Below are 132,952 nucleotides of genomic sequence, written 5' to 3'. Positions count from 1 at the left end.
ATTGAGGAAATTATAATTAAGGATGCGAGTTCTATGATTGAGAACGAAAATGATTTCTTCGTTTGATTAAGGATACAAATTCTGTCATACACATAGGACTTAATGCTAGTCAAAGCTATTAATCAAATAACTATCAGTATATACAGCATTAAACAAAAGGAGTTTGACCTAATGAGTTCCCAGTTATCGCCAAGATTCAAAATTCAAACCCGGGAAACCTACTTGAGCTATTAAAGCACTATCCCCTATATCATTCCGTTTTAATATGTAACTGGTTTTAAAATCTGATAAAAAATGGTAGAAAGCTTTCAGAATGCACTGAGATAACACAGGAATGAGTAAGCAGTTTTGTCAAATAATTGAGAGTTCGCGTTTCGTCAAAAATCGCTTGATTTCGTGGCTAAATGATTGTCTAAAGCAGAGTTTCTTTAACTGTGGGTCCCGCAGCAGGGCCGCCAAAAATTTTAGCAATTTTAATGTTTATCTAGCTTATTATAATTTTAAAATTCCTTACTATGTTTATGCAAAGTATCTGAAAATAGTCTAAGATAAGACAATACAGACAAAGAAAAAACTAAAACATTTCGACGCATTTTTATTGTATTGTTTTAAAGTTTGTTACTTATTTAAAATTTTCACCTTGTTATGTGTTTTGAAATTAAAAAAATATAGATTAAGACCGAAAACTCCAGTAGTGTATAGTACAAATGAAGAAATTGATAGTTCCACTTAATGCGTTTGTCGTATTGTATTTACGCATTGATGTGATCCCACAAAATTTTCGTAAGTATTATGGGGTAAGTTTAAACAACCCTGGTCTGAAGCAACGAAATATTGCTCAATCTTCAAAAATGAAGTTTTTATTTCAATGAGAGTGGTTTACTTAATTCTAGGGAACTGAGTAGATAGTTTAAAAGAATAGATTTTAGAGTAGATATTAAAAAAAATGAAAATTTATAGCTTTATAGGAATTAGAGTTGCATAATATTTTTAATGAGTGAATTTATATTTATCGGTTCGGTTCGTCATGTGGCAGATATTTTTTTCAGGAAGTACTTAATTTCGCAAGTAAAAGAAAGGAAATGCTGATGAAAGATAAGAACTTCGCTTCTTTTGAAGGAAAAAAAAGATATTTATTCCCGGAAACTTAGTTTTTAAGCTTAATAATTCTTAAATCTTTTTCCATCTTAACAGCGGATACACTCCTCTTCTTATACCCGTTTGGGCAACTTAGTTTGTAATAAGATCCTAGTAAATAGGAAATCTTTATTAATCTCATGTTACTTAATTAATAACATGATTTTCACGAATTTCTTTGCCTCTATTCTAAAGCATTGATCAAATTAAAGTATGCATTCATTACGTAATTCTGCAAAAAAATTTTTTAAATCAATTGAGCAATGCCAGTAAACTTTTCTTAAGAATTGTAACGAAGATACACCGGTGACTGATTATATGCTAGAAATAAATAACAGCAAATGTATAGAATCATCTATGTTGTTTTTTCTCTGTATTACAGGGACTGGCCTTATCAAAAATCCGTTATTTATTTTAAAATTTCAACTGTATTTAAAAAAATTTCGCAACTTCTGAAATGCCCTGTTTATAAGAATTTGATGTCAGGATAGTTTAGGATAGTTAAACTCATTAACCAAGAGAGCCGTGTTAACAGTTAGACGATTGAAGTATTTTTTGAGAGCCTTATTTTTTAAACTGAAACTAAATAGGTAGGTGGTATATTGTTATACACTCAATTAACTTACAATTTAGCTGGTTTTATTAAAAACGTTGTCAATTGATCAACGTATGTTCACTGACCCTCTACTAACTCTCCCATCTATTGTTTGTCTAAAGTAAGAACTCCCCTAGCCATTCGCCTGGATCCGCAACGGTGGCTATGGTAACGAGGTATAACTATTTCAATACGGTAGTGGAGTCATTGTTTAGGACAGGTTTTGACTCAGGTCGGAATGAGAAAGGGAATCTTTTTTATTTCGGTTTACTTTGTTAGCTCTTGAGTGAATCGAAGCTACCCTCCCTGAAATGCACTATTCTTGTTTTCATAGCAGCAGACGGCCTTAGATTTTGTGTGGTGGGGGAGTCTCAGCGATAGCTGTTCGATACGAATTACGTACGCACCCGGCTCGCACTGACCACAGTTCTGACGTAAAAACATCCTCAGTGGTAGACGTATCATGGGTTAAGAGTCCTCTTGCCGCCAGGCTAATCGTGGGTGATTTTCGTGGTTTTCCTTTCCATATAACGGAAATGCGAGTTAGTTCCATCAAAAAGTCCTCCACGAAGGCAATTTTCTCCCAACACTTGATCCAGGAATTCCTTTGTCTTCTGGGTCCCGCAGTGGACTGATCGTTAAGACACGGTTCCCAGCAGATCACCGAAGTCAAGCATCACTGGCTGCGGTCAGTGTGCGGGTGGGTGACCACTTGGATCAATCTGCGTAGGGACCGAGGGTGTGCGGTATTGGTCCTTGTTAAACTGTGCTACCGTAAAGTGCTCGACTTCACGCGCAGGTCGTCGGGCTACCGATGCGGGGGTGCCATCCCCTCCGCAGAGGATCAAAATTGCGATAGCATGTCTTCGGATCATCCTCCGGGATGTTTCCCAGACCGTCACCAATAGCCCATTGTGCAGCTTTAGTGCGACGTAAATTAACAACAACAACAACAACCTTTGTCTTCTGGATTGGGTTTAAAATTACAAGGCTTCGGTAGTCGTAAACTCAAAATTGGTTCGGTTGTTCAACGAGGGTTATAAAATAAAATGTTTTTGCTTCAGTGCTAAGACGGTAAAATTTTGACCCTCATAACTTACTTATTTATTGGTACACATATATGCAAGCTTGTGTGCTAAAATTACAGTACAGCTAAAAGTACAGCCTATAAGTTTTTGCCAAGTAGAAAGGCAGCTAGTGCAATTCAGAGGACAGCACGAAGATACAGCTAGGATACTATGGGATTCGAACCCGCTACCTCGCCGCTATAGAGCATTTGGCTTGCGATACACCTTGGAGGCCCAGCTTCATAATTCATTCAATCAAATCCAGAAATTTGATTTCTAAATCGCCAATGTCAGTATTAAAGGAGAAAAATTAAATTCTGTATAAGAGAAAAGTTTTTTTTTTTAACAAAGGATTATCTAACGTCGCTTTGTTGTTTATGGTTTCCTGAAAACTCCTGCCAAAATAAACTTCTCTCATATTCAAAACTGTTGTTTTGAAATAGCAAATGTCAATATAGGTATTATTTTCTTAGCGATGTTGCAATGGGCCTGTGAAAATAGATCAAAGTTTTTCGTTCAAAATCTTGAGAAAAAGAAATAATTTGATTTCAATTGAAACAACTTCTAACACCGAAAAAATTGTACTTGCTTTTTACTGTTTGTTGTTTTGGATTAAACTGGTTTAGAGGAGATGTAGTGAGAATGAAATGAAATGAAATTTTGGATCCTGTGATCGTTCATAGTTCTGGATAGTAATTAAATTTCTTTTCAAGGAGAAATAAACTTTCTATTGATTAGCTAAAATAGAGTTGATAAAATAGAGTTCCATAGCTTTGCAAATTTCTTCTGGTTATGACTACACTATACACGAAGCTCTTCTTGATGAATAATACAATGGTAAGTAAGAATCTCATGATTGATTTTTTCTTTTTCTTTCAAAATAGCAACAATCCCGTTTTTTATTACCGTCATATACTTTTCGCTTCGTCTGTTGCGATTGCGGCAATTTTGTAAAGTGGCAAATGATGTTTTTCAAGGCATTCACTTACAGTATTTGCTATATCCTCTTACCGCATTTGACCTTTGGGTGGCAATAATCCTAAAAGTATTTTTATTGTGACCTGTAGAGGAAGTAAATCATACAAAAAGTGAAACTAGCACAATATAATTTATGTCAACTGCTATTGATAAAGCTGAAACCAATTTAAGATTTAAGATCTTTGATTTGGTTTTAGATTGAAGACAGTTACGTAGATGTGTGACAATGTATATATATATATATATATATATATATATATATATATATATATATATATATATATATATATATATATATATATATATATATATATTCTTTTTTTTGGGGGGGGGGCTCTAAATACCAAATATAATTTTTTTTAGAAAATTTCTGCCTATATATGTATAATAAACGTGAAAGTCTCAGTCCATTGAACTTGAAATTCACGGTGGATTTTGTCTTCCGTTTTTCTTTGCTTCTTTTTTTTGTACTATTCTATCGCAATCAATTAATTTTCCATTGTATTGAACTTTTAAACACGTGTCGGTCTGTGCTTGGGAGCTTTCTATTCTGGAAATAACTCATAAAACGCATTTAAGAAAATGGACATAATTCAAATTGTGTATTTAAAAAAATTGGATATAGATTTGGTATAGTTTCAGATTTTGCTTATGATTACTGTTCTTTTTTTGAAAGAATAGGCATTTATATGAATAACTTAGTACAATTTCTAAAATCAGTCTTTTCTTTTAAAGACTAAAAAACTCCGTCACCAGCTCGTTCTGCTCACTAACCCCGTAATTGCTTCTCTGAAAAAAATAAATCACGAATAACACTTAAATTAGCAAAAACTTTTTATCGAATTGAAATTTCTAAACAAAATTCCCTTTAAGTGCACAAATAAAATTAGCTATTTCAGCGTCCGCATTTCCGGAGCTATTTCACTCCGTAGCTGCATTTCAGCGGGTTACAGATCGACCAACATGGTATTTTTTAACCTACAAGCTTAACAGTTAATAATTCTCGAACTGATTGTCGAGTGTTAATTTTTTTAAAATTCCGTTGTACTCCCTATACAATTTAATACAGTCGTCCATAATTTGAAATTTTTTGATCTTGTAGTTTTCGCGAGCAAGACAAAGTGTAACACAAAACCAAAAAAAAAAAAAAAAGCAAGAAAAAATTAGCGAAAAAGCACTTGAAATTGTAATAACTTTCAAATGAATTTGACATCTCGTCAAATTTTAACTGTTATTGAATTCCTCTGCTTTTTTCAGAGCGGCTCGCAGTTAATAATTCTCGAACTTGTAAATGAATATGATTTTTTTTATTAAATGGTACTGAGTATATCTGTTTACAATTCTTCGTAATTTGAGTCCCGCAGTGGACTGATCGTTAAGACACGGTTCCCAGCAGATCACCGAAGTCAAGCATCACTGGTTGCAGTCAGTGTGCGGGTGGATGACCACTTGAATCAGTCTGCGTAGGGAGCGAGGGTGTGAGGTATTGGTCCTCGTTAAGCTGTTCTACCGTAAAGTGCTCAACTTCAAGTGCAGGTCGTCGGGCTACCGAAGCAGGGGTGCCGTCCCCTCTACAGAGGATCAAAATTGCGATGGCATGTCTTCGGATCATCCTCAGGGATGTTTCCCAGACCGTCGCCAATAGCCCATTGTGCGGCTCTAGTCTAGTGCGACGTAAATGAACTACAACAACTACAACCTTCGTAATTTGAAATTTTTAAGTCTTATAGTTTATGCCCAGCAAAACAAAAAGTAACGTTAAGTTGAACACCCAAAACAGCGGCACCCTTTGCTACATTTTTTATATTGAGAGACTTTAAGATTTAACAATTGTTTTTAAAAGGTTATCACAAGTCCTATAAATTTATAATACTTTTGGAAAGAGCCATGGTGGCTCAGGGCTCGCCTCCCAATGAAGAGACCCAGGTTCGATCCCCAGAGTTGCCTGGTCACTTCCGGCACACGCTGACCTCAATGTTGACATAAAATATCCTCAATGGTAGAAGTATCATGGGTTAGAAACCCCTTGTCGGTGAGCTAATCGTGGGAGCCTTTCATTCTTTTCCTCTCCATGCAAAGCAAATGGGGGTTAGTTCCATCAAAAAGTCCTACTCGAAGGCTAGTTTGTCTCAATGCTTGATTCAGGAGCTCCATTGTCTCCTGGATTGGGTTCAAAATTACACGGCTACGGAGTTGAAGATTGACAGTTGTAAACTCAGATTTGGGTCGGCTGTTCAACACCGGTTTTAAAATAAAATACGGATGGTAAATTTACTTTGCAGGAACATCGATGTATAAAAATGCCTTTATCGTTTAGAGTTCTGAATAAGATGAGATTGCCTGAGAAGTTTCCTCTGTAATATACCCAGTTATCGACTACGAAGTCCAGGATTTTATTCCGTAATGATTATGCTTAGTGTTTTAAAAAAGTAAGGTAAAGTAAGTACTAAATTCTCCAGTCTAGTTGTTAAATTTAGAATGAATATCCAAAGATGCATTTTTTGCTGCGTCCATTTTCTTAAACATGCTTTTTGAGTCTACAAGTTTCTACTTTCTAGTTTCTAATTCGAAACAATTCCGCTGATCGGATGTCAATCTTCAACCTCTGGATTTCAGGATCAAACCCACTTGAAAAATTCCTAGATGGCCATTTTTAGGATCAAACCCACTTGACAAAATTTCTAGATGGCCATTTTTAGGATAAAACCCATTTGACAAAATTCCTAGATGATCATTTTCAGGATCAAACCCACTTGATAAAATTCCTGGATGGTCATTTTTAGGATCAAACCCACTTGACAAACATTCTGAATGGTCATTTTTAGGATAAAACTCATTTAACAAAATTCCTGGATGATCATTTTAAGGATCAAACACACTTGACGAAATTCATGAAACTAATACACTGAAACTGGATGTAAATATGGGAAAAGAGAGGTTTAGAGCAGAATTACATAAAATAATTTTTTTTCGGTAGATAGTTATTTTTTTCCAAAATTATCATGTAAATATCGTTTTTAATTCATTATATGCACATTTTTTTAATACGAGACTCTTTGGAACTTTTGTTACATTTAGTCTGATATAAATAAAGTCAGACATAATTTCCAAACAGTAAAACTGTTTCTCAGTTCTCAAAGTTATTTTAAAAGCCATTTACTCTCATTTCAGTGAGAATTATAGAAAATTCATTCGAATTTGAAAACTTCCTACTCTATTTTTAACATTATACGATTATGATAGTTTGTTCAGGCGTGAAGTTATTTTTGGTGCTTGGAGTCAGAAATAAATTCGTAAATAAATCCAAATACGCGTATAAAACCTACGCATTTGTTTTTATAAATTGATTTTGAACGAAAAATAGCAATTTTATGACTGAAAACTTGTGAGATAATATTATAAATGAATTTAATGTGAATAAATATTTGAAAATCATCAAAATTAGGCTTCGCTTCGTTAAAGCTAACTTATTTTCAATATCATAAAGCTCTTTTTTATTTTTTAATTACTTTTTTAAAGAACTTTTTTAATGAAAATTGCTGAAATGATAATCAAAGTATTCAAATCAACTTATTCATCGTTTTACATATTCAGAATCAACACTGATTTATTAGTTTTTTTGACGCACAGTTTCAAACTTATGATTAACTTATGGTTATTAACTGTATTTCTCCCTAATAAAAAATTCTGATTACACTAAGTGTCCTTAATGTGTTCTTAATTACATGAAAGTCAGGGCTCAGTAAACCGCAAACTACTATTTCTTATAATAAAATATGCACTTTCACGTGTTATGGTGTGTTTGCGTGACTTCGTTATCGATTTCTACTGACTTTCAACTCAATAACTCTCTGATAATTAATATGAAGAAAGGAAAAACGGGTCAACATGCTGTTTTCAATAACTAGAACGGAACGAAGATCGTTAAACCACTGAGAATAGAACCGCTTGATTCTCGTGTTCATCTTTTTCCCAAAATTGTTTGTTGTGAATTTGGACGGCACGTTAAGGTCCATAACTTCTACTCTTTCAAAAAGCTTAGACGTGATGGAGATTTTGCAACAACAATAAGTCTTAAAAGTAGCTCTCAAAAAAGGAAAGATAAGAATTCTACAACCCTACTAAAAAATTTAAGTACTTTTTTGGTTCGCTCTTTTGGAAAGTTTAAACATCATCCATATTTTGTTAGAGTAAACGATTTTAAAGTAATGGTGATTCCGAGTTTAAGATCAGTTGTTATTTCTTTAAGCGTTTGCTACTTCTGAATGTATTAACGTCATGGTGATTTTGCAAGAGAAACCGATTTTAAAGTATTACATGGTGATTTTCAGAAAGATAAAATCTCTATCATGATTTTTAAAAAATGTTTTTATAGAAATAAATTCTAGAAATGCAAGGAAAGGTATTTTTAGAACATATTCATTGAAATGTCAATTGTTGCTTCTATAACGTTTTCGTTTTCGGAAGCGTCATGGAGATTTTGCAAGAGCAAACGATTTTAAAGTAATGATAACTCTGATCTTAAGATCAGGTCCTTATTTCATAATCGCTTGCTCCTACGGAAAGTTTAAATATCATGGATATTCAGACGATTCTTAATAAATAATGGCGATTCTTAGAAAGATTAGAACTCTATCATAATTTTTAATATCGTTGTTACAGAAATGAATTCTAGAAATAAAGGAGTTCAGATATATTTAGAACGCATTACTTCCAAAACGTCATTGCTCATTCGAAAAACAAAATTTAAACGTGATGGAAAATTTGCAAGCGATTTCAAAGCAATGGTAATTCTCTGTAAGATTTAACAGTCATAATTTAAATTAGCATGAAAATTTATCTACCATTTTATATATAAAAATAAATACTCTGTCTTTAGAATAGAAAATTTAAGCATGCATCAATGTAAAATATAGTTGTTTAAGAAAATAAGTTTAACAATATTTTTTTTCGTTCTTAATTATTCACTATAAATGCAGCAGCATAAATAAATAGGTTTCGTATCTAATTGACGCGTCAGTTAAAATCCTTTATCTTACATTAAACTAAAAGCTTTGCGGCGTATTTAAAATGAAAAATTCCGACATTCAACCTTCAGTCGTAACCCATTAGTGCGTGATTTTATACATATTATAGTGTCCATTATCAATATATTTGCTTTTCATTCAGCGAATACTATTTTTTATTTTGTTAAATACCACTTTCGTTCTAAAAATACCAAAGTGAATGAATTCAAATCTTAATGAAAGTTTTTATATAATATTAGAAACTAATACCACGATGCATCCAAATTTATGTGAGATAATTGTTGTACCTTCAATTTTTTTTCTTTTTTTTAATCTTTTTGAAAAATTGATCACTCCCTAAGAGTAAATGTTGCACAATATTGGCTAAAGATATGCAAGATATCATTTAATGTTCTCTTATATCTAAAAACACTTTAAGTTCTTTTAATGGAATCGTGTAGAACTGAAAATTGCATCATCACTAAAAGCCTTGAATTCTAGAAGTCAGGATAAAGAATGAATTTATTTGCCATCACAAAGTATTGGTATTGATAATTGATCTTAAACTCGCTATTCAACAACTGGTAATTCAACAATTGTAATATTTAAATTTATTTCAGAGGAACAGCGACATTTATGTTATAACGTATTAATAACATAAATACTAATATTTGATCTGGTGTAATGCACATGGAATTCTTTTTTATAGGTAGTAATTATTACTAATTACTAGTAGATATTAGAAATTATCAACTTAATTCTATTTCTAGAACTTACTATTTGTTTGAAGGAGGAAAGAGGTACTTTACTAAAACATACCCAACAACATCCACTGGTAGCGAATTAAAGCAGAAATGTTTTAAATTAATATATTTTTATAAAAATTTTATCAAAACTTTTGAAAATCTCAATTTGTCTACCAAACTTTTAATACAGGGTTATTCATAATTCCCTCCGGAGTTTCGAAGCGTTATAGTAAAAATACGAAGACGAATATGGCAAAAAAGAACATATGAAATTATTGCGAAAGTATTCAAGTTTTAATTTAAGCAGTTGCCGGTAGATGGCAGTAACATCTACCACTGAAGCCAGTTGTAGTAAAGAAAAATGGCGTTTACAGGCGGAGGGAATTATGAATAACCCTGTATATCTGTTTAAATTATTTATCTGAAGTCGTAGACAAAATTCTTTTAATTCTAAATTATTAAAAGTATTGATAGATTACCTTTACTACCACGAGGAGAACTATTTTTTTAAAATGTCAAAATTTCGTAGTAGTTCTATGTTGCGTTTGCGTAACGTCATATGAGAATGGGTTAAGATTATAGCAATAGTGTTATTATTTTATCTAATGCTACAAATCTTACAGTAAGATTTGTTTAATTAAATGAGATAATTAATCTATTTCCTTTTCGTGTTTTGGTCTTTTTTTAATTCAATAAAATATTGATACATTATCTTTACTACTACAAGGAAAATTATTTTCTGAAAATGCCGAAATTTCATAGTAGTTTTAATGTCGCGTTTGTGCAACGTTAGATAAGAATAGGTTAAGATTATAACAGTATTACTATTATTTTATCTTAATACTACGAATTTTACTGGCAACACGATTTGTTCAATGGAATAGGATAAATATCTGTTTTATAAATAATAATCAATCTGTTTAATATCTGTTTTATGGATAAATAATCAATTAAATTCTATAATTAATTTTCTCTTAGTGACTTCGCTGAATTTTTTTTTTTTTTTTTTTTTTGACAAGGTAAAAAGTTTAAAAAGTAATTCTTATTCTAAAACCCATATAAATCTATAAGTGGACACTATTATTTTATCAATATAAACCTATAAATGTACAATATTCTTTTCATTCTAAATTATCTAAAGTAGTGATAAATTATCTTTACTACCACGAGGAAAAATATTTTCTGAAACGACAGAAATTCCGCAGTCGCCTGATGTTGTCCTTGTGCAACGTGCATAAGCTAAGAATGAGCAATATTATATTATATTATTGCGTAGCATTATTATTATTTTATCTTATAGTACGAATTTTACTGACAATAAAATTTGTTCGAGCTGTGATGGCTCAGGGGACAGAGCGTTCATCAAAGAGGTGGCTGAAGGATTCGAAACCCAGCGATGGCTGGTCGATACGAGCTCCGCATCCAGCTTGTACCGACCACAGTACTGGAGTAAAATATCCTCAGTGGTAGACGGATCATAGGTTAGAGTTCCCTTGCCACCAGACTAACCCTGGGAGGTTTTCGTGGTTTTCCTCGCCATGCACGAGTTCAGTGGTCGAAAGTAGCATACTGCAAGTAGTGAAACTACTGTAGTCGCTACTTTTTTCCGTAGTTTGTAGTGTAGTGTGCTACTTTTTTTTTAAAGTAGCGTAGCGAGTAGTGCGACATAAAAAACAGTAGTTTGTAGTGATTCCTGGCAACTATTTTTATAGTACGGCTTTGAGGAGAACCCTCCAGACTAAATGTCTGGGACTGTCTGCTGCTATGGTAAAAGCGAGAGCACATTTCTAATGGGGGTGAAATGGAGGAAAGAAAGTATAGATTGGTTTACTTACGACGACCTATGCCAAGATCAAAACAAAACTATTCACCTCACACCCCTATTCGAAGTGACTTTTTCTCGTAACCATGGTACCCGCCACGACGCGAGACTGATGTCTGGAGAAGTTTTCCTAAAAGCCGTACTATACGTATAGTTTAGTAAAAAAACAAGGTTCTAACACAACTAATTTTTCGAATTTGATGGGTACAAATATTTGTTTGTCCGTAAATGAATGCAAATTAAAATACTCCTGTGACTGTGAATTGACAGGAATTAGAATCACGTAAAACTAATAATTAAGCTAGCAATTACAAATAATAAATAATTTATCACTTTGGTCGCCCTTTCCCCACGCGGATGAATATTGAAACATTGATGTTATTTCAAAGGAAGGAGGCATATTTTCAATGTGCTTAATTTCTTCTTATAGGAAATAAAAGAGAATTAAACATTTAACGAAATTGCAAGTATTTGATAATTTCCAAGCATTTCAAAAATTAAATACTGGCTTTCGAGAAGGTCATAAGAAGTGGAAGATCAAATAAACAAATTTGAAAAAAAAAAAAACTTTTTTTTAGAATAACAATCTGGCTTCTGCAACCATAAATAAATATTTCTAAATAATTCTTCATGCTTAGTATAAGTAAATTTTTTATTCGAAACCATTTTATACATAATACGTAAATTAATTTCTCCTGCAGTGTAAATTAATTTCTCTAGTAAAGTTCGCTTCCTTAACCCCTTCCTTCTCGCTCCCGTGAAAATGACGGGGTGAGGTTTCGCCCTCTATTTCTCACTCCCGTAAAATTTCCGGGGTGGAGTGTTTAGTAGTAACGCGCCCATAAGAATAAAACTAATTCATTTCTTTTGCCTGGAAAACATTTTATTTCTCATTTTACACACCAGATGGCAGTACCATGATATTTTTAAGGCAATTGTAGATAGTTAGTTTATTTTAAACTAGATGTCAGCACCAATCAAGTACGTGTATTTGGCAAAATAGGCACTTTTATGATCATTTTCTTGAAAATTAAACGATCTTTAAGGGGTTAAAGTAGTGAAGATATTACAGATCGAAAGTAGTTTGTAGTCACTAGATTTATGAAAAAATAGTTGTAGTTAACTAAATTTGAAACAAAGTGGTTGCAGTAAGCTACAAAAATAATGTAGTTTTTCCGACCACTGTGCGGATTAGTACCATCAAAAAGTCCTCCACGAAGGCAAATTTCTGCCAATACTTGATCCGGGAGTTCCTTTGTCTTTTGGATTGGGTTCAAAACTACAAGGCAACGGAGTTGAACATTAGTAGTCGTAAAAAGTTTGAACACTCAAACTCCTAAATTCTATTTTCTGAGTAACTACTGTTGTTAATTTTAAGATTTCACTAAATTCTTTCAGGCCTTCTGGCGTTGCCATGAATCGCCACCAAGACTACCCTTTTGAATCCTCTTTTTTTAATGAGAGGTCACGTGCGTGCACTTAGAGTCTACAGTATTCTCCGGATGCGTATTGACAAAACATACCGTAGATTGTAAAGGGGTTGGCGAAAATATCTATCGGCGTTGAAGGAGCGTCTCGCAAATCGCCAAACAGCTGTGTGCTTATGTTTTTGTTTTGTTTTCGGTATCACGTATCTATCATTCACCAAGTTATATATGGGTGTGACATTTCAGAGTTTCAAATAAGCTGATCTTCATTAGATTCTTCTGCATTAAATGAAATATAAAGCGTATTTTTTTGTTACAGCTCCGACATAATCGTTTGTATTTGTTAACATAATTGTGTTTATTAGCGTTTTTTAGAAGGTCGTAATAAAACTAAGATAAAAAAAATTATATATTATTGCCTCCATAGCCTCCTTCTGTATTTTCATAACTTTCATTAAATGTATACGCGTATTTCGAGTAGTGAACTTCTTTACCTACTCATCCACTAATTAAAATTAATAATTTCACAATAACCTCTAATCCTTAATAATGAAATGATTATTACAATAAAGTTTGTTTACTTAAAAGATTAAAAAAAAATTTATTGTTCAGCAGTGACTTTGTTACTAATTCTATATTCATTAATTAAACTTAATGGTTCTGCTCCATAACCATTTACAATTTTTTTAAAATTTTATTTAAATTTCAGTTATTATGGAATTCCTTAAATATTTTTCGACGTAGAGATTATTTAGCAATAATGCGAAAAGCTGAAATTTATAAATGTATAATATTTATAAATGTTTAAGAGAATTATTAGCAGCTATTTTGTACTAATTATTTTAGTTGAAATGTTCATTATACACAGTTTTATAAAAATCATCGTAAAATTCATTGAACGATGGAGACATTGACATTTTAAAATGCAAGTAGAATTCAATAATCATTTCATTTTATAACTGTAAAACGGTAGATAAGTAACTTCGTTATAAAGTTTTACATGATACGAGAATATTATGCTATTGCTTTATAATGAAAGAACAACATTTTAAGTTCTAAACTTTTTGTGGAAAAGAAAAAAAAAACGAAATTTTTTTCCTGTCATCGGTGTTAGCGATTAGAGAGTGTTTTATCGTATAAATGTTAAGTCAGTACTGTTCCATTTTAAATAAAAATGCATTTTGCTCCGGAAAAAAAATTACTTGAATTTGTCAATAGAAATTCCCTAATTATTGTAGCAAGAACTTTTAAATTTCTAATCAAACTCTCCTCTACTATAATTTTGTGCAAATAATTATTATTAATAATATAAATGATTATTAAAAGGAATTAATTGAGAATGTTCAATTTTAATAAATTAACTGTTTACGCAATCAGATTAATAACTTTTTTCATAATTTACAAATGGAGAAAAAGTCTTTTACAGTTTAAAAGTGAAAAGAAAAATAAAGTTGAGATTAAATTTATAAAGTAAGCATAACTCGAAGGAGGTTGAAGTAAGGGCATTGAAATCAAAATTTCAAAAGAAAAAAAAATCACCTTTTAGTGTACAGTGAGCAATAAAAGAAAAATCTAAAACTAACTTTTGATCTAATGATCAGATGTTTAAGTTCTAGGACTCAAACTTTAGATTTAGAATTTCCTTAATTCCCTACCACTATTGTAGATATTTACTTTTCACCTAACTTGTAAAATTTTAAAGTTTAGAATTTCTTACAGAATCACTCAGGCGAAGTGATTGTGTTTTATTTAAATATTTAGAAAAATTTTTTCTAAAAGTATTTCTTTTAAAGTTTTCATCAAACTTTTGTTTTTTATTTATCTATAGTTATTGAAAGTTAAGTTGATGATTTTTAAGTTGAAATGAATGCCGCCCTGCTTTGCATATTTCAAATATTATTTCTAAAGAAATGTATAACTTAACATTAAACACCCAGGACCTTACAATTGTAAATCAAACAATCACTACATTTATTTATTAAAAAACACTCTTATGACCTGATAATAAATTGATCTAAATCTTAAATGTGAGTTTTATAACATATAATTTATTTAAACTCAGCACATACATCTAACCTCTGTTGTCGCCAATGTCTCAATTTTAAAATATAGTTTTTCTTTTATAAATTTTCTGATATTTTCATATGAGGGATAGTATTAAGTTCGAGAATTAAAAATTTGTGCCCAAAAAAGTTGCTAAAAATTATAATTATTATTAATATATGACAACAGGAAGTTTTTAATTGAAGGTTGAAATTTTTTTAATTATGCTATTTTTTAATTACCAAACTCATATAACAGTATTTAGGAATCTATAAATTTATGTTACGTATGATAGTTGCATTATAACCTGTACGCAATATGTGTAAATAAAATATATATTTAAAATTGTGCATTTTCTATTAATTGCATTCATTATTCTTATATTGAAAAGGTATCAAGTTTTCTATGACCTCCATAATGAATGAAGTATTTACCGACTTTTCTATATATTAAGGAATTGAATCAATTTTTCACAAAGTTTAAAATCTCATCTCATTGCAAAAAAAAGTTATTTCATAAAATTATGCAAAAAAGTAATTTAATATATATTTTTTTTATAATGAATGCTTCTAGTAATGAAACAAACGCTTTCAAACTTTATTTTAAAAATATTGATTATTTCGTTTGCAAGAAACTATTACTTTAAAGCGCGATAACATTTTTGAATACTCTATTTTTTTTCTAGTAAATAATATGTCTTTGTTAATTTCTAAAAAAATAATCTTTATAAAAAAGCTTACATTATTCTTTTATAGAGAATAATGATTTCATAGAAAATATCACTAAAATAAAACAGGTTATGTTTTCTTACAATAAAAGTTAAATAGAATTAATTCTTCAAAATAGCTTTTCAATAAAACATAGTATTAAAATGTTACGTTATTTTTTGTGATTGGTTCATTAATAAATTATTTTTATTTCTTCGCAAACACAATTCTTGTAAAAAAAATTAAAAAATTTAATCTGTTTTATCAAAAAACTAGATCGTTTTATAAAATATAAATTATAGCGCTTAATAAAATATGAATAGAGTGTATTTGTAAAGTGATCCTAACAATAAAAAGGTGTTATTTTCTTTTTTATTTTCTCTACTGAAAGGAATTAATGAGTTATTTTTATTCATAATGGCTAGTCGAGGAGAAGAAGAAAATATCGAATTACACTGCTTAGGTTAATGTAATTTCGTTCTCCCACCACATTTACGCGTAATCCATCGCCAACTGCACCTGCAATCGCCACGTTTACAATCTACGGTATGTTTTGTCAATACGCTCTCCGGATGACCCCTGACGGGAGTGGGACGGGGTTAAGCTTTGATTAGTAGTCGTAAACCCAAAAAAGCTGGTCGGCTGTTTAACCACGGTTATAAAATAAAATAAAATTTGTTCAAATAAATGGGATAAGACCGGGATATCCTGGTTGGTCTAAGAGTTCGTGTCTAAGAGTTCGTGTTTGCCCATGTCTAAGAGTTCGTTTGCCCATGTCTAAGAGTTCGTGGGTTCGATCCCAGCCGGCCGAAGACTCCCCATGTAGTAAAATGGTGACTGATGCACGTTAAATCTGTCGAGTCGCAAAGTCCTCCATGTTCCCATAACAAATCAATACCTCTGGAGGTACTGATCCAGGAGTTTCCTTGTCTTCTGGATTGGTTCAAAATTACAAGGCTACGGAGTTGAACATTAGTAGTCGTAAACTTAAAATTGGGTCGGCTGTTCAACGACAGCTATATATATATATATATATATATATATATATATATATATATATATATATATATATATATATATATATATATATATATATATATATATATATATATATATATATATGGGATAATTAAACAATCCAAACAATTCCCTTTTCGGGTTTTGGTCGTTTTCAAATTTATTAAAATATTAAAACATAACCTTCACTACCACGATGAAAGCTATTTTCTAAAAATGCCCATGGAGACACAATGTCAGAACGGGAAAAGTCCCGAATATTAATTACTAACTCACTCTTTTATATAGAACAATCTAATTTAGCAATCATTCTTGGTCCTGCAACGCTGCGTGTAGGCTGCTCCCTACGTTCATGATATCGTTGTTAAACTTATTTCCTTTTTTTTTATTAAATCTGTTAAGTTTCATTATTAAACTATTGTCTTTTTTTCCTCCCTTGCTCCATATATCACTACATTAATGAATCAAATTCTATAATCCTTTTCGAGCTTCGGGCAGCCTTTTTTGACAAGGTAAACAAGTTGGAAAAAATAATTCTTATTCTAAAACTTTTAAAAATGGTTTCTCATTTTTGTCTGGGTCACTGGGTTATAAAAAAGTATCCCAGTTCTAAATGGAATGGTATTCACCAATACCGTGGTGGCATGGCGATTTCATTCTTTCTTTAGGTTAATATACTATCTTGACCCCTAAATACAGATATTTCTGGTTTCACTTTTGTTCCATATTCGGGTGACGCGGTCAAGCGCGTTTCGAAGACGCCTTATACAAGGAAACACACCCGTTTGACGTAACACTGTTCTCATTTCTTATGCAATCAAATGTTTTTAAGAGAAATTGACTTTCCTTTTCCCGGAACTAGACTATATAATTCCTTTGTTCCGAATTTGCTTTAAAAACACCCACGCGATCGAACTTTAATAAAAAGAAAGAAAGAAAAAAAAAAACTCATTTTCATTTACATTAGAAAGAGTTAGTTTTCCAATCATTTGAAAGAGAAGCCATTTTTGGAATATGTTTCTGACTATTAGTTAATGAGTGTATCTCAGAATTTATGAAAAGAAGCAATTCAGCAAAACCTCCGACATTATTGAGGTTTCTGTGAAATATTTATGTTCAGCCCATCTGAAACATTTTAGGTTTCGGAGGAATATATATACATATTTTTTCCAGTGATGATAAATTTTTAATTGCATACGCATAGATTTGATTACAAAGATTCAGTTTCTAATTTCATATTGGGATAGAATTAAAACTTAAAATTTTTTATTAATAATAAAAAGTTATTTCGAATTTATTATTTTAATTAAATACGTTGATTGAAAAATTAATATAATAATAAAGTTACATGTGATTTAATATGAAAATAATGAACCCCACCCTAAACTGGCCCTTGATAGGCAGACGTGACTTGTAAGGATTGAGGGTCCAGTTTGGTGTCATTAGTAAGGTTTTGCAAAATATCAAACGCATACATTTTCAATTATTCAACATGAAAACCTCCTTTTTAAAGCATTTGTACCTCATTTTCAATTTACGCTTACTTCGCCATCTCTGAACGATATGCAAAAAATATAGGTTAAATTAGGGGTACTTTTTTCTGAAGAGTCCTAATCTGCAATAAAAAATTAGGGTTCATACGAGGATTTTGAAGCTTCACGCATCTATAGGGATGAGGTTGTGTGTTGAATTTAAAAGCATTTTACAAAAGAGTTTTCAGACCTTTTCGAGATATTTTACAGATTGAATATTTTTAGGACACCTTGTAGACAAACAACTAATTTATTTAAGTTGTCAAAATTTAATTTTAATAAATGAAGAAATAAGTGAATGAATCATTAGAAAAACGATAATATCCCTTAATTATTATTGAGTAAGTACTATTCGTTTTCTAAACAACAATTGAACTTTAATTTATTCAGCAATAATTTTCAAAACATGAAGTGGTCTCCTCAAAACGATTTCAGAATGCAAATATGTGCAAAATTACAGTTCAGTATTCAAATAGGTATGTTGAGATTATAAATTTTAGAAGCTTGAAAAATATGTTTGTTATGTATGTTTCACTCCAAAATAATTTTTTTAAACATTAAACTTTTTTTATTTAAATAAAAAAATCCATCGAAAAAAAAATCCAGAATCTAACAATATTTATGTCATCAAATTTTCAATCCAAAACTTTCAAGAGCATTGATTAATTGTATTAAATTTTTCAGAAATAAACCTAAAAAAATTCTAAAAAGTCAAGTCAAAAGTTCATTGAAGTCAATCGAGGCTTCCTAATATTAATTATCGTTTTTTTTCTTCTTTCCAGAATCCATTGCGGATGAAAAGTTAACTGACTGTTGAATAAAATCGTTTCATAACATTCAAATTTACAATTAAAACTCGTTTGGCAGGAAAAGTTTTGTTCCTTTTTTCTCAAATAAATTATACAAGTTTTTCGAGGTGCAATGTAAAATATGTTTACATTTTCGAAGGTTGCTTTGAAGGTTACTTGCCTGGTAATGATAAACGATTTTAAATTGCTTCTCCCAAAATAAATAGCTATAGTAAAATTTTCTAAGTGATTGTAAAATGTATTATACCATATTATTACTTTTTAAATAAAAAAAACAATAATAAGATTATTTTTCTTCCAATGCCGACCCAGATATTAACTTTCGTCATTCGGGTATCAGAAGGGCAGATTTGTTGACCATTCTCTCAGGGGCACCATAGTATGGTGCGGCTTTGAAGAAAGCTCCTCCAGACTAAAAGTCTGGGGCTGTCTGCTACTATGGTAACAAGCGAGAGTACATTTCTAATGGGGATGAAATGGAGGAAAGAAGGTGTCGATTGGTTTATTTACGACAACCTATGCTAAGATTATGACAAAACTATTCACCCCACACCCCTATTCGAAGTGTCCTTTCCTTGTAACCATAGTACCCGCCACGACGCGAGTCTGGAGGAGTTCTCCTGAAAGCCACACTATAGTTGGACCAACGTTGCTTCCACAGTAAGATGGACAGATAGAACATAGAAGGGAAGGAAAAAACATCAATGCCTCATACGGGATTCAAACTCGAGACCTTTCTGACTTGAGATCAGCTCTTTGAATATCATACAGACCAGCGGTATAGCGAGATTCTAAAACCGAATATTTTTCAATGTTCTGTTTCGATTTTGGAATGTAATTTTTGTGAGAAGATATGTGTACAGGCTTAGGGAAGTTTTATTATTAAGATTTTTTTATTGGATTTGCACGCAATTTCACCATTCAAGAGATTTTTTTTTTAACTTCATTAATTCTAAAAGATAGCGGATCATCAATAGATTTTAGAATATTAATATCAAAACATAAAGTATTTGGTTGCCATATTTTGTTTTTAAGGGCCATTTTTTATGACTTCAGCTTAAGTAAAGTCGATTAATAAATTTAGAGGTATGTAGCACGAGTTATATTGTAAACAGTACAAGTAAAATGACAGTATAGGATGTTGTGTTTTTTAAGTTTAGACGTAAAAATAGCGCAATAGGAAGTAGAAACCCGGGAGTTTTATTACGAAAAATAACCATTAGAGCCACCTGTACTAAGATTTATAAAGTGCCCCATCCCAAAAGTGAAAAACACTTAACAAAGTGGTAGCACATACGTATTTATTTTAACTAACAATAAGTTCCTAAATGGATAATTTTATCAGTTACTTACTAACTTTTAAAAAAAATACTGTCTGTTACTAGCCATTCCTTAACTTTAGTGCTTTCGGACTTAAAATACTTATATTATTAATGTATTATTGTCACTAATCTCTATAGCAGTGATTCTCAACCTTTCTTTTGTGGCGGCACAATTTTAACGATTTCGAAATTTGCCGGCACACAATAAAAAAAAATTAGTTTAAAAGTTGTTTACTTACCTATAATACACTGTGTTAAATAGTTAGTGATAATAATTTTGAATGTGAAATAAAATAATATGTACAACAAAAGCACGTTTATTAAGAGATAATTATTTCTTTCGACTAATTTTGTATTAGTTGGTAACAGTTATTTATTTTTTTGCTAGTTATTAATTGTTAACTTGTTTTCTATAGTTATTAACTGTTAGTTTTTCTACATTGCTATTTTTGTGTGATTTCTTGTTAACTAGTTTTTTTGCTAATTAATTGTTAGTATGTTTTTTTGTTAGTTATCCTTTGCTAATTCACTTTTATAACTATTAATTGCATAGCTTACTTTAATGATTAGCTTTTATTTCCGTTTGAAAATCATATTTAGTTTTCTTTCTTTTGTTAATTAATAATTTTAATGGTCATTAAATTTTCTACTTATTTCAACATTTTTTGAAATTGCCATAGACAATTTAAATTTAAATGCTTCCTTCTTATTTTAACTTATTTTGAGATTGTCAGAGACAAGACAATCGATGACAAAGATTTTCACGCTGTTAAAGCCCGGAAAAATTGTAAAAGTATATATATATATATATATACACTGGTTATCATAAATTAAGGAAAATTCACAAAAATCGCGATAACTCAAGAAATTACACATGGAATTTTATGAAACTTACCCACAATATACAACACATAGTAAGGTATTAAACAACATAAAAAGAAATTATCAGACATTAATAGTAGTATAGAAATTAGCACATGTATAAAATAAACAAATTGGAAGTATCGGTTTGCAATAGAAAAAGTACCTTTAATATGGAATATGATTGCCTCTAGAAGCAATACAGCACAAACAGCGATGTGTGATGCTTTCAATTATGCGGTCTATCAGTTCAATAGGAAGTGAGAGCCATTGCTCTTGTAAAGCAGTTGCAAGCGTGGCAAGGGTCTGAGGGGGCGGATTGATGGCAGATACACGCCTCCCTAGAGCATCCCAAACGTGCTCGATAGGATTCAAGTCCGGGGATCGAGCTGGCCACTCCATGCGAGTAATTGTTTCCTGTTGAAGATAATCATCAACAATGCGAGCTCTGTGTGGTCTTGCATTATCGTCCTGTAACAGGAAGCAATCACCAATTGCCCCGGCATATGGGCGCACATAAGCATCAAGGATGTTGTCTCGATAAACCTGAGCATTCACGGTTCCCCTTGGAAAGACATGGAGGTATGTGCGCCCTCCTAAGGATATGCCTCCCCAAACACAGACACTGCCTCTTCCGTATGCATCTCTTTCACGGATGTTTGATGGATGATAACGGGTCCCAGGTTCTCTCCATATCAAATAACGTCTACTGTCACTTTCTAGACTAAACCTGGACTCATCCGTAAAGAGAACAGGCCTCCATTGATCTGACGTCCAGTGGACATGTTGTCGGGCCCACTGCAAACGGTCTCTCCTATGGCGTGATGTGAGCGGCACGCAAATGGCTGGTCGTCTCGCATACAGACCACCTTCGTGGAGCCTTCTGCGCACAGTTGACGTTGACACCAACCTTCCGGTGGCTGCAGCAAGAGAGGATCTAAGATGTGTCGGAGTAGCGGTTCTATTCCTGCGTGCACTTAATGTCAAATATCGGTCATCGGCACTGGTCGTAACAGTTGGCCGTCCTTGACTGAACCTCCTAGATGCCGAATCTGTGGTTTGAAATTGCCTCCAAAGTCTATGAACCACAGATGGACTCACATTTAGCCATCTGGCCACTTCTGATTGACTCTGCCCTGCCTCTAGTCTCCCGATGGCTCTCCATCGTAGTTCTTCAGGCAAATGATGCCTAGAGGTCATTATTACGAATTGGCTATCTCAGATTTTCAATGTCGCAATCACAGTAAAATTTGTGTGCTTTCTCTCAAACTTGGACTTTTATGCTCCAGGCAGATGACGTAAGCCGAGTGCAGCGCCACTAATTTGCATATTGCAATTTTACTCAGCTACTCTTAGTGGACAACATATGCAAATTTTGCACGGTTTGGCTTACTTTTGAAAGAGTTATCGCTATTTTTGTGATTTTTCCTTAATTTATGATAACCAGTGTATATATATAAAGATATTATACATAATATACACTTTTCTTTAATTTAAACTTTACTCGTAATAAAAAAAGCATTTTAATTTTTATTGTATCATTTCTAATATTTGGCGACACATTTTAAAAATTTGGCGGCACACAAAAGTGCCGCGGCACAGTGGTTGAGAATCACTGCTCTATAGGTTACTGGAACACTGATACGCTATAACCTGTACGGTAGAAGAGAAACCGGTTGAATTCGGTAACTCACCTTCGGTTAACTTAGCGTTCTCATTAAAAAAATGGTTTAAAGGTAATCCTCTTAAATTTCGGAATGTTTACACTGAAAAAATAAATTATGATTCATTTTTATTTATTAAAGGAGATAAATTGTGGCTACTTTTATTTTATTTTATAACAGTCGTTGAGCAGCCGACCTAATTTTTTTGTGTGTTTCGACTACTAATGTTCAACTTCGTAGCCTTGTAATTTTAAACCCAATCCAGAAGACAAGGGAACTCCTGGATCATGTATTGGGAGAAATTTGTCTTCATGGAGGCCTTTTTGATAGAACTAACTCGCATCCACGTTACATGGAGAGGAAAACCACAAAAACCTACCACTGATAGCTTGACGGCAAAGGGACTCTAACCCAAAATCCGTCTACCAGTGAGGATATTTTATGTCAGCACAGTGGACGGTCCGAGAAGGTGCGGAATTCTAATCAACCAGCCATCGCTGGGATTCGAATCCGGTTCACATCATTGAAAGGCGAACACCTGAGCCATCACGGACTTCTCTCTTGTCATTGCCAAGAATCAAGAGAGTTTGGAAAAGCGATAATGCTAAATTTCTGGGTACCCTATACTTTCTCCTGAGCCCGTTCTCCGCCAAAACTTGCACGAAGCACAAAATGAGCAATCGACATACCTGATAGAGATCAGTGAATATGATAGACAATATTAACTCGTATCTGCGTCAATTCCTAAAATTGAAAGCGTTTTAAAGGAAAAGTATGCTAGTCTTCTTCAATGAAGTGAAGTAAAACAAAACAAGACAAAACAGGCGTTTCAAAATATAATTATAAAACATATTTAATAATTATTTTATTGAAAATACAATCAGCATGTGTCATATGGCACACAACGATACATATTTTATCACAATTGACGATTTTTGCACACGAGCAATAATGAATTCATAGCCAATGTAATAACATTTTTGTGTAAAATGTTTATATGATAAGTAAAAATGCACAATAATACGAAGAAATGAAGATAAATTGCAAGCCCATGAGAAATAAAGAGATTCAAACACAAAATTTTTTTTTTGTGACACATTAGTTCTTATCAAAAATCACAACACTAAGTTTAATTACATAACAGTAATAATAAAGTTTGTGCAAATTGCAGAAAAAAAAAATAGGTAAAATAATGTTGCGCATTAGGCTTAATTAAGCCTAAAGTAAATATGTTCATCATAAATAATTTTAAACGCAGAATATGTAAAATAGTAATGATTTGTTACCAGATACTACTAACAATTTTATGAATCACTAATACTTAACTGTTCAGGTACATAATACTATAATAATTCTATGTCAATAATACCCTTAAGATTATCACATCTTTCTTGATGTTTCAAAATCCACAACTTCAGAATTAGAATACGCCACCTATCGCTGAGTGTAGTAAGCTTTCTAAAAGTGCTCACCTCGCGTCTCCAACACAATGCGATAATTGCACGCCCTGCTCATTAGCTTGAGCAAGTGCTAACAGGCGCACTACAAGCTGTTTACCAGTTCGCGGTGCCTATTGTAGTGTAGTTCTACTCCTGGATAGCAAGATAATATTTTATAAGACTACCTTTTTATAGGCAAGACATGAGGATTTAATTTCGATTACTTATTACCTAGGTATATCAAACCTTTTTTTGGAAGTTCATCATGAAAGTAAAAAGAAATAATAACGTATTAATGAATTTTAAATTTATGAAAAGATTTCTCAAATTGAAAGCGATGAAATTTTGCGATATTAATATTTAAAAACTTTCTAAATCGATCAACTTTATGTAATTTATATTGGCGCACCAATTTTACAATAATTAAAAAATGGATGCAATAAAAAGTGAGCGTTAAAAAAAATCCCAATTTAAAAAAAAAAAAAAGAAGAAGAAGACCAATTTAGATGTCGGGTTGAAAAATGACAATTGTCTTATTAATTTAAAATTTGCGAAAGTTATAACGAAAACACGTCTAACGCTGTTCAGTTAAAATAGAATTTTAACTAAAATAACCATATTAAGTAGTATAAGGCTCTTAACATACATAATTATAACTTTTCAAATTCCTTTAATACAAAATTTTAATAAATACAATTTCAAGGAATACATAAATTTCGGCACTGCAATATACAACCAAGACATGTTTGCATGGCTAAGAAACAATAAATATACCGTAGAAATAATTGCAATAGGTGTTAATCTAAAACCTTTTCAGTATATAAAGATAATGAATGAAAGTGTTTAAATTAATAACATTTCTAAAAATTGCAGGATTTTGAATTATACACATTTAAAATAAATAATCAGAATTAAATAAAAAAAAATACTGATCTCGATATTTTTTCTTCTTCTTTAAACTATAAATAAGCTCTCATACGTACCCCTTGATTAAAATTATGCGTAAATTTGATTTTGAGATACTAGGGGGCTTAGTTCCCTGTTCGCCAATCCCCATGATTAGTACGCAATCATTGCTGTTTTTCGGCAAACAACAGTTTTTTCCATGAAAGTTGAAATTATTTACCTAAAATAAATGCACTAAAAAAAAGTCTGTTTGCTTAGGCTTGTGCCCTTACTTTCAAGTTCAAACATTCCTATATGATTTGATTAAGACCTATAGTAAATATAAACAATTTTTCGTAGTAATCAATTTTTTAAATTAACATTTAAAATTAAAGGTATATTGTTCTAACAAATTTGGTAAGTCCACAACCGTAATTAAATATTTTTGCTCACCAAACAAGCTGATTAATTAAATACTAAATCAATTAATTAAATACTAATTATAACAAATGATTGATAAATTTGTGCATGAAGTTGATTGTTAAGATCTAAATCATTTAACGAATCTCTTTAATGGTAATTTATAATAGCATATTAATATAATTCACAGCAAAAAATAATAATAAATGTAAAACGTTTATAAATCTCAATTATTTACTGAATCTCTTTAAAATAGAAACATCTAAGTAATTCTCAAATAAGTTTATCTGAAAATGTTGCGTATTAAAGACAAAATCATAAAACTACGTTATAATAAGGAAGCAACCCTTTAAGTTTTAAATCCTTAATTTAGACTACAATTAAAATCGCAATAATAGCACATAGTAGATAAGAAAAATTAATATTACAGGTAAATACACTTAAATTTGGGATACAAAAGTATTTAACGGGGGAAAAAATGGAAAATAATGTGGGAAACTGGATTTTACCAGTGATTTTCCGTAATTTATCAGTATTTTCCGTATTTAACCAGTAATGTGATTCTCTGATCACTAAAAATGCTCCGACAACAATGAAAAACTGCGGCACTATCACTAGATTTTTATCTATGGTTAGATACAGCCTTTGAAAAATTTGTGTTTTCCCAAAATTGCCTCAACAACTATTCCTGTTAAGTTCCAACAACTATAAAATATAATTTTTTTTTCAATATTTATATTATTTTTATAAATAACATTGCTTTTTTAACATTCAAAATTGTTCCTTACAGACCACATTATACAGATAAAATTTGATAAATGCAACGTTTTTGCTTCCAACACACACAAAAAAGTTATTGGCAATTTGCTAAGCAGAAGTGCAATTCCATTTCAACAATTTTCATGACTTTAAACAATAGCATAAAGTAAACATAAAAATACAGCGCATTAAATAAAATACTTTTTCATGTTGAAAAATTAATAATATAGATTTATGTATCACTTTTTTTTTCTAAGATCACTTATTAAATAATTGAATTAAATATAAATTCTCTCTTTGTAAGATATAAAATAGATACTGCAAAAACAGTCGGGTGTAATAAAGTAAAATTTTTATAGACTATATATAATTTTATATAGATAATTTTTTTAAAATAATCACAGAGAATGATTTTTCGTGTAAGTCAGTGTTGGTGTTTGTATGCATCCAATGGCGTGATTTAGCAGTACTTGCACCGGTTCTTCAAATTTTAAGTACTGCGCATCGGTTTTTAATTTGAAACTGAATTTCCAACATGAGAAGCTATGTGAATTGCTGAATTTTTCTAATGATTTCAGTTACCAGGGATCTGTTTAGAAGAAATTTGGGTTCGTTATCACAAAATATTTTAACTTAAAAACGGATCCTTCACAAAAAGATTTTTCTTTTAATCGGACCTTTCACAAATTTGTTTATCTTCATTATTGTTTTGTTAATCGAATAAACCCGTCCCAGGGAAAACAAGAAAGATGGATGTAAACAAATTAAGTTTTGTCTTCGGCAGACGCTTCTTCCATTATTCGTCCGAAATGAATATTCTGCGCTCAGCAGTATAGGCTAAATACCAGATATTTGTATGTTGCATCTCTAATTTAGAAGCAGCAATTGCTGCTTATTTTTGAAAATTTAATTTTTTATTAATATAATTTTACAGTGCTGAGCATAATCTTGTATCTATTTACAATTTAAAAACTCCTTGAAAAAGTTTTTTACAATAACCGGACCCTATTTGCACAAATTCATAAAAGCAGGACCCTGGTTGAAAGAATGTGACTTAACGTTTATTTTAAATTCACAAATTACGAGTAATTTTTTCACAATTTTACAAAAACAGGACCTTTCACAAAATGTCTGGACAGACCCCTGGTTACTATTTTAAACGTCACTAAAGAAGTGCTGAGTTTAAAGAACTCCAATTGTATCTAAAATCGTTAGCAAATTCATATAACATAGCAAATGAATTGCAATTATTAAGCTCAAGCCAATAATATCACAAGATAAACTTTTCACCTCTAAACTCTAATTTTTCGAATACAGTTACATATATAATACATATGTGCCTCGACACTTTTAGTTTTTAAATAAAGTATGAGGTATAAATATATAGTGAGTTTGTGCATGATTTCCAAACGCAAGCTTTTTTAAAAGTACTTTAAGTACAGGTTTACAAACATAAAAGAGACTCTTAACACAACTAAAATAAAATTACATAGCAAATATAAAGTTCTCTAAATAATGCTATTTAACAATGATCTACAAATGTATACTTACTAGAAAATAAAACTAAATCACAACATAATGCATATTCTACAGAAATCTAGAAATATGTGAATATATCTGGAAGTTCTACAAATATAAAGTAGGACAGGGGTTCTTAACTTATGAATCGCGACCCAAATTTAGGTCGCCGAGAAGGGTCGGAAACTACTGATTTTTTTTTAATGATCTATTATTCATACACTTCTGATTTTCCAGAATAGATACTTTACTGCCACTGTGTGTTACGTAGTTTATCATCATAATAGAGAGATTAAGCATTTCCACAAGATCAGCTAGTACAGAACAGCAATTGTTCTGTACAGAGTTTGCGCAAAAACATGCGGGATGCTGCGTGAAAATGCTGAATTTCTCTAATAACTCAGTAGTTTCGATAGTGGTCTTAAAATACAAAAAAGGCTTAATTTTACAGTTTATATTTCTCTCAAAAAAATAAAATTATAATTATTAAGACTCGAGGTACATAAAAGTATGAAAAAAAACGTAAAAGTATGGTAAAAAAAATATTCAATTCGGATAAAAGTATTCAAATAGCGAAAACGTTAGTAAAGATCATTCGGAAATTTGAATGAAAAAAAAGTTCAGTTAAAAAACTGAATGATTCAATTTTTTACCACAGTTTTCTGAACCTTTCCGTTGTTAAGTTCGAAGTAACTTAATACAAATAACTTAACAAAATAAGTAGAAATTGGCTTCGCTGATATTGTAATTTTTCCACCAATTATAAATCCAATAAATTTGTGGTACGAGATCGCAAATATTTATGTCTTTTTAAAAATCAATTTATATTTGAAACAGGTAATTAATTATGGGTCACGCTTAAAAATTGTTAAAAACCCCTGACGCAGTGTTTAACTTTTTATGGAAAAGTTTTTGTACCCATTATAGAATCACAACTGCTGGGCGTTGGTAAGGTTCTCTTCTCTTCCTCGTCATCCATTACATAGAGACGAGATTCTGGCTTGCTTTTGCTTGGAAAATACTTTCTATACACTCTCAAAACGCAATAGGCCAACAGCAGTGGGAATGGTGTCATGATAGATGCAGCAACTGGTACAACAGCAGCCAGATCTCCTTCAGGTTGACCGAGGGAAAAGCCAAGCAAAACGATGGCTATCCCGGTGTTCTGAACACCAGTCTCAACAGCGATGGCAATTATATCTTCCAAGGAAAGATCGAACGACTTGGAGAGCAAGGCACCGATGAGGAATCCAATCCACACATTAGCGGAGGCTGCTACTACGATTCTCCAGGTGAAAAGTTTGAACATGTAGAGGTTGGCGTAGGTGCCAAAAATGATGATGAAAATGATCATGAAAATCGACACGGGAGCCAAGATGCGGCGGCAGAATTTAGCAACACGGGGCAGCCATCTTTGAAAAGCTAATCCGATTCCAAGTGTAACCATCATGGAAATTAAGGTGAGAATTATGTTCTTGAAAGGCACTTCGGTGGTTGTTTCAGCAAAAAGACTGCGACCCAGAGTAAATAGCCATAGGGGCATCATACCTGAAACAGAAGACAATTGAATTAAAATTATCTTGCATTCACAATGAACTATAATCAGTAAAATGCCTGTACAATAACACATATCTAAATTTCGCAAAGGGCAAATTTTAACTTCATACTACTTACGTACCGTTAAAATGGTACTTGCATATTTGGAAATGATTCAAATTTAAAAATCAATTTTTTTTTTGTATGCAATAAGTAATATTTTTTTTATTTTTAAAATCAATTACTATAAAAAAAAAAATTTGAAAGATACCAAAATGATTTTGGAGCGATTTTAGCAAAATTAGTAGGTGGGAAAATACATTAACTTATTGCCATATCAGGGGTCTGTCTAGGTTTTTCTGAGAGGTGCTTATTTTGTGAAAATTTAGACATAATTTGCGAAAATTAAAAATTATATTAAAAAATCAACACAAAAATGTGGATTTATCGTTTCTTACGGGATACAAAAATAACATTTTAAGAAAAAGTATTTTGTGAAACTACCGTTTCTCCTAAAGTTGAATTTGTGAAGGTATCGCTAAACGGTAGTAAATTTGGCCTGAACAGACCCCTGCATATGCAGTATATGTACTTTTAAAAATAACTAATTCTTTATTGTCACATTTCTACTTTCTGCCATAAAAGCCTTTTTACCGTTGCTTTCAGCCTCTAAAACAAAGCGCCATACTGATCTTACAATATTGGCTTTGGAGATAGATGGTATATAAAATAATATTTAAAAAATTCTGTATAAATGTAATAGCGTTATCAAGAAAAAAAAAGTTCTTCCAGTAAAAATTTATTCTAACCAGTGTGACAGCAAAAGGTTGCTATTCTTTTTGTTTCTTAAACAAAAAAATTTTTTTATGGATGAAATTATAGTATTCACTGGCATATTTAATTGTTTTTATAAGCATTATAGAGCAGGATTTCTTAAACTTTTTGGTGTGGGAACACCATGATAATGTAGTGTTTGGAATCCCATAAGCATTGCGCAAAAGTGAACTATCAGTTTCTTTGCTTGTACTGTAATATACTATGCAGCTTTAGGTAATCAACTTTAACTTCTAAAACATAAGAGCAACGTGAAAATTTTAAATAACTTAAAAATATAATACAATAATTGAAATGCATAGAAACGTTTTTGTTTTTTCTTATGTCTTATTTTTTATCTATTTTCAGATACATTGTATAAAAACGTTCGATAATCGTAAAATTATTATAATAAGATAAAGAAATATTAAAATTGCTAAAAGGTTTGGCGACGCCTGCGGCAGTTCTCGCGACCCTTGTTGGGGTCAGAGCTCACATTTTTGGAAACTCTGCTCTAGAGTAAGTAAATGTCTTTTTAAAAGTGAATTAAGAGTATTTCATGAGAGTTTTGTCCCACTCACAATGCACCAACTAATCAAAATAAAACACTTTTTTTTTTATAAGAGTAAAAAGGAATATTTTTTTCAATCAAATATTCGCCTTCTTGATGCCTAGATTTACCTTCTAAAAAAGTTTTTTTTCTTCTTTTTTCTTCTTTTTTTAAACTTACATATTGTATTTTCATAATATTTAAAAATTCGAAACCATCCTTCATAATAATTAGGTTTTGTTTAACATAAAGAAATGTCAGTTTTTTAAAAAAAAAAAAAGACATTTCGGTCTCATTTTAAAATATTGGAGCAAGTTATTCCACTACTGCGCTATTTGAGAATAAAAATATGCAAAAATTTATAATTACTCATTTATTAAAAATAATTATAAATTTAAGAAATTAAAGGAAATTTAAAAGCTAGGAAATATCCAATGTCTATAATGGCATCACAAAGGTATATTGTTATAACAAATTCTTTGAGTTCACAACTGCAATTTAATATTTTCGCTTACTAAATAAGGCTGATATATTAAATACAATTTGTGCATGCATCACATTATGCAAGAAGCTGATCGTTAAGCTCTAAATCATTTAATGGTAATTTATATTGGCATATTATAATAATTTATGTAAACAAATAATAATTTATATCAAAAAATAATAATTGAAAAATGGTTAATAAGTTTAAACACCGATTCAAATAATTTATCGTATAATATAGCGTAATAAGGTAAAATCATAAAATTACGTTATAATAAAAGAACAACTTTTTTAGTTTTAAACACGTAATTTAGAAAACAATCAAAATAAAAAAACGTAATAATAGCATAGGTGAAGAAAAATCAATATTACAGGTAATTACATTTAAATTTGGGATACAAAAGTGCTTAAAAGTAAAATTGCACCTCTTTTTACGGGCTTTCTCTGTATATTTGAAGGTTTAAAAGCTGTATTGTTGACAAAACAGTTTTTCATCCTAATCATTAACGGACTAAAACTATCGGTTCAAATCTAGCATTTGCCACGCAGTTTTTCTTACCGTACCATAACTGTATGTACTCTTTTATTTTATAGTTTTGAACATTATATAAAACTGCGATTTTATTTTATTGTCAAATTGATACTCTACCTGGTCACATTATTTTGGATATAATTTTTTGATAATTTAAGAGCTAGACATTTTATACAGGTGGGCCAATATAGTTTTAAACTCTTCCAGTTTTAAATCCGTAATTTAGAAAACAATGAAAATCAAACACTAAATAATTACAAGAAAAATAAATATTACAAGTAAATACCTTCTTAAGTTTTGGGATAAAAAGTATTTTACAGTAAAACAACATCTTTATGATTTAAATTAATTTCATGCTGATGGCAACCAAAAAAGTTTTTAAATTAATGTGGGAAACTGGTTCCTACTATGTCATTTTTCCGGCCAATAAAAATATAACATCAACAACGGAAAACACCCCGTCATTAGATTTTTACAGGGTATCTGTTACATTTTAGATTTTCAGATTCCTGACTTTCCATGACTAATTCCAAGAATTTTTCATGACTTAACGAAGTTATTATCCCCGTGGCAGAAACACGGCGACACAGCGACATTGTCGCAGAAAGCGACTGAGTTCTTGCAGAAAGATTTTTTTTATTTGGGAAATAAAATTTTTTGGTTTGCCACAAACAAAAGTTCTCAAAATTAATTCTGCAGAAACAGAAGCTGTTTTTCCAACAAAAAAAAAAAAAAACATTTTCTTCAGAAACAAAAAATTTCTGCAGAAGCAATAATGGTTCTGCAAAATTTTTTTCTTACAGAATTGTTTTAAATATTTTTTTTTCTAGCGTACCGCGGAAGGAGAAAGCGCTCGTAATTCTCCGTTCGTTCCCTCCAACACAAACAGTTACTGGATAAAAAGGGGAGAATTGTTTTCCCCTTTATTAAGCTATTTTTGGAAATTTGCCAACTTCGGCCTCTATCGCTGGCGCAGTAATTTGCTTTGTGTTTTTTTATGAGAACAGAGCATTTTATATTTTTTGCACTTATGTGGAAAATTTCATGCGTAAAAAGATTCTTTTTTAAAAAAAATCATGTCTAGCGAAAAGGTTATTTGTTGCAATTGTGAAGCCACAATAGTTAAAACAAATTTGAAAACTGATTATTCAAGGCGGCATTCCGAAAAAGAAATAAGTTGGAAGTCGACAACATCTAAAAATGCCTATATGCTTTGAATTAAATCGTCGATAAAAAAAGAAAACGCAATCTAACGATAAATGAAATAAAGCCTGAAAGATATCTCACTATCTACGATTTTTTAGCATGCGAATGAAACCCAGATTGGTGAAAAATACTTACTGGTCATTTTCAAACAGGTTTCCATACGCATGCGAAAAAAATCGCATCCAATGAATATGGCTCTAATACCGATGTTTCAGTACTGATAAAGACTATTTCGTTTCGAGATGTTGAATGACTTGAGCATATTGAGTCGGAAACTGCTTCTGCATACTTCGTGTGGAATCAGCGCTATATATTTACACAATACAGTGCGAAATCACAAGCGCTGTGTATTTTTTTCGTTCTGAACTTAATCTGATCACGAAAAAAGTTTTATTTACCTCCTTTTTTTTAAAAAAAAAATCTTTCAATAAGTCAGTACAATATTAATCGAATCTAATTAATTAGATAAAATTAATTAGATGTAGAAAAAATTGAAACAAACATTGCTTTAATTTTTTTGCTTTTAGAATTCGGTTATAGTCAATACTATTTTATTATTTTGATTACTCAACTTCAATATTAATTTTTTCACCTGATTTGTTTCTGTACCTGATATAACTATTATAGTGAAACATTAAATCATACTGTTTTGAACTGATACTTCAAATTCAGTTATCTTGTTTTATAAATTTAATCTTTTTGTCCATTCTTAGCTATTTCTATAAGTTCTATCTTATTACAGGTTCTGGGTAATCTTTATTTATGCTCTAGTAAGCATTTTTGTCTGCAGATCTATACATTTATAACTTTTCGTTATTATCGAAGATTATACAAATTTATACTTAAACAATTTAAACTTATTAAGAAATGTAAACTTATATTATGAAATTAAGAAAAAAAATCTACACAGTTTTATTCTATGCATGTAGACTTATTTTATAAACATGAATTTCATCTATTATTATAAATTCATTACACATACATTTATAACGATAAAAATATCTTGTAGAAAGATATTGGTTCTAATTAGGTTTGTCGCAGAAAGTCAGAAAAAATTCTGCCACGGGGGTTATTATTTTCTCCGACAAAAACACAACAATTAATTTAAAAAAGCATTATAATAACATTAATTGAAATGATAGGTATAACCAAAACTGTTTTACTCTGCATCTTCATATTTATAGAATTTTAAATTTAAGAAACAGAGTAAAGAAAGAGTTGAAGCAATAAAATAGCTGAAAAAAATACAAAAGCAAAAATTTTTTTTTCTGCAGAATTACATTCTAAAGATACTTTTCTTGTTCATCGGAAAGGAAAGAAATACTCCTGATTTTTCTGTTCTCATTTCGGAACAAAAAAATTCGCCAATGACTGGCTTGCTTCAGCTAGAATTTTAAATTGATAAAATAAAAAATAATCATAAAAATTCTGAAATCACAGAAGTTTTAAAGATGATTTCGCTCTAGAAATGATGTTTTTTCTTTCATTTTTTGGAAGAACACCATAATTTTTAAAGAACACGATAAAAACATTTAATATTTTTATTAAATATGACTGTGAGTGGGGATTTTGCAATAAATTCAGATATTCAGAACACCATGAAATTGGGGGGAAATTGAATTTTTAAAATTAGATTTTTTGGCGACCTAAATCCATGACTTTTCAATGATTTTTTAAAAATAAAAATAGTTAAAATCATGACATTCCATGACAAATTTTGTTCCATACCGAAATCCATGACTTTCCATGAATTTTCATGACTTTCCAGGTGCGCGGATACGCTGTTTTTATATATATAGTTAGACTCATAACAGTTGCTCTCCCACGTTTAGTGAAATTGGAATTCTTACAATAAATTCTATAAAAAATACTCATTTTAGTAAATAACCTCTTCAATTCTTTGAAGAATTAAGCTTTTATTCTAAGAAATACAATTCTACTAACAAAACGAAAAAAATGGTCCATCTTTCTTTTATTAACCGTCAATTGGATGAGGATTCGGTTTAAGAAAAATGCCCTTGAACCACGTTTTGGCTTACCAACTTTTCAAAAAAACAGAGAGCTGTCTCATTTAAATTCAGCTGACTACTCCAGATGATGAAGTTGGAGCGCGATGAAATTCGTCGTACCAGTCCACTGAACTAGAAAATTTTTTCTTATCGCTCTTCTTTTCCTGAGTATTAAACACTTAGCCATTCATTTAACTGCAATCTGCACTTTCTCAGCATCAAGCTTTCGTGATCTTATTTTTGAGCACTGAAGATTCCCTCCAATTTTTTTAAAAGTCAATATGATTTGAGAATACGAAATTAATAAGTACGAATCATTCAAGAACATGCTCGGGACGGAATATGGAATATTTTTTTTATTTTATACTTCCTTAAAATACAGCAATTTTCAATAAAGATATTTTGAACGAAAAAAAAAATCTTAAATGAGTTTTGTTTAGTCTGTATTAGAAATAAGGTTTATTCAAATTCACTAAAATATCACTTAGAGCAGTGGTTCCCAATTTTTTCCTGCTACGGAACCCTAAAAGAACGACCTTTTTTTGACGGAACTCCCGGGTTAGTAAATAAAGTTCATTAGCAATTTTAAATATTTTATCCGACGAAACACTGCTAATCATCACAAAAATATTTAATATGTAAGAAAGGAACAACTATTGCCCAAGCATCTCGTTGCTCCATCTCTCTGCACTCATTTAAATTGCTGGTCCGAAACCAATTCCGGAACATGCTCTCAGAGAATTTCCGTACAAGCAATATACACAAAACCTGGTTCAACCGTATTTTAACTATCCCAAATCAGCCCAGGTTTACGGCAGTCGCTCTCTTTAGACTTGTAACGGGCCATGACTGTCTGGCCAAACACCTTTTTAGCATAAACATTTTTGACTCTCCTAAATGCAAGCTCTGTCGCCTTGGGGAGGACATGGACTTGCCCAATATTTCCGTCTGTCCTGCGCTCATCTCCACTACTGTGTGTGGACGCTACTGGGAAGCTAGGGCCCGTATGGGCTAAGCATGTCACTATGCATTCAATTCTATTTATTTCTTTTTGCCTTGTTTTTCTTGTTATTTTATCCTTTTTGTTCTTTTAAATTGGCCTGCCATTGGAAATAAAAAAAAAATATTTAATATGAGAAATTTAATGAATTTTTTTCATTGTTTTATCAATAATAGTTTTAAAATTAAGTGACAGTTTAATCCACAGGTCTACAACGGCATCTAGTCCAGTTCTAAATTTGATTTCAGCCATGCAATGAAAATTCTAAATCAGCTAAGCTAATTCATTAGCTGAAAATGAATTGGGTGATTTATGGTTTTCGTTGGGGAAAAAAAAAAAAAAAAAAAAAAAAAAACGAAAAATGATGGTTATTAGGAAAACGCATTTCTTTTTTAAAATTGGTATTTTCTGCGAATTGAAAAGTTAGCTGGAAAATACCAATGCCATTAGCTTTGTTTTTAAATAATACATCTTACTCAGTGACATTTTGGCTTTAATTATTTCATAAAAATAACTGAAATATTAAATAAATAATGATTCGATATAAACATAGTTACAGGTTTCAAAAATCATTACTAAATTTTTTTAAAAAAAATGTCCTAACTATCGAAATTTCTGTGACTCATCCACGGAACTATAGGGTTTTGCGGAGCACCATTTGGGAACCGCTGACTTGAGGTTGGATAAATACTGTTTAAGTATATAGAAAACGTCTACCTTCCATGCTTGCATAAAATTATTGTTTTTTAGAAAAAGAAGTTTTTTCACTACATTTATTTTTTTACATTTTACAGGGGTTTTTCTTCCGATACGGGATATTAAGTGTTTAGTGAATCTTTAGCTTACACTTCACCTCTACTTCAGTAGAGGGGAAAGAATACCTAAACTCCCCAAACATAGCTTCATTTCTTTTCTTCTTTCTTTTTGTGAACTAAAAGTTATTTTTTTTTTCCAAAATAAAAAAGAAGGGAGACGAAATATGGTTTTCTTGGAAATGTGGTTTTCTATTGCCGATAATGCAAAAAATTACAAGCCAATTATAAAATTAAAATTATGCATTTGTTTCTGCAAACACCAAATTTAAAAAAAAAAAAAAAAAAAAGATGTATTTTAGGGCACCAAAATAAAATTAATGAATAAAATTCACCCTGACGTTAATATCAGGAAATATAGTTGAAAAACATTACGTTCACTTTTTCCTTAGGAAAGACATTAAAATTAGGCAAATTGTGTTTTAGAACAATGCTAATAAACTAATTTCGTAAAATTATCTGAGCGATTTAAAAAAAATACTTATCAATGCTGCTTTTATTTCAAGAATTCACACTTATAATTAAAAATAAATAAATAAATCAAATAAGAACTAGTAAACAAATAAGCATTCATTTTCACAAAAAAGTCCTCTTCGCCATCTAATTTTTTCCTTTTAATTGAAATTATTATTATTATTTTTAAGGGAAAACAATCTGAATGCGAACCATATTTTTATTTTTCGAATGATCACCCCTTTTACAGAATAGGTTTTGCGTTCATCCCATCTACCGTATACGAAACTATTTGAAATGTACTATCTTTCATTTCAAAAAATGCTTTTATTTATGGGGGAATCTTATCAAATTGTAGACAGTAAGTCTTTCCTACCCAAGGACACTGCTATCATATATCTTGTTCCATTAACTAGAATATATTTTTTTAAAGCTTATAAGCCTTTGGGGTAGATCAATATCTTCAAGTTAGCCACATTATCAACAGTCTGGAATTCTGCAGTTCCACTAGAAGCTTAATTTTTATCTACATCGCTGGCAACAAAAAATATAGGGTTAAAAAATATTTTAAAGTTACATTACATTTGTACCTTGCCTCAGGATTATACCATAATTGTAACGTAAGAGAAATAATTTACCATCAAAAATTATAAAGCATTAAAAACCATTATCCGAAAATAAGTATTCTCTGAAAATATACTTTATTTCTAGCTAGTAATCATTCCAAAATTTTTTCTAAGAAATGATATACAGTAGGGAACCGATTATCCGAAACGATCGGGACCATCGCTATTCCGGATAACTGATTTTTCCGGTTTTCTGAATCACTACAAAAAGCCGTTTTTTTTATTGTTAAACCCAACTAAAAAAAAATATTAGGAAATAATCTTAAAAAGAAGAAAAAACGATGAAATAATACAGTAATGATTATTTCTAAAATGATGGCATGGTAAACATCTTCCAAAAAAGAAAAAAAAATTGTAAAATCTTATGAGGAAAAATTTTTTTTTTTAAAAAAATGGTGGGAAAATTCATCGAATTTCGTTCCGGTTTTTTGGTATTCCGGTTTTCTGATTTCCGGGTAACGGGTTCTGTACTGTATCATAAAATGTTATTAATCCATGACTTATTATGGTTTCATGAGATGAAATGATCTTAAAGAGTGATAAATATTCAACCAGCGCCTGTTTAGGATATTTTGAGTAGATCTATATATTTGTTGTCAAGTATAGATCTTTCTGATTCATAGCACGTGATGTAACTTCGTCCAGAACTCCGTTCGTAATAAAATTCCATTTAATTTTATAAAATTGTTCTTCGTACCAATGCTCGTTAACAACTATAAATTTAATGCGTTAAGACACCATAGAGGTAGCACCGTTTGGTGAACATTGACCCTGGAAACTATGTTGTATCGGTCAAGATTATTATTATTTTTTTTTCACAGGGTGCGCAGCCAAATCTTTCAAGAAAAAATAAGCACTTTTAAAGCACTCAAAAATATTTGTAAGCAACTTAAAATATAATTAGGTAGTGCTGGGAAGTTTCTGACAATTGTCAAAACCCACGAAATTTTGAATCATGTAAAACGAAAGGCATTTTCATACGTTACGGACCGACGGCATGCCGAAAAATAGATTGACGTTGAATTAATTGTGAAAATGTTGAATAGAACAATGTGAACGGTGTCTTTTTGCATAATTCGTGGCGAAAATCAACATGGTAAAGGAAAAATCTTATTTTCGAAAAAGGAAGTTTAAGTACTTTTTAAAAACTCCTAATGAAAAAGAGCACCTCTAAATGCCTTTAAAAAATAAAAATTGGAGAAAAGCAACTTTAAGCACTTTTTAAAAACGCTACGCACCGTGTTTTAAAAGAAAAATATTTTTTCAAGTTCATTTTAGAGTGATTTAGTTCTTTCACTTTTCTATCATGATATTCACTGAGTTACCTTTTATTTTTTTGCTATTAAAAAAAAATATCTAACAGGAAAAACTTTATGAAACAAAAATTAAAAAATACGCACATTTTTACGAATACACGCACCATCTGAAGCTATATTTGTTTACTTTCTAATGATAGAAAACAGTTCTGGAATGTTTGAATTCACTTGTCTTTTCCACAACTAAAATCAATGATCAAAGGTTTATGAGGAAAAGCATTGCGCAAAAATAAGAATTGAAATTTCGAACTCCGTTAATATAAAATTATAAGATTTCTCAATATGTATTCATTTTAATTACTTTAAGTTTTATATTGAAAATTAAGAAATTAGAGTTTTAATTGCATAACTTTTTATTAAAAATAGAGATGTAAATTAACTTATCAACCAAGGTAGGGTTTACTTTAGCAGGGCGTTACTAATAGCGAGGTAACTAGTGCATGCAATCCAATTTTGGAGCCCATTTACAAAATGATCTAACTATTTTTATGCATTTCAAACTATTTTTATATTTTTTAAGCAAAAAAAAAAATGTTTCATAATATCTAGTAAACTAGTGGATAAATTTATATATTTTCCTTTGCCGGTTGTAAACGAAAACCCATATAATTCACGTGTGAGCTACAGTTAGTTAATAACTCTCATAAAAATTATTTTTCAATAAAATTTTGCAAACTTTTAATACTCTCATAAAAAGTTTTTTTCAATAAAATTTTGCAAACTTTTAATTTGTAATCCTGAGAAAAGCAATTGATGATTTGTATTAGTGCCCTTATCTAAAATGGATTTGGTACCTCTTTAAGGCCGCGAAAACGAAGATTGTTAGCTGCTATAAATACGCATAAAAAATAAATAAAAAGCTAATTACCTCGAAAATATTTCATGTTACGAATATGAAATATTTAATCATATGAATTAGTTCTCGGTGTATGCATATGCTGAAAAGGAACTAAATTCTTTATTCGTGAATTAAATTCTTGAACTATTTTGTTCTGAATTGAGAAGCTCGTTGAGAAATACTTACGGAACTTTTAACAAATGCAGATTCTTTTCATAATTTATACAATATATTGTTCTTCAATTTTAAAAAAAAAAAAAAAATTGTGTCACTTTTTTTTTCATTGCCATTTTACATAAATAATTTCATAATTACGACCGAAATATTAAATAAATTCTGAGTTATTGATTGGATATAAATGTAATTAAATTAATTAAAATAATTGAAAAACAAATCGTGACTCTTGGATCCAGGGTGAAGTGAGATTCCAGGGAATTTTAAGATTCTGCGGATTATCTTTCGAGAACCACCCTATGTGATTGCCCCTTTTACCCTATATGTGGGGATTAAAAGGAACATATTACTATGTAGATCGTGTCACTAATTCTTTGCATTCAAATCTGAACGCCGTGTGGAGTTGACAGGCGATTTCTAATTGCGTTTTAGCCTTGGCGCAGTTATATAATAGGCTAGACTCCAGACCGAATTTAAAATGATTATACAACTTCACGTTATCCAATAAGGGTTTTAAAATGACTCAATCTGAAATAGTACATAGTTTAATTTTTATTTTTCATGTAGTCATCACATTGTTAGAGTAATAAATAATACGTAGGATTTCATAATTTTGAATTTATAATACATTTATTAATTTACAAGTTTAATAATTTGATAATAAATAATATCGAATTTGAATTTTGATAATTATTTATCGAAGAGAATTATTAGATATGAATTGCGATCGTATTGGGGCAATTCAAACCAATTTATTTTTTGTCCGAAGGTAAAATTTTTATATTCAAACAAATCCTTAATAATTCTTTCCAGATCATAAATGCGAGCATTTCACATTGGGTACAATTTAAAATAGAATTTTAAGCAAGGTTGCCAACATTCTACATTTTTTTTGGGGGGGGGAGAATTTCTTATAAGTTGTTTATGGTTTAATGTATGGTTTTTTTGTTTTGTAAATTTGATTTGAAGTTATTTTCGAAGCCACAATATGTAAATAATTCAAAAGTTCCTATAAAACGTAACTTTGTCCCAGATCTTTCAAGGCGGGGCTTTTAAAATGTTAGCAAAAATACTAAAATTCTGAAAACTTTAGTTTTTAATTGTCTGCCATTTTGCAAAAAGCTTGTCGCGGAGAGAATTCCAAATAATTATGAATGTTTTTTTCTCCCTAAAATCCGTGAATTTTTCGAAATGCTTTGATATGCTCGAAAATAGTTAAAAATGTGACATTATTTTAATTATTATTATTTTTTAAATTTCTTATTTATATTTTAAGAGCAATTAGTACTTTTCTGAAGTTTAAAAATTAAAATTATATTGTTTGATCGATAAAAAAATTAATCAAGAAATTAGTTCAAATCCTATTATGCAAAGCGGCCTTTCTATCCCTTGTATGACAAATTAATAAGGATATCACGTCTTCCTTAACTGCAATTTTATAACCGTCGTTGCACAGCCGAACCAATTCTTGGGTTTACTACTGCTATGTAAACTTGCAATTTTGAACCCAATCCAGAAGACAAGGGAACTCCTGGATCAAGTATTGGGAGAAATTTACCTCCGTGGATGACTTTTTTGATGGAACTGAAGTAACCCGCATTTGCGATTGCGTAGAGAAAGACCAAGAGAACATTCCACGGTTAGCCCGACGACAAAGGGACTCTAACCCATGATCCGTCTACCACTGAGGATATTTCACGTCAGCACTGTGGTCGGTGCAAGCCGGATGCGGAATGCGTATTGACCAGCCATTGTCGGGATTCGAACCCGGTTCACCCCAATGGAAGGCAACGAAGGAACTAAACCTTGAGCCATTGTGGCTCTCCTTAACTGCAATTAGAATAAAAATGGAAGAGAAAGTTCAGTTAGCCTCTTCTTTAGCAAGAAGATTTTCAGACTTTTTAAAATTTTTTTATATCATACACCAGAACAGATGGTGGGTCCACCATCAGTCTATGATGGGCAGCCCAATACAGTTCAAAAACACAAATAAAAGGATTAAAATTCTTTGCAGCATTTACAGCTACTATGTCAGTAAGTCTAAATTGAATTTTGACAAAAGCAATTTAGGTGATCAGTAGTATAGACAGCGCTACAGCGTACAGCGGGGGGTCCCTATTCCTGACGTCATCACGGAAAGTCAACCGGAGCTTATTTCCGCCCCAACCGGAAGTTGAATATTTCTGCCCGCCTACAAACCGGAAGTTGCTTATTTCTGCTCTCCTATAAACCGGAAGTTGCTTATTTCTGCCCGCCTGAAATCGAAACTTCGTCTGCAACGTCATGGGGAGCTTATTTCTTTTTTTCTTAAGCCTAATATATTTTTAGTTTCGGTTTCTGTTTTTAATTTAGTTTCGTTTTTTTAAATATTATTTAATTTATTAGTTTATTGAGGGTGGCAACACTTATTATTTTTAATATTAGTTTTTTAGGATGGCAACACTTAGAAACTTTGTTATTTGGGGAGATATTGTATATTATGAAGTTATGACGTCATCTTTTATTACATAACACATAAATGATATCATGCTTTTGATCTAGTGGCGCCATCTATGTGGGAATAAAATAACTTTAAATCTATTTTAATATTTAAATCTGTTTTGATATTATTTATTAAATATAATTAAGGCTGAGGATCGAACTCACGCCATCAAAAAGCCTTCGTGGGTCAGTAGTTGGATATCATAACCACTGATCCACGAATGCTTGGTTAGATACGTGTTAATAAGTTAAACTTTTGTATTCTGAACACGTGTATAAATGAAAAAAGGATTTGATAACGATATCATCCTACTGTTTCATCGATATATTTTTCATTTAACCTTTTAACAGTTATTAAATAATTATTTCTGCCCCTCTTAATGTTATGATAGCTTTCTCTGGGTGGCAACGGTACTGACCATACACATGTTAAGATTTGACGTGTTTTTGTGTGATAACACAACTACTGGATACAGAACGAGTCATTCTGATAACATATAGCAAGATAGATCTTGGGTTATGACGCATGTGTTGAATTCAGTTCCTTTCACTTGCGCTGGTAAATAGTTAAGCATGTGACAGTTTAACATTTTTCTGATTGGTTGTTAGAGTTATACTTTCATGATTTGGCAACTAGAAGGATAGAGTGACTTAATTTCCCCTACCCCCTCCCTCTTATATTAGTATTTCACTTGTTCTTCTGTTGTGTCTCGATTAAGTTTTTGAAAAGTTTTTCAAGTAACCATTTCGTTATGGACGGTTATTTAAAGAGAAAACATGCTGAAACTGAAGTAAGTACTATTGATTTCTTAGTAATTTACTATGCTTTTAAATTTATTGTTAATAGAATTGTTTTATTTTAACTTCTAGCACTAATTCGTTTTTAGGCAGAGTATGTGACAAAACTTAGTTAACTTTAAAAATTTTATAACTACGTTATTTTTATTATATTGATGATAAATAGTATATTGATAATGTTAAACAGTATTATTTATAAAACTACTGAGATGCGTTAATCTGTATCTTTAATTAACCAAGAGAAAGTAAACTGTTTTGTACATTTTAATTAATTATTTTTATTTTGTTAATAATAAAAATTACTCATCTTCTTAGTTACAAATTAGGAATAGTTATTATTTTTTTTCATTACGTAATCTAAATGAAGTTAATATTTGTTAAATTAACTTTCTATTTGTTAAAATGTATTAAGTATGTCTACTGTGAAAATTAAAAGTATTAGAATTAAAAGTATATTAATTTTAAATTAATAAATATTAGTTTATACGATTAGATATTTTTATCCCTATCGTTTGGATTTACGGCTATCAATGTTGTCCTTTTTGAACCCAGAAGACAATGGAACTCCTAGATCTTGAGACAATACATGTCTTCGAAGTGGACTTTGTGAGTACCCATGTTATATGAGGAGGAAGACTACGAAAACCTCCTACCCTTAGTCCGACGACAAATAGTGGGATTGGTTTCGTTAACCAGTATCCTGTGAATGTACAGAGATCAGAGGAAAACTTAAGGTTTTAATAAAATAAATTTTAATAATTTTAAAAAATACTATATGAATTCTAATGGTATCATTTATACTTAAAATGTTAGAAAGAGACTATATTAATAACTCTTAATTTTAGTTATTTTTAACATAAATACAGTTGATATAAATGACTATAATTATTATTTACCTATTTAATATTACCTATTATTAACCTATTCAATAAAAAAAATACACCCTTTAATAATTTATGCAAAAAAGTTTCATAAAAACTAGAAACTTATTACAAAAATATAAAAATTACTTTTGAAAAACTAGAAATTTTTCACAAAAGTAAAATTATTTTCTGAAATATTAGAAAATCTCCCTCAGTAATAAAAAATATTTTCTAAAAACTAGAGCATTTTGTTAAAAAGAATGAATAACGACATATTTATATTATCAATTATATATTAAATTTCCTTAAAATTTCAAATCAATTATTTTAAATCTAAGAAACATGTAATGGGAATTTTTGCCGCTTTAAATTCATTTATAATAAGAACATATTCGTTTTATTATAATTTAATGTTATAATAATGCAAATAACTTACTTTATTTTTAAATTAGCAGTTAATTTAAAACTAACTATAGCCGTTCTATTTAAAAGTATATATTTAAATGATACTGATTACAGAACTTGAACATGTTATCTATTTCTCATAAAATTTTACAAAGATAATGTTTGTCCGGGACGTTTGGGGCTTATCCACGTTTTATCAATTAGTCATAATAACATAGTGCTTCATACTTGTTATAGAACGTGGGAATAAAATTATTTCTTAGAAAATTGTTTAGAAACCCGTGATATATGCTCGCAGAAGTGCTTAGGTGAAACTTTGAATAAAATGTTATTTATTTTATTAAAATATATTTTGTCTTTAAAGATCTTTTTCACAAGTGAAAAAGTTTATATTATCAAGAAAAAATTACACCCTTTATTAATTAATACAAAAAGTTTCAGAAATATATATAGAATTTTCTGAAATATTAGAAAGTTTCCTCAATAACATAAATATTTTTCTTAAAAAATAGAAAATTTTGCTAAAAAGTTTGAAATATTTTATTAAAAGACAAAATGCTTTAGCAAAAAGCCAAAATATTTTCTTAAAAGAGAAATTTTTTTGTAAAAACATAAAATATTTTTCCTAAAATGTAGAAAGTTTTTAACAAAAAGTAAAAATATTTTCTTAAAAGAGAAAGTTTTTTGTAAAAACATAAATATTTTTCTTAAAATATAGAAAATTTTGTTAAAAAGTTTGAAATATTTTTATATAACTAGCAAATTTTTTAGCAAAAAGTAAAATATTATCTTTAAAGTGAACGTTTCATATTTGTTTTTGGAAAAGGGTTTATTTTAGACAGAACTCAGGAGGTAAAGACTTTTACTTTGCAAATAAATTCTTAATCGTAGTAATCGACAGGAGTTATGAACATTATCGTAATCATTTTAACTGTGTGTTGTTAATTATTTTTCTTGGTGACTCAAAATTTTCTTTTTTTTATTGTAGTTAGGAAACAGAAAGGGATTCTCAGCTTTAGTCATTGATTTTGAAGGTTTTCAACTTTCATCAGGGGCATACATTGTCAAAGAACTTGCTTTTCATGCTGTTAAAGGTAATTCCATTACCGGAGTGTGTACATTCCAACCACCGTTTCCGTTTGAAGAACTTCCAACACAACAGAAAATGCAATATTCTTGGACAGTCCGAAATATTCATCAAATAGATTGGAACCAAGGAGAATTACCCTACGTTAAATTTCATACTATGTTGACTTTTTTGTGTGATATGTATTCACATATCTATGTGAAAGGACTCGGAAAACGGAAATTTTTAGAAATTCTAACCGGCAGAGTGTTTTACAGTTTGGAAGATTTTGGCTGTCCTAAAGTAGATGAACTGATACCAACTTTTTCATCGTGCACTATACATTCACCAGATTTTAAGCATTGTGCTCTCGTTAAAGCGAAAGCATTTGGACGATTTCTACAAGACCTATAAATAGGACAAGCACTCGGAATTCAGCATAAAGCTGTTCCTGGAAGTAATATAGTAGATCTTATAAATGACTTTTTTTGCGAAATAGAAAATCAGCTCCAGTGGGGGGAAATGTATTTTTAAAAACATTAAACGATGTTCAATTACCAGCAAATTTATATGTTAATAGAAAAATTGTATAGTAAAAATAAAATTTTCAAGAAAGCTGTGATGTATGCTCGCAGAAGTGGCGAGGTGAAACTTTGAATAAAAATGTTATTTATTTTATTGAAATATATTTTGTCTTTATTGAGCATTTTCACAGGTGAAAAAGTTTATATTATCAAGAAAAAATGTCACCCATTAATAAATAATACAAAAAGTTTCAGAAAAATATCTAGAACTTTTTGAAAAACTAGGAAATTATTACAAAAACATAAATATTTTCTTAAAAGATAGAAAAATTTTGTTAAAAAGTTTGAAATATTTTTATAAAACTAGCAAATTTTTAACAAAAAGTAAAAATATTTTCTTAAAAGAGAAATTGTTTTTATAAAAACATAATTACTTTCTTAAAAGATAGAAAATTTTTAACAGAAAGTTAAAATATTTTATTAAAAGAGAAAATTTTTAGTAAAAACATAAATATTTTTCTTAAGAGATAGAAAATTTTGTTAAAAAAGTTTGAAATATTTTTATAAAACTAGCAAATTTTTAACAAAAAGTTAAAATATTTTCTTAAAAGAGAAAATTTTTTGTAAAAACATAAATATTTTCTGAAAAACTAGAAAATTTTGTTAAAAAGAAATAAAAATGATACATTATTTCCTAGTTCGTTAAGATTTTAAGATGATTACTTTAAGTTAGATCAATAAATATTTTCTATAAAATCATTTTAACATTAATTTTGAATCAGGAAGGCAGGAGAATCCGTTGGTTCTATGAAGCATTCAGAGTGTGGGACAAGGACCCATATTTAAATACTACTTTCTACAAAGTTCATCCTCCATCCAGACTCCCATCTCTATGAATTCGTCGAAAAAACTTTCCAAAAAGCTTGAGATATATGGGACTCGATCACAACTTTCTTAAACACTTCCAATGCATTTTCACAACTCTTTTTCATCTTTTTATTGTTATTTGTGAAATGATCTATCTTCCTTTTTTTCAGTTGTGAAAATGAATTGGAAGTGTTTAAGAAAGTTGTGATCGAGTCCCATATATCTCAAGCTTTTTGGAAAGTTTTTTCGACGAATTCATAGAGATGGGAGTCTGGATGGAGGATGAACTTTGTAGAAAGTAGTATTTAAATATGTGTCCTTGTCCCACACTCTGAATGCTTCATAGAACCAACGGATTCTCCTGCCTTCCTGATTCAAAATTAATGTTAAAATGATTTTATAGAAAATATTTATTGATCTAACTTAAAGTAATCATCTTAAAATCTTAACGAACTAGGAAATAATGTATCATTTTTATTTCTTTTTAACAAAATTTTCTAGTTTTTCAGAAAATATTTATGTTTTTACAAAAAATTTTCTCTTTTAAGAAAATATTTTAACTTTTTGTTAAAAATTTGCTAGTTTTATAAAAATATTTCAAACTTTTTTAACAAAATTTTCTATCTCTTAAGAAAAATATTTATGTTTTTACTAAAAATTTTCTCTTTTAATAAAATATTTTAACTTTCTGTTAAAAATTTTCTATCTTTTAAGAAAGTAATTATGTTTTTATAAAAACAATTTCTCTTTTAAGAAAATATTTTTACTTTTTGTTAAAAATTTGCTAGTTTTATAAAAATATTTCAAACTTTTTAACAAAATTTTTCTATCTTTTAAGAAAATATTTATGTTTTTGTAATAATTTCCTAGTTTTTCAAAAAGTTCTAGATATTTTTCTGAAACTTTTTGTATTATTTATTAATGGGTGACATTTTTTCTTGATAATATAAACTTTTTCACCTGTGAAAATGCTCAATAAAGACAAAAAATATTTCAATAAAATAAATAACATTTTTATTCAAAGTTTCACCTCGCCACTTCTGCGAGCATACATCACAGCTTTCTTGAAAATTTTATTTTTACTATACAATTTTTCTATTAACATATAAATTTGCTGGTAATTGAACATCGTTTAATGTTTTTAAAAATACATTTCCCCCCACTGGAGCTGATTTTCTATTTCGCAAAAAAAGTCATTTATAAGATCTACTATATTACTTCCAGGAACAGCTTTATGCCGAATTCCGAGTGCTTGTCCTATTTATAGGTCTTGTAGAAATCGTCCAAATGCTTTCGCTTTAACGAGAGCACAATGCTTAAAATCTGGTGAATGTATAGTGCACGATGAAAAAGTTGGTATCAGTTCATCTACTTTAGGACAGCCAAAATCTTCCAAACTGTAAAACACTCTGCCGGTTAGAATTTCTAAAAATTTCCGTTTTCCGAGTCCTTTCACATAGATATGTGAATACATATCACACAAAAAAGTCAACATAGTATGAAATTTAACGTAGGGTAATTCTCCTTGGTTCCAATCTATTTGATGAATATTTCGGACTGTCCAAGAATATTGCATTTTCTGTTGTGTTGGAAGTTCTTCAAACGGAAACGGTGGTTGGAATGTACACACTCCGGTAATGGAATTACCTTTAACAGCATGAAAAGCAAGTTCTTTGACAATGTATGCCCCTGATGAAAGTTGAAAACCTTCAAAATCAATGACTAAAGCTGAGAATCCCTTTCTGTTTCCTAACTACAATAAAAAAAAGAAAATTTTGAGTCACCAAGAAAAATAATTAACAACACACAGTTAAAATGATTACGATAATGTTCATAACTCCTGTCGATTACTACGATTAAGAATTTATTTGCAAAGTAAAAGTTTTTACCTCCTGAGTTCTGTCTAAAATAAACCCTTTTCCAAAAACAAATATGAAACGTTCACTTTAAAGATAATATTTTACTTTTTGCTAAAAAATTTGCTAGTTATATAAAAATATTTCAAACTTTTTAACAAAATTTTCTATATTTTAAGAAAAATATTTATGTTTTTACAAAAAACTTTCTCTTTTAAGAAAATATTTTTACTTTTTGTTAAAAACTTTCTACATTTTAGGAAAAATATTTTATGTTTTTACAAAAAAATTTCTCTTTTAAGAAAATATTTTGGCTTTTTGCTAAAGCATTTTGTCTTTTAATAAAATATTTCAAACTTTTTAGCAAAATTTTCTATTTTTTAAGAAAAATATTTATGTTATTGAGGAAACTTTCTAATATTTCAGAAAATTCTATATATATTTCTGAAACTTTTTGTATTAATTAATAAAGGGTGTAATTTTTTCTTGATAATATAAACTTTTTCACTTGTGAAAAAGATCTTTAAAGACAAAATATATTTTAATAAAATAAATAACATTTTATTCAAAGTTTCACCTAAGCACTTCTGCGAGCATATATCACGGGTTTCTAAACAATTTTCTAAGAAATAATTTTATTCCCACGTTCTATAACAAGTATGAAGCACTATGTTATTATGACTAATTGATAAAACGTGGATAAGCCCCAAACGTCCCGGACAAACATTATCTTTGTAAAATTTTATGAGAAATAGATAACATGTTCAAGTTCTGTAATCAGTATCATTTAAATATATACTTTTAAATAGAACGGCTATAGTTAGTTTTAAATTAACTGCTAATTTGAAAATAAAGTAAGTTATTTGCATTATTATAACATTAAATTATAATAAAACGAATATGTTCTTATTATAAATGAATTTAAAGCGGCAAAAATTCCCATTACATGTTTCTTAGATTTAAAATAATTGATTTGAAATTTTAAGGAAATTTAATATATAATTGATAATATAAATATGTCGTTATTCATTCTTTTTAACAAAATGCTCTAGTTTTTAGAAAATATTTTTTATTACTGAGGGAGATTTTCTAATATTTCAGAAAATAATTTTACTTTTGTGAAAAATTTCTAGTTTTTCAAAAGTAATTTTTATATTTTTGTAATAAGTTTCTAGTTTTTATGAAACTTTTTTGCATAAATTATTAAAGGGTGTATTTTTTTTATTGAATAGGTTAATAATAGGTAATATTAAATAGGTAAATAATAATTATAGTCATTTATATCAACTGTATTTATGTTAAAAATAACTAAAATTAAGAGTTATTAATATAGTCTCTTTCTAACATTTTAAGTATAAATGATACCATTAGAATTCATATAGTATTTTTTAAAATTATTAAAATTTATTTTATTAAAACCTTAAGTTTTCCTCTGATCTCTGTACATTCACAGGATACTGGTTAACGAAACCAATCCCACTATTTGTCGTCGGACTAAGGGTAGGAGGTTTTCGTAGTCTTCCTCCTCATATAACATGGGTACTCACAAAGTCCACTTCGAAGACATGTATTGTCTCAAGATCTAGGAGTTCCATTGTCTTCTGGGTTCAAAAAGGACAACATTGATAGCCGTAAATCCAAACGATAGGGATAAAAATATCTAATCGTATAAACTAATATTTATTAATTTAAAATTAATATACTTTTAATTCTAATACTTTTAATTTTCACAGTAGACATACTTAATACATTTTAACAAATAGAAAGTTAATTTAACAAATATTAACTTCATTTAGATTACGTAATGAAAAAAAATAATAACTATTCCTAATTTGTAACTAAGAAGATGAGTAATTTTTATTATTAACAAAATAAAAATAATTAATTAAAATGTACAAAACAGTTTACTTTCTCTTGGTTAATTAAAGATACAGATTAACGCATCTCAGTAGTTTTATAAATAATACTGTTTAACATTATCAATATACTATTTATCATCAATATAATAAAAATAACGTAGTTATAAAATTTTTAAAGTTAACTAAGTTTTGTCACATACTCTGCCTAAAAACGAATTAGTGCTAGAAGTTAAAATAAAACAATTCTATTAACAATAAATTTAAAAGCATAGTAAATTACTAAGAAATCAATAGTACTTACTTCAGTTTCAGCATGTTTTCTCTTTAAATAACCGTCCATAACGAAATGGTTACTTGAAAAACTTTTCAAAAACTTAATCGAGACACAACAGAAGAACAAGTGAAATACTAATATAAGAGGGGGGGGGGTAGGGGAAATTAAGTCACTCTATCCTTCTAGTTGCCAAATCATGAAAGTATAACTCTAACAACCAATCAGAAAAATGTTAAACTGTCACATGCTTAACTATTTACCAGCGCAAGTGAAAGGAACTGAATTCAACACATGCGTCATAACCCAAGATCTATCTTGCTATATGTTATCAGAATGACTCGTTCTGTATCCAGTAGTTGTGTTATCACACAAAAACACGTCAAATCTTAACATGTGTATGGTCAGTACCGTTGCCACCCAGAGAAAGCTATCATAACATTAAGAGGGGCAGAAATAATTATTTAATAACTGTTAAAAGGTTAAATGAAAAATATATCGATGAAACAGTAGGATGATATCGTTATCAAATCCTTTTTTCATTTATACACGTGTTCAGAATACAAAAGTTTAACTTATTAACACGTATCTAACCAAGCATTCGTGGATCAGTGGTTATGATATCCAACTACTGACCCACGAAGGCTTTTTGATGGCGTGAGTTCGATCCTCAGCCTTAATTATATTTAATAAATAATATCAAAACAGATTTAAATATTAAAATAGATTTAAAGTTATTTTATTCCCACATAGATGGCGCCACTAGATCAAAAGCATGATATCATTTATGTGTTATGTAATAAAAGATGACGTCATAACTTCATAATATACAATATCTCCCCAAATAACAAAGTTTCTAAGTGTTGCCATCCTAAAAAACTAATATTAAAAATAATAAGTGTTGCCACCCTCAATAAACTAATAAATTAAATAATATTTAAAAAAACGAAACTAAATTAAAAACAGAAACCGAAACTAAAAATATATTAGGCTTAAGAAAAAAAGAAATAAGCTCCCCATGACGTTGCAGACGAAGTTTCGATTTCAGGCGGGCAGAAATAAGCAACTTCCGGTTTATAGGAGAGCAGAAATAAGCAACTTCCGGTTTGTAGGCGGGCAGAAATATTCAACTTCCGGTTGGGGCGGAAATAAGCTCCGGTTGACTTTCCGTGATGACGTCAGGAATAGGGACCCCCCGCTGTACGCTGTAGCGCTGTCTATACTACTGTGATCATTGCTCATGTCAGACTCAGTCAGGCAGAGTGGGCAAATCAAAGAGCCTGCCAATCCAATTTTATGAAGGTGCGTCCTAAGGTAATCATGCCCGGTCAATATCCTGAAGTTAGCTACCCCCACCCATCTGGGCAGATTATATGGTACGGGATTATCCAACAAGGAATCCCAGGTCTTCCCATTGGATAGGTTGGTAATAGTTTCATGATAACTGGTTGAAGAACGTTAGGTCCAGCTTTAGCAAGCGAATCAGCAAACTCGTTCCCTATGATACCGCAATGACTTGGTATATCCATTGTAAGGCAGCATTTCGTCAAATTTTTATCAGAAAATCTATCAGAAGTTCGCATTAAGGAGCAGAACTATTTTTAGTCAGCATAACTGAAGAGATAGCCATGATAGTGGCCTGTGAATCAATAAAAATCACAATGGTTTGTTCCTCTCTTCAGCATCTCAGTTAATGCCATTTCACCATCAAAATTGATATAATGCTTACCAATGACTCTGCCGAGGCTAAAATACCTGGAGTAGACATCAGCATTTGGTTGAGCCTCAGTAGCAGAACCGTCAGTGTGCACACGAATTCAGTGTTGTTCTGGGAATCTTTTGCCAATGCTGATTTTCAACTCTGACTCTATGTAGTTCTTTGTACTAATACGCAAAACCAAATCCAGATTACATTCAGCCAGGCTCAGATGTCAATGAAAATTTGTTGTTATTAATAAGGGTTATCTCTTTGTAGGAATGTCAAAAATGGTAGACAACTCTGTTGTCACTTGTACAAAGTTAGGTTGTGATTTTAACCTATGGACTGTAGGATTTACTGAAATGACGGTATCTTACTTCATTCATGTGAATGCCAATTCCCTTGTTAAGGACAAGAGTTTCTCACAATTTCTCCATAATGTATGGAAATAAATTTTGCCTTTGTTTGTATCTCTCGATCACTGCGGTTTTTCTAGTACACTGAACAGTCACATTTTTTGATTTTTTTCACCTTTATTTTCAATTTTTTGTTGCAAACTTCACGTTATCTGTTTCAAATAACTTTTGTTTCCTCATTCACGCCTGGTGAGTCTTGAGAATAGGTGACTATTTTTGAGCACTCGAAATATGTAGACTATTATTATTATCTTCATAATTTTGAAGCAAATGAACGTTTTTACTTGTTAAGTATATCAGATTAAGTACCATATGATATGCCAGTGCATATAATAGGCATTCTCTTTTATCGTCCCTATGCACTAGTGAAGTAAATTTTACAAGACAAAGAATGTCAAAAAGGTATTCCTGCGTTTCCCAAATCAGCATCATATGGTTGATACTGAATATATTATATTATAATTTTCATATGAATATTAAAGGTGCATAAAAATATTTGAGAAATAGGGTAAATTTTGAAATGTGAAAGGTTACATACCCAGTGCTGCAAGATTACTGATGAAGGTCATAGTCAAGCTTAAATTAAGGTTGCCATTTAACAGAACTGTCCACATGTTACTTGCTCCACCTCCAGGACTGCACCCAAATGTAAACAAACCTAAGCGTAGGATGACATCATCAAATAGCAACCTAGCTAAGCCATAAGCAACCTAAAAGAATGAAATTTTTTTTAAAACTATGATGAGAATTAGTAGCACATTAGGTTAATATTTTTTCAAAGTATTGATTGATTTCAAAATAATATTAATTTCAAAATATTGATTTTTTTTCAACTCCTTGATTAAAGCAGTATTTGAAAAAAAATGTCTCAGTGAATCCCATTTTTGAATTAATTTATTGGTGATGTGCAAGGGAAAAAAAACAGGTTATGTCTTGAACTCAGTTCAAAGGTATCAGTAAAAATAAATGAATCATCATCAGCATCAATGGCTCGACAGCCCAGGGTGGGCCTTGGCCTTCTCAAGAAGATTTTTTCCAGGCTAACCTTTTTTTTTGCTAGTGCTTTCCAATTTTTAGTTTTGAAGACCAAAAGGTCTTTCTCTAGGCCATCTATCCATCTCAAATTTGTCCTGCCTCTTTTTCGTGTGCCAACTGGACTGGCATTGAAAACTCTTTTTGCGGTATGAAAATAAAAGAATATTGGACTTTTTTAATGCTTTGCAGTCTATCAATAATTATAATAGCAAGGAGTGAAATTTCCACTCACCATAGATGCTTAATTATTTAAAGCTGGTGAGCAATTTTCATGTTTTAAAATATTCAGTTTTTAATTAAACTATATTCACTTAGATAATCCTGTTTCGATGAAGTGATCAAGCAACAGCATTTTTTTTCTATTTAGAAATATCTATAAAAAAATGCTAAGTAGTTAACTTTTCACATACAAAACCATTTATGTTGGAAACATTGAAATCTTAAGACAATTTTATTTTGATTTAATATTATTATTACAATAAATATGCTTTGATATCAAAGTTTCTTCATACTTATATGGTTTTTCAAAAAGTATTTCATACTGTATCTGTTGACTTTTTCAAATTTAATCTTATGTTTCATAAATGCAAAATAGTTTACAAAATTCAAGTAAAAATTTTAGTCTGGCTAGTATTTATAAATTTGAGAGAAAAGGTGTTGAGAAGTATTTTTGGAGGAATTCAAAAAAATGGTATGCGGCTTAGAAGAACAAATTTAGAGATTTATCACTCGAATTATGAATCTGACACTAACTTCATTAAACAACAAAGAATAAAATGGGTAGGCCATGTTATCAGAATGGGTGAAGACCACACCACAAAGAGTTTTCAATGCCAGACCAGTTGGCACACGAAAAAGAGGCGGGTAGAATTTGAGATGGATAGATGGCGTAGAAAAAGACCATTTGGTCTTAAAAACGAAAAACTAGAAAACGCTAGCAGGAAAAAGGTTAGCCTGGTAAAAACTAATTGAGAAGGCCATGGCCCACTCTGGGCTATTGAGCCATTGATAATGATGAGTATTTATGAAACTGAAATTTCATATCCTGATAATATAGCGATTCCAAGATGAAGGGTTTACAATATCAATGATGAAAGGTTTACAAACGAAATATGTTTTCCTTCTAGCAGTTTTCAATGTTTATAGTAGTTCTTTTTAGATTTAATTTCACCGAAAACAGGGTTGCCACAGAAAAAAAAGGAATAAAATAGTTGCTTTTAGTAGCCTAAAGCATGAAAATAGTTGCTTTTAGTAGCCTAAAGCATGAAAATAGTTGCCTAAATAAGAACAAAATTTTTTCAATAATATTAGTAAAATTTATTAAATGACTTAGTTGTCATATAACATGATTCATTTAGTCAAGTTGGTTCCAAATATGATAATTCTTCTATAAGCGTAAGTGTTCTAGCAATAAATTTGTACATAAAAAAATTAGTAAATTTAAGGAAAATTAAATATTTTAATTATTAGAATTGCATCAAAAAATACTTTATAAAAAAACATACTTTTTTTAAATAATTTTCCCTTTTATCAATAATTGATTTAGCAAAGTGAAAAGTGATTATTCAAATTCGAAAATCACACATCCTACAATCGTATTAAAAATTGGGTTTTTTAAAATTCTGCAGAATTTCGTAGCAATAACCATTGAAAAGGAGATTGAGATACAAAATAGACTTACAATGGAATCTGTGCAAATTGAGCGCATTAAAAAGTGATAGTAACTCAAATTTGCAATTCAAAATTTTCAAACTTTTTTAAGAAAAAAAAAAAATCATTGTGTTCAGGGTCATCAACCCAATTTATGCTAAAAAAACATCATAAGGAGCACAGAAAAGTCGCCCAATAGTCTATTTTTCCTGAAAATAGTTGCTTTATTAGCCTTTTCAGGCAAAAAATGTTGCCATAGTTACCTGAGATTCAAAATAGTTGCGTTTTAGTCACCTGTGGCAACACTGTGAAAACCTTATCAATTTAATCAGCTTATTTAATTTATTTTCAGCTTATATTTATACGCCAAAAACAAATTCACAACAATACTGGATTCAGCTCCAGGACTTTGAATTTAACTTTCGAAAATAAAACCTAAATTAAAATTATTAATGATAAAACAATGAAAAATGTCATTCTTATGAAACATTTTTGAAATAAAACAGTCTATTAATTATAGGTTAATATGTTCACAATTGTCTTTATACATTTTAAAATCTGGGTTCCGTTGAACGAATCTTGATAATTTAGGGTTCCGTAATTGAAAAAAATTGGGAACTGCTGAACTAGTAAATTGATAAATAACGCTTACTTTTGTTTACACTCATTTTAATATAATGGAGTTTTTTTTTGTGATTGAAGCTTGGTAATTGTTTGAAGTTAGTTTGATGTATAATATGTATGGTATTAAATAGACAATAGAATATCGGTAACACCATTCAGATTCAGGAAAAGTGTGCAATTTTTCAGATAACCTCCATGTCTAGGTACGGATGGGGCTGGTTTTGAAAGGTTTTCCACCTACTATCACTACTTTTAGGGGGAGATTTCTGTATCGTGATCTGTGGTAGAATAATCGCCAAGTCTTTGCCACTTCTGAGAAGTGGCCTGCGAGAAAATTAAAAAAAAAAAAATCACAGAAAGGGACCAACTCGTGAGATACAGGGTTGGGGTTTTGGACGTCCTTAACTGGTTTTGGACAGGACACCTGGGTTTTACTGTCTTAAACTGGATAAAACTGTCCTAAACTGGGTAAAACTGTCCTAAACTGGATAAAACTGTCCAAAACCTTGAACTTCGGTAAAAGGTAAAAATTCTATAGGTGTAATCATTGTACACATAATAATTACATGTATCAATAAATATTTAATATTTTTTATACAATTTACTTTAACTTATCAAAAGAAAATATTATAATATATTAGGAAAAGGTTTATAATTTTTGAACCTCCATAATTCATTGAACAACAAAAGTGAATACCTAATCCTTTAAATATAAATATGCTTTTAATACTGATAAATAATATTTTTGCATAAGGATAAATAATGCAATATTAAAAAATAATAATTTTTTTATAAAAAATACTAAATTTGTTTAAAAATTAACCTTTTACTTTTTACAATATTCTTTTTAAAAAATTTTATAATTTCTGCATCACAGGATGATAAAAAAGACATCTATTTTTTAAAAAAATTGTTTTTAAATATAAATATATTAGTTTAAATTGAAAATACAAAATAACTGAAAAATGTATTAACAGTTTTGAAGGGCATAACATCAGTTTCAGTTACTGACACTGGTGATGTATCACCCCTATGCTAAAGGAATTGAACATGAATGAAATAAGAATATTCTTGAATAATACTACGGATAAATAAACCTGTTTATGACTAACCAAGCACTTGGACCCTAATAGCTTAATCTGTATGGCAAGGTACAACTTCAGTTATGTATTATTGAATGAGAGGATCAATTGAACTTGATTACTGATTAATCTTCCTTTGTTTAATGCTTAAATTGAAAAGTCAAACAATATTAACAAAACATTATACTTTTAAAAACAAATATTCTGTAGTATATTTAATTATCAATATGTTATTAGTTCTATGTTTATTTTACCTCTTAAATATTGTTCAGATAAAATTGTGACATAATTTGAGTAAAAGGGTTTTGGACAGGACGGTTTAAACCGTGGATTAATCCATTCTGTCCTAAACCTTGCCAACCCTGGTGAGATATAACTCGAAACTACCCCCATGTAAACATCTACATGTTTTTTGTTTTTAAATTGCAAGTTTAAAAATCTATTTGCCAACTTGGCGATATTAGTTGGCGCAACATATCACGATACGGAAATTTCCCCGCAACATTTTCTGTCAGTTACTGCATTTGTCTGATTTGTGGCATGGCAAAGGCATAGGAAAAACTTTAAATTGCTCTTTTATTTGCTTACTCTGTTGAACTACCATTTAAAGACATCTCCAGAGAGGACCACTAGATACCATGAAATAACGACAATAATTTAACATTCAAACATAACATTTAATACAAAGCAAAGGAAATATGTTTAAATTTAGAAGTGACATGGTTGGTGAGAGCTGCCTTCACGCAGCATCTCCAAAATGCATGTGAATAAGAAATTAAATTGTTCTATGGTATAAAGTTAAGAGTTAATTATAAATTCAGGAGTTCCCCATCGAGACTGGCTGGCGCCTCTCAATGACAAAAAGGATGATGCAACTATCTTAAAGTATTTCATGATGGTGGATGATGCAATGTTCGTAGTTATTACTAGGGATGTAACGAATATTCGACCACTATTCGGCATTAGGCCCTTTTGCCAAATATTCGGCCTAGCCGAATACTGAAGTTATTCTGCCGAATAATGAAGTACATGCTATTATTAATTATGCTGCTATTATTAATTATTTAGAATTGTGAAAGCCTTATTGTTGGCATCAAGATATTTAAAATATTAAAAAAAATACATCATGTTGTTAATTTTTTTTTAAAATATAGAAAGTTTAAAAAAGCAAATTTGTTAATATTTATTTCATATTTAATTTAAAATTTGAAAATTATTTAATTACAAAATTAAAATTTCAAAAGTGAAACTTTTTAAAAAGTTCTTAATTTTCTGAGTTTTAATAATTTTTCTGACAAAAAAGAAAGTTAAGAATACATTTAACAATAGTAAGTAATGAGTTCTTATCTTAAATAAAATAGCATATAAATTACAAGCATAACTATAACTAAAATATGCTATTATTAATTATTTAGATTTATAAAAGCCATATTGCCTTGTTATTGGCATCAAGATATTTAAATTATTACAAAAAGTAAATCAAGTTGTTAAAAATTTTTTAAATATACAAAGATTAAAAAAGCAATTTTGTTAATATTTATTTCATTTTTAATTTAAAATTACTTTAATTACAATCAAAGGAGAAATTTTTAAAAAGTAAGTATTCGGCCTAAAATTTGGTCTTATATTCGGTATTCGGCTCCATCACTATTCGTTACATCACTTCCACTGTAATACTGTAACAACAGCTCCACATTACTACCCCATAAGCAGACACTGCCACCAAACCCAATTAACGAAAGAACACATTTTCAATCTTGCGAGTCCTGTCGCATATTTTTAAACTACTCATCACCCTATACAGTCCTTAGAATTCAAAAAACACATCCTCCGAACTTTTGGAAACATTAGGTATTGAAATAGACAAGACAATAACAATAGTTTATCTAAATACAATTTTTGAATCAATTGAACTAATGGGTGGATTTAAACCTTTTAAAGCAAATGCAATTTTAAGAACAGTTAAATATATTTAATGGTAGCTTCAATACAAAAAAAGTTTCAAGAAGTTTAGGAAAAATGCTCGTTAAATTGGAGATAACAGGTCTTTTAAACAACAAAATTAATAAAACTTTACAAGTTAAACTAGTGATCTCGAAAAATCAGAGCTCATAATAATCGGGTTTGACTGTATACAAAATGTATAATTCCTAAATACAAAAATATGGGACAAATATTTTTGACGTATAAAAATTATGAACTATGACAATTTAAGTTATGTATTTAATACTTACTAAAGGCATGACAGCATACTGCGAAATAAATCCAATAGTAGGTGCGATAGGTTTTCGCAAAACTGACTGCACCACACTAAGATCTAAAGCACAACCCATATTTATATAGTTTAAAGACACTAGGGTGGCTACAGATATAGTGAAAGCTTTTGATATAGCTCGAACTTTTCGCATCACAATGATCTCTAGAGGTGGAGAGATTTCTTTAGTTGTCCCGTTCACTTCTTTAACAACTCGTACCGAAGTTTTGCCCAGAAATACTGCTTGGATAAAGAAAGATCCATTATAACTGCTATAATCAAAGACAGTATTATTTATCATAGCAATATCTGGGTTAGTAGATACAGCTTTATAAATCCCTTCTGATGGATTGTTAAGAGATTTTTCAAAAACAGTGAAGTACACTTGTTTTTCTTCACTCTCAATAAGTTTTTTTAAAGGATTCGGATAAAACGTAACATTGATAGCTGCTGTTAATTCCATTAGCAGCATTAAAAAACTAAACAACAACGCTAGCAACACTACAGGACACATCTTTTACAAAGATCAATCAAAGTAGGGTATGAGAAATGAGAACTTGAATACGACTCTCTAACACGATAACCTTCTTTCATCTATTGATGTTTTTTATTTGTTTCGGTTTTCCAGTTTGGGTAATTTAAGAAATAAAGTTCAAAAATCAGCACTGAACTTTATAAACTCTTAAATTTCATTAGTTATTGAAAAACATACATAACTTTAAGCATTTACGAATTAAAATGGTTTAAACGTTTTAATACATACTCAGTGTCAATTTTGTGAAAACTCAGCTCTGATACGATAACAGTTAAAATAAAATTTTTGATTAAAATATTTATCTGTAAAAAGAGAGAAAGTTTTTAATAGTATGAACCTAAAAGTATGAAATTGTATAATTTCTTGAAATAAAATAGAAATTTTATTAGCTCATAAATGTTCTAAAAGTTATCATTGACCAATGTAATGAAAAATTTTGTTTTGGTGTGTCATCTAGTGGTGAATTTAAAAAGTATATCTTTGATTGTTGCGGATTGCTCTATTCGATGAATAGTATAATCTCGTCAGTTCCTTGGAGTTGTGCATTTGTTTGTAATCATGGCTGCTGGATGTTGTGGGGGGAAGAAAGAGAAAACAAATTATCACTTCCATCCCTGTTGTAATGGCACGGTAGTTCATCCTTACACTTGCCAACCAAGTATATATCGAAATGGAATGGTTGTTTGTGTTGAAATGTGCTTCTTTTGCTTCGATGTTTTGTACTGCCATTTAAACCAATATGAGTCGCCCAAAACTCCTAATTTTCCCAATGAAAGCTAGTAAGAGCTTAACCTACTTTTATTTTTTCAATTTATTTCTTTTAATTATTTTTGAGAAATGTGTAAATTGATGCATCAGCTAACTTTTTTGTACATTTTTAAGTGTTTTTTGTTAAATTTCCTTTATGCATTCGTAATATTATTCATATATTCAGTTTCTAAACAAAGGAATTGAGTAATAACTGCTCAGTCAAGGGAAACCAGAAACAGCTGTTTTGGCAAGGCCATTGTTGTTATTCGGTAGCCAATCGAAGGGTTTTCCGTATTTTGGTATAAAAACGCCTTTGGGTTATTTTCTGACTTTTAATAAATTGATAGTCTGTGTAAAATATTTGAAATAACCTTTGTTTCAATCGAAATTTCAAAATAATTTTTTTATTAAATAGTTTCAATTTATAATATATTTAATGAAATCATTTATTAAATTATTATTCCGTATAAAAAGATTGTTATCTTTGAATTATGTTCGGATTATCATTTAACTTGTTATATAATTTTGAAAGATGTAATTTTTTTTTTGCAATCAGTTAATCAAATGTTTAATGTTATTCCTGATTCAAATCAGTCTTTGTAATTTTATTTCTGGTAAAAAAAATATTAAAAAAAAAATCATTAGGAAATTTTAAAATGTAATTTAGTGTTTTGTTGTTTTTGTTTTCATTCGCCATCTTAGTTATATAATTATTTTAAGCTTGTACTAATGGATGTAAAGTATAGCTTTTATAACTTTTGGCTTTACTGTTTGGACATAATTCATTTATTATATTTTTCTTTGTGAAAATTAACTAAAGTAAATTAAGTATTTAAAAAATTAAATTTTTATTTTTAAAATTAGAATGTAAAATTTTTAATAATTTGGTGCTTGTTTGAGTTTTGTTATTTTCCTCTTCCTTTACTAATTCTATTTATATTATTTTAATCTCCTGCTTCACTTTTCCATTTATCAATAGAATAGTTTACTAAGAAACAATGGCAAATTGTTTCATTGTTAACACTGGAAAGAGTTACTTAGTTCTATGAGGAAAATGTTGATTTAGAGGAAAAAATGAAATATCTGGGTCAAATGTTTAGATGATTAAACAAATACAGAACTAAATTGAATCTGTTTATTTCACAATTTTATTTGGGTATTTTTTTATTTATTTTAATTTGTAGTATATTGTATTGTAATACAAATTCTTTTAAATTATATGTAAATATTGCTAAAATATTTATAAATTTATTTCTGCACACAACACTATCCAAAAAATTTATTTTAGTGAAGTTTTAATGTAGGGTGTGTAGTTGTCCTGATTTTGCGGATAAAAATAATTTGTTTTGATATTTTGCTTACTTTCCTGATTTTTTTTGCCTGCTCAGAGCAGAACATTATATTTTCTATGAATACAATTGTGAGTTTTTAAAATAAAGATTTGAAGAATTGAAAAGTTTGGATTTTTGATAGATCTTTTTATTTTTATAAGTAATATTGCTGGAAGAAATTTTACAATTCAGTAGTTCAAATTTAGGGACCATCCACTAATTAAATAGATGATTTAGACGTATATCTGTACCCACAGGATTCACTGTTTGAACCTTTTTGGGAATTTAATTATTCCTTGAAAAAGAAACTCAAATGACCACCATTATATAATCAATATTTTTATAATTAATTCAAAGGTCATTTGATTATGTATTATTTTAAGCAAATGCAGTAGTAACTAATTTGTAGAGTTGAAATCTTTAGTAGTCTGACAATTATCGATTCTTCTTTTACATCTGATTTTTAAAAATGATTAATTCTATTTAATCCATTACGATAATCATATTACAGAATTTTTAAATTGTGAATTGATATGTCATCTACTGAAGAAAAATGCTCACTGTTTTCATTTTGAGATTATTAAAACCGTACTATAAAATTATTTGATTTAGAAAATTTCTGTTCCAAAATATTTAGACCAAAAAAGAGCCAAAAAAATTTATTGCTTTGTTATGAATCTTTGAAAATGAGCTGTTGAAAAGTACATTTCTTATAGATTTTCTTTAACCCTTTATCTGTCAGCATCACATCTAATATGTTGGGTGTTTTTGTGCCCGCATGGTTGGTGGCGCATTCCATGTGACAGAGAGAAAAATTGCATGATTGAAATCCCTGTGGCGGAATCACGGCAATAATGTCACAGAACGTTAGAGTTCTCACAGAAAGAATTTTTCTTTAGAAAGTAAAAAGTTTTGGTTTTCTTTCTGCAAAAATTTTCGAATTTTTTTTTTCTTTAAAATTATATTTAAAAGATGCCTTTTTCGTGCATCGAAGGAGAAAGAAATGTCCGTAATTTTTCGATTCTTGCTTGAGAAAAATGAAAAATAAAGAATATTGAAGCAAAAAAATTTCTTTTCTGCAGAATTTTCTTCTCCTTCCAGAGGGGAAGAAATGATTAATTTTAGCTTGAATGATTAATTTTAACGTGATTTTTTAATTTTGGTTTTCTTTTCTTTCACGGATTTTACGATTTTTAATCCTTTCAGTGTTTTCATCGCAGAAAAAAAATGGGTGAGAATTTCTCACCCTTTCTCAAAAACAGGATGAGATTTCAAAAAGTTAAGTGAGATTTCTAAAAATTAAAAAGCAAAAACACAAAGAGACATGAAAAAAATCATTTCTTTAATTATAATAAATTTTTAATATCTTCTAATCTTTAAAGTATTGAATATTTTTGCTGCATCATCATATGGAAAATGTTCTATATCTACTTTTTCATCAGCTATTCTCATTAGGTAACTCAAATGCGTATTTATTTCGTTTTGATCGTTTCTATCCACATTTGTTTCATTTTCATTTGTCCGTTTCGGAGTAGAAGATATTGCCTTTACAAGGTATTTGTCCATCTTGCATTAATGCGCAAAAAATTTGAACGTCTTACATGAAGAAACCTTACCTACCAGGGGTCTGTTTAGAAGAAATTTGGGTCCGTTAACGGACCCTTCACAAAATATCTTTTCATAAAAACGGACCCTTCACAAAATATTTTAATTTAAAAACGGACCCTTCACAAAATATTTTAACTTAAAAACGGACCCTTCACAAAATGATTTTTCTTTTAATCGGACCCTTCACAAATTTGTTTATCTTCATTATTATTTTGTTAAGGTAGCCGTCTAGGTAAATAAGGCCAATTTCGATGAAAATTCCGATTGTGAGATTATTTTATTTTAATTTAGAGTGAACTTTTCTGAATCCAGAACAGTTTCACTTTTGTTTCTATGTTGCTTAGATCCGGAGTTATTGTGATTTGAATAAAAGCAGTCGATCATAGTAACAAACCGGAAGTGGGATTTGGAAACCGAAACTAACTATTTTTCACGTTCTACGTTGTTTCTTTTAGCTTTTTTTTATAGAAATATTGTCAATTTTCAACTTTTAAATTTGTACTACTTACACAGCCCCATACATCAGTTTTTTTTATTATATTTCTGCAAAATACATATGGCAATACAGCCTTTAGTTTGTTGTTTGGATTCTTTAGTTCGATGTTGTTTGTTTACTGTCTTCTTTATTCTATTACGCTTTATAACTACTTTTCTTTAGTAAAAATACAATACTTTATTAGTACCTATATTATTTAATCTTTTTTATTTATTAAATATGGGAAAAGCTAGGAATTATTCGGGAAAAAAAAACGAAAGTTTCATGGAAATCATTTCTGTAAAGACGAAGTAAAAACAAACGTGTCAGTTGAAAATTCGGATTTGCTCAATATTTCTACTGCAAGTTCTTCCAAATTGGAAGAAAACATGAAATATTTTGAAGAAAAAAAGTCGAAAAATACATCGCAGTTGACAGGTAATAGAATTTTGGACATCGAGATTTTGATAAATGTGATAACAATGCTTTGTTGCCCTCAGTGTTTCGCTCCAAAATTGGACTTCAAAGAAGACTCAATGATGGGATTATGCTCAAATTTTACAATTAATTGCAAAAGCTGTGATTTCTCTGTGGGATTCTCTTCAACTAAAAAGATAAACAAGAACAATATTATCAATACACTAATGGTATTTGGCCTTCGACTGATTGAAAAATCTTTTTTTCTTTTATTTTACGTTACGATTCTTGTCATCAGTTGAAATGTAAAATAATTTCTTTTATAATATTTTGCAATATTGTTTATTATAATGTATGAAATATAATTGACGAGCAACTCTAATCCAAAACATATTTTGTGATTTCTGCCCTCATATGTATAGTATATATGTAGAGGACGTGTATTTTTTTTAAAATTTATGTTTTCACTATATAATTTCATAACATACGTAAATACTGAAATATATGTTTAGTTTGTAGTTCAGAACATTCCAAAGGGTCTCAGCTAATTGTATTAAAAATATGAAAGAGATATATCAATTACTTTTTTCTCTAGACCATTAGTCGTTTTTTCAAAAAATATTTTGAATTTGTCGATTTTTAACAAAATTCATAAACAACCACAACAAAACTAAACAGAAAAAATAAGAAGGAAAAAGGAAAGAAATTATGCTAAAAAGGTAAAAAGAAGGTTTTAGCTATAATCCTAGAGACTTTTTAGAACTTTTCTGCTTTTTTTACATTTATTTCAGTTGCTTGAAAACTTTAACTGTTGTTTCTGAGAAAGTAGTTTTTAGCTCATTTTACCCTACGACTTTTGTGATAATTCAAAATGTAAAAGAGATATCTCTAAAATATTAGGTACAATTGTTCGCTATAATGTATAGAGTGTAATGGACTACAAACTTTGTTCCAGCTATTTTATTTTTCATTTTATGTCCACTTTAAGTGCTGGTAGATAGTAATTTTTTTAAACATTTTTATGTAATTTCAATGTATAAAACTATTTTATGTGTAATTATTTAAATAATTCTTAGTTTTTAGTTCATAACACTCTTAAAGGTATCAAGTACTTGTAATAAAAAAATAAAAGGGATATGTTAATAACTTTTTTGTGTAGAGCATTAGCCGTTTTCGTATTAAAATCCAAAATTTTTGCTAAAATATTACCATTTTTCAAAAGTTTAAATAAATAATGATTGATTGTTATTGATTTCACTGTTTTTTATCTACAATACACCAAACACAACGTTTAAAATTAGAGTTTTTAATTTTTTTTAAAAATTCTGTGCCGAACGTAGACGGATACCTTAATCGAATAAACACTTTCCAGGGCAGAAAACAAGAAAGATGGATGTAAACGAATTAAGTTTTGTCTTCGGCAGTCGATTCTTCCATTATTCGTCCGAAATTAATATTCTGCGTTCAGCAGTATAGGCTAAATATCAAATATGTTGCATCTCTAATTTAGAAGCAGCAATTGTTGTTTGTTTTTTAAAATTTAATTTTTTTAATTATAATTTTACAGTGTTGAGCATAATCTTGTATATCTTTACAATTTAAGAACTCCTTGAAAAAGTTTTTTTTTGCAATAACGGACCCTATTTGCACAAATTCATAAAAGCGGACCCTGTTTGAAAGAATGTGAGTAATTTTTTCACAATTTCACGAAAAACGGACCTTTCACAAAATGTCTGGACAGACCCCTGCCTACAGTAAACACGTGGTTGCAGAGAAATGCGTTCTGAAAGAGGTTCGGAGGGATGGTGTTCTGTAGTTCTTAAAGATTTTAACAATACTGGTAAACAGGGAAGCTAGATAATGGGGCAGATGTTGAAAATAATGAAAGATCCAGGAAGAAAAGTGAAACGGATTTTATTCTAAATGGCGCAATGAGAAATTTTTTTCAAAATGCGAGAAATTCGCGAATTTTGAAATTGGTTTATAGAATGAGCGAATTTCTCGCGGTAATCATTTTTTAATGCGAGAAAAGAAAAAAATATGCGAGATTCTCGCGTTCTCGCGCTGTAGTGAAAACACTGCCTTTTTTTATTTGATGATTTACAAAATGCAAAAATTGAAATAATTAGTGTGTTTTCCTTTTACAAAATGTGACAATATTGCCCGAGATGATTAGAATAAAAAAAAAATATTACATATTCAAAGTTTCTTGCAGATAGATATTAGTGCTAGAGAGGTATGTCGCAGAAAGCCCAAACAAATTCTGCCACAGGGATTGAAATTTAATTTGTTGCTCCTAACTCGTCTCTTTAAACCCCATGATTATTTTTGTATTTTTGAGCATTGCTAAGAGATGGCACAACTGGTCCCACTTTCTTTATAATTTTCACAGTAAGATTTCCTGCTTTGAATTGAAATCGAAATAATTTTGTACTTTCTCTAATTTCGTTTTTATTAGTGTTATAGTTAGTTGCATGTCGAAATAGTTATGATGTATTCAGAGCTTGAGTATGAGGACAGTGATTGTAAAGCTGTTTTAACGGTAACATTGGAAAATTATTTTTCAAAATATTTTTTATCCAATTCTAATAATTATTTTATGCAGATATTTATTTTAAACACCTTAAAGCAATAGAGTTAAATATGCTATCTCAGTGTATTTTTTTAAAATAAAACTTGGGTGCATTACAGGGAAATCTGGAGATCCGTGGATGGGACATCACATATTTCACCACTAATAGGTCAAGCAAAGAACTGAAAGAAAGATTTCAAATTTAGGCTACAACATATATTAATTATCAGTGGTAAAGAAATGCCTTTTTTTGGGTTGGAAATTTGAAGCAAAAATCCAACAGAGAAGGAGTAGACTCTTCCTTAAAAATATAACAAAAGTCATATTTGTAGGAAAATAACATTAAAGCTGCAATGTAATGTATATTAATCAGTAAAGCATAAATGGTCATATATTTATTTTAGATAACATTCATTATTAGGGAGTTGATTGTTCTCAATAAGTAAAGAAAAATAGTAACTTTATTTGTAATGTAGATTGATAATGAAGAGATAATGTTTGATTAAAAATTTTTTAGAAATTGCAAATTATTTGTTATTTAAAAATTCCATAGATGCTTAGAATATGCTTAGAAATTTCACTTTGTCCATTTTGAATTATGTTACTTATATCTGTAAATTTCAGTTACAATTATCTCAGGACAACGTAAATTAATTAATAGCTACAAAATTGGGTAAAAAAAAGTAAATAAAACTAATATTTGATATAAAATAATAACTGTAATGACTGGAATTAAAATATTAATTTAAAAGCTGCAACAAAAGATATTGTTGTTAATTTCATGACAACCAAATAACTAGATAAGTTACAAGTTATCTGCAAGCTCATAATTTATAAGAAAATTGTAAAAAATATTTCACTTCAAAGCTTTTTTGGAATTCAGTTAAAAGTAATTGAGAGAGAATAATTAAAATTTTCTTTTATTTAAAATTAAAAGTGGATTTACTTGTCCATTTTTATTTCCTTCAAATTCCATTTTTTTTAAAAAATTGATTTCTTGGATAAGCATTTTTGCAGTATTAATTGTTACAACATTTATAAGATTTTGCAGTTTTTTTTATTGAAACAATATTCATTTAAAATTTTGAACTATAAAAAGAAAAAAAAAACAGAAAAACAAGTTAATCAATCAGCTATCAAAATGAATTTGATTAATAATTCATTTGTTTTTAATTTGATTTCAATAAAATTAAATTTTTAAAAAAATATTTCTGAATATAATGAAAGTTTTCAAATATTTTAGCATTAGTAATTTTTTGTAAGATATTATTTTCAAAAAACAATACTAAAATTAAGAAAATCAAACATCTAGAGCTGAATGACAAATGGCTTGTGAAGTGGAAAATAATAGCTCAAAAAAATTTATGTTGTACTATTTAGAAGCTATTTGAAAGTATATAATATGTTTGACTTACACTTAGAAGGCTAGCATGCATGTGTAGGTTGTAAGTTTTTAACTTTTTCCATTTGCAGGTAATGAAAATAAAAAGAAATAAATCGAAGTATTTAATATAAATAAAACAAATACAGAATGAAAAATACAGAGTAATTTATTACAACTCAATGGTAGAAACATGAAATCGAAAAACCCGAAATTAAAAATTTTCCTATTTAAAAAAAAAAAAAAGTTAGCTGAAAGTTAGCTTTTGCTGTTGTTAGAAAATAAATTTTGCCACTATAAATTTTTTTATTTTTATACAGTGCATGTTAGATTAATTTGATGTTTGTAGTTAGATTTTTCAAATTTTTTTTCTTCTATCTTTTCATTTTTTCGAAGTTAATTTTACTTTTTTTCCCTTTATAATTATATACAAATTTGTAAGCAATTACCTTTAACGACAAAATTTTTCTGAACCTATAGCCATCCCTGTGGAAATTTTTTTTCCGAGCTATCTGCGACAAAACTCTCTAGCACTAACATCTTTCTGCAAGATACTTTTAATAATAACAAACATGTACATTAATAATTTAAAATAACAAAAGCGCTGTGTTTACAAAAAAATATATATAAAATTATTTTTAATTAAGCATGTAATAATTTTTATTCTAATACTATGGGTGTTATTCTCGCATTTTGTTGAGGGGGGGGGGACACACTAATTATTTCCTTCTTTGCATTTTGTAAATAATTATCACAATGAGAAAAGAATTAAAAATCATGAAATCCATAGTAGTAATTGCCGAAAAGAAGATCGATGACGAAATCAAGCGAATCGGACTCCTCAAAAAGGTGTTACTCAGATGTGTGCTTCCTTCCGAGATTAGGTTGTCGAATAAAAAATATCAGATTTAAAAACTATGGTGAAATCAATAGCAATAACATAGCCAAAAAATTAATAGAATCATTGCCTTAAAATGTAAATACTCAAATGCACTATTTGAATTTTCCATATTGTTTGAAATATATCAGGATATTTAAAAACCACATGAAAATCAATATCAATAACAACCGAAAATACAATCGAAACATTACTTGAATTTACTTGTCATGAATTAAGCTTGCCAAAAAGTGATTATCTTAATGCACGGTTCAAATTTTACGTGTAAATTTCTGTTGGAAAGAAAACTAAATTTTTTTACTTTTAAAAAGAAAAATCTTTCTGCGACAATGTTGCCGTTTCGCTGTGATTCTGCCATGGGGATAGCCATAAACAACACTTGCCGAATGCAATGGTTCCAAACGCATTACGGTGTTTTCACTACAGCGCGAGAATCTCGCCTATTTTTTTCTTTTCTCGCAATCAAAAATTATTAACGCGAGAAGTTCGTGCACTCTATTAATCAATTTCAAAATGCACGAATTTTGGAAAAAATTTCGTCTTTTGCCATTTTGAATAAAATCCGTTTCACTTTTTCTTCCTTGATCTTTCATTATTTTGAACATCGGTCCTTGTTATCTAGCTTCCCTATTTATCAGTATTGTTCAGAACCGGTGAAAACAGTAGAGCACCCCCCCGAACCACGGAACCCCTTTCAGAACACATTTCTCTGCTACCACGTGTTCACCGTTGGTAAGGTTTCTTCATGTAAGACGTATAAATGTTTTGTGCATGAATGTAAGATGGACAAATACCTTGTTAAGGTGGCATCTTCTACTCTGTAACGGACAAATAAAAATGAAACAAATGTCCGTAGAAACGGTCAAAACGAAATAAGTACGGATATTTTTCAGCCAAATAAATATAATAGCCGATGAAAAAGTAGATATAGAACATTTTCCATATGATGATGCAGCAAAAATATTGAATTAGAAGATGTGAAAAATGTATTATAATTAAAGAAATAATTTTTTTCCAAGTCTATTCGTGTTTTTTTAATTTTTAGAAATCTCACTAAACTTTTTGAAATCTCATCCTGTTTTTTAGAAAGGGTAAGAAATTCTCTCCCATTATTTTTCTGTAATAAATACACTGCATTATAAGGATATAGATAAGGATACAATAAGTAAGTAAAAGAGTTAAATAACAAATAAAAACCCAATAAGCCTAATCAAATTAATGTGGCTGCACTTTTTTTTCCAAGGCTGCAAGAAATAATATTTTTTAAATTACTACTTTTTTTTCTTATATGTATTTTAATATAAATATTTAATCCTCTATTGGTTTTAACAATTTCATTTTTACCTTATTCAAATGCTCATACTTTTTTTTATACAACTATGGCTCAAGCTAATATCTTCTCTCCTATCAGAAAGCTATAGTTCATTTTATATTTTTCTTCTCATTCAAGTCTTGAAAATGGGCACCTATTATGGAACACTTGAAACATGTCGACTGTTATTTCTAATTTGTATATTTTTGGTGTGAATGCAATTTTTTAATCAGGTAATATTTTGCTTCAGTTTCTTGGGATTATTTATTCATATGGTATTTATTTTTTCCTATCAAATTTAGATAACTGTTTTTTTTTTTCTGAATAAAAAAAGTTTTCTGAGGTTTTTTCTATGTACAGGAAAAGGAAGTCGATCAAAGTTAATTTTTTTGTGTTCACAACCATTTGGAAGGGGGAAAAAATAGTTTCGAAGCGCGCAACCACCAGTGGGTTAAAAAATGGTTCAGAGGCAAATGAAAAGAGTTTTTTGAGGGCAATAAATTGTGCGTCCCTGCAGTAGTGTCTACTACAATGTTCAATTTTTCTCCTATGAGTAGGATGTTGTTATATGTATTGGCTTTAAAGGGTTTTTTTACTTTGCAATTTTATCTAAAATTTTATTTTTTATTTATAACCATTATGCTGAACGGAGGTAGATTTGGGCACAGAGACTAATGCACAACTAAGTGAAGTTATGACTATAAATCCTTTTTCAGGATATATTCAAATTAAGGCATAGAACGAGGTAAACAGGTAAGCATTCATTTGCTTTTCTCATTGAAAAGTTTAATGACAAATAATGCCAGAACAAAATTTTTACTTGCGATAGGTGCAAAAATTATTTGAAGGACTTTTTGTAATGAATTAGATTTTGACTACAGAAATTTTTATAACAATTTGATCATGAGCAACAGTGGGTACATTCTAAACACCTCAGACAGGGTTGGGTTTTTGACGTCAAAAAGTGGTTTTTGACATGACAAGGGTATAATACTGGTTTAAACCGTCAAAAACCCGTCAAAAATGTCAAAAACTGAAGTTTGCCAAGAAAATATATAAACTTCAAAACTACCAACAGTTGCCATTAAAATTTAATTATACTATAGGTAATCAGCAGGTTTTAAAATATTTTTTAATTAAAATTAAGGTAAAATAACAGATTTAAAATCTCAGAAATTTATATTCAAATGCATGTGCAGAAAAATTTTGCACAAAAATTGTTTAAATATTTATATTTAAAAATTTTTTTTTTTCTTTTTGATACTTAAGAAAATTAAAAGTTTATTACTATGCATTTTTGACATATAAGGAACATATAACTAATATTTATAAGGAACTTACAAGTTATGTTGTATAAATACAAACTTGATACAAGATACAAGTGTATAAAAATTTTTTTTTAATGTTATACCGAGTATCTTTATTATCCAATATGTTAATTTGAATTTAAAAGTAGTTATATTTATGAATAATGATAAATATAATTCATATTTTTTATTATATTTATTTATAATTATTACACTTATCATTTTAAAACAATTTTTATCTCTAAATTTTTTTTTCTCCACTTGTATTAAGAATACAAATAATGCATATCTTGAAAGCAAGAAGTAATTATTCAACAGCTGAATATTTAGATATTCAACAAAACTATATCGTATTCAGCAAAATGAAATTCACAAGTATTTGGATAAACTAAATTTTCAGCATAGTAAATGAATAGGCTGAATATACTGTAAATCGACACTAACTACTCTGTGTATTTAACAGTATTATTCTTTAAAAATGTCTAATTTTTAGTATAATCTATACTATACACTAAATTTGGTTAAAAATAAATTTCTTAATAATATCACTGCAGATTTTCAATAACACATGAAAATGAATACATAATATTACAAAAGATGTGAGTTTTCAAAAGTACAAGATTTTGGTTACTATTCAAAATATAAGTGTTTCTTCAAAATTTTAAATTTATTTTTTCTAGAACATATTTAGAAACACTATCCTTTAAAAAATATATAAATTTTATGTATTAATTAAATTTCACATATGAATATAGGTTTTTGACATTTTCGACATTTTTGACAGTGAGGTTTTTGACGTGACGGTTTAAACCATGGTTTAAACTGTCACATGTCAAAAACCTGCCAACCCTGACCTCAGATAAAGAAAATTTTGATAAATCATAATCTATTTAAGGGGACACTTCAGGTTCAAAATGATTTTTTTTAAATATCAACCAATTTTAATGAAAATTTCATAGATTGTGAATAAAGCATTTAGAAAGATATTCCCAAAATTTGAAGCAAAAATATTAATTTGTTGAAAAGTTATAATTTTTTTAATAATTTATCCGCAAGTTAAATTACTAAATGTTCCAATATTTCAAAATGTTTCCTGCGCATGAGTTTTTATCGTAGCTGTATGAAACTCATTTATATTACAGTTTGAATAAGTATAAATAAAATTGGATATGTTTGAACAACTTAGCACTTAATTTTAAACAAATAAAAAATCAAAATATCATAGTCTTTATATAATTTTTAAAAATTGAAATTTAAATAACAATTTAAAGTAATTTAAAAAATATTCAGTGAGTATTCAGCTTTTATTTATATCACATTGGTTACGGAACATTAGACCAATCATATATATGAGAAAAAAATAAAGATTTATTCAAAACTCATGCGCAAGGAACTTTTCGAAGTTTGAATATTATCGTAAAAAACAACATTGAGAAAAAACAGTTTAACTATAAAAACAGACAGTTTACATAACCTTGTTTACAAATCTTGAAATGCTTATAACTTTGCAAAAAATGAATGAAATTGAAAAATTTTTCTTTTAAATTGTAGCTAGATATAAGTATTATTTTTTGAAACAAAAATTGAAAAAAGTATAATTTGGTCGATTTTTGGGTTTTCCATCGTGAAGTGTCCCCTTAAAGTTATCAAAAAAACAAAACAAAACAGGAAAGACAAAAATAATTGGCTTTTTGTAGATGTTTAGCAGATTTATAAATTTTTTTCTTTATTCATGAAATTTAGCAAACTACAATGATTGTGTAATTTAATTTCGTCCCCGACGCCCCTGAACTTAATACAGCAAGGTTTTAACAAAGCATTTAATGCTACTGCCAGGTCAACGTGGCGAGTTCTTCCTCAATATAGTTATTTGCAGACTAGCACTATTTTAAAGTCTGAATAGTTGGACACGGCGACAGACCTGAAAAATTAGTGACATTTATTTTCTTTGTAAAGATTATTTTTTGGATAGGTTAAGAAACTTTAAAATTTATGTTATGCTTATTTAGTTCTCATTGACATGGAAAACTGAAAAAGAGTACAATGCCACCATCAACTCAGTGATTGTTTTTTTTATATTTTTTTTTGCGTTGATGGCCAGTCTTTGACTGCAGTATTAAAAAATTCAAGATTTTAGTGTATATAAATATTTTTTGTTAGCATCTTAAATACCGTCCAACTCTCGCAAGAAATCATCCTGATTGAAAGCATAAAGTGGTTTGCTTCTGCAAAAATAAGAGTTAAATAATTTCTAATGGGGAGAAATTTAAAAAAAAAAGACATAATTCTCCTGACCTATACCAAAGCAGAACTCCAAATTCTTATCCCTATTTGAAGGGACATCCTCATTACCACAACAATCACCGGTGCAAGAGTCAAGTCACTAGAAAAATTATCGTGATAGGTAGATAGTACATACATCATCAAAAGTGTTAGATACAAACATTTATAATTAGTTATGTCTTTGTAGCAAATAAATTTTGTTATAAAGTTGATGAAGTTCATTATAAAGTTGTACATTTTAGAGGGAAAACTTGAGAGGTGTAGCGGTTCTTATTATGTTTAGTCGGTCCCTTTTTCATTTATTGTTTAGTGTTTACAGTTAATATGTTGCATGTATGTGTGCCTTTCACACATACATGCAACATATCAATCACATCATACATGCAACAATCACATTTCCTATTATTTTCTGAACGTAAATTGGTTATCCATAAACAAGAGTTGAAAAGGTGTGCATGAAAGTCCTTGAAAATTATAACCTTAGCCTCTAACTGATTCTAAAAATAAAACCATCTGAAATTTTTGTGTGTGAGACACTGCAATTTTTAACTCGAAGCTTTTCAAGTATTAATTGGCAAATGTGATTGTCAGATTTAATTAGCAATTGTGACAGTGAAGAGAAAAAATTTCAGCCTAGATGCTATGTTTAAAGTTATAATCTGAAATTTTAACTCTTTATTTTCTGCTTTTTTTTATCATTGAACAAATTTTGCCCTCTGCCAAAAGTGTTTATTTATCTCAGTATGCTCATATTGCACAGAAATTTATCAAAAGTTAAACAAAGGAAAGTATCTTTGCATTTATTTATATTTATTTTTGCATATTTTAACTAGTGAAAAATTCTAATTATGTAATAACATCTGGCTCTTGGTTGTGTATAAAAGCAGTGATATTCTTCCTTTTATTCTCTCTTATAGAAGTTAAATAGTTTTTATAAATTGAATGCATTAAAATGTTTGGTTCATATTTATCTTTGGTTATTTAGTCCGCTGTTTGTGACATGGAAAATCGGAAAGGACCGGAAACTTCGTGGTTGTATTGGTACCTTCAACTCTATGAACCTTGCTTCTGGATTAAGAGAGTATGCTGTTACTAGGCAAGTGCAATAGATTTTTCTAATTCCTCTTAATCAGATAAATGTTTGCTTTACAAATGAACAACAAAAAAAAGTTTAATTACTCATCACATAATTATTTATTGTATGAATAAAATATTTTTTAGCTGTAATCTGTGAACTGTAAGGCATTTTATTTTATTCATATTCCCTCCTCACATATGTACGTCTCATAAACTTCCTCAAAGAACTTGTTATGATCTAATTTTCCTATTTTTTTTTGTTGTCCTTTTTAAATACCCTCTATATCAGGGGTTTCCAACTGGCGGCCCGCGAAGCCTTTTTTTGTGGCCCGCGAACTAAGTCATTTTTTTGTGGACAATTTTAGTAAAAAATCAATATGGGTTTAAAATACTTTTCTCGTTAATAAAAACATAATTTCTTCGTTTCTGTGAAATTTAGCATACCAACGGTTTTGCACCCAAGAAAATATTTATTCAAATACAAAAATAATCCTGAATGTAGCTCTAATTTATTTAATTTTTTTTTTGTATTTTGTGAATATAATTTAGCATGTGTGTATCAGAAATTTTCTCGAAGAAATTATCCGATTTAACTTTTTAAAACCACTCACTCATTTTGGAAGAAAATATTTACGCACACATTTGTAAATTTTAAATGTAAATATCTATTTTCTGGTTGTTGCAGCATACAAATCTCAATTTTTTCATTGAATATTTTGTGTGCTACTACTTAAGTTTTAATACCAACTTTTTTAAAGTTTTATATCTTTACAATTAGATATCTTTCGCACATTATTTGTTTAATACATAGGTGCACATTAAAGTTATTGTAGCCCGAATTTTAATTATTTATTTAATATTTTTAAAAATATTATTAATAACAATTAAATATTTTTAAAAATCTACTTATTTTAATTTGTAATTCAGTACTTTTGTTTTGTACAACTTATTAAAAATCTGACAGTAATATTTAATGTTTTTTCAAACATAAAGTCCTTTATAAAATTTTGATAAAGTTGTGGCCCGCCATTTAATTTGTGTTTTTAATTGTGGCCCGTGGCCTCATGTACGTTGGAAACCCCTGCTCTATATGATATTATAATGATACACAAATTTTGAATTAAGAATTATCCATTTTTGATGTGCACTATTCATGACAATTCCTTTATAAATCCTCATCATTTTTCGATCCTTTTTCGACTATTATTTATCCATTTTTGGCCATCTCCACATGGTTTTTTTGAACCATTATTATGATGCCTGAAGTTTGCATTTGAGTAATCACTTTTTGATGCTCTTGATTTGGGACTATTCCATTTTTAATCCATGTCGCTTTCCAATAGTTTTGTAGACACTTATTTTTTGTTTTTACAGTCCCTTTTTACGTGGTTTTCCAAACTCTGTTTTTAAAAGAATATTACAACTATGACATGCGAATTTAAAATTTAAACAATCACTTTTTGGTGCACACAATTTTTGAAGATTCCGATGGTTTTTGGGAGTTATATCGCATTTTTGCTTGTTTCTGAGTAGATTTTAAATTCCTATTATGCCACCTCAATTTTAAATTTGTGTAATCGCTTTTTGTCAAGTTCAATTCGTTTATAATTATTTACTTTTTGGCCATTTTCGCATCATTTTTAAATCCTCGATAATCAAATGTGATATTAGTACCTTCATTGAATTTGAAAACATGCATTCAAGTGATTAATTTTTGATTCACTAGATTTACAACAACATCATGAAAATTCCTGTGATTTTATTCATTGTTTTTTCGACATGACTTTTAAAATCTGAATGATTTTAATACAATATTATTACTAAATGCGAAACTATGCCACTGTATACCAAAATAATAGTGTCTTTTTAATCATCTTGTAACTTGTAATATAGTTATTTTATTCAAAACTGCAGTAATAAATGTCTTTCATCAAATGTGTCGAATTCAATGCATAATTATGATTTTAGTAGCATATATTGGATATACTTTCATACAAGTATAAATATTTAATATTAACCATTCAGCAATGGATTTATGTGACACAGTAATGATGAATGCAATTTTTGCATTCTCAAAATTTATTGTGATACCGTATCAAAAAATGCCAGTATTAAAAATAGTTTTGCTGCAAGTATTTCTTAGCACTAGCAAACTTTGCTACTGATTTTAAAAAATGAAACCATTCCCTGGTCTCAGTTACTTTACTACCAGTTCCTGGTAGAGAGAGCTGTTTAATGATTTTTCCCTGATGTCGTTGAAAAAGGAAAACTATTCCTAAAGAATAATGCTGCATATAGCCTAAAGCTAAGGATTTGTGCTAGGGTGTTTTGAGTGGCTCTTTATATATAATCCTACACTTAAGCATTATGGAGCAGAAAATCTAAAGAATTAAGTGGGTTTTAGCTGTTAGCAACGGATGAATACCAAGATTCAATTAATCTTCTGTATGGCAATAGATGCCACATTTATCTAAATCAGTTCCTTTTTTAATTATTAAAGATGATATAGTTTACTTGACTTTTATTCTCTTTGGTTGTATTCTTAGTCCAAAGAAAGACAATTTTCTCTAGGTACCATAATGAATTGTGAATGTTTATATTTATAGGTTGATTTTAAAAAGTTATAGGAAATCTGTATAAGATCGAAAAAAGTGTAAAAAAGATGGTTTGATTTTGAAATATAACTAGGCTGTTGGAGCTTTCAACTAGGCTGTTGGATGTAAATATAATACAAGATTATTTGGTCATTTTTCGAAATTCAATGCTAGTGAAACCATTAAATATGATGATAAAAGCAATTTCATTTTAAATTCCACGTAATTAATTTAATTAGAAAACACAACATTAACTACTTTAAGAGAAGTTTGCAAAGCATAATTTAAAACAGTTTGCAGTTTTTAAAAAATATTCAAGAAAAATTTTATTCTATGTTATGTCTAAGTGTACCAGATGCTATGCTTAAAGGAGGGAGGAAAAAATGTAGCTACTTATCTTTCAGAATTCTGAGGCTTTCTAAATTTATTCTTAAAAAGCTTAAGATAAGGTTGAAAAGTGGATGAAAGAAAAACAAAACAAAAGGAAGCTTTATGTTTATTTTGAAGAATTTTCATGTACAGAGATAAGGACATTTTTTGAAAAGTGTTGTTATATAATCTAATTGATCAGCTTATGAAATATTTTATTACAAATTTATTATAATGAAGTTACAAAACAAAGTTACATTATTACAATTTTAAAGTTTTGTTGAGAAGTTCAAATATTCACAACATATTTAGCACATAATACTTTATATATAAAAAGTTAAAAACATAGAGAAAACATGGAAAAAATTAAAGATTAATAAGCAGAGAAGAAAAAAAAAATATTAAAATAGAATATTAGGAAAAAAAAAGAAAAAAAAGAAAAAGTTTTCCGTTCATGCAAGTTTATTTGAATTCGCTACTCGCTTTATAGGTTTCGTTTTGTGTTTTATTCTGTTTTTTTTTTAGTGCTCCTCACACTACTGTACTGATATATTTTGCTTTGGCTATATTGATACAATATTAGAAAGCACTCCTTTTTGCAGATATAATCGTGTAAGCTGATGAAGAGATTATATCTTTCCATTTTTTTTTTGTTTTGTTTTCCTGCTTTTTTTTTATTTTTCAATTGTTTAAAAAATTTTTTTTTTAGTATTTTATTTCCATAATTTTTTTCTTCTTCTCTTTTCATTAATCATTAATTTTTTTATGTTTTCAACTTATTTTATGAGTTCTGTATACTTGCAGCTCATGCGCAATGAATAAAACTTATTAATGCTCTTAATTTTCTTCGTATTTTACTTTTTTTAAAATCCTTTTTGTCTTTATTGTGATTATATATATATATATATATATATATATATATATATATATATATAAAATCATATTTAACACATAATATTTAGCTTATATATAGTTTGAAAATTTAAGTAAATAAATAAATTATTTATTTATAGCTATAAGTAAAATTAACAGTTCTTTTTACTCTGTTAATATAATCAAGTTTTTAAAACCCTAGTGGTTAATGGTTTCCATCATGAATTTTTTTTTTTAATTACCACATTTTTTGTAAGTACTCAGACTAAGAAATTTTTTCTCAATAGTGCTTTTCGTGACAGTCGATTCAGCCCCATTACCAGAGAAGAGTTCTCAAAGCTGCATGTGTCTGTATCCATTTTGCGACATTTTGAAGATGGGCAAGATTACTTAGACTGGCAGGTAATAAATACACGTTTGATTTGTATATATATTTTTTGTAATTTATCTTGATTTATTAATCTAATTTCTTTTTAGGTTTGGTCTAAATTTATAATTAGCACTTATTTACCTTTTAAAAACATGTTATTTCTCAAAATAATCTTCTTTTTTGACTAGTAATATGTTTTTTACTTATTGAACTCATTTTAACCCTTAATTTACACCATAGTAATTAGAGTGGTATGTAGAAAAACAACGCCTGTATCTTGTGAGTATGGAATTATATCATGAGAGCGATGTAATTTAATGTTCACAAATTTTAAGCCCCCATTGTTGCTGTTGATAGAGAAGAATTTCTTTATAGGAGTTTGTTTTGAGGAGTTTAGTTTAAAATCTTGAATGCAAGGTGCTAATTCTTCTCGTGGGTCCCGATTTTTAAAATTTTTTATATGCATATTTTAAGCAATTTTGGCTTGGATCAACCCCAATCCGAGTTGATCAGTTAATCATAAGTGAATATTCATATTTTTTAAAATAGTTTTTTAATGAGTACAATTTGATGCTTTTTTAAGCACAGTTCTACTCTTTAAATGTTTATTTTTTGTGATAGGTTCAAAAATGATTTATTGAAGTTTTCTGAGTTTTTTTTTTGTAATTATAATTTCTGCAACTGAGATAGTTTCCTATCACAATTTTATTCTTTCCTTGTTTTTTAAAAAGGGTTCTTTTCAAATCGAAAATAAATAATCTTTTTTTTAGTCCTTTTATTTATTTTTTTACCTAATTTAAAACATTTTTTCATACTTTATGTACGTTCCATAACCATACGTTATGTAGTTCCATGGCCTAGTCAAATTATTTCTATTTATGAAAAAAAAAAGGATGTTCTTTAGGAGTTCGTCCCCTTGAGAGTGTTTACATTTCAGTTCCATGTTCATTTAGAGTGTCTACATTTCAGTTCCATGTTCATTGAGAGTGTCTGCATTTCAGTTCCATGTTCATTGAGAGTGTCTACATTTCAGTTCCATGTTCATTGAGACTGCATTTTAGTTCCATGTTCATTGAGAGTGTCTACATTTCAGTTCCATGTTCATTGAGAGTGTCTACATTTCAGTTCCATGTTCATTGAGAGTGTCTACATTTCAGTTCCATGTTCATTGAGAGTGTCTGCATTTCAGTTCCATGTTCATTGAGAGTGTCTACATTTCAGTTCGGTGTTCATTGTGAGTGTCTACATTACAGCTACATGAGATGGGGGGCAATTTATTTTCAATACATGAAAAGTTTCAGCAACTGCTGTAATTTTGCATCTTCTGTAATGTATCTGCAATTACTTACCCATTACTTTTCCTTTATCAAAATCATTATTATCTATTTATTTATTTTTTTGAAATGGTATTTTTAAAGTTATTCATACTCATATGTGGAAATGATGGTTGATAAAAATATTGTTGGGTAAATAAAATATTGTTGTTAAATACTTTTTTAAGTTAGTTAAGCTGAAATTTTTTTGTTGGTACATTTTTATATGATATTAATTTCTAAATAAGCTACACTATATTCACATGTGAAATTAAAATTTTAATTTAAGATGAAAATTGTTTTTTTTAGAGTTTAATTTCTCTTGATGAACAATTTTACGTGTAAGTGGTTTATACTAAAAAATAATTTTTTTTTATTATGTCAATTTAGGCTCGCATATAACGTATCAATCAAGTTTTCTATAACTTTTTTTAAAGGTGATGCTTTTTTTCATGAATATATAATTTTTTTTATTAGAAATACACTGCAGAACGTAAAATTTGATATTTAATGACCTTGAGCACAACCTTTTCAAAACTAATTGAAAAATTTAAAACTTTCTATAATTATTTGGACACCAAGAAAAATTTTATTTCTGAAATAGACAACTTAAAAAAATATGTTACATTTTCAGAAGTTATTAAGCAACTTATACTTATGTTATCACAAATTCAAAATACCTCTAGAATTTTTTAAACAAATTATTTAGAGCTGAACCATGTATCCTTGTAATTTGTAAGTTTCTTACATAATACTTATTGAGAGCATTTTTTCATTGCTTACTGTTGTCTAGCTAATTTATTCTAATTCTTTTGTTTTTTTTGTTGTTATATTCAGTTTATTTCACATAGAAAATTATCTTGATAAACTGTAGAGAAACTAAAGATGGTTCGACGAGGTACGTAGCCCGAAGGGCCACCCTCTTTGATGACGAAAATACAGAAAAGATGTTGACTGTACAGATGTAAACTAGTAGATGAAGATGTTTCTAAATTGCTAATGATCCGAAGATAATTAGCTGAGGAAAAATATGACCACAGAGTCTCATCATGGTTTGCATTAAAAAAATTAAAGTAATCGACCTCATAAGAGTTCTAAAACCTCTTGATGAGAGAAAAGTTTCTTCAAATCTTGGAGTGTTCTAGCTGAGCTGACTAGCTTTATCCTGAGGCGAGGTGTACTAGATCATCTTCAGAAGTTGATAGACCTTATGTGAAAAACACACACAGTAGTCCAGTGCATTTTAGGCAATATGATTGGTCGTTGCAACTTCTTTTAACGTTTCTAAACAACTGGCACCTGTAGCATTGAATCTGCTGCTGGCCACCCCTGTGTACCTTTCCGCTATAACTTCGTGGTCCTTGGTTTTTGTGAAGCTGTAGATGTTGTAATGATCAGTGTTATCCAGTATGATGAGGAAAATAGGGAGATCCACATAGGTAGGTGGATCATAGGCTTTACTGGTTCTCTTTCTGAACTGGTCCAGTTTAATGCAGCTGTAGTCGTTCGTTCGCAGTTCTTCTCCAAGGGTGGCTGTTGTGTATTGGACTGGCACTCCTTTGAGATGTCTTCTCCTAGTTGAATTTGGAACAGACTGTTTAAAATTGGTTATGTCTGCTCCATCGATGTTGTAGATAGTGCAGTATCAGGTGGGAAAGGAGAAGAGGGTTGGGTATCAAGGGGGAGGGTTGGGGATGTTACTAGATTAAGAAGCCACTTGAGGTTTTTTTCATTTTCTGCTTTTTAGTATGAGTTTTTTGGGTGTTGTTAGAGTCAGGAACAATAGCAATTAAAACTGGAATTTCCACAAGAATTTTCTCTTAGGCATCATTGGTGGAAGGAGCCTGAAGACAGTGTTGGTTCTCATTTAGGAAACTCAGTTTTATAAGACTTCTGGCCAATTTTTCCATAGATGGCCAGATCCAATAAACGTGATAGTTGACTTTTTCCTTTTCTCCTGCTTGGCAATGGCATTGTCTATTTCCTCCATGGGTAATTCACATAAAAGTCTGGTCGAAGCTGTTTCTCAATCCTTGTCAATTAGAGGCAAAATCATGATCGTGTTTGCTGAAGAACATCTGTTTGACTCTGTGGCCTAAACGTCATGATTTCAGAGCACCATCGATGAAATTTAAAGGCTGAATGACGGTGATAATTATCTGGATAAAAAAAAAGAAGATATATATGAGGTTAATTATATCCATGAGCTCTTTTAAAAAGCATGCAATTTAAAAGCTCAAATTCAGTTTAAATTGAATTCAGTTCAAAAATGAATAATTGTTAAAACATTGAATAAAATAAATAATTTTTGATCAATATCTCAAATCACTTAATTTAAATCAGTTCTGTTTATCATAATTATGTGTTCTGTTTATCATATCATATTGTTCTGTTCATCGTAAAATACTTAAATGCATATTTTAATTGAGTAATGACTGAAAGTTATATTTAAAATTCATCAAAGAACTTATATCTTCTTGTAAGAAAGTTGATTTCTTTTCTCTCATCAATTTTCTCTAATCAATTTCAAATTCATGGTATAAATGTTCATTAGTTTTGGTGTAAATTATTACTATTAGTTAAATTAAATCCTATCTTTTGTTTCATATATATATATCATTTGTTTCTAAGTTAAGTAGTTTTAAAGTTTTTTTTAAAACCTGTATAAATATCTATAAAAATGTTTCCTCTACAAGCTATGCTTCAAGTACGAGTTTAATACTGGTGAGGTTATTCCAAGTTTTTTTATATTATCCACATAGCTTCGAAATATTTTGCTCTAATTACATATTTATATTTAGGATTCTTAGGAAAAATTGGATAATCATTATTTATTTACTTATTTACATTGTCAAATGTTTATTATCAAACTATTCTTAATAAAAACTAGGATTATAAAGTAAGAATATTCAGTTTATTTATAAAGTACTGGCAAAAATACTTTTTTATGTAACAACATTTCAACAAATAATTATTTTTTGCATCATAATTGTTAAAATGTTAATTTTTGCTAAGTTATTAAAAAAATATTTTTTTAAAATTGCGTGATATCCTCTTCAAAAAAGTTTCATTTGTAATTTTCACAAATAAGTTTTTTTCTTCAAATGTTTTATGATTAAATGATAGGTTTAGGAAAATTTGTGTGTATGTAATTATGTGATACTAAAGAAATCATGCACCATTAATATGCTGTTAGAGTCAGTTCTTCATTTTTTTAGAATGTTTTGTTTGTTAAATTTTTTTTTTATTGAGCATACTTTTGTGTTAATTTTTTATTTAAGTACATTTTTTATATTTCTGTAAATATTTTTTTTTTTTAAATTTATTTAAATGTTTTATCAATTAAAAATATTTTAAATTGTTTAAGGAAATAGTAAGTTTGGTTTATAATTAATAAAATAAATAGTAAATGTTTTTCATTTTTTTAATCAAATAAATATTTCTTACAATAGATCGGCATGCATGGGATACGCATAGAGTTTAATACTGAGAAAGGCTACAAACGTACTGCTACATACCTTCCAGAAGTTGCACCAGAACAAGGTTTGTATAACTGCATATGTAGAACTATTTTGTTTTTAGCTTTTAAACTAAATGATAATAAAGAACTGAATTTTAAAGAATTTTTTTATTATTATATGTTTATTTTTTAATTTTATAGTATGTATTATGCATTTTCATTTGTAATATTTGTATGTTACGCTTAATTTTTGACTTTATACTATTAGGCTTTATGTTTTTAACTTTTATTGAAGTTTCTAAAATTTTCTGAATAGCAAAACTTTTAAGTGCTTATTCTAGTTCTGTATTTTTATTAATTTAATATTTTATTCCATAAAATAATTGGTGAATTTTTTTTGTGGTGTAATTTAATTTTTTATTATATCAAGGTATATTTCCAAATTCTTGATAATGAACCTATCGTGTTTCTTAAAGACCTAACATTCAAAGAACACGGTAGATATGTCCGTTGGAATCTTGGGCATAAATTCAATTTCAACAATGCTAAAATTATTTCCATTCATCACATCAGCTCATCTTGATACCTTGGAATCTTGTTCCATTCATATGCCCGTGGCAGAATTTTTTCGGGCTTTCTGCAAGCGCCAAACTTCTCTATCATTAATAATATATTTTTCTTTAAGATAGTTTTAATTACAACAATTACTAATTTAAAGGAACACAAACGCTGTGTTTAAAGAAGAAAATATAGAATAAAAACGTATAAAATTTTTTTATTGTAAAAGCAATATTTTTTTAAAAATTCAAGTATTATAAGCACTTTCTCGCATTTTGTAGATGGAAAAATGCCCTAATTATTTACTCTTTCTAATTTTGTAAATCATTACAAAATTTAAAATTCATAAATAAATTAAACTATAATAAAATAAAGTTTTTTCATAAATTAAAAATCGTAAAATCCATGTAGTAATTCCAAAATAAAGATTGGCGTCAAAATCACGCGAATAAGACTAGAATCTTTCTGCAAAAACTCTGTAACGTTCTGCGACAATGTCGCCGTGTTGCTGCAATTCTGTCACGGTTCATCTGAATGTTCATTACCTTTTTAACAACATTAGTTCCTCACTACGTCTCCATAACGCATTGAAATGCTATTTACCTATGATTTGCCCCTCTAGGCCACTTATGTTTTTCTTGTTCTGTTTTTCACTTTTTTTTTCCTCTTTCGCCTTCTATGGATTTTATAGTTTTGTTTCTCATCTTAATTTTTTCATGGCAACTTTATGTTTTTTATTACAAACCAGTTTTGTTTCTTCTCATTCACGTTTGGCAAGTCTTAAAAATGGGCACCTATTTTTAAGTCCTTGAAACATGAGGACTTATTTTCTGTTTATATATTTTTGAAGTGAATGAAGTTTTTAATCATGTAATATCTTATAGTTTCAATTTCTTGGGATTATTTATTAAAAAAATACTTTTGAACGAAAATTTATAGTAGAGTGACTGCATTATAACTTCTAGAAAAACAAAAAGGAAAAAAAAAAAACTCTGTGTTGTTATCCGAAAGACCCTCTAAAGTATAAGTTAAACAAAACTAATACTGTTTGATCTATGTGATCACATAGCAATTTTTTAGCTCTTATACACTGTTGTGGCCAATTTTCTAAAGGAACTAGGTGTAAGGATGACAAAGTCATTAAGTATAAACCCTTACATTAGAATTACAGAAAATTATGATGAACACTTTAAAGGTTGTTTCTGGAACTTTAACATCGAATGAACAGAAGTACAATACAGCATATGGAAACACATTAAGTGGATATGCGATTCATATAATAATCTCAGAAGTTATTAGCTTAGCCTTAGAAATAAACAGTTAGACAACAATTAAATGAATTCATAGAGACCCAAATTTTTTTTCCCCCTATTGGGTATTACAGTAAAATTAACTTATTTAAGAGTTGTTAATTTTTTTAGCAGTTAAAAATGTAGGGAATGGACTTGTGTACATTTTCCAGTTGTATTTTTTAAAAATTGGTTTCAAATTGTCTCACAAAATATATAAAGCATTCAAAATGCTGACTTTGTTTATTTTCCTGTTTATATTCTAACTCCTTTTTCTACAAAAATATAGCAAATGGCTTTAGTTTGTTTTATAATTAGTAAAAAAAAATTGTTTGGAAAAATATCTCTTGTTCAAATGGAAACTAATTAATATTCAAATAATTTATTATTCTATATTCAAATGTGGTGTTGCCCTCATTTTACTTAAATTTATAGTTTTGCTTACATTAAAATTTTGATATTAATTCCTATTTGTGAAATTTTTTGTAAATTATTGTCATTATTATTATTTTTTTTTTAAAAAAAAAAGACTATTTAGTCATAATAATATTGTTTATTAAAATGTAATATTGCTATGTGAAATGAACTGTATACTCTATACATAACTGTTATTTTATATTGCATGTGTAATATAAGTATATATCATTGACTCTTATGATTGTAGCTTATTGTAGTTTTGGGTTCAAATTTACTAATTGTATGATTAGTATGAAGAAAATAAAAATTAAATGTCATGATTTTTAATACTGCATTGTTCCTTATAAATATTTTGTTAAATTAATATCATAAACAATATTTATTAAAATTATAATTTTTAAATGTTTTTTTTATATGGCCCTGATTATCTGTTTTTTTATTTTTTATTTTTTTAGAATTTTTTTATTATTATCAGAGTTAATAATACAAGAAGGTTAAATTGACCCTGAATAAAATCAGGTTATTGACAATCATGTTAAGATGACTTTATCATTTTCTACTCTTCTATTATAAACAATATATAGTCTGGTACCCATTTTTTGTTTTTCAGCATTGTTCATGCTCTGTGCATGTCTTTTTAAAAAAATTTTGATGAAAAATAGCATGCTTTCTCTAGTTTCTAATATTTTTTACTATTGTGATTATGTATCTTTGATGAGTTTTTGTTTGGTCAAGTAACATTTGAAAAATAAAACAATCTTATTTGCTCCTTGAAAGGCCATTATGTTATTGCCAATGGTAAAAATATTTTTATTCAAATAACCGCTATCGTTTTTAAAATTTTGACATTCTCATTTTTATGTCATCATGTTTCCTAGATTTTTTTCGCATATTTGTTTATTGAAAAGAATTTAAATGCCATTTTTGCAAACAATCTCACATTTAATGAGAAAACTTGTTTTACATCGAAAATGTCTAATTAGTACAGAAACTCCAATTTAAATTGCTATTGTTATATCAAGAAAAAAGTTCTTTTTGAAAGTTTAAATTTTTTTTATCTGAATAGCTTTAGTTTGAATAGAATTAAATGAAAAAGTAATGAATTTTCTCATGAAAATTTTTCACTTCCTTGTTAAATGGAAATTTGTATTTCTTTGAATAAACATAAATATATATTTTTCAAATGTTTAGATATAGTTTTCCTGTAAATACAATATATATATGAAAATAAATTGATATGAGCAAAATGATTAAAAATTGCTTCATATAAAATCTATCATTACCAAATTCATTTTCTGATCACTTTTAAAATTAGTTAAATAATGTAGTACACATTTGTACATTAATGCATGCACATTAACTAATTTGTACATTAAATTTGTACATTAATTATTGTACAAATTAAAAGTGTAGATTAAAGACAAATTAAAGGTAGAGAAACTTTTTTTTTTTTTTTTTTAATCTCATGAAAGACACTTTATCTTTATTACAATCAAAAGCATAAATGAAAATGAAGTGCTTCATATTTAGAATTTTTTTCTGTCATCAGTGTAGACAAATTTGTATTGTATTTTGATTTTATTCATTTTTGTAATATTTTCAATATAATATTTTTGTATTGAAAAACAGTTCTAGTAAAAAATATTCAGAAATCAACTCCATTGGAATTAATTATCACTTGATTTAAATTATGATTGAAATCAAAATTAAAATTGGTTGATTTTTTTTTTCTAAAAAAATCAACCAATTTTTTAAAAGCCATTAATTGGCACAAACTGATTTTTTTTACAAAAGATTATTAATTTTATTATAAAAATATTTTTATACAACATAATTAATAAATAAAATTTTTTAGGGTATGATTTTTTAAAAATTTCAGTGTAAAAAAAACATTTGGTTTCAACTAGCCAACCATGACACAGGTCAAACTTATTTCTTGATGTAACAATTGTAATTTATATTGCAATTTTTGTACTAATTAGCTATTTTTGATGTAAAACAAGTTTTCTCTTTAAATGTGAGATTGTTTGCAAAAATGGCATTAAATTTATTTTAATAAACAAATATAGGGAATAATCCTTGGAAACATAACATAAAAATGAGAATAACAAAATTTGATAGCAGTTATGTAAAGAAAAATGTCTTTAGCTTTGGCAGTGACATAATGACCTGAATTTTTTTTGACCAAAAACTCAACAGAGATATATAATCTCTGACAATATTAAAAAATATATTAGAAAACTAGAGAAAATATTTTTTTCGTAAAATTTTTTTAAAAAAAGACACACATAGAGCTTGAACAATGCTGAAAAACAACAAATGGGTACCTGACAGTAGATTGTTTAACATAAAAGAGTGGAAAATTATAAAGTCATCTTAACCTGATCTTCTTTAGGGTCAATTTAACCCTGTTGTATTATTAACTCTGATAAAAAAGACCAGAAAATTATGGCCATCTGAAAAACATTTATAAATAAATATTGTTTATGATATTAACTTAACAAGATCTTTTAGAGAAATATTACTGTATTAAAAATCATCACATTTATTTATTATTTTCTTCATTCCAACCATGCAATTAGTAAAATTGAACCCAAAATTAGATCTAGTTTTAGTCACCAGAGTCAATGATACATTACATTCACAATATAAAATTACAGTTATAAAGATTTAATAAAATAATTTTTAACCATCTTAGTAAGAAATATATAAACTGCTTTAGTTGTAATATTGTTTTAAAATATTAAGTATTATTAAAAATTTTATTCGATGCTTTGGTTGGTAATTGCTGAAAAAATAAAACAAAAATCTGTTTTAACTAAAAAAAAAATCCTATTTGAATCAAATAAATCAGATATTTATAAAATATCATGTTTTTTACCAACCCTGGAATTCATTTGCAATATTTACATTTTATTTCACTCTATTTAATGTTGCCTTATGTTAGTAAGAGAATTGGTAGCCTCATAGTGGGCTAAGGTAGAAACCGGGGTATTTTTGTCGGTACAGAATACTTGTACCAGTTTACTTTTAAAAAAGGAAAAGGAAAACAACAAATTAAAGAAGTATAATTTGCTCTACTTAAATATAATAAGGGCAAGTTTTATCTCACGAAACAAAATAAAATATACTATTTTTAATTCCAGAGTTACTTTTTTCAGAAAAAAAAAAAAAACTTTAGCATTTTTTCCAGCAGTATCCCATTAATTAATGATGTACTGATTATTATTAATATAAAACAGATGATATATTAATAATAATAATAAAAAGCACTTCAAATAAAAATATTTGTTAAACATGTTAAACATATTAAAAAAAGAACTTTTTAAGTAAATATATTTCTTAACAATATGATAAATACCTGCTAAGTCTCCTGTTTTTTGATGAAGACTCCCATATTTTATGAGTGACCTCCTGTTTGCCTGTATATTCTCAAATTTCTCTGTATTTTTTGAAGAAATTAAAAAAAACATTTTTAGCGATAAAATATCCTCTTATGGCAAAAATGCTTCCATTCCTCAACAGATGGCACTTTAGCCAGTTTCGTAGTTCTTGCTTTGCTGCTACGCTGACCAAACCAGATGTATTGAGAATGCTGCTGTGAGTCATTTATTCAGTGAATCGTTTTTTCTCTGATAACGAAAGCATTATTTACTGACGGAAATCTGGCAAAAACTTCATTTGTTTGCATTGTATTGTTACTAATTGTCAGTACAAAAATGTATTACTGTTTTTAGAATCATTCATTGTGGGTGTCAATTGGGTCACTAGAAAATTAACTGCGTAAAAAAACAGTTAAAAAACATTACGGACATTATGTCCTGTGCATTCCACATAGCAATGCCGAGTGAAAGATAATTTTCTCTAAAGTGAAAAAAAAATTCACTCCGAATTTTGCTCATCACTTTCTGATGAAAAATAATTTCTCTAGTGACTCTTATGAACTTTACTGACACTGGTTGACTTTGATAAAAATTTCCTATGCAATGCCAAATCAGCTACTTATGTTCGAAATAGGAATAAGTAAAAATTCTGTAAAATGAAGCTAATTACTTAGAATTATGAAAATTATTTTGATGTTGAGAGTTTAATAGTTTAAAATTTTTTCTCTTTAGACTAAGATTTATATGCATTTTTTTTACTGTGTTAAATATAAATGCTTATATTATTTCCAGTGTTACATTTCTATTTTTGACATACATGTTAATTGTTATTATACAATTATTATACAATTGTTAATAACAATATATATATAATAACAATTGTTATTATATATTATACATGTCTGCATAGTATGTCAACACTATGCAGATAGCCCAAAAAATGTCGTTTGTAAAATTTCTGTTATGTTATTTTGCCAATTTGGCAAGTATGGATAGTGATAATTTAATGATATACATGGTGAACAAGATGTTTGCAATGTGTATTATAAAAAATGTTGTGAATAAGTGGTTTTTCCATGCGGCATCGCAAAAAATATAAAAAATTTTCTTAAAAAATATTTTCTCAAATTTGTTTCACATACTTGTTTTGAAGTATTTTTCATATTAAATGTTAAATATAATGATTAGCTTTTAAATGTATGCTTAAAAATTTTTAAAAAAATATAAATTTTTCATATATTTTTTTTTTTACAAAAATAGGCCGTAAAAATTCAAACCTTGGTTGATCCCTGCTGTTTAAAAATTTTTCTTCTTTGTATTCCTTCTTTGTATTTTTGAAACTATTTTTCCAAGTCAATCTGGTGTTTTCTTTTTTTGGAATGACTTTTAATGAATATTTTGATTTTAGGATGGGACCATATACAGACAATTGATTCTTTGCTCAGGAAAGGCGGCTACAAAGGTGTGATAACCAATGATGTGAGAAAATCTATCCGTCTTACACGATACCAAAGTGAGAAAATAACTGTCAGCTACAACGAGTACAAGAACTCATGGCGCTCTAGGTGCTGCTAGCAACAAGCTCACGCTAGCTCTCCAATGCCAGCTAGCGTGAGCCATCTCGGAACATCCTTCCCTTGGACCACGCCACTCCTCCCATTCAATTGGGGACTGTGGTCCCCTTACTACGGGGTGGGACCTCCAGCACCATACACGTCTGGCTTGGAATATCATCCCTCCTTTGCCTCGGGCTCTTGGTGCTGGAAGCCTTAAAACATCCAGCAGCGGTATTAAGTTGTTGCTGACCCGTGCCTCAAGTTCCATTGACATAGTTTTTCATTCTGAAGCAGCAGCGCACTGCCTATTTCCCGAGCTTACAGTGAAACTTTGCAGTCTCGTAACTAACATAAGGCTGTTGCCAGATTCTACAGCTTATGTTTTGAACAATTCCATTTTAGTTCCAACAGGAATCAGTTTAATAGTTCTAATTTTTTTAAACTCTTTTTTTTTTCTTCTTTTAATAAAATTAAGAAGATCATGCAGTTTATTGATTTTTAATTCGATAAAAAGTAAACTTATTCTTTATTTTAGTTTCATTCTTTATTTGGTATTTAAAATTTTGCAGTCTTGTAGCTAACATAAGGCTGTTGCAAGATTCCACAACTTATGTTTTGAACAATTCCATTTCAGTTCCAACAGGAATCAGTTTAATAGTTCTAATTTTTTTAAACTTTTTTTTTCTTTTAATAAAATTAAGAAGATCATGCTGTTTATTGATTTTTAATTTGATATAAAAGTCAATTTATTTATTTTAATTTCATCTTTATTTGGTATTTAAAATTTTGCAGTCTTGTAACTAACATAAGGCTGTTGCAAGATTCCACAGCTTTTTTTATTTGAACAATTCCATTTCGAAGTTTAATAGTTATTATTATTTCTTCATTTAATAAAATGAAGTAGTTCACGCAGTTCATTTATTTATAGTTAGATTTAAAAGTAAATTCATTCTTTATTTTAATTTGTTCATCAGCTATTTTATGTCTATTCCATTTTTAATATGTAATAGATCCATTTTACACGGTGCTAGGCTCAATAGGCAGCTTATATGTTAGTCACAAAAGTTATATTTAAAGTCTCTTGTGAGATTTGAAACTAATATAGAACTTACATTACTTACATAGACCGATAAAAAAAGTAATTGAAATTTTTAAAAGAATATTACTGCAAATGTGTGAGCTGAACTTTCCTTTAAATTAAATTACAGGCTAGTCAAGAAAGTACAAATTTAAGTAGTATTAATTTAATAACACAATTTTTTTTTAATATGACTCTTTTATAAAATCTATTTTCTTTAACATTTACTGCAAATTTTTTTTTCACAATTGAACTTTTTAATTTGGTATTTTGAATAAAATTAAACACTGATGACTCTAGTTTCATGATATTATTGAACTATTTTGTAAAACACAATTTTTACTACGTTTTATGTTCTGTTTCTGTGTCATGAAATTGTGTTATTTCTAGAGATACTGAAAAAACTATCAAGTTAGTTGTATTTTAATAATTGCTTACAATTTGAAATAATGAATCTTTTTAATTTTGATCACTTTCATTTGGAATGAATTCAAAATATCTGTTAGAAATTCATATTATTCTTTCTTTTAATGTAACTTGAAATATTTTAAAAATAGACTACGTTTAAATCATTTCCAACTTTCTTAATTGTGAACATTGCATTGCAGTTTATTATTAAATAAAAATATACTTTTGTAATATGTTAGGAAATTTGATTATTGCAATGAATAAGTTCATATCAAATGAAATACTGATTGCTGCTCATTATAAGCAAAATGTTAGTGTTTTTTTTTTTAAAATTTATTTTATTTGTGATGAAATGTTGCTTTTAATGCTATTTGTTTTTCAGTGTTTAAACATATCATAATATTAGCTTTGTTTGACTTTTCTCTGTCTGGGAGAAATTATTTCAAGTCATGAAAAATGTGTTTATGACTAACTTGGCTTTTTAAAATTATAAGTATATTTCAGATAAGTGATTTTTTTTAAATTCTAAATTTTTGTCTTATTCTTCTCCCATTTTTATATGCCCTTATAAGCATATAATTGCTTATAAGCATATAATTGCTTATAAGCATATTATATGCATCTTATAAGCAAATAATTGCTTCTAACTTTTGTATCAGTAAACTCTATTCAGACCAGAGTTTTTGATCCACTATCATTTATTGCATTGAATATTAAAAGAATAATTATGATAATCAGTTTTCATCTTGAAATTCTAATCATTGTGGATTTATTCATAATAATTTAATTAAAGTAGTTATGTTTTTGTAATTAAATTTTTGTCTAGTTTATTCTGTTTGTAATTATCGAAAAAATATAATTATGGAATGTGTTATAAATACGTTTTAGAACACCGAGAAACTGAGAAAACTGATGGACTGTAGGGGAAACTTTATGAACCCCTTTGATATCCTCTGTTATGGTTATTTTTAACATTTCTTTTGGGCAATTTTTTTTTAAAAAAGCTAAATCACCAAGTTAGTCATAATATATTTCATGCTTTGTTTCTAAATTAGTTAAGTTAGTTATTTAAATATTAAGAATGTATTTATTTAGTTTAATAATAGCAATTAGCCTTATAATTGTTTGATTTAAGGTATAATTCTCTAAAATAATTTGAATATCCTAAATTCCTGTTCATTTTTTAAAATTAATAATATGGAAAAAGATGGCTTAAATATTCTGAACCTTATGATTGATTGCAAAATTATTTAGAGTTAATTTTTCTTTTTTTTCATAATTTTAAGTTTTTTAATTCAACATTAAGAATCTCACATTTCGTAATTTTAAGTTATGAATCAACATTTTCATAATTTTAAGTTTTTTAATTCAATGTTGCAATTTCTGCTTTTGACACTTTTTGTGATATATTCATATTTAAATTTCAAATTGCGGTTTTCCTCCACTTTAAATTTTAGAGTTTATTTTACTATTTCAGAAAAATTTGCAAAATTAACTTTCTACATAATTTACATTCTGCTAATTTTTTCTGCTCGTATACAATCTAAACATTTTTTAATTATTGTTAAATGATCATTAACTTTTACTTCAAATAAATTAATATTTTTAAGAAAACTTTCCTCTGGGTATAGTGTTTTTTTTTTAAATCAAAATTATTATCCATATTGGTCTTTCGCTCCACTAATTAATTCAAAAACATGTCAATTTATCGGAGCTGTATTTATAACCATAGTTGTAGTTAATTTGAACTTTTTGCCTTTCCTAAAAAAATAAAGAGGTTGATAGTTATTGTGTTTTTAAAATTCATCTAGTTTTTATTTTAAAATCACAATTTCATGTCATTGTGCACTTATTTATGTTTGATAAGTTTATAATTTTAAGATTATAGAATTGCTCATAAAATACAATTATAAAAATTAAATTGGAGTTAATGAGCATTCATTTTTGTTTGGTTAATTTTAAATTTAAACTTATCATTTAAGCTATTTTAATAAAGCAGTTTATTATATTTCCCTCCAATTTTTTTTAATTAAGTATGTGCAGCACCACTAATTAAATTTTCTTTAAAGAATCTCAGAGCATTGATTTCCCTTAAATTTTTTCCTGTAAATGTTTGATTAACATGTGTTATAACAACATTAATAATTCAAATTAAATGTAGAGCGACTGAAGTGCACATTTAACATATTTCTTTTTCCAATTTTTGTAAACTCTCAAAATATATCGAAACAAAATAAATTTGGATAAAATAAATGACTAATAAAATTAAATTTGAATAGACTGATAAAATATCAGTTAGTTAGGGGCTTCTTTTTCTACTTTGGAAGAAAAAAATGATTAATCAAATGAAAATTTTTAATAAAAGATATGTTTGAAGATTTGACTTTATTCAAATAGCTTATATTTTCATGCAGCCGCTAATATAATTAAGTACTTTTACTTAGTCAAGTAATGGAATTATTTTATCATAACACTGAATTATTATAACACTGACTCATATTTTTGGTCATTGTCATTACTTATAACCGAGCCATCAGTCTTTCAACTTAGAAGAGTTGAGATGTGGATATAGAATTGCATTATATATTTGCATTTTTAGATACAGATGTATAATAATTTCTGAATCACAAATCAGTATGCATTATAAATGAAATTTTGGTGGTTAGAAATTGTTTCACAAATTTAAACACTCACCAGTTCAAATTATGCAAAAAAACTCTGTGCAATATTAGTATAAGATAATTACTGTTATAAGGATATCACTGATATTTAGTATAATATAATTGATATTTATTATTTTTTAAAAAACAGTTATAAATTTCTCATGTTACTCTATAAAAATATCACATTAATTTTTAGAGATGCTATTTTCTATTGACTAAATAATGAAAATATACATTAAAATATATTAAATTTTTTGAAATTTTTATGTAAAGAGTTTTCCATTTAATAGTTTTTCATTGATAGGTTTTGCCTATTCGGAGAATAAATTATTTCAAAGCCATTTGTTGTATTTTTTGTTACATTATATGTGTATAATGTATAAAATTTCACAATATGTTGTAATTTGTAAGTTGCTTTTTCTTTACATTTCTTTCATTATTACTGTTTATTTTGATCATGAGTAATAATCAATTAAATTAAAAAAATTTCTTATATTTTTATTGCTATTATTCCAGGGTCTTTTAAAGATTGTATAAGCATGTCTTTGGAACTTTTTATTTCCTTTTATCAGCAAAAATAAGCAAATTCAATTGATTTATTAACAAAGGAGAAAATCAAAATCATTTTTAGTTGAATTGGTATAGAGATTTTGGTTTTCATTATTTGTTGAATTTTTCTTACCAAATCAATTACTACTAATATTCCCCCCCTCTATATCATAAAATATTTATTTATGCAGAAACTTAAAGTAGAGATTTACATTATTTTAAATTAGGGGCCCATGTTTAGCCAAAAAGAATATCTTGAAAGTAGGAAATTCTGGGTATAAAGGACCCATACTTTCTTAAGCCTAGTAGAATCATTGATATATGTATTATTAATTGGTGATTTCTAGACGAGGATATTTTAATGTTATGAAAAACAGTTTCTAATTTTTTTACTATATTTATTTGGCCGAAACTTTAGTTTTTATTGTTTTTTTTTTTTTGAAGGGCCAAAGTTTGATTGTGTAGAGAGTGATATATTTGAAGAATCATTAGCAACATCATCGTTTTTTTACACTTTTTGAACCAGACTTCTCATTCTTATTTTGGTTAACATTAATCCAAGTATGAAAGAGGGGGAGACTAATCTAAATTCTTTTTTTTCCTTCAAAAAGTAAATATGGTGAAAAACTGCGAATTCTTTTCCCTAATTATTTTAAAACCTTACTTTATTAACTTTCTTGCTATACCTGTCTGTGAAAAAGTGAAATCATTAAAAGCCTTCCCTGTAGGTGCTTATGCAAGTTTTAAATGTCCCTTTATATCATAATATTATAATTAAAAAAATATTACATTTTTCGGAAAAAGTAACAGAAATATATAACACATATGTTTAAACTTCATTTATTTAGTTTTGCATCTATCTCTTATTGCATAGGATGTTATGGTTGCCCGATAAGTGTGTTTAAGACACAAAAGTTGATTATATTAATTGTTCTTTATTATCCACCATAATTGCATTAATAATCTTGGTATGAGGTGTCAGTTAAAATGAAATACAAAGGAGAAATAATTCGAAAAAAAAAATAGTTATGAGTGTGATTGCTGACTGTCAAAGAACAATGCAAGTACTCATTAAATATCAAATATTGATTTTAAATTTCTATTTTAACTAAGGAATCAATCCGCTTAAATTTTAATTAAAAGTATTGTAGTGGTTTTTAATTAAATATAAAGAAATTCATGCCTTCCAGAAAGCAAAGTATTCTGGGTAAATGTTTCTGGATCTGCTTTAGAAAGGACATTGTAAATGGAAAAAAAGAAGGGTGTTTCAGTGGTGGTAAATGTTTCTGGATCGGCTTTAAATGAAGATCTTGCAAGTGAAAAAAAAAGAGGAAGTTTTAAAATGCTACGAAATCTTGTGGTGTTAGTCTACGTGTGAGGTATTTTGAATAAGACTAACAAAGCTGTTTGTTAACGAGAAAGAGATAAACAGTATCTCAATCAGTTTTTCACTCTTAATAGTTATATTCTGCCACTTTTATTTTTATCAGTTTTTTGTACAGTAGAGAACCGATTATCTAGCTGGATGAGACTTATCTGAATGGGTTCTGAATATAGTTTTTCTAGTTTTCAGTATCAGCAAATTTTTTTTTCATTTACTGATCAATCAAGAATGATATTTCATTCAAGATAATATCTTTATATTAACAAGAAAAATAGCTCTAAATTGCATTTTGTGATATTGATCATGCTAGAAGGAATTATTTAAAATCTGAAAACAATAGGCAAAGTATACAGTTGTTGTATTTTTCGATTTTGCATTGCTATTCAATTATAAATATATAATCAAAGCAAAAATAATTAAGGAATTGTTTGGTAAGAAAATAGTAGTTTCTGCGATATAATCGATTATGAAAATTTCTTGATCACAAAAAACATTGGATTTTAAGTATAGGCCATTCTGAAAGTATTCCAAAAATCATTCTACGATAAGTTAACCATCAGGTTTTCTGGATAAAAGGTTCTTTACTTTAAAAAATACATTGAATTAACATTTTTTCTCAAATGTGAAGTGGCACTTTAAATTTTTTTTGTGTTTAAAATGTTTGAGTTATTTCTCCTAAGAAAATTAGGTGCAATTCAATTCATTTTAGCTGTTTTCTTCCTTCTAACTTGTCGTGTGTGATGATATACATAATATTAAAAAGTTTCATTTTATATATACTTATATATGTTTTGACTTTCATTTATTTTATTTTGAAGTGTATAACTGTTGTAAAAGTTATACACAGTGTTATATATATAGTTATACATTTTACAATGTTCTGTCTCAAATAATACTAATTAAGGTGAATATTTCTAAGACTTGATGAATATGGTTTGAGAAGAATCCAAGATTCATGGATTTTTTCTCAGAGATGTTGAGAATGTTAATGTTGTCACTAGGTTGTGACAAAAAATTATGTATTTCAGAAATTTCATTTGGCTCTCTTGTATTTCAGCTACTTTCATGATTTTAACGAAGAATAAATGTTAAAAAACGTTTTATATCTCTAATTTACTAGATAAACCTTAAATGCCTCACTTTTCATCTTTATAAAGAAATGAAATTATAAATACATTCATCTTTAATTACATATTTTAATGAAATGAATTACATTATAGTTTTAAAAGAACAGAAAAATTTTTATGAAAATTAAAATGGTAAAGACTGAGTCATATTATTTATTTTATATTCAAATTATTTTAAATTACTTATTAAAAGTAACTAAAATTATTCCCTTGAAAGGAATATTAATAAAGATATCTATCCTAGGAATATTTGATTGCATCAATTTCAGTTTAAATAGTGAGTGAAAAAAAATTAATTATGCCCAAACCACTGCCTCTATCAAAACATCAGTAAATGGTTGCGTATACACCCCCCCCCCAATTTAATGTTTTTTTTTCTTACTAAAAAGTTGAAAATATATCATATCTAGTTTTTCTTTTTTTTTGAAAATAAAATCGGTTAATAATCTTATTTTAACCCAGTCAGCGTTATGAAGAAAGAATGTCCAGTGACTTAATCTAGTGTAAAGCATCAGGACTGGAGAATTTTTTTTACCCCTAAACTTGACTGAAATGGTTATGAATGGACCTGCCCAGTGATAGTTAGGAAGAAAAGAGTCAGTGCTCGAATACCTTTGTTTCTTTGAAAAAAGGTAAAACTTTTAGTTCATTTTCTAAAAGAGAGATGCAAACGGACCTGTCCAGTCATAGTTGGGAAGAAAATAGTCAGTGCTTGAATATGTCAGTTTCTTCTTTGAAAAAGGGAAAACTTTTAGTTCATTTTCTAAAAGAGAGATGCAGCGCTGAATCGTTTTTGATAGACCTTCTAAAGTCAATAACTCCGAAACTGTGGTATTTTAAGGAGCCACTGCTCCAAGCACAGTGACTTATTACATATTAAAAATTGCTTTTTTCTTATTATTTTGTTCTGTTCTAATTAAGATTTTGTTAATAAATCGTCGCCTATTAAAGCTAGGGTACCAATCGTTCAAGTTATCGTTACAAATCCTACGTCATGAAATATTTTATTCATATAAATTAAAATACAGGATAATACTCTTAAAACAGAATTTGATTATTTTTGCTCTCTCTCGTAAAACTAATCACATTAAAATTTGTTAAATTTTTTTAAAACTTTTTTTTTAAACTTTTTTTTTTTGAGTTCGAAGACATATTTAAAATTGTGATTTGTAACAAACATGTAGTTAAAGGAAAAGGTATTCAGACGAACACAGAAAAGGTACTAAAAGATTTTCTTTAGTGTTTTTAAAAGAAAAAAAAAATTGTCAGAAAGAGGCATTTAAGGGTTTATAACTAACAAGATTTATTTTTTAACTTTATATTTTTTTTCCTAGAATGCTTTTACTTTTTGATCTCATAAATTCATTAATTGTTTTATAAGCATCATTTAAATTTTTCCATTGAACAGTTGCTGTTATTTTTAACACATATGTCAGTTGTGATAATCATTTACAAATTGACAGAAGTTCTAATGCTAAAAGAGATTGATGTTGAAATTTTAATGAACTGTAAAGACTTGATTTTGTAAATACACATGAAAAAGCTGTTGTTTGATAGTGTTTAGAAAAAAGAAAACTTGGAGTAATCTTAAAAAAAAAAGGAAAAAAAAAAGAAGATATATTATGCTAGTTGTTTGTTGCAACCTTTTGTTATGTGTACTGTTTTGCAGTCAAAATGCTGCAATGTAATCCTATATTAAACTTAGATATTTCATGTAGTGTTTGCAACTTTATGTTTATCACAAAATGGCGAACAAATTTGTGATTCCAAGGCGTTACAGTTTTTGCAATTTGCAATTTTAAATGAAATCTTCCAAGTTTATTTGCCTGAGTTGTTAGTTCATGTAATATTTCTTTAGAGTGATTAATAGAAATAATTTTGTAATGCTTAGTTGTATTTTTTCCTATTTTATCCAATTATTATTTAATTGACTTCATGTTTTTTCTTTAAAAAACAAGTAGGAAATTTTGCTAGTGTTTTGTTGAATGCTGATGTTTTAAATTTAGATGTGATATTATGTGCAATTGTGTAATGTTTATAATGTTATTTGAAAGTATGTATTTTACGATACACTTGCTTTTGTAAGTTTTTATGCTTTTCCACTTCGTAGATTTGTGGGCTAATATTTTATCACAAATTTTTGCTTTAAATTTTGATATCAGATATTATTATACAATTAAAATTAAATTGGCAGTATTTAGAGATTAGTGGTTTTATTTTCCTGAGCCAATCTGATTGAAAATTCAAAATATTTGTAGATCATACAGCTGAGGTTTTCACTGGAGAAAAAAAAAAATTGAAATTATGCCAATAGATGGTGCTGTCACAAAATTATAAGAAAGATAACTGAATATTTTATTTATTTACACATCTGTGCACTCTATGTGCATACCTATGTGCAATAGTGTACCTGTGGATGTATCCTTTAGCGGTAGACGTCATCTATTGGTAAAATTTTAAAAGATTTTTTCCAAATGGTATGGTTGGTTGATTCTAATGCCACTTGCCACACGGGCAAGCCTGCTTGGTGAAACCGAGCAAATTTAAGGCAAAGTGTGCTATTCTTGTTTTTCAGTCGCACCATCTATGGCCAAGAATTCGACTTCGCCACACCGTACGTCACACCTGTTTATAAGGCGGACTCCGAATGGTATAATTTTGACTACATGGTAACATTTCATAGATTTGAAGTTTTATTCGAATCACTTCAATAGAGCTGGAGCTACGAGCCTCTAAATACCGCCAGTTTAATTTTAATAACACTCCAAAGGAATAATAAAAAAAAAGAAAACAATATTTATTTAAGAATTTTTAAATTTGTTTTTTTAATAAAGATACGCTGTTATTATTATAACAAGGGCTGGTATATAAAATTATATTATGTAATGTGATATAAATTTTGTTTTATTTGAAGAATATATTGCTTAAAAAATTGCTATCTAATGCCATTGTCCAATCGTTAAATAATTTTATTTGAATTAGTTCATCTGTACAAATTTCTTCAACTAAAACATAACTGTTTCAGGTGATAGAATTTGTTCAGAACAGTGTATAATTAAGTGTAGTATATAATAACTATAACCATTTATAATTAAAAGAATTTTCATCTACTCTAAATGAGGGGCTTGGTAATAAATTGGTTTTTGAGTCCTTTCTTATATATAGGTGGTAAAAAGTGTGGGGGAAAAAAAACTAGGCAAACTTACTGGCTTTTTAAATTTATTGCTCAACAGCAAGTTTTGAATCTGATTTTCTTTGTATGCTAAGAATATTAATTATGAGTTGGAAGGGCATATGCCCTTCCAACTTATAATTAATATTCTATGCTGACACTTAAATAAATTTCTTGGACTCAAAAGTATCTAATATGTATAACATCTTTTTTGAATTTGTAGGCTTGTTAAATTAAATACATAGCTTTCGTTTTGTTATAAGCTTCTATATTCCATTACCTTAAAAGCTATTTTTTCCAAAACTGACAAAAAAAGAAAAATCTTTGCCAACATAATATCTCAGCAAGTGTTACATTAATGGCATAAATAGCTGCTATTAATAATAATTTGTAAGTTAAGTTAATAACCATTTTAGTATAAAAACGTCAGTTTGGGTTTTAAATTAAGTCTTAGATTTGTAACTAAAGCACTCTACTATTAATGTCATGAATGGGGTTTTTGTATTTACCTCAGTGTGTTCTTATAAAGAAATTTAATAGATTTTTCATAAAGTATTTTTGCATTGTTAACAATCATCTTTTAGATTAGTCTTAATTATGATTGACTCAAAGTGTTGACTAAATAGTAAGTTACACAAGTTTACAGGCTTTACATTTTAGCACACTGAGCAAAAAATAAAAAGATATCTCTCTAAATAACTTTTGATTTAATGATCATGTTTTCATACATTAAATGTCGAAATTTATTGTTCAAAAAAGTTTATATACTAATTAATTGCTCTTAGCTATTAATTAAGTTAAATTGGACAAAATACGTTCTTTCTCTCAATAAACATATCCTTTTTCGCCAGATTTGGATTTTTGGCAGTTAAAATATGGGGGGTGGGGGGTAGTTACAATCAGGAAAATCTCAAAATTAGTCTGGAGAGGGAGCGGGGCGGGGACCTTCACTGTTTATTTAACTTTTTTACGTATTTCACCATATCACTGGAATTTTTTAAACTAATTAAAAACCTTTTTCTCGTGATTTTGTTACTCCTTTATCCAAAAATAATTCCATGCAAAAAAAAATAAATAAATTATATTGTTTGCCGTTTATACGGTATGTTATTTTATTTAACGATGATTGAAAAAAATTTTAATAGATAAATATTTGCATCATTTTAAACTATGTAATTTTAAATGACAAAATTGGAATGAAATCGGCCAAATATTTTCTGAGTTTTAAAATTTATATAAAAAAAAAAAAGTTACATTTTGAGATTATAGTTCTTGCAAAATGAAATTAATTTTATTAGAGCTAACAATAGGGTTGTACCTATTCTTTCTGTATAGGTTTGAAATTTTAAAACAATGAATAACTACAATTGATTATTTAGCCTTAACTATAATTATTGTAATATTTATGTGATTTATACTGATTGTTTTTACTTAATTATTTTGTTGTAATATTTTTTTTCGAAATTAAACAGTCGATAAATATTTAGTACTCATAAAATGCTAATAAAGGAATGATTCATTAGTTTCGCTTTGACCGTCAACACAATTATTTTTGTTAATATTGTCGAACGCTTTTTTTATGTCTTTTTTTTATTTTTTAGAATAAATTATTAATAAAAAGTAGCAAGTTCTCCTATACAAAATTTCTAATTGTTCTTCGGCTAATTTTTTAATAGAACAAATTTTGAATGGTGGCAAAATACTGCATAGGATCACAGTGTATTTTATTCTAATTTCACAAGAAATTAGAATAATGTGTAACAAGTTTTCATTTAGAATTAAACTTGGAAGAAAAACCTATTATTTTGTTGTTTCATAATATTAGTGTACAAAGAAAAAAGAAATACATTTTATGATGCACAATGTTTGTTTATAATTGTATAAGGAAAGTCAACAAGTCTAGAGTCTCATTTCCGTCTTCACAATCGAAGTTAAATGGCGAGTATTTAGATGTGCTTGTAAACTACTCATTCAATGATTTTTCAGAAAGATATCTGTATGTGGTGATCAATATTCAGAATATTGTACTTAAATGGTTTGGGTTTTCGCTGTGGTATACTTTTTACTGTGCCTTAGTGGAGTTTTTAATTTAACTGTAATTTGTTTGATAATAAAGACAGAAGTGTAAAATTTACAGTGATTATACAAAAATAAATTTGGTTCTTTGTACAGTTTTGTCTGTTATTATTTTTTATTGAAAAGTGTTATTTCTGTTCCCTGATGATGCAGTTTAAGTTGAAGAGCTTGCAAACAAGGAAGTGTTATGAAGTGTGTTTTATAGATTTTTTATTACATTTTAGGTCAGGAAAATAGTATATAAAATTTATTTTCTCTACTTTGAAGTAATTATTTTATAAATATTAATAAACATTACAAGTTTTGTCTTTAATATGTCGCCAAGTTATGTCTGACAGGCGAAGTTTTCATTGTTAACTGTAACAGGTTGCATTAATTTAAGACTTATTCTCATTTATTGGAATATTTTATGTTTACGTGAAGGCTAAAACTATAAGAATAATTATAAATCAGAATAAAAAGTCAATTTTTAGCAACTAATTCTAAAATTCCTGCACAGCTGTAAATTTTACAAGGTTTTTTTTAAATTATTTTTTTATTATAACAATTAGTTTGCCAAATTCGAACTCAAACAAGAAATCGTTTGAAATAATTATAATTTTTTTTAAAAGTATCTTAAAAGTAATTCTTCCAACTTTGTTCTTTATCGCAAGTTTTGCGATTCTTTATAAAAAATTTTTTTTGCCCCAACTAATATTTTCAATAAGTTATATCTCCGGAACTCAAACAAAGTAGATAAAATTTAATTTTTAATATTTCATAATTAAAAAGAAAATTATTAGAAAATTCAGCTTTACTTACCAGTGGCACTTATGTTAGTGAAAGGAAAAAGTTACGCTTTTGAAAAAAAAAGGGATTTTTCAGGGTCTTTTATTCTAGGGATTTGATCTAACTTATTTTTATTTAATAAACAACCACTATTGGTAGTTATTACCCCACTAGTGGGATAATATCGGGTGATTTGACTTTTTCTAGAAAAAATAACATATGAAAAAGTATCGCATCTATGATTTTTCAAGAATGACATATTGTACACAACTATCTTGATCAAATTTGACAGTTGAGTTCAGCTTTCATAAGCCTTCGAATCTTAGCTACCTGGTCGAACTCCACTTTCCTCTACTACATGACAATCTTAGAGTGTTTTCAAAGTGAAGGCAAGTTCCAAGTGCCTTTGGCAAAAGTCTACGATTAACCTTAGACGCTATGAGTAGGTACGTTATAAAGCGAACAATTTAAATGTGCGTGAAGGATTTAAAGATCGCCAATTAGAAGATTACGGAGATGAAATAAAGAAATCTGATGCATATAAACTTTAAACGCAATTTACTCGAATTTAATAAAATGTTATTTAGAACCTTTAATTACCTAACTATTTTCGAAGTAACAAGCGGAATATAGTATGCTCAAATTACAGTTACTGAGGATCAAAAATTTTTTGGGATTTAAATTTTCAACGATGGAACAGGGTTGCCACTCCACAGGGAAGACTTGTAAAATACAGGGAATTTAAAAATCATCTAAAATAACAGGGAATTTTGATTTTTCTTTACAAACTGGGAAAATACAGGGAATTTTGTTTCCTATTTTTGTCTTTTAAAAAATGGTGACCACTCATAGCGTAGTCTATGCGATGTACAAAATTCTAAGAATTCAAAACAATCATTCAAATCCATATAAAAACTTTTTTTTATAAAAAAATTACATCTTGTAAGTAAATACTAAGTCATGAAAATAAATTTGAATTCAAATAAATGACTTGTAATTCGTTAAACCTATTAGAAATGTGGCATAGTATAATTCGTGATATAAATCAAAAATCTTCAAATAAATTCGTAATACATAAATTCGTGAACAAAAGCGCTTTCGACAAAATACTAAAATAGAGATCTATCGACAAAGACTACTCACTTCTGCCTAGCTTAATAGTATGAGATTGCCGCAGCTGATGCTCTCTGGTTATATCAGTTTCCGTTTTTAAAAGCGCTATATGTTGAGCTACCTCAGCTAGATTTGGCATGTGGCATTTTTAGCGGCAATCATTGGTCGATTTGTCGTGTAATAGAAATAGTAACGTAAACAAAACAAAGCAAGCGTTGCCACCGGCGGAAAAGAAATACAGCCAAAATTTGGGAGCCACGTAAGAGAATTATATATATTAGATGTTCGAGCAATTAAAACTAATAAATATAGTTAGTCCAATATAGCTCACACAAGAGCACAGTAATTGTTGTTTCCTCTTAATATATTGTGTAAAATATGTACAGGGAAAACACTGGGAATTATTTTTCCAGATTTGAGTGGCAATCCCGTGGAATTACGGAAAGCTTTTGAAAGCTGCTGAAAAATTATTTGTTATTAACTTTTTAATATTTTAATGACCAATAGCTTTTGGAAAATTTGTGACCTTACTTTACTTTACTCTTTTGTAATTTGAAGACAAACGCATACTTTTTGCAATTGAACAAACCTCTAAATCGCACAGAAAATAAATTTAAAGCAATCATTCTGAATAACTTACTTCAAAAAAATTAATAAAAAATCGATTGTAAAGACTGACACACATGGTTACACCATGGTTTATTTGTAAAAAGTATCTTATGAATGTTTCAATTTGCGTTTTAGCATTACTATGCAAAGCACTATGGAAAATTTGAGAAATTTTGCACAATATCTGTCCATTAACATCTTCCTTCCATTTAACTAGATAAAATCTGCACAAGCACCACAAGTAATTTACGCATGTGCAGTGATGATCAAGATAAATTGAAATAGGAAGTAAAACTGTTTCAAGCCAATTATTAGGTTAGAAATTCAAAATATATCTACCAAATTGCACATTCCTCAAATATTACTGATTTTGGACAAAGTTTAACTCTTTAAAAATTTACAAAAAATATTTTTTGACATATATAAGCACTTTAGAAAAAAATGGAGCCTATTGTTTGATGAAAAACCATGACATTTACAGTGAAAAGTTTTCGGAGCTTCAGTATTCAAAAAAGTATGCAAAAGCTAGACGTTAAGAACGTATCCAATGAGCGAGCATTGGATTGCGAAGCAATCCGAAATGAACTGCGAAAGCAATTCCGAGGGTTGGCGAGCGCCAGCGAGCAGTGGGCGAAGCCTCCTAGTAACTTAAAATAACTCACAAAACAATTTATAACTTTTCTTAAGAAAATAATTGTGTATCAAATTAGTTTTTGAGAATTAAATGAATTATTTCTCACGATAAAATATTTTCCCTGCCATAAAGATTTAAGAGAAGAAATATTTTGCAATATTGTGTGCAAATTAGTAAAATATATAGATAAAAAATAGTTTCATGCTAAAATGTTTCTCGTTTTTAGTTTACAGTCAGTTTAGATTTTAAAGACTCATTAGACTAAAGTCATTAGACTCAGTACCGTCTTTATACATGGGCGCACTCGGGCGATGCTCGGGGGCCACAAGAAACTCAGGACGCCTGTGAGAATCTTACTTTTCATGAATTGTATTTAAAAAAAAGTTAAGAATAAATAAAATTACCTTATATATTTTTTAAAATAAATATATTCTATTGTATAAAGTGTGCATTTTTTTTTTATATAAATAGTGATTCATTATCGTGCAAACACCAATAATTTGAATCCAATGAAAATTTTAGGTACTTGGGCATTGAAAGATGTTTCAATAACTGTTTAGTTTGATAAAATAATTTATACCTTTTAATTTTTGTTATTTCATATACCTTTATGTTTATTTACCTAAATTATTTTAATTAACTGACATGATGGTTTTGAAAATTATTTTATTATTTGAGGATTATAACTGGTTAGTATAAATTTTTTTAAAAAAAATTCTGCATAGTTTAAAAATGCTTTTTTTGGGTCAACCAAAATGTGTTTGAATTAGTTAAAATTATTGCATCATATCTTAAAAATTATTTATTTTATATACGTCAAGTTTTTTAGTTCGTTTTTAAACATTATGGCATGTTATGAGGGTCTAAAACATTTTTGTGCCCGGGGGCCCTGCATGCTATTAAAACTGCTCTGATTAGACTTCTTGCTTTTCAATAATTTTCTATACTTTTACAAAAATTGTTGGAGAGTAGAAAAATATTGGAGAGCAATATCAGGGGTGTAACGTAGCAGGCCACCTCGTGGTGCACCCTGTGTAACGAACCACAATCTGCTGTAGCTCTCTGCCGAGCTTTCCGAGCTTTCTTTTGAGATTTAAATAATTATTAAACTTTACTAAGTCAAGAGTGTTTGCGAAACACAAGATACTTCATTGAAGACATTTTCTTTCTAACATTTTATTTAAATAGTCGAATAAATTTCACCCCTTCAGAAAATTGATTAAGTAGAAAAAGGACCAAACAATTGTTTTATAAGATTTTACTCCTCCTGAAATAAATTGATAAAAAAAGAAAAAAAAAAAAAGAAAACGCCGTTCTATTATCGACGCTAATGATACTTAATTAATTTTAGTAATATATACTATTTAAAATAAAAAAGTAAACTATGTACTTAAATCAAAATTGGTGGAAAAATATTACTAATATGTTCAGGAGAAATGTAAAAAAATCGCCATACTATTATCGACTCGAATCACTCTTAATTAATTTTAGTAATGTATATACTATTTAAAATAAAATAAGTAAACTATGTACTAAAATCAAAATTGGTGGAGAAATATTACTAATATGTTCAGGAGGAATGTAAAAAAATCGCCATACTATTATCGACGCGAATCACTCTTAATTTTAGTAATATATACTAATTAAAATAAAATAAGTAAACTATGTACTAAAATCAAAATTGGTGGAGAAATATTACTAATATGTTCAGTTGAAATGTAAAAAAATCGCCATACTATTATCGACGCGAATCACTCTTAATTTTAGTAATATATACTAATTAAAATAAAATAAGTAAACTATGTACTAAAATCAAAATTGGTGGAGAAATATTACTAATATGTTCAGGAGAAATGTAAAAAAATCGCCATACTATTATTGACGCGAATCACTCTTAATTTTAGTAATATATACTAGTTAAAATAAAATAAGTAAACTATGTACTAAAATCAAAATTGGTGGAGAAATATTACTAATATGTTCAGGAGAAATGTAAAAAAATCGCCATACTATTATCGACGCGAATCACTCTTAATTTTAGTAATATATACTATTTAAAATAAAATAAGTAAACTATGTACTAAAATCAAAATTGGTGGAGAAATATTACTAATATGTTCAGGAGAAATGTAAAAAAAATCGCCATACTATTATCGACGCGAATCACTCTTAATTTTAGTAATATATACTAATTAAAATAAAATAAGTAAACTATGTACTAAAATCAAAATTGGTGGAGAAATGTTACTAATATGTTCAGGAGAAATGTAAAAAAATCGCCATACTATTATCGACGCGAATCACTCTTAATTTTAGTAATATATACTAATTAAAATAAAATAAGTAAACTATGTACTAAAATCAAAATTGGTGGAGAAATATTACTAATATGTTCAGGAGAAATGTAAAAAAATCGCCATACTATTATCGACGCGAATCACTCTTAATTTTAGTAATATATACTATTTAAAATAAAATAAGTAAACTATGTACTAAAATCAAAATTGGTGGAGAAATATTACTAATATGCTCAGGAGAAATGTAAAAAAATCGCCATACTATTATCGACTCGAATCACTCTTAATTAATTTTAGTAATGTATATACTATTTAAAATAAAATAAGTAAACTATGTACTAAAATCAAAATTGGTGGAGAAATATTACTAATATGTTCAGGAGGAATGTAAAAAAATCGCCATACTATTATCGGCGCTAATCACTCTTAATTAATTTTAGTAATGTATACTAATTAAAATAAAAAAGTAAACTATGTACTAAAATCAAAATTGGTGGAGAAATATTACTAATATGTTCAGGAGAAATGTAAAAAAATCGCCATACCATTATCGACGCGAATCACTCTTAATTAATTTTAGTAATATATACTAATTAAAATAAAAAATAAGCTATGTACTAATCAGAAATCGAAATTAATGGAGAAAAATTTTAAATTCGTTCAGTAGAAATGTTAAAAAAATCGCCACACCTTATATTGATGCCAATGATGTTGAATTAATTTTAGTAATCGGCACTACAGGCATTATGATAATTGGCGCAGTTTTAATCGGAACCAAATCTGCTAATATAGGTACAAAGCACTATATTAGCATATTTGGTACCTATTAAAACTGCATCAATACAGTTTCATTATAGGAAAGATTTTTTTACGGCCTCTCGAAAAAGATAAGAATCGAAGAAAATTGCTTGATTGTGGTCAAATTTGATTATCATGAGTTGGCTTCGAGTAACAGCATCATGCCAAATGACACTGAAAACAGTAATCTTTATTTTGATAGATTGAAGTACCGTCATTGAAGTACCGTACTTTGTGCAGCGGGGGCTACTTTGTGCACCAAATCTGCTAATATAGGTACAAAGCTCTATATTAGCATATTTGGTACCTATTAAAACTTCATCAATACAGTTTCATTATAGGAAAGGTTTTTTTACGGCCTCTCGAAAAAGATAAGAATCGAAGAAAATTGCTTGATTGTGGTCAAATTTGATTATCATGAGTTGGCTTCGAGTAACAGCATCATGCCAAATGACACTGAAAACAGTAATCTTTATTTTGATAGATTGAAGTACCGTCATTGAAGTACCGTACTTTGTGCAGCGGGGGCTACTTTGTGCAAATTCGAATTTGACATTTTTCAAATGCTGCCATTCAGTATTATGTTTATTTCACGTTAAAAATGTGTGAAATTTGAAGATAGAAGTCTCTTATATTACTACAAATATTTTTTCGAATTTTAAAACAATCTCAGAGTGTGTTTCGTTCATCCAATGTCAACAACTTTCCGAGGACGTCGGATGTCGAAAAGTGTGCGTGTAAACTTTAACTGTGAAATGCAAAGACGTTGATAAAACAATTGTCGTAAGTGCAAAGTTTTTTATTTATACATTAATAAACAATTATATCATGTTAGCGTTAAAAAAATTAGAAAATTAATAACAGATAAACGGAAAATGAAAAAAAATGCACTTTGGGGCTACTTTGTGCGAAGTTTCATTAGTTTTTTTTTCGACAGAAAAATGGTCAGACGTTATAAAAAAATACCTACCACGAGAAACTACCGTGATTACACTTTAGAAAAGCTGCAACAATGTTTGCAAGCAGTTGCTGGTGGTATGTCGATTGCAGAAGCTTCTCGGAAGTACAGAATCCACAGAAATACTATCTCTAATAAAATTCACAAGAAACACGTGAAACTTCCTGGTAAGCTATTATTTTTCTTCTACAAAGATTTTTCTAATGAATTAATCAAACGATTTATCACATAAAAATATATTTTATAGGACATCAGGTGATTTTGACAGAAACTGAAGAGCAAGTTCTGTCATGTTCATTCAAGGATGTTATGTTCAAATTTAACAATATTATAAATGTTAATGAATATGTAATAATTATTATTTTTAAAATTTCATCCATTTCAATGTTTAAAAATGTATATGGTTTCCTTTTGTTTAAACTCAAATGTTTTTAAATAAACATTCTTTTTAAGAAAAAATTCTTCAAAAGAAATGTTTTTTTAACGCTGAAAATTATTTTCAAACTAATATCTTCACATATCTTGATGTGTTTGTCTTTTAAAATGTCAACAATTAACTTTTTTAACAATTTTATATCAATATTTTACTAAAAACATGATTATTAAACTGAATTCCTATCGCTGCACAAAGTAGCCCCATTTGGGGGCTACTTTGTGCAAGGTATGTTTTGACTTATTATTCGTAAATATTTCATACAAATAATGCCAATATTGATCAAATTCACTCGTCTGAGTCCAGTTATGAATATAATATCGATAAATGTTACTAAAGTTTGAATTAACATAGTTTTTTTACATGTCAAAGTTCAAAAACTGCGAAATCCTGCACAAAGTAGCCCCGAATCACGGTATTAAAAACGTGTCTTGCCTAACCTTAATAACGTAAAACCAGCGGGAAAGGTAAGAAATAATAACTAAATAAGCATAGACATTGCTGACTTTATATAGGCTAAACTTAACCTAACAGTTATGAGTAATAGTTGCAAACTCACCGCAATTATAAATCGAAATTAAAAGAAGTAAAAAAAAAATTGTGATCTCCGAAAGGTTACCCATTAGCAAAATGGTTGTTGTCTAATTTTTTCCCCAGCTTGAACTGTAGGCTAGAATTTCTGATTTTTAATTAAAACAATAAAAACAAAAATATCGTTCAAATAAAGAAATTCTCTTTTATTCACTACTCAAAAAGTATTTATGTGATCTCTCTGATCCCATATCTCAAAAATAAAGTCACCAGCTTATTGCATAACAAAATTAAAAATGAAAAAAATAATTAAAAAAAAAAAAAAATTATCAAACAATAGCGGTCGCTATCATAGCAACGCATGCAATGACGACGCATGCGCACTGTTTACTATTACTTTTGAAAGCAGTTGAAAAGTGTGATGACGTCCAAATAAGGTGCGCACGCCATCGAACCCAAAACGACACCCATTTTACCGATGGGTAAAAATTATATAAATTATTTTAGCTTTATTGATTGTTTTGGAATAAGCCTTTCAGTTTTTTGCAGAATTCCGTGATGATTTACTTCCTTTTTCACTCTGTACGAAGAACGGGTATTCAGCTAATATTTCATATGTTATAATTGTAAGATGTGTTTAAAAAAGAAAGAAAGAGACATAATTTCTTTCAAAGGTTGGCTTTTTATTCTCAGAAGATAAGCATTAGGGTACAAGTATTATATAATGGTATATGAGAGTTTTAAGCTAGTCCACTGCGTCTTAACCATTATCAAATCTGCTTCTACTAGGATGGAAAATGCCACCAAAAAAGATTTAAGCTCGTACTAAATCACATGGCACCCCTTAGAGCAACAAGTCCTCAGTCACCACCGCCATTTTGTTTTGGTTTTCTTTTTTTTTGTGTAAAATTTTGTTGTTTGAATGATAACTTATGAGTATCAAAATCAATTTCAACACCAATGAAAGAGGGAGAGGGTGCATAATAAGAAATTGAACAATGATGTTACACATGATTTTAAACAAAGACTATCAATGAAATGAAAAACACAATCGAGAATAGCAGCCCAATTCTCGCACAAGACAGTATTCGCCAGTGAAAACTACGTAAAAATGACGTCATATACGTGAACTTAGCGAAAGGTTTTTACTTATCTGACGTCATTGTTGCGTATTTTTCAGTGGCGAAACTTATCCTGTTCCCAGAATTGGTTTTATAATGAATACAAATCAAATTAAATACCAGTACAATGCAACCATTGCAACCATTAATAAATTGATGACAATATTAATTTCTAAGCAAATCGGTGGTGACAATGTTCTAAACCGTTTAGCATTCGAACGAACTTTATTTTTAATCTACTTTTTTTAATATTTTTTTGTGGAAACGTTTTGATGAATTATATTTTTGTTAAATATTCTTTCAGTGTTAAACGTTCTATCATATAGTTTGATTGTTCTTGTTAGCTTTTAACGCTTGTGACACTCATAAAAAAAAAGAAACATTGTTTAGACCATTTTCTCCTAGAATATATATATATATATATATATTGTTTAAAAGAATCACAACTGTGCGGCTCGTTCAATGCAATAAGCGGGTATAATGCGAACATTCGATTTTTAACGTGGCTAACAAGTTTCAGGGAGAATGAAAATTAATAAACAAACGTAACAGACACTGGCTTAGGGCATTTCTAATTATCTATGAGAAAAGCTCGTTTGTTTGAGCATATTTGAAAAAATAAAATAAAATTTAAAATGATATAAATGTGGATTTATATACACTATATTAAAAACATAAATGTAAATCTGTTTAATGATTTAGGACGTTTTTCACTTTAAAAAATAAAAATAAAGAGGTTTCACATTAAAATTGTGCTTAGGACTTAGGAATTTTTCTTAAAAATGAAATAAGGAATTTAATTTTCCACTATTATTGGCTAGAATTCTGTATTCACTTAAATTACTGATCATAAATTTTGTGAAAATTACTCTAATCTTAGTATAACAAATTTGTTTGAAAATATTTGTTGAAAATATAACTCGAAAAAATTATTAGCTAAAACTAATTTAATTTATTTAGAAATGAATATAATTTCTTTAATTTGCTAGAGCAGAAATTTTTTTAAGAATATTTCCAAATGCGTTAAAATATTAAATAATTTGCGCGTATATGCTGGTTAAAGTACGGTTGTCCTATAATAATTAAATACAGATCGACTATTAAAATTGAATAAATTTACTTGAATTTAAAGATTTCTTTTTATTAATTGGTGTTCTGCTTGAAACGTTAAAATATTTAAAACAACAATTTGCTATTACAAAATGTAATTTTGTCAAATTTTTTTATGATCTTGGAATGCTATTGTCCAATCTACTTCTTTATCAACATTTTGTTAGCAGAAATTTAAAATGAAATAAATCGCTCCTTTGATATCCATTTAAACTAATGAAAAAGTAAATAGTTTAGGAAACTGAGGATTTTATCAATTTTCTAGGAAGTTTTGACTGTGATTTTGAAGTTTAAATTAAAATACCTTTTCAAATTAAAATCGTGGTTTTGATGTAGGAATCAGTTTTTTTTTTTAAATAAAGTAAACTGATTTAACTTTCTACGATTATTAACTAAAAGTTTGGTGTTAAGTTAAATTATTTCATTCAAATTAATTTGTAAATAATATAGACAAATAATAATTTACTATGAATTTATTTTTTAATCTCTTGCACTTTGTTTTGTCTCAAAAATTAGAACTTGCTTTGGTCAGTGTCTGAAACGTTTTCAACGGCGTAATGCTTCGCAGCACGAACACAACTAAACTTTACTTTTCCGAAAGACTCAGTGCTGAGGCTCCATCTATGAATTTGTTCTCAAATTCACTACATGTTACATTCCAATATGCTGCCATGTGAAGCAGAGAATGCAAATATATCATTTCTATAGATTATATATATTTATTATATATAGTAGAAATTAAGGCGAAAGCTGTGCTTGAAATAAGGTTATGCCGCCGTCGCGCCATCTGGTGACGAGAATAATAAAATCTCCAAGCAAAAGGAATGACTTCTGTTTGAATTGATATGCTATGTACATTGTACAGATCTTCAAATGTTTGGAATCGTCATCAGTCTTTACTCTCAGGTACTTCCTCTGGCAATCTTAGGCAATATCTCGCATGATTTAAGTCTAACTGCGCTACCATTTTTTTAGACTCATACTTTACTGATGACAGCAATGTGTTACAAGTTCTTATGTAAAAAGTGTATCTACTATCAAATATATAATAATGAAAAATATCGGATATTTTTCTTCGTATTAAGATAAATATATTTAACAACCAATTCAAAATAATTTAACACCGTAGATAGTAGCTCGACATCAAATTAATATCACTTTCTCTTTAAAAGTTAAGGATTACGAACCATCTATTTCAGAAAGTTTCTTTTTTTATTAATATCCCTAACGAAAATTACTTGAAGAAAAAGTAAAAAATGCTCCTGCATAAATAAAACCTGCATTTTGATTGTTGAAATTGATGGTTATAATATTTGGCTACAATTGCAAAGTCACGGTTTCATGTTACGATATGGATTTCTCAAAAATAAATTTTAATGATATTTAAACTTAAAAAAAGTGTGCATTAATATATCGTATGTTTCAAGAACACACAAAACTTTTTTTGGGAATAATTTTTATGAAACGTCAGCGTTATCATTTTCCTAACTATAAATAATAGAAAGTTAATTTTAATTTGAGAAAAGTTTTGATACTTTAACTAACTCAGTTCAGTACTTTTTTTTAATAAAGCGAAATTATTAAAAAAAATAATAAATTCGAGTTCAATTTTCTTCAACACTCGCAAAAATAATTTGTATCAGTGTAATACTATTAATTACTTTTTTTTGGCACATAGTAGCTAGTTCAGCTTTTTTAAGAACTAGTATAAAACTTGAAACAAATTTTCGTTTTGTTTCAGCAGTTTTTAGAACAATAAATGGTTCATAATCCTTGTCTAATACTTCTATAAAACTTCGACAACAAATGTAAACATACAAAATTGAAATAAATATTGAAAGGAAAAATTAGGACGTGATAAATTATTCTTAAATAAATTATTCATATACATTTATGGAAATATGTATTTACATGTGTCAGGAATTTAATTTCCTTCTTATAATCTAACATCAACATATATCAGAAAGCGTAAAAAAATTAAGTTTAAATAAATAGAAATCTGTTAAAACATTCGTAAATTTCTTAGATTTTATGCTGATTTCTTATTTACTTTTTTTTTTTTTTGCAATATACACACAAATAACTACGGCACCACTTCTTAGCGCAGTGTATTTTTGTGTGTAAAATCCTGTGTGCTGCCGACAGCACCCTCTGGTGGACTATAATTTATGTATAAACAGGCGGAGGATGGCAACACTAACGTAGAAATTGACGGCAAGCTAAGAATAGAATCAAACACTTAAATTAATACTGATTATTATTTTATTACGCATGTTGGTTTTAAGTATTACCTTAATTATAATTACCTTAATTACAGTAAATTTTATGTCTTCAACATTATCAATAAAATTATTAATTTTACCTGCATAATAAGTATCGATCATTTCAATCTCTTGGTTAAAATGAAATTGACTTTTGTGGCGTTTTGGAAATTCGAATATTGTTTATTAAATAACTCAAATTGAACAAGTATTTGAGTGTTTTTGATAAGTTAATGGATATTTATTATGTTATTACTTCTGTGATAAATCATGATATTTGTTTGTATAAATTATTTTATTAATAAATAGATAATTACATTTTTATATTTCGAAATTAACTGAAGAGTTTTTCTATTTCTAAATAGCAATGATTCGTGTTTTATTTGATTTCCTTTTAAAAATGTTTTGAATTAAACAATTGAAATAAACATTTAAGTGTGTTTAATGATGAAATGAATATTTATGATATTATTACAATTGCTAGTATTTGTGATATTTATGTGTATAAACTGATTCATTAAAAATAGTGAAATTTCTTTCCTATTTAGAAATTAAATGCTTTTTTCCCCTTCTAAAAGTAATCATTAAATATTTGAAATTAAGTATTATTTTATTATGTTTCTTTATCATACAAATCTGCCTTTATTAATAATCAGCGACAAAATTTTTTTCTTTTTGTTATGCTAAAATATCAGTTCGCTGATAATAAGAATTGATTTACACAGAGATTTAGTTTAAATTTACGAAAAATATTTTTTTCTTATTTTTTACAATTCGAACATTTAGAAGTTTTCATCTTGCCCATAATATCATACAAACTCAATTAAATAGAAAGGGATGTGTGCAAGAGTTTAATAGAAGAAATTTGAAAGTACCTACACGAATTTATCTGATTAATCGCTTATGACCCTCAAAAAATAAATTCAAGAAAAAAGTACTTTCAAGCTTAGAATTATAATTGCACTTTTGAATTACAACCGGCAATCTCTAGACAGAAGTTTTACAATCTTTCCGAAACTAAAAATATCATTTCGGAAAACGATGTTGCACGCTTCGTGAAGTTCGTTAAAAAAAATGGAAAGAGAGAGTTTAATCTTTATCCATTACAATGATTTGTAACAAGTTGAATATGCTCCATAAATCCCTATTCTTTTATGATTCCCTAGTGGAAACTGTTCTTCACGAATCGAAATCGTTTTCTTAAAGATTTGTGAAAGAACAAAATGAAAAAAAAAAATATCTTGTCGGTATTTATCTTAATCAAACTTAGTTTGTCATTTAAATGTCTTGGTTAATAATTTTTACCATCTCTACTACAATTTTCTTCTTGTGTTTAGATCACCATTTCTTCTTGGCAACAATTTCAAAATTTTTTTTCTATTCTCGTCGCTTTTAAGAGCTCTTAGTTATTTGTTCTCCTTTAACCAATTTCTCTTTTGAGACCTTTTTTTGTTCTTTCTTTTCTTTTTATAACCGTTCCTGGTAACCGTTCTCGGTAATTAAGCCGTACCTTTCATGAAGTGGATCATTAACGGTTCGCGATAATAACTGTCTTCTAGTAATTACTCTTTACAGTTGAAAACCTGACAGTTTTTTTCTCGCCATTTTCCTTTTTAGCTAGCATTTCTTTTCATATATCTCTTTCAGACAAAATGGGAGAAATACTTAAGCACGTCGGGTATAAGTCTTGCATGTTCTTCTTTAAACTGATCTTAATTTAGACGAATTGTTTTCGTAGGTGCGCAAGTTTTGTTCGCTTTCTAAATTTACCCGAAAAAGAATTATTGTTTGACTTTTTTTCCTTCTTATAAGCGAGAACTTTTTTTCTTTATTTTTAATTTTTAAAATATGAGGAAAAATTTTATGATGACTCTTTATGTTTATTTTTCCTTTAAAGTGCCCTTAAGACCGTTATCCTTATTTTTTCGTCCGTTAAATTGTATCGAAAAGTAAGGCTTAACTGAAAAAATGTGTTGTTCTGAGCCGATGAATCTAACACTTCGAATTATTTATTGTTCTTTCAAGTTTTAAAAGTTATAATTAACGAACGTTGTGTGAATTAGTAATTTGTTTTAAAAATGGTATTTTTTTTTAAAGCTTGTTTGGTGGGAAAAAATTTGCTGTACATTGGACTCTTTTAGAAATGAATGTTGTAAAAATTGTTGTTTTCTTCAAGTATGATTTATTTTGAGTACTTTTGCATTATCTAATTTTTTGTTTTTAATTTAATTCTCTATTATAAATCTTTAAATAAGTTTGTTTTAAGGTAAGCACTGTAAATTAAAAATGCACATGTATAATATGATTTGTAATGATACTGTAAACCAATCAGCAAATAGTATTCCACTATAGTTTTAAATTATGGAAAGCATTCCTTAATATTGTCAAATAGTGTGATACGCACTTAACTGAAAATGCAAGTGCGATATAATTTGGAGGGCATTAATTGAATAACAATTAATGGATAATATCTTACTGAGGTTATAAACTACAGAAAATATTCTGAAATACTGTGAATTAGTGTTGTGCAATCTTTCGTACTACGTGGTAAAATTAGTAAATATATTTTTATAAAAAAGGTTTTATAAAAGATTGTGGTCATTCATTTTTATTTTATTTAAAAACTTTATCATAGGAATGTAATACAAAATTGAATGTCGGTAATTATAGTTTTATAAGAGTGGGGATTTTATCGTAGACCTTTGAATGGTGATATTTGCCTTTCATTTCATTTTAATAGAAATTTAAGTACATGCATATTGTAAGGAGTTGGTGATATTTCTTATTTTATTTTATCAGATACTTTAACACGGCATTAATAGGTGATAATTGAAATACGATACAAGCAGCAATTTTTAAATAAGTTTTCTTTTTTTTTTATTACAGGAAATTGAACAGTGGTGATATATTTGAATAATTTCTGATTTTCATGAATAAAAATTTGAGATTTTTTAAAGTGTACGTAACATTAACATAAGTATCAATTAACATTGTACGTCATGGTACTTTTGTGCAATATTTCTGAATATTATGAGCTCATTAACATATTATTTAGAATACCTATAACATTGTCAGGATATTTTGTGCAACGTTTTTAATCTATGCAAAAATTATATCATAACGTTGTAGAAGTATTGCATTAAAATCTACATGGTGTTCAAATGGTTTAAGTATGGGCTATCAGTTAAAATTTGCGCACTAACATAATTTAAGGTTTGATTCTATTCTCAGCCTCTTTCCAATCCAGTTTATGCGAAAAACATATTTTTCTTTATAGTGAAACGTTTTGTTGTCTATTCTACTTTCTTTACCGGTCCCACGGCGTTCAAAAAAAATCTACAATATTTATATATCTTATCTATACTATGAGTTATAAATACATATACGTGATCAGATCTAATTTTTTCCTGCCAAAGGGGAAGTTCAAATGGCATTAGGAATTCTTCCGATTTATCAGTGTTCAATATATCGGGTACGAATATTCCTAATCTCTTTGAAGATGATCGTAGGTCAGTATATATTTGTGGTTGTGCTAAAGATGTCAATATTCTATACAAGGATATATATTGAATTTACACAAAGGAATGCTAAATTTCCAATGTCTGATCACACAGAGGTACCCGTACCATTTATGCTACTGACACCAACCGAGAGCTCAGTGTTGCCACTAAAAATAACTAAATAACACTCATTTGAGATAATTTATTTTCATGAAGTGCTAGAGGAAATGAATTTAGCCTACTTTTGTCTTACGACTTAATCATTGAGTCTGAAGCTATCACGGCTGGTTAAGAGCAAAATGGTGGACGCCACTGTATGCGAGTTCGTTATAAAAGGAAATTAATCTCAGCTAACGATATATTTTGATTGTTCCCCACTTTAAGCATGTTGATAAGCGTATACTGTTTTATCTTAAAAAAGGATAGAAACAATACATTTAATGAAAGGTAAGGTAATCCTACGGGTTTATTTGGTTGGTTGTATTACTTAAGTAGTGATGGCACAATGTAGCGTGTTTTGCTATCTTAGGTATTTAACGAACTAAATCGCAGCTTTTGCTAATTTTTTTAATCGTTTCTCGTCGAAAAGATTGTCCTTAAAATTCTATCTGCTGAAAAAGTCACTTTTCGGCGAAATGTAGCTCCTTGTTTAGCTCATCTTTCATTTTGTGAAAATTCAGCGTTGCAGTTGCCTTTCTCAAGGGAGTTGAGTTGTTTCCAAAGTCGGAATATTATCTTTTGCATTTTGTTTTAAATGTAGCGCTTATGTAACTGCTACTGAGTAATATCATCAAACTTATATTTAAACAAAAAATAGTTAGAAAAAACAAAAACTAAATTTCGGTAGATATGTATGATTACGTAATTGCTAATGCCTTTTCTGGATTATTTTCTCAAAAGCAGTCTGCTTCCCTGTCATATGCAATAATTTACATAGCGTACAAAATATATACAATAGAAGTTAAAAAAATAGTACATAACATAGATGTATACAAATGAACAGCACAAAATAATTAGAAACAAAATTACAAAACTTGTCATTATAAAATTCAACAAAACAACATTCTAAAAATCGTATTTTAACAATAAATTAATCAACAAGAATAAAAATATGAATATTAAATACAAATATGAAAAAGTTTGTTAAAGGACTATATAACATTACCCTGTGAATAGGCTCATACTTTAATCGCTTTTATGCACTTTAACTTGACTAGATACATCCTATATGAATTTTTTTTTGTCTTTTTATAGTTAAATCTTATTGAAGCTTTAACTATATATCCAAATTATTCATGTTTAGGGCGGAATCCATACAAAACCGTAAAAATATATTAGATGTTAATAAGCAGTGAGTTTAGACTTACTAAATCAGAAGATTTATTTTTTTTCTCTAAACTATCCGATACTTATTAAACCTTTATACAGTAATTTTTAAAATTTAATGCTATTTACTTCATTTCTTAACATAGATATATAGCCTAAACGATTTTTTTTATGTCATACAATGCTAAAATTTCTATCTCTATTGAGTTTACTTTCGCAATCTAAAACATTTCACATGAAACTAAAAATAATAAAACTGAAATTAAGAATAACTTTCTCCTTTTGTGATCTTTAAGAAGGAAATAATAATCGATGATTCACTTTATGAAAGAGTAAAAAAGATTGTAAAATTTCGAATAAGATTTAGCAATTAGAATAATAAAATTTTTGTAAATTTCAATTAAGCGTAAGATACTTTTTAAATAATTCAACTTTATCAAAGTTTTTGAAAAGCATTCATAAATGCAAACCAGTTGTGTTACCGCTTGTACGGTTATCGAACTATTTAAACCAGGTTTGTCCAATGTGTTTACCCTTACAAGAGTTAAGGAATAATGAAAGGTTCGGCTCACTTATTGATTTTAAATATTGTTTAAATTATATTTTTGCTCTCATAAACTTTTAATCTTGTTTCTAAACTAGTTTTAATGTTCTAAACAACAGGATATATAATTAAATTTGCAGTGACTTTTTTGTCTACTTTTTTTTTTTTGTTTCTACTTCGTGTTTTTTTCTTTAAATTTATTTTTTCAGAATATTTCAATTTATTAAGTGATTTAAATTTTATTTAGTTTAACTATCTGGCTAGTATCTATTTAGACAATATAGAGAGTCTGAATAAATTATCTAATTTTTATGTATAATATTATCGATAAATCTGCATTGAAAATTATTATATTAAATAATAATGTATTGTGAAATATTTATTTATGAGTTGTTGAATTATTTAATTGTTAACTTTTTGAGTATTTTATTAAAATTTGTATTTGAAAGTTGCTACGGAAATTAAATTTAGTGATTAACAATGTGATTTACAGTGTATAATCTAGCGATTTACAAAGCAATTTAAATGTAGCATTTATAATGCATTAAAATTATCTTGTAACTTAATTTTTTTACAGACTAATTTGTGCTTCATAAAATATTTATTTTTATAATTGATATTAATAATTAAATTTTACTTTTTTAAAATTTTCTTCTTCTTTATTTTTTTTAAATGAAATTAAGTAAAATATCTGTATACTTAATTTAATAACGTTGATGAATTACGAAATTTCTTTAATGCACTTTACTTGAATTAAAAATATCTGTATACAGAATTTAGTACTTTTTTAGTACTAAATTCTATAGATATTGATATAGTTGATATCTAAATTACGGTATTTTTTCTTGTGTCCTTGACATAAACAAAAAATATTGAACAATACTGACTTAAATAGTTGATTTTTGATTTTAGCTGAATTTATCCACTAATATGTTGTCTTTCTCCTTATAAACTGAAATCTCCGAACAAAAACTTCTTATTTTAATATTAGAAACTCCTATAGCTGAAAAGCAACAACGTGCTGAAAGAATGACAAATTTCAAACATAACAAGATTTGATATCAATATATATATCCTAACAACATTTTTAATCTAATTTATAGAAAGATACAGGAAGTAGTTTAATCATCTAAACACTCAAACTTATTGGAAAATACACTCTTACAGGTGTCTTGACCTGTCATCGTTTGAGTTCCAGAAAAAATGCTACCGGTATTTTTGCTATAACGCGGTTATCCGGTAATAAATCTGGTTCCTTATTTACAAGGCCAGGAGTTCCCGAGTTACCCTAAAAATGTGCTAGAAACAGTAAATCATATATAATACCTAATAATCGTCTGAATTTATACTTTGCCATTTCTTTTTCTTGCACTAAATTATTCTATACAGCTCTCAGTTAATCTTAGTTTAACACACATATTGAAAAATAATTTGCGGATGAATTTTGAAATAATATTAATAACGAAATTAAAATATTTACCTAATCAATTCAGTTTAGATTTGGAACATTCTATTAAAAGTGAAAACGATTAGTAAAATTCCACAAGTTTGTGTTTTTGTATGGAAATTCTTTTTATGAAAGTATTTATTAAATATAGTACAGTATATTTTGCTATGTTAATTTTTGTACATGAATAAGCATTCAGAGAGAGAGAGAGTTAACTATTTCCGTTCTGCCTGAATATATTTTAAATATTTTACGGATAAAGTCAATCATATATAATACCTAATAATCGTCTGAGTTTATAGTTTGCCATTTTTCCTTCCATGTTTTAAATTATTCTATACAGTTTACAGTTTATCTCAGTTTAACCCAGATTGATATTGAAAAATAATTTAAGGGTGATCTTTGAAATAGTATTAATACCTGAATTTAAATATTTATCTAATCAAATTAGTTTGGATTTAGAATATTCTAATGAAAGTTAAAAATAAATAAAGAAATTCTAAGTTTGTGTTTTTATATGGAAAATGTTTTTTATAAAAGTATTTAATGAACACTGTACAGTATATTTAGTTATGTTGATTTTTGTTCAGAAATATGGATGCTGAGGAAGTTAACTATTTATAATAAGTTAACTTTTTTTGCATTGCCTTAATATATTTTTAAATATTTTACGGGAGCAGTTAACATTCTGAGTTAAATATTCGTCTTTCCTTTTTTCACAGCATTAATATGTTTGAATATATGAAACTCAGAAATAGTTAGAGTATTTCTAAAATTCACATAAATATAGCGAAGAAATATAGTATATAGAAGAAATATTATATGCTATATATAAGTTTATGAATATTAATAGTTAAATAATACGTAAGAAGTTTACAGTGTATTTTAGATTAACACAGAAATTGAAAATAATTTGCCAAAGAATTTTGGAAACATAAATTATAAAAATATCGCACTTTCTAAATTAAATATTTAAAGATATTTAATTTGATAAAACTAATTTGGAATTTATTTAGTTAGTGAAAAAGGAATAGAGAAATTTAGAGCATTTGCTTCTTGGATATTCTAAATTCTGTACAGTAGATTTAGTTGTGTTAATTTTTGTTCATATGTTTAGTGAATATGCTGATGTAGTTAACTATTAATAATAAACTATTTTAATTCCCAAAATGTTTTAAATAAACTAAAAATATTTCGTTTTATTTATCGTTATTTATAAATAATCATTTTAATTCTTAAACTTTTCCCATTTTGCAATTTATCTCAATTTATATTTTATTATTTTTCAAAAAATGAAAAATTTAAGCATAGGAATACTTTATACAAACTCATTAACTTACAATGAACAACTTTCAGAACTGCCCAATGTATGAAACTTTCCATAATTTATTAAAACTATTTTAAAATTGCCTTCCCTTTTAAGCTTTTAACGAACAGCCTTGGATACCTTAAATCTAAAAAGTAATTTGCGATGCGCTTATCGATTCAAGAATTATTTGGGAACTCCTGTCTTAGGCGCGGGAAATGTTTTAAGAAGCAAGAAGAATTGTATAATGTTTCAAAATCAAATTCTAAAGTGCTGTGGGGGGATAAAATACGTTTCAAATGCGAATGATAGAAATATGTTAAACAGTGGGTCTTTTTTTTTCTCTATACAATTTCAAAGAAAAACCCAAAAATCGTATTAAGTCTTCTCGAAAAGTCTTTGCTTTGTAGTGAAACATATGCATATGTGTGATAAACTGGACAATGTCTTGAATCAATATGCAGTTTGTGTTCCAAATCACAACAGTTCATATACTGTGAGAAATAGTTGATTAAATGTGCTTTTACACACATAAATATATCTTCATCCAAAATGTTTATTTTTGTTAAATCTTGGATAGGTTTTTTGGCTTATGACGTCATCAAAATTTGGCGTGACGTCATCAGAAAAAGTAATAGGAGTAAAGTCAAGTCCTCTCTTTGGCTAGGAAAGTTGGAAGAACACAGTGCAGATGTTGTTAAAGTTTCTTGTGCTGATATGACGGTAATATTTGTTTTTAATATATCTTAATCATCATCATCTTTCCACTTTTTTTTCTATCATCTCCTGTTTTTGAAGAAACGAAAACGAGAAAGTAAAATGTAATAATATATATATTTATATATGTATATATGCAATAAAAAATTATTTGCCCACAAATTTCTCTTGGAGTCCTGCGTGGCAAATTTTCAATAAGTTAGTTATATCATCATAATTATATCAGATAATATCATCTAAATCTACGTTCTCATTTTTTTTTGTAACTTGTGAAGTTCTGCAACCTCTAGTCATCCGATACTGAGTTATCTCTAAATGTATTTTGCAAAGATCATTGTACAGTTTGTACAGTTTCTTTGTTTTTGTTCTCTTTACAATTTTTGAGTACTTAATATTTTTTTTTATCACTACCTCTACAGTGCTGTGTTTTCCATCTACGTGTGGTCTCACTATGGCATGGAAACATAAAGTAATATCTTCTTTTTTTCTTAACTTTCACTTCAATCATATTTTAAATATCTCCTTGAAAAAAAGGCAAAATTTGCCTTAAAGGATATAAGTATATATATGTTTATATTAATCTATGAAATAGCTATTACATTGTGTTGATTAGTAAGCAAAAACTAACTTAATAGCTACGAATTAATCTTAAAATTTTTTTATTTTCATCAGTTTTTTTAAATTTTTTTTTTAATGTTTTCTTTCAGCTTTCTCTTTGAAGACAAAATAGAAAGAAAACAACTTGTAATGAAATTCAAATTATTGAAGAAAACATATTTTTTTTAATCATTTCATAACTTTTCTAGAAATTTCTAGTATTTCTTTAAGACTCGAATCATCATCTAATAAAGTGGCATTCAGTTTTTGTAGCAATCCAGAATGCTGGGTATTTCTTTTGTATTCCAAAATGATGGCCTCTTGAAAATACCTAGCATTACCTGCAGAAAAGAAGAAGGGAATTAGTGTATTACAGAAAATTAAAAGAGCAAAAGAATTAGCTTCTTATAGAATGACAAAAGAACAAAGAGCTTAGCATATAATAGAACAGAAAAAGACAGAGGAATTAGCATTTTATAGAATAACAAAATAGCGAAGAGATTAATATATGAGAGAATACATAAGAACAAAGGAATTCAGTATTAAAATTTTATGGAAGAACAAAAGAGCAAATAGAACATCAGAAGAAAAATGGAATTATCTAATAGTATAACAGAAGAACAAAAAAAAAAAAAAAAAAAAATTAGTACAGTGTCGAGTTTTTAATGCGGTTAATGCGGTTTGTCTGGTACATATACCCTTTTTTTCTGGAAATTTATCATGGAAATTTTGAATAGTAGTTAAATTTCGTTGACCCAGCTATTAAATTCCTCTTTCAAGACAAGAGATTGTTGGGCTTGTTGGCAATAAATTTACACTTTGAAAAACGAAAATATAACTACCATACCATGTTAAATTACATGGCTGATTTTTGGTTAACGAAACGAAAAGTTACACGACCTCGAAATGGTTCATCAATGCTCAAACTGTAGCTCAATTATGTCAAAGCATTGTTTTTGTTGAGTAGCATTGCATTTTAAATAATTTTGAGTTATCAGTTGTTACGCTAACTTCATTGACAAAATTTTATTTCACAAATAGCTCAAACTTACTATCATTCTTCATGATTTTTTGAACACCTTTCAGTTCTTTATCATTGTACAGTTGACATCAGACCGATATCAACCGGCCTGCTTTTATACCTTCTCCTTTAATATTTTTCTATCAAAAATAATCAATTGAATCACCAAACCAAATTAAAAAAAATAACTTTTTTAAACACCAAAAGCAGCCTTTCTCCGAAGGCAATCGAACACTTTCACTAAGTCCATCTTGGGTTGCGAAACTCTCTCCATAATTCATCAAATCAATAGGTGAATTAATGAGTCTTTGGCTTGATAATTTTTTTCTCCTCCCATCCAATATTAATTCACATAACTTTTTCTCTGTTTATTTTCTCCCACATCTTGGAATGTTTATGTTGACTCTAAATCAATCAAGCTGCATCGCTTTTATTCTTAAAGAAAGAATTTCTTTTGTGAATATAACAGAGTAAATACATTCCATATAATGAATTACTTTCCCCATGACACTTCAGTGAAAGGTTCAGGGGTGATCTATTGAAGCTGGGGTACATTTTTCATGCCGCGTCCTTCCCCTTTTTCGAATCTTAATAATACTTCTTCTCATTTCACAAACAGTAATTAAAGTGGAAAATCCCTTCACCTTCAGGTTTCGTGCTCGACGATTTTTTAATTTTTTCGCTTTTCTTGCACTGAATAACCATTCATTCCGATACCTTGTGAATAGGAGCATTATCAGTGACGGTTATAAATTCACGCAGTGTTTAATTTCCAGATCCGTAATGAATGGTAAGTAATACTTTTCGAGTTGAAATTACTCTGTGATTAATAATGTAGAGAATAAAGCTTTGTGGGTGTTTACTGGAAAGTCTAACATCGTCAATATGTTCGCAGATAATTAATATTTATTTTATAAACCGAATAAGAAACTTCTGGAAATGGAAAGTATTTTTCTTACAACCTGTCTTTGACATTATGAGCATGGAATACAGTATTGGAGACAGTATTAGATAAAACAGCATATTCCATTGAAAATTATATAACGAAACAGGTTGCTGTCTTTCTGCATTTTTAAGTGAATGATGCCTTTTGTGAAGTATCTTTAGAACTTCTATGACATATTATCAGTCACAACTCGATATCATAATAGATATCTAGTCACAAAAGATATTAATTATTCATTTTTTTAAAAAAAACTCTAATATTTGACATTAGGTGAATAGAATAAAAGCGTGTAAACAGTAATTAAATTAAACTGAGTTCTATTGAAGATTTTACGATGAAAAATGGCAATATCATTTAAGTAAATGTTGCTTTCGTAAAGAAATTTTTTTTAGAATTCTAGACTCTCACGATATATTATCAGTCATAACTAGATATCATAACATATACTTAGTCACAAAAGATATTAATTATTCTTTCTTTAAAAACTCTAGTATTTGACATTAAGTGAATAGAATAAAAGCGTGTAAACAGTAATTAAATTAAACTGAGTTCTATTGAAGATTTTACGATGAAAAATGTCAATATCATTTAAGTAAATGTTGCTTTCGTGAAGATAAAATTTTTAGAACTCTCAACTCTCACGATATATTATCAGTCATAACTAGATAGCATGAAAGATATTTAGTCACAAAAGATAATTACCCTTTTATCTTTTGTGACTAAAATACAATTTTCTCTTATCCAATACATCTTATCATCTTATCCTTTTCCTTCAATACATCTTATATATATAACTTGTTCAATACATCTTATCCTTTTCCTGACATTAAGCGAATGGAATAGAAGCGTGTATAGAGTAATTAAATTAAACTGAGTTCTATTGAAGATTTTACGATGAAAAATGTCAATATCATTTAAGTAAATGTTGCTTTTGTAAAGATAGCATTTTTAGAACTCTCAATTCTCACGATATCAGTCATAACTAGATATCATAACATATACTTAGTCACAAAAGATATTAATTATCCTTTTCTTAAAACTCCTGTATTTGACATTAAAAACATAGAATAAAAGCGTGAATAGAGTAATTAAATTCTATAGAAGATTGAAGATTAAAAGAAAGAGTTACTGAACTATTGAAGCTTTTTTGCTCAATTAGGTTACTATCATTTTTAAGTATATGTTGCTTTTATAAAGATAACGTTTTTAGAACTTTCATGACGTATTACTCACAGCTATACATCAAAACTGATATCAAGTTACAAAAGATATAACATATTTTCTGGAATTTCGTTTAACATTATTGAGCATTCACATTAATGACGTTTAATATATGAATATTAATATTGTTGGTCTCTGTACTAGTTTTACTACTTTCACATTTAATGTAAATCTGATGAAATGTATTAAAAATGAGAATATGATGTAAAATCACAAAATATGCTTAGAGCTCTTATGACATATTATCATAGAGAAAAAAAATCGCACTAAAGTAACCTTACTTGTATGGTAATGGCACTTCTAATTTAAAACAATAATTCTGGTCATAGAACCTAAATAAAATGTATTATACTATTCATTTGGCAATTTTTCAATTTGTATGGTGAAAGAAAAAAATGAAATTCTGCTTTTCAGAAGTTTAGGTCTTATCACTACACATTTAGTAATAATAAAAATCCGAAAAGTAGCTTTAACCGAATAAATATTTCTTAAACCACGCTGTAAGGTATCATGATAAAAGTAGCAAATTTTAAAGCGCTTACTATCAAACAGCATAGTAAAAAAGCAATATTTTATTGTTAATTTTGCAGAAAAAAACATCAAAGCGGTTCTCTAAAAATTATCGTGCTTTTTGGTGTTCCTTTAGAACCAGAAACATGGTTAATTTAACCATAATCTGGTAGTTTAGATCATATTTTTTTTCTCAGAGATCATTCACAATCAGATATCATAGCAGATATCTAGTTACAACGAATATTGGGTACAATGCAGTCAAATTTTTGAAAAAGAAACAATGCTTGCAAATTATTTTATTAAAAAAATATTCAATAAAACATTTCATAATATTGATCTCATACTGTAGCAGCACTGTTCTAAATATACATTCTCGAATGTTTCTTTTTCCCATTCTAACATTGAATGAATTAAAAACATTTTACAATTCACGTATCTATACATCACTTAAAATACACACATAAAAAATATTTACTTTTCTTCAATAAAAGTAACTAGAAATATTCATTTAGTTTTGCACTGCAATTATATATTTTTTATCTTGTTTTTATTACATTTTCTCCAGCGATAAATCGAGTAATAACATTTTCATATTTAATACAAATTTGATCATATCACGCATAAAAAAATAATATTATTGTTTTCAGGGTATTAAAATTTAGCATTAATGACTGCCTCGAAATTTTCAAATTTATTTCCTAAAAATTCGAATTCAATTCCAAAGCTAAGAAATAAATGAGAAAAAAAATATATAAAAATTTAACTTGCAATTATCTTTAAACGAGTGGCAGAAAACCACTTTTGGGATTTGTAGTGCATTCCCTTGAGAAAAGAGAGCTGAAAGCGAGGAGGAGGTAAAGAAGAAAAATTTAGATTAGAATTAGAAAAGTGTGAAAAGGAACATGAAATGAAAAATGGGCTACCCTATTCAAAGCGAAAATGAGACCCTTTTCATCGCTTTTTATGGCTTTTTATGCCTTTTCACCTTTATAGCCAAGAAAAAAGGAAGACGGAATAAAAAAATAAAAAAAAAGCATTTCACAGTATTCTGGTTTTCAGAATTCGTCTTTATTTTCACGTAACAATTTTATCTTCAGTTAAACTACGCCACCCCCTTTCCTAGAATTTCCTTTTTTAAAATATTTGCACTCGAACAATTCATTTTGAATCATTCTAAGAAAATTTGTTTTTTTTTTCTTAGAACATTTTTGCTAGTTGCAATCAAATTTCTATATGGTAAAAATAGCCTTTTGTATAGAACTTTTCGCTCGTTACTTTTGTGTAATGAAGACGTGATTTATTTATTCCATGGAATTGCAACAAAGGTAGAAGTACATAGGTAAAGTATAATTTGTTTGTGAGAAAAATGTCATTTTTCATTTAGAAATTTTTCTATTTGGTTACTAGTTTTCAAAAGCCATTGCGGATAAATCTCAATTTGACATTTACAAATAAATTTTCTAAAAAATATAAATGTTTAATAACTTCTATAAAGCTCTGGTTTGGATGGCAAACGACTGATGTTTTTGAAGCTTCGTAAACGAGACTGGTTCATTTTCGTAAACAAATAGTGATTGCCTACAATGAAAAATATCACAAAAAGTCCCTATAAAACTCGGGTTTGGCTGGCAAACTACCTTCGTTTTGAGAGTCTGTTAAAGAGTCTCGTTCACTTTAAAAAAAAAAAAAAAATAATGATTGTCTAAGAAATCAATAAAAAAATTTAAAAAAAAACATCTTAACACTTAAAGTTATGCTGGCAAACTACTTTCCTTTTTGAAAGTTTGTAAACGAGTCTGTTTCATTTTCATTAAGAATAATGATTGTCTACAATGAGAAAAAAAAAACATTAAAATCTTTTATAAAACTCGGGTTTAGCTATCAAACTATTACTTACAGACCCACAAAGACGAAGATAAAGTTTCGTTTTGTTAACAATAATGATTGTTTACAATAAAAAAAAATCGTCTGAAATTTTTGTAAAATTTACTTTATTTTCGGTCTGCAAACAAGCGACTATGAACAAACATGACTTATTTTTGTTAACAATAATGTTTGTCAATAATAAAAAAATTGTAAAAAAGAAAGAATCTATATTAAAAGAACGTCATTATCTAAAAAAAAGTGTTAACAAATTATTTTCAGAATAGCCGTATTCAAGACCTGCTGAGCTGTTATCGTTGGCCATACTAATATTCGATCAATGACCCACCTGCACCCTTTCTGTCAAACCCACAGGACAAGTTATCTTCATCTGTCATCAATAATCTCTTGTTTAATAATAATAATCAAATTTTATATAATGTTTTACATTTCAACCATGTTGAACAAAGTATAACTTTAATTTACAAATTTTACTGTCCGATAAAAGCTTAGCATGATAGGGATTTGAGTTTCTGTTCATTTTAATCTATGCTGACTAACCTCTTGTTCTTACCATATCAGGTAAGAGGTAACAAGTTACATTTCAACCAACCACTTTGAATATTGTATAATTTTGATTGATAAATCTTACTGTTCGATAAAAGTTGAACATGATAAGATTTTGAGTCTCTGTTCGTTTTAATCGATGGTGAATACACGTCTTTGAGTTACCATATCAGGAAAAAGATAAAAAGTTACATTTCAACCAACCACTTTGAATATTGTATAATTTTAGTTGATAAATCTTACTGTCCAACAAAAGTTGAACATGATAAGATTTTGAGTTTCTGTTCATTTTAATCCATGGTGAATACACCTCT

The 132,952-nt window shown here is 28.5% G+C and overlaps 5 protein-coding genes across 34 annotated transcripts in view; 2 read left to right on the top strand and 3 right to left on the bottom strand.

Annotated features, from left to right (window-relative positions):
* Window positions 1–23,568: 23,568 nt before the first annotated feature.
* On the bottom strand, window positions 23,569–60,645 carry LOC107456611 (hepatic sodium/bile acid cotransporter). The gene is made up of 3 exons (XM_087167088.1): window positions 59,833–60,645; window positions 53,746–53,917; window positions 23,569–29,302 (listed from the first exon to the last, which is right to left on the bottom strand). The coding sequence occupies exons 1-3, from the start codon at window positions 60,364–60,366 to the stop codon at window positions 28,653–28,655; spliced, it is 1,356 nt and encodes a 451-aa protein (XP_087023214.1). The 5' UTR covers window positions 60,367–60,645; the 3' UTR covers window positions 23,569–28,652.
* LOC147816529 (uncharacterized) lies at window positions 43,089–46,318 on the top strand. Its single transcript, XM_087167117.1, has 2 exons — window positions 43,089–43,374; window positions 45,638–46,318. The coding sequence occupies exons 1-2, from the start codon at window positions 43,336–43,338 to the stop codon at window positions 46,127–46,129; spliced, it is 531 nt and encodes a 176-aa protein (XP_087023243.1). The 5' UTR covers window positions 43,089–43,335; the 3' UTR covers window positions 46,130–46,318.
* Window positions 48,148–51,421, bottom strand: LOC147816528 (uncharacterized). Its single transcript, XM_087167102.1, has 2 exons — window positions 51,123–51,421; window positions 48,148–48,859 (listed from the first exon to the last, which is right to left on the bottom strand). The coding sequence occupies exons 1-2, from the start codon at window positions 51,159–51,161 to the stop codon at window positions 48,368–48,370; spliced, it is 531 nt and encodes a 176-aa protein (XP_087023228.1). The 5' UTR covers window positions 51,162–51,421; the 3' UTR covers window positions 48,148–48,367.
* A 257-nt stretch (window positions 60,646–60,902) lies between the features above and the next one.
* LOC107456613 (nuclear protein AMMECR1) lies at window positions 60,903–95,685 on the top strand. Its single transcript, XM_016074519.4, has 5 exons — window positions 60,903–61,166; window positions 75,707–75,817; window positions 79,922–80,036; window positions 84,770–84,860; window positions 91,833–95,685. Exons 1-5 carry the CDS (start codon window positions 60,946–60,948, stop codon window positions 91,997–91,999), a joined length of 705 nt encoding a protein of 234 aa, XP_015930005.1. The 5' UTR covers window positions 60,903–60,945; the 3' UTR covers window positions 92,000–95,685.
* A 30,576-nt stretch (window positions 95,686–126,261) lies between these two features.
* LOC107456607 (CUGBP Elav-like family member bruno 3) overlaps window positions 126,262–132,952 on the bottom strand; it is a 713,873-nt gene continuing 707,182 nt past the window's right edge. For 16 of the 30 annotated variants that reach the window (XM_071179587.2, XM_071179599.2, XM_071179595.2 and 13 more), the window contains one exon: window positions 126,262–126,848. The gene's annotated coding sequence lies outside the window, so the exon portion shown is untranslated. The remainder of the gene's footprint in view (window positions 126,849–132,952) is intronic. The other 14 variants (XM_043044184.3, XM_071179608.2, XM_071179603.2 and 11 more) reach the window with 1 other exon arrangement.

Source organism: Parasteatoda tepidariorum, chromosome 1 (assembly GCF_982258835.1).
Source record: "Parasteatoda tepidariorum strain Cologne lab strain chromosome 1, Ptep-v5.0, whole genome shotgun sequence".
In the NCBI taxonomy this organism is placed as follows: Eukaryota; Metazoa; Arthropoda; class Arachnida; order Araneae; family Theridiidae; genus Parasteatoda; species Parasteatoda tepidariorum.
The sequence above is the reverse complement of the archived record's forward strand: the minus strand, read 5'-3'. Positions and strand labels throughout refer to the sequence as shown.

Coding starts and splice junctions, on each gene's coding strand:
- LOC147816529 (XM_087167117.1), top strand. CDS start 43,336: ATGGACGGTTATTTAAAGAGAAAACATGCTGAAACTGAA. Junction 43,375..45,637: donor GAAAACATGCTGAAACTGAA/GTAAGTACTATT, acceptor TTTTTATTGTAG/TTAGGAAACAGAAAGGGATT.
- LOC147816528 (XM_087167102.1), bottom strand. CDS start 51,161: ATGGACGGTTATTTAAAGAGAAAACATGCTGAAACTGAA. Junction 48,860..51,122: donor GAAAACATGCTGAAACTGAA/GTAAGTACTATT, acceptor TTTTTATTGTAG/TTAGGAAACAGAAAGGGATT.
- LOC107456611 (XM_087167088.1), bottom strand. CDS start 60,366: ATGTGTCCTGTAGTGTTGCTAGCGTTGTTGTTTAGTTTTTTAATGCTG. Junction 53,918..59,832: donor AGTATGCTGTCATGCCTTTA/GTAAGTATTAAA, acceptor TCATTCTTTTAG/GTTGCTTATGGCTTAGCTAG. Junction 29,303..53,745: donor CAGTAATCTTGCAGCACTGG/GTATGTAACCTT, acceptor CTTCTGTTTCAG/GTATGATGCCCCTATGGCTA.
- LOC107456613 (XM_016074519.4), top strand. CDS start 60,946: ATGGCTGCTGGATGTTGTGGGGGGAAGAAAGAGAAAACAAATTATCAC. Junction 61,167..75,706: donor AATTTTCCCAATGAAAGCTA/GTAAGAGCTTAA, acceptor TTGGTTATTTAG/TCCGCTGTTTGTGACATGGA. Junction 75,818..79,921: donor AGAGAGTATGCTGTTACTAG/GCAAGTGCAATA, acceptor TTTTCTCAATAG/TGCTTTTCGTGACAGTCGAT.